General features: G+C 41.9%; 1 protein-coding gene and 2 long non-coding RNA genes across 17 annotated transcripts in view; 1 reads left to right on the forward strand and 2 right to left on the reverse strand.

Moving 5' to 3' along the window:
* Window positions 1-18,686: 18,686 nt before the first annotated feature.
* On the reverse strand, window positions 18,687-32,164 carry LOC125111794 (uncharacterized). Its single transcript, XR_007130940.1, has 4 exons — window positions 31,647-32,164; window positions 28,274-28,332; window positions 20,662-20,858; window positions 18,687-19,086 (listed from the first exon to the last, which is right to left on the reverse strand). It is a non-coding gene; the product is annotated as an uncharacterized LOC125111794 (long non-coding RNA).
* A 196-nt stretch (window positions 32,165-32,360) lies between these two features.
* On the forward strand, window positions 32,361-120,559 carry EMSY (EMSY transcriptional repressor, BRCA2 interacting). 15 transcript variants are annotated; one of them, XM_047753867.1, is made up of 22 exons: window positions 32,362-32,488; window positions 34,194-34,302; window positions 40,670-40,769; window positions 42,500-42,574; window positions 44,067-44,108; window positions 47,808-47,983; window positions 49,863-50,015; window positions 51,915-52,174; window positions 61,770-62,046; window positions 72,529-72,783; window positions 79,946-80,095; window positions 82,874-83,044; window positions 89,656-89,792; window positions 92,723-92,896; window positions 95,146-95,344; window positions 103,768-103,932; window positions 105,680-105,835; window positions 107,091-107,132; window positions 110,152-110,303; window positions 112,455-113,018; window positions 113,985-114,485; window positions 118,537-120,559. In XM_047753867.1, the coding sequence occupies exons 2-22, from the start codon at window positions 34,233-34,235 to the stop codon at window positions 118,729-118,731; spliced, it is 4,014 nt and encodes a 1,337-aa protein (XP_047609823.1). In that variant the 5' UTR covers window positions 32,362-32,488; window positions 34,194-34,232; the 3' UTR covers window positions 118,732-120,559. The 15 variants fall into 15 exon arrangements, with proteins under 15 accessions (XP_047609835.1, XP_047609831.1, XP_047609823.1 ...); XM_047753868.1 differs by having other exon boundaries at window positions 49,866-50,015; XM_047753879.1 differs by lacking the exon at window positions 113,985-114,485 and having other exon boundaries at window positions 32,361-32,488.
* A 20,867-nt stretch (window positions 120,560-141,426) lies between these two features.
* Window positions 141,427-144,179, reverse strand: part of LOC125111113 (uncharacterized) — an 8,861-nt gene continuing 6,108 nt past the window's right edge. Inside the window, exon 3 of the long non-coding RNA XR_007130834.1 lies at window positions 141,427-142,294. This is a non-coding gene — a long non-coding RNA (uncharacterized LOC125111113). The remainder of the gene's footprint in view (window positions 142,295-144,179) is intronic.

The raw sequence follows: 144,179 nt of genomic DNA on the forward strand, positions 1-144,179 counted from the left end.
CACGACTGCCACGTGCAATGTTACCCTCCCGTCCTGCAGTTAAAATGCAGAGAATCAGAGTGACTTCTGTAGTGGCTGAGAAATAAGAATCAGGGCTGAGATTTGAAACGAAGTCCTCTCAATGCCAAATTCCAGTGCTTCATTTTCTATGCGATGCACCCATCCTTGTGTTAGTCTATCTGCGGACCCGTCCTCTCTTTTCTCCTAAATAACGATTTTTCTGGAAGGGAGGGAGCATCTGTCCTTGACACCATTCTGTATTCCCCGTGACACCAGAGCAGTGCTGTATATTCAGGACACACTCCATGTGAATCCCCAAGGGCGGAGAAGAAAGAATGAATGTATGAATGGACACGTTGCCCAAAGTGGCTCAGCCTCTGATATCAGTTCACAGGATGGGGACGGGCTGGAGGGAGAGATGTTGTGGGGCGAGGGGGGGCCCCCGCCTCCCAGATACCTCCCCGCCCACCTGGGAAAGCCGAGTGTGCCGTCTCCACACTAAAGCCCTCATTTCTTAGAAATCACACCTTTCACTCAGTTGTACCTCTCAGCAGGCAGGCGGGGGCACAGAGGGGAACACGCTTGGCTTCCAACGAGTTGGGAAAAAGAGGTCAGATTTCGATTCAGATAGTTATTTGTGTTTTCTGGGTCTGCACGGTCGATAAATTTTCAACGAGCAGTGATTCTGTCCCTCATCTTTCACGGCTTTATGGGCCTTCAGGGAACGGAATCATAACATCCTGGTTTCCCATAAGTTCTCTGGCCGCTGCCCTGGCACCAATTAAAGACACGTCCATGCCATTCATCAAAACCACTTGGGAAGCGCTCGGGCGCTGCTCCTCTGATGTGCCGCCTGCCCCACCTACAGTAGTTCCTCGGCTGCCGCGATGGAGCCAGGCACACAGGCGCTTTTGATGAACTGGTTGTGCCGGCCACACGTGTTAACTATGTCATCTGCCATGACGAATGAGGCTCCCAGGTTGATCCGTGTGAGCCGAGCAGCCCTGCTGGCTGGAGGTGGCTCCATTTCCACGGCCAGCCTGGGACGCGGCGGCAGCATGCAGGGTACACACTCCATCGTGTCCGCTGGAGTCCTGGAGGCCTCTAGTGTTGGAGCTGAGAGTCGTGACAGAAACTGGGGGCCAGGCTCTGTGCTGGGCGCTGCTGGGAATGGGACCCTATTTCAACGTCTGCACACATGAGAATCAAGACCCAGCAAAGTGAAGGGCCTGCCAAAGCCTTGCCTTGCGGGGAGAAAAATCGCCGAGGAGGCATCATTCCTACCTTTGAGGAACGAAAGCCCTTGATGAGCAAGTAAACTTGCAAGAGGGTAAAAATGGGAGCCTGGTGCCAGGACAGCTTCTCAAGGGTTAAACGGGGCTTTCCTTCCTTCCTTCTGCAGACATTTATCAAGAGGAAGAGGGTCTGGGTTTTAGTCACCCCTGCAATCCCAAGAGCATGTGATTTGAAGTTGACAGGTGTGTGTCCTGGCTCTCCTTTGAGTTGATGTAATCCTGAGCAAATCTCTTTTCTGAACCTTGGGTTCCGCGGCTGTCACACCGGGACAAGCCACGTATTGCCTACCCAGCTTACACCCTAGAGACCTTGCGAAGCCCGACCGAGGTAATGGGTGTGAAAGCGTCAGAGTCCTGCACATGTTAGTTATTATTCCCATCATCACCGTCTCTAAGGCCCCCTGGCTGAAATCGCTGCAATACGGATCCACAGATAGCTTCAACTCTCTTCCTCTTCCTGCCCCTTTCCAAATGCACAGGAAAGAAAAGGATCTAAAACCAACTGGTCCTCTGCCTACAATCTCAACAGCTTTCCCAGAGAGTCGGTGACACAGAACGAGGAAGACCTTGGCCGTGGTAAGTCAATGTCATTCCACGTGTTGATCGAGCACCTGCCACATGCCAAATGTTGGCCCCGCTGTCTGGGGAATCAGACTTGGACAAGACCTGTTCCTTGGCCACCTTGAGAAGCTCCCCATTTAGTGGGAGAAAGAGACATGGACGTAAATAACTCTCATATACTGCAGAGAAATACCACTGCCGTAGGAAGATACACATCAAGCACCGTGGGAGTCAGAGGAGGTAATGATTCATTCCCTAGAAGGAGAGCGGGACAAGTTTCACCGAGGCAGTGACGTTAAGGCCTGGGCAGGGTTAGTGCTGTCAGGAAGCGGGAGCACCAGGGCACATGCATAGAACACCACGGGCAAATGCATGGAGTCCTGAAAGGAACGGTGATCTAGAGGAAAGAATAAAATCGAGTAAGGCAGGGAGCATGAGGATGAGCAAAAGAAGACTCGCTGGGCCCCAGGTCTGAAACCCAGGCATGGCTGCTGCTGTTTCACTGTTCTCTTGGCCAGCTGAGGTCACCTCGGCCTGAGTCCCTCATGGCGGAGAATCCTGCACCAGCCCTTCCTCCAGCCAGGCCCATCCCGAGCCCCAGGCGGGACAGCCAACGCTACAAAAGAACAGGAACTAGCAACAACTAGATCCAAAGCGGTCTGGACTGGGAAGCCCTGGTCACAGCCATTCTGCCCAGGTGAGAGCATCACGCAGAGGCAGCAGTGACACCAACATCTGAAGCAGGACGGCAAGGACCGGAGGCCTCTCGGCGTGCATCGCGTACAGCGTCTCTTTCCTTCCCTCCTTTGTCTGACTTCTGCTTTACGAAGGCTGCTGTCAGAAAGGCTTTGGAAAGCCAGGAGCTGCAGCTGGGCTCAAAGCATGGCCATGGGTCACCCAAGGGGCTCATATCGTCTCTGTCTTTCCATTTTTCATTGTAACAGGGTTTTTTATTGTGCCAATAATAGTGATAAGACCGAAAACCTCAAAAAGGGGAGAAAGAAGAAAAACCACTCACTCACATGTTAGTTTCCATCTCTTCTTGCCCCTGCCCGCCAGCGACTGTGGGCACAATTTTAGGGGGCAGCTTTGATCGCTGACACGATGACGTATTCTTACAACTCAGCCTTGTATCAGAAAGCTTTTTCCATTTTGCCACGTTACTGTCAATCTCTGGTGTCCACAGAGGCCTGACCCTGTTTTCCCCAAGACTGAAGAAAGATGCCCAGGCCATGTAAAAGGGTGCCCCATGGCGGGCCTGGGGGGTCGTTGTCACTTGGCGTCATGGTGCAGAAGAAAAACATGGCTCTGCCATCACACAGACTTGGGCTGGCATCTCAGCTCCTCGACTTTGAAGCTGGGTGGACCTGAGTAGATCCCTCCATCCCTTTGAGCCTCAGGTCCTTGTCTGTGAAATGGGGATGCCATCCGTCCCACCCTCATAGGATCGTTGCTGTGAGAAATAAATGAGAGACCACAGGGAAATGCCCCTAAATGGTGGCTCTCCTTCCCACGCCCCCGCGGGGGCTGACCTTGCGTGCACTGGGCTTCCACCCTTCTCCTCCCGCCCACATTGGACCTTCTCCCCGCCCCCCGGCCTGGCAGGTGTCTTGGGTAAGTCCACTTAAATCCTGACAAGTAACTCTGGTCTGTGTATTTATTATTCATTGGATGAATGCACATCTTATACAGAGGTGTTCTCCTCTGATGGAAAAGTTGGTGGTTTTCCAGTTTTTCATGGTTTCCAATATGATGCAATACATATCTTAATGTATATTGCTCACTTCATCCTTTTAAAAAAAAGTATTCCTGGAGTTCCCATCGTGGCGCAGGGGAAACGAATCCGACTAGGAACCATGAGGTTTCGGCTTCGATCCCTGGCCCTGCTCAGTGGGTTAAGGATCTGGTGTTGTCGTGAGCTGTGGTGTAGGTGACAGACGTGGCTTGGATCCTGCGTTGCTATGGCTGTGGTGTAGGCCGGCAACTGTGGCTCCGATTCAGTCCCTAGCCTGGGAACCTCCATGTGCTGCAGGTGCAGTCCTAAAAAGCAAAAAAAAAAAAAAAAAGTATTCCTTAAGAAAAATCCCCAAGAATATGATCACTAGGACAAAGATTAGAAACATTTTAACAGCTTCTGATGTATATTTCCAAATTGTTCTTCCAAAAGTTTGTACCTGCTATTCTGTCGCCAGCTCAAGAGAAAGGACCACTTGGACTCTATTACAGGCTCTTGGATTCTGGCCACAAACTCTAGTTCCTGCTTTATTTTTCAACGTCTTCTCCCCCAACATGCCTCTCACCCTGCAACCGCGCAGGACAACTAAGCTCCCTCCAGAATGATGCTCCCATGCTTTTGTGCCTCTGTACTTCCCGTTATCCTCCATCACCCATGCCAGAGAATATCCTTTCCTTAACATACCCTCTCACCACAGAGCTCATCGCACCTGCAGCACATGGAGGTTCCCAGGCTAGGGGTCGGATGAGAGCTGCAGCTGCTGGCCAACGCCAGAGCCACAGCCGTGCCAGATTTGAGTTGCATCTGTGATCCACGCCACAGCTCACAGCAACGCTGGATCCTTCACCCACTGAGCGAGATCAGGAATCCAATCCGCATCCTCGTGGATGCTAGTCGGGTTCTTAATCTGCTGAGCCATGACGGGAACTCAGAACTGAGAACTCCTATACTATCTTCAAGACCCAGCTCAAATACCCCTTCTCTGTGGACTAGTTCCAATTCTCCATAGCAGAGTTAGTCACTCTTGCTCTATGTAGTGACCAGAGGGACCCTCAGAATCCAAGTGTTCACTAAAAAACAGTCATCCTCTGACCCCAGCTGCGCGCCCCAATTCTCCTCCCTCTCCCTCACTCTCTGTACCAGGCAATTACTAAGCTAGGCTCATTCATACCCTAATTATAATCCGGATCCATTGAACGCTCTCATTGCCATCACTTCTCATCAGGATCCCTGGAACAGTCTCCTGAGAGAAAAAAAGTAACATTCCTCTAAAGTCAAAAAGTCAAATTTCCTCTAAAGCTTATGATTAAAAAAAAAAAAAAACCGAAAAACAATAGATTCCTCTTCTATCTCTCCCCACACCAAGCCCTGCCTCTCAGCTCTGCCAGCTGTTTCTTTCGGCATTTACTTCCATCTTCCAAATCATAGAGCTATACTGTTGTTTCCTGATTTTTTAAGTTCAGACATTATCTATTGACTTTGAACAATAGAAGATTTCTCTAATACCACTTCCCTGCCCCATCTTCCAATATAATTATATCACAACTTATGCTTAAATCATTATGTGGTATTTATATTATGGCCGGGAGTATCACTCACTACAAAATTTACCCTCTCAGGAGTTCCCGTCGTGGCTCAGCAGAAACGAATCTGACTAGCATCCATGGGGCCGAAAGTTCGATCCCTGGCCTCACTCAGTGGGTTAAGGATCGAGCGTTGCCGGGAGCTGTGGTGTAGGTCACAGACAGGGCTCAGATCTGGTGTTGCTATGCTTGTGGTGCAGGCCAACAGCTACAGCTCTGATTTGACCCCTAGCCTGGGAACCTCCACGTGCCGCAGGTGCATCCCTAAAAAGCAAAAACAAAAACAAAAGCAATTTACCCTCTCAGATGCCAGCATTCTCTCCAGGACTGCCATCTCTGCCATCTCTCAGGGGTAAATCCAGAGCCTGCTGGGGGGAGGTGGAACATTCAGGGGTGGGGTTTGATGTGTCGGAGGTGAGGCAGGCCAGCCATTGGCTGGCAGTCTGTTGTGTCTGGTTGGTCCCTATGCAGGGCTCCCTGGGTCCAGGCAGGTGTAGTAGTAGCAAGCAGGGGTGAATTTAGCCTTCCAGGGAAACAAGCGTGAACAAAAAAGACAAAGTCCCTGCTATGCCAGGGAGGGGCTGGAGGCTGCTGACTGGCACAGGCATGCACTGATCCAAGGAGATGTTAGCCTGGGAGTGCCTTGGCAGCCTAGTGGTTAAGGATCTGGCATTGTCACTGCTGTGGCTCTATGGACGTCACTGCTATGGAGCAGGTTAGATCCCTGGCCTGGGAAAACTTCCACATGCTGCAAGCTCAGCCAGAAAAAAAGGAAAAGAAAAGAGGCTGACCTTGCCAGCAGGGTCTGGAGCCCCTGGCTGGGCCAGGTGTTTTCTCTGTAGTTGCTGGATCCTAGGAAAGTTCAGGGAGCCCTAAGATGGGGGGCGGGGGGTGGTGTGGGCAGCTGGAGCAGTGGTAGCGGGGAACTCAGGGAGCTCGGGGTAGCTACTCTTTACTAACCAGTAGAGAAAAATATCATAACATTAACAACTTGTAAAGTCTAATGTAACTAATACAGTCTTGTGGACCCTGATTATGACTCTGTAAATATTATTTTTTATTTATTTATTTATTTATTTTTGCTATTTCTTTGGGCCGCTTCTGCGGCATATGGAGGCTCCCAGGCTAGGGGTCGAATCGGAGCTGTAGCCGCCGGCCTACGCCAGAGCCACAGCAACGCGGGATCTGAGCCGCGTCTGCAACCTACACCACAGCTCACGGCAACGCCGGATCTTTAACCCACTGAGCAAGGGCAGGGACCGAACCCGCAACCTCATGGTTCCTAGTCGGATTCGTTAACCACTGCGCCACGATGGGAACTCCTGTAAATATTATTTATAGTCAAGCCGTATAGGGCTTTGTGATGGCATTTCCATTTTTGTCAAGATTTTTCCTGGAGTTTTTCCAGGGTTAATAATTGCTTGTTGGCTTTTTTTTTTTTTTTTTTTGCTTCGTTTCAATATACCCATCCCTAAATCTTCTCCCAGGCCCAAATCCATCAAGTAATTTCTCACTTCAGCTATGTCCCGGGCACCGTGCTAGAAACTGGAAACTCAAGCGTGAACCAGAAAAACATCGTCCCTGCTTTCACCGAGTTGAAGTCCAGCAAGTGATTAGATGTAAGTAATTACAGTAGTTTTAAGTGTCGCAATGGGAGATTTATGGGTTCTTTTTAGAACACAAAGCAAAAATACCTTAGCCAGCTAGAGAGACAGAAAAAATTTCAGACCTGAAGAATGGATGGAAACTATTCATTCTTACATATATTTTGGGTTTTTTAGGGCCGCACCCACAGCATATGGAGGTTCCCAGGCTAGGGGTCGAATCGGAGCTACAGCTGCTGGCCTACCCCACAACCACAGCAACGAAGGATCCGAGCCACATCTGCGACCTACACCACAGCTCACAGAAACGCTGGATCCTTACCCACTGAGCGAGGCCAGGGATCAAACCCGCAACCTCAGGGTTCCTAACTGGATTCGTTTCTGCTGCACCACGACGGGAACTCCCAGACAATGTGTATTTACTGAGGGCCTCTTACATGCCAGCCACTGTTCTAAACGCCAGCATACAGTACCAAGCAAGAACACAAGCCCTCTGTTTTCCTGAAGGGAAAACATTCTAGTGAAGGGAGACAGATAATAAACACAGATGATAATTTTCCACTAAAACAAGGACTATAGAGTAAACAGGATGGTGGAGTTTCCTGGTGACCTAGCGGGTTAAGAACCTGGTGTTGTCTCTGCTGTGGCTCCGCTCACTGCTGTGGTGTGGGTTCAATCCCTGGCCCGGAACTTCTGCATGCTGCGGGCATGCTCCCCGCCCCTCCAAACAGGATGACTTGATGGCTGGGGTAGGAGGTGGGGGAGATGAGGCTAGTTTAGACACGTTGGAAAGGTTGTGGGAAGTCTCTCAGAGGAAGTGACATCTGACCTGACATCTAAAGGATGAGAATAGCCAGCTAGGCGATGAGCAAGGGAAAGTGTGTTCCAGGCAGAAGGAACAGTATTTGTAAGACCTGAGGAGGCGCAAGGTCATCAGAGGTCAGAGCAGAACTGGAAGCAATTCTGTGTAGCTGGAACATAAAGGGCAGGGAGGCAGGTGCTGGAGATCAGAGAATGGATGTGAGCTACAGGGTGGAAGTCCTGGCATCTCCTAATAGTGTTATCATCAATAAAACGCTGACTCTGCGGTTGTTTGTTTGCTTGAAGATACATATCCCTCCTTCGTCGCTCTCTTTAGTATTACAAGAAGTGTAGAAACTTGCAAGTTGCATTTTTTCCCCCATCTTTTTTGTGATTTCTTAGGCCACTCCCTCGGCATATGGAGGTTCCCAGGCTGGGGGTCGCATTGGAGCTGTAGCCTCCGGCCTACACCACAGCCACAGCAATGTGGGACCCGAGCCACACCTGCAACCTACACCACAGCTCACAGTAACGCTGGATCCTTAACCCACTGAGCAAGGCCAGGGATCGAACCGGCCACCTCGTGGTTCCTAGTTGGATTCGTTGACCACTGAGCCAGGACGGGAACTCCGTAAGTTGCATTTTTTTAAGCCTCCCTTGCCAGATGGAAGGTGTTGGCAGGAGACTGAAAGGCATGTGGAAGGAAGAAGCCATCATCTTGTTGCCCTTTTTGGTGACACTTCCAGTGGCAGCACCCTTAGGAGATCAGTAGGTACTGTGGGCCAGTTTTTCCCAGGGTGACAGCAGGGTTCTGGTCTCCCTTTCTCTCTCTCTTTTTTTTTTTTTTGTCTTTTTGCCATTTCTTGGGCCGCTCCCATGGCAAATGGAGGTTCCCAGGCTAGGGGTCTAATTGGAGCTTTAGCCACCTGCCTACGCCAGAGCCACAGCAATGCAGGATCCGAGTTGTGCCTGCGACCTACACCACAGCTCCCGGCAACACTGGATGCTTAACCCACTGAGCAAGGCCAGGGATCAAACCCGCAACCTCATGGTTCCTAGTCGGATTCGTTAACCACTGCGCCACGATGGGAACTCCTCCCTTTTTCTCTTCTAACCCTCCTGAGCCCTCTCCTCCTTGGGTTACTCCCATACGCCCACCAATTTGCTGCTTTAAATTCCCTTATGCTTGAAATGATCCAGAGCAGTGCTGTCCCATAGAATGTTCTGTGATGACAGAAGTGTCCTAGCTGCACTGACCAATGTGGTATCTGCCAGGCGTAGGTAGCAACTGAGCTCTTGAAAGGTGGCCCGCGTGACTGAGGAACTGCCTCTTTAATTACATTTAATTGTAATAATTTAAATGTAAATAGGCACGTGTGGTTAATGGCTCCTGTACTGGACACCCCAGACCTAGAATGATTCGTGTCTCTGAGTGGCCACTGGCTGGAACAGTAATTGATGTGGAAAGTGGCTCTGAGAGACGGAGCCTCGAAGGTGGGGCTCTGGGATTGCTATATAAACCGGATTCGGCTTGACCTCAGCAATGACCTCGTTGTCAGTGGAAAATGGGATACGGTAGCAGGGAAGAGCCCCAACCTCATGGAAGAGGGCGAGGAGCAATGGGACTCCACGCTGCCTCGCCCCACTCCGTACGTAGACCCCGAAAGCAGACACGTGCAGCAGATCGGAGAAAGACGGTGTGTTTCACAGCATCTCAAACAGCAGCAACAACAACATGTGTGTAGCTGATTTCCTCACCCTCGAGTCCCATTCAGTAACGCAATGGGGCCAGATGGCAGCTACCCAGTGGCGGGGTCACTGAGGATCCCTGGGCAAGGGCTAAGAACCTTGTGGAGCCAAGAGCTGTACAACGGTCTTGCGGTGACCTTGATCTACGTAACTGACTTTGAGCCTAGTTATAGAAATGACCCAGTGTCCCAGCAGGGCGAGGCCTGGCAGTTGGGCACATTCAACAAGGAGGCACAGGGACCCTTGGGGCCCCTGGTGGACCGTTTCTCCCAGGATCTAGAAATCCATGACACGCAACAGCAAAGGAATTACTTAAATTATCACTTGTGAATACTTGGGATGAAATGCTCAGCGCCTACTGAAGACTGGTCTTTGGGAAACCAACTTGCTGCTGAAATGACTGTTATGGTGACAATTAGGACAAGGATTTTGAGATGGGTTGGCTGCTTCTGACTGCTCTGGGAGGCTTATGGAAAGAAAATCGCAAGCTCAGAGTTTCCAACTCTCAGTTCTGGGCACATTCAGAGAAACTGAGCACTTCTACTCTGGCTCTAAAATAACTTTTGACCTATTATGGCTTCAGGACTAATATGATTGAAAATCAGATTCAAACTTTGATACCGTATCTGCCCAATTATAATGTTACTGGAATCCATAGGTTCCTCAGGCTTTTTATTTTTCAATTTTTAAAATTTATTTATTTGTCTTTTTAGGGCCACACCCACGGCATCTGGAAGTTCCCAGGTTAAATCAGAGCTGTAGCTGCCAGCCTAAGCCACAGCCACAGCCATGCGGAATCTGAGCTGCATCTGCAACCTACAACACAGCTCACAGCAATGCCAGATCCTTGACCCACTGAGAGAGGCCAGAGACTGAACCCGCATCCTCATGGATACTAGTTGGGTTCTTAACCCACTGAGCCACGATGGGAACTCCCTCTCAGGTTTTTTTTAGATGAAAGTCAAGGCATGAATGGGAAAGAATGGAATCCTGAGACTTGGAATGGAGATGGCTGGTTTGACTTAGACAAATAGGAAAATCTGAAATGCTTAAATCCTCCTGAGCGCCCCTGCAAATGAAAATGCTTACAAGTCTCTATTGTTGTTGCTTTGTTTTGTTTTGTTTTGTTTTATCAGCCACTCCCGTGTCATATGGACTTTCTTGGGCCAGGGATTGAATCTGAGCCCCAGCTGCAGCAAGCTGGATCCTTAATCTGTGATCGGGCCAAGGATCACGCAGGTGCCTCTAGCGAGACAAGCTGGACCATTAAGCCACTGCGTCACAGTGGGAACTCCCTTGCTTTTCTTTTTTTTTTTCTTTTTAATTTTTAGGGCCACACCCAAGGCATATGGAAGTTTCCAGGCTAGGGGTTGAATCAGAGCTGCAGGCGCCAGCCTACACCACAGCCACAGCAATGCCAGATCTGAGCAGAATCCATGACCCACGCCCCAGCTTAAGGCAATGCCAGATCCTTAACCCACTGAGTGAATCTATCTGATTTCTTGGGGAAGCATGAGAATGTGACCAAGTTTTTTTTTTTTTTTTTTTAATTATTCCTTATATATAGGTGTGTGTGGGTGGGGGTGTGTGTGTGTGTTGTGTAAGAGAGAGGGAGAGCAGAGAAAGAGCACATGCGTGCACAAAGCATCTGTACCCCCCTAAGACCATTTAGAACCCCTGTGTTTGAAGATGGAATGTACAAACTCAAAGCTCTTTCCAAGTCAAAAGAATCTAGGTCTCCTATCGCCCCCAAATCACTTTCACTCTCCATCCGGCCCTGCCTGTTAGCATAATAGAGTCAGGCAAGGTCCATGTGGAAACACAAAATTCCCAATCATAAATCTATCAGCCTTAGAAGCATTCACAGCCCCTTGCCAAGTCGGATTTCCATCCTCCTCTTGAGGGCCTGCATTTCCCTCCCTCATTTGTTCCACGCTTTTATTGTTTGTTTATTGAAATGCTCCACTGGCTGGAAGTCCCCCAAGGAAGCAAGTCATCATGCTATTCTGTCGTGGTTGGGATTCTGGGGGTGCAGAGGGAGGGGAGGCGAATGTGGGCTATTTGGGGCTCCTTCCAACACCCGTAGCAACTTCATTGGAAACTGCGGAGCCTGCTTCCACTGAGAAGACTCCAGCGCAGCGGTAACACTTGAGCACATGACTTATCCGAGGGTAGAGCAATGAATAGGTTGGGGACCCTGCCCTCAACTCATGACCTTACAATCTAGTGGTAAAGATGGACAAGAGAAAGGCAGTTACAATCCGGGGAGGTCAGTGCCATGAGAGAAGGAAGAGCAAGTTGCTTCGAGATCGCTTGAGCTGTGGGTTGGAGGCGGAGAAAGAGGGGGTGCTTTCCTGAAGGATGAGGAGGGGTTTTCCGGGCAAGCCTGGGAGGAGGGCTGGCATTGATCCTGGCAGAGGAAGCAGCACATGCAAAGGCTTGGAGGGGAGAGGCAGGGTGTCTCTTCAGGGATGGCAGCTCATTCCAAGAGACCAGCATCCAGAATGTGAAGGGAAAGTGACAGAAGATGAGGCGTCCACGTGCTCTGAAGGAGTTTTAGGTGTAGGACTCACATGGTCGGCTTCCCCTGTTGGAAATATCACTCTGGAGAATGCATGGGGGCAGGGAGACCAGAGGGCTGCTGCAGTACCAGGCTGCAACACGGACGGACGGTTGTTGGAGGCTTGAAACATGGTGGTGGTAGTGGGGAGAGAGACGCATGTAACAACTTCAGGGTTATTTAAAAGGCAGAAATGGAGTTCCCGTTGTGGGTCAGCAGTAATGAACCTGACTAGTATCCACGAGGATGCAGGTTCGATCCCTGGCCTCGCTCAGTGGGTTAGGGACCCAGGGTTGTCATGAGCTGTGGTGTAGCTTGCAGATGTGGCTCGGATCCTGCATTGCTGTGGCTATGGTGTAGGCTGGAAGCTACAGTTCTCATTCAACCCATAGCCTGAGAACTTCCATATGCCGAGAGTATGGCCCTAAAAAGCAAAAATAAAAAGGCAGAAATGACAGATCTTAGTAACCTATTAGAAGTGAGGAGTGGAGGGAGAGAGAAGGGTCAAGGGTGAGCCCAACTTTAAGGCCTGGCTCATTGGATGTGCTCGTAAGTGTGAACTGATGAAAGGTTCGAGCAAGGGCTCTAGGAACTCAGGGGCTCGAGAGACTTCTGTGAGGAGGGACGTGGGAGGTGTGGCCACTGAGGAGGTTAAATGGGCAGATTAAATGACCAGGTTAAGAGGGCAAGATAGGTCAGGGGAAGGGTATGGTGTTTTGGCATCAGCGTTACATGGGTCCAAATCCCTGCTCTGCCATTAACTTGCTGAGTGAACCAGACTTTCTTATTCTCTGAGCCTCAGCATTATCATGTGTAAAAATAAGGCTAAGGTTCATGTCTACCTCTACTAGGAAAATTTAGTTTTCATAAAAATATAAGCATTAGGGGAGTTCCCATCATGGCGCAGGGGAAACGAATCCGACTAGGAACCATGAGGTTGTGGGTTTGATCCCTGGCCTCGCTCAGTGGGTTAAGGATCTGGCATTGCCGTGAGCTGTAGTGTAGGTTGAAGATGCAGCTCAGATCTGGCCTTGCTATGGCTGTGGTGTAGGCCAGCAGCTGTGGCTCCGATTCGACCCCTAGCCTGGGAACCTCCATATGCTAAAAAAGAAAAAAGTGTAAGTATTAGACTTAGGTTAATTATCCCTGTCTTCAAGAGCCTATGTGCACAAATTCACCTTCTATAATCAATCAGCAAATGGTTATTGAGTTCTTATAAGAACATGGGCACCGTGTATTAAGCCTCCCTCAAGTTGAAAAGCTTTATGTATCACCACCATCTAATATAATCTTTACCATAATGCTATGAATGGGCACTATATTCTATAACGCTATAGGCCAGGAAAATGACACTTAGAGAGAAATAAAGAGCTTTGCCCGAGGTCACATTGCTGTTAAGTGGTCAAGCTAGGATGGGAAACTGGATCTGACAAAGCTTTAGTCCTAGGTGCTGTGACAAAGCTGGTTCCTGCCCATCAAGCTCCCCTCCTCAGTTGAGGACTCAAAGGCCAAGAAGTGAGAGCTCTTGGTGGTGGCTGGGTTTTTGGTCTTAGGCCCTCAAACTCTTGAGTCGGGGAAGCCTCCAGCGCCCTCTAGAGGCAAGAGCACCAGGGCAGTGGGCTCAATGTCTTAACAGGGTCTCCTGACACAGAGGAAGGACAACTGGGCACAGGTAAATGCTCCCGGAGGATTAGGTTTGGCAAAACCAATACGCACAATCACAGCTATAGAACATTAGACAGGAACTGTTTCTCATGCTGAAGCTTTTGACTTTTTCAGGCTGAGGTCAATCCCAGGAACCTTTGCTGGAGCCCTCAGCCTGCTGCCCAAGTCTTCCAGCAATAATTATGAACAACTCTAATAACGAGCCACATTTACTAATCACTAAAGACTTTGCCTGTGTCACCTCATTGAAGTTAATGCCATCTAACAAATTAGATAATTCTATTCCCACTTTACAGGTTGAGCGAATTGGCCCTCTGGGGGATATCTAACCTGAGTAAGTTCACGCAGCTAATAGGAGTTAATAACAACAACAGCTAACATACATTTAATGCTTACTCTGTGCCAGATTCCAGGCTGTAACAGACATTGTTGGCTGCCCTCATAACAACCATCCCATCCGTCTTCTCTGCTCACAGAATCCTAGTTTTGTTCAGATATCCAACCCCAAGGAAAGGAGATGACTGGTCAAGCATGGTGATCCTATTGTGTCAGTAATTGGACTAAAGGCAGGCTTTCAACCCAGCTCGAACCAAAGATGTGAGAGGGAGCTTCGATGAGGAAGTCGTATCTATAAAGACTTTGAGGGGAGAGAGATGGGTTCTGTGCTAATACCAGGGAGAGGTTTCCTTACTCTTAAAGAAACACAAAAGTGATAACCCTCTTCTGCTTTTGTAGCATCAGGACGTGATGGTCGGACTGTGGCAGTCATCTTATCATCATGAGGACAGCCAACCTAGGAAAGCCTAGAAGCTGAGGTGGGAAGAGCATAAAGATGGAACAAATCTGAGTCCTGGGTGAATTAACCAATCCTGTAACTTGCCTACTTCTAGACGGCTTGTTCTGTGAGATACATTTTCCTACTTGCTTCAGCCATTTTGAGTTTTTATTTGCTACTTGCAGCCAAAGCCATTCTAGCTGATACCCATGTATTTTATCATTGGTCACCAACAAGCAATGAGGGTGGTGTTATTGTCCCTATTTTACATATTAGAAAATGAAGGCTCAGAGTAATTTGTCCTTAGTCACACAGATAGAGCAGTATTGGAACCTAGCTCTGCCCAGCTCCAGAGCCAGAATTCTTTTTTTTTTTTTTTTTTGTCTTTTTTGCTATTTCTTGGGCCGCTCTGGCGGCATATGGAGGTTCCCAGGCTAGGGGTCCAATCGGAGCTGTAGCCACCGGCCTACGCCAGAGCCACAGCAACGCGGGATCCGAGCCGCGCCTGCGACCTACACCACAGCTCACGGCAACGCTGAGTAAGGGCAGGAACCGAACCCACAACCTCATGATTCCTAGTCGGATTCGTTAACCACTGCGCCACGACGGGAACTCCCAGAGCCAGAGTTCTTAACACATCACACTAAGCAAGAAAATGAAAACCGAACCCAGTTTAACTGCCTTCAAAGACCGTGACCTGCTCTTCCACATTCCGTTGCCTCCAATTTCTGGGGTGAAATATTCAGAAACTTGATAAGTGGGAGCTGAGATATGATGGCCCCCAGGAGGAGGAGGAGGAGGAGGGGCAGCCACGGGGGTGCAAGGTGGGATAGTTGCAACTGAAAGGGACCCAGACACCTGAGTCGGCTTGCTCTGAGTCCTGTTACCAGCAGACTGGGCCCTTCCTGCCACTGCAGCCGGAGAACACCTGCTTGAAGAGACAGCCTGGCTTCCAAGGAGGCACAACTGGACGAACTCTAAAGCTTTTGTATATAAAATTGCTCTCTTGCCCCAGGTATTTGGTTTTACTTGGATGGACCTAATTACTTTCCAAAGGCCCCAGGAGGAAATTATGTTGCATTATCCCCTAACAGAGAAGCAGGGGTGTCAGGAAGAGGTTCCTTTTATCAAACGCGGGATTAGACAAACTAACAGCTAAGATCCATTTCTTTGCTGAAGAATCTAGGATTATCTGAGAGGTACCAACAAGGCTCTTTTTAAAATCTACCCAAATAATATGATGGGAAGGAGGAAAACAATCAAGTGATATAAGTATTTCTTTGTCTTTTTTTTTTGTCTTTTGTTTTTTTAGGGCCACACCCACGGCATATGGAGGTTCCCAGGCTAGGGGTCGAATCTGAGCTGCAGCTGCCGGCAACCCTGGATCCTGGCTGTGGCATAGTGACACAGGATATACATGGCCCCTATTGTCTAAGCTCAGTCTACCAAGAAGGTTGGGGCAAAGGGTCATGTAATTAAAATAAGGAGACTATGCCCACGGTTTAACAGGACAGGCACCTCAAGCAAGAAGGGGTGACATGTGACTGGAGCCATCAAGAACACTGAAGGTGGCTTCGAGGTTAGGTTTGCAGAATGAGGGGGCTTTAGACAGGTAGAAATGGGCAGGAAGAAAGCAGGAGGAGAACTGAGGCAAGACAGCGCCATGTCTGCAGAGACTGGGAAGCGTCATTCCGGCTGAAGTGCTTGGTGTTTACAGCAGGAGAGAAGCCTAGAAAAGCATGTGGGATCATCCTGAGAAAGTTCCAGCATGCCAGGGCAGCTGACTTGGCTTGCATTTGGTAGGAAATGAGGACAGTGAAGGCTTTTGATCAGAAACAGAACCTGCTTAGCATTGTGCTTTAGAGTATGTTAATTCAGCCGGTACAAGCAGGGTTAATGTGGGGAAAGATGGGGCCTGGGAAGATCAGTCTGAAGATTGAAGGATCCCTTCTCCCCTTCCCTAGTGAAGGCTCGGCTTTCTGGCCAGCAGAGCCCAAAGTGTCTCGCATGCTGCAGAAAGGCGGCTTTGATGGCCTCGGAAGAAACTCACACCTCACTCCGAGGGTTCCTGCCCGGCTCAAGGCTCACACATGTCATGGTGCACGCAGCAGAGGTGTTGACAGAGCCAGAGGCTCAGTTACACAGGGGGAGGAGGTAAGACAGCCAGAGCCAAGCTGCGGAGAATTATCACTGAAGACAAGGGGCCCTAAGGAGCTCGCGGCAGCCCCTCCGCCAGCTGCGAGGAGCTCCGAGCAGGAGAGCAGGAGTCCCCGGCGCTGGGAAGCCTGGAGGCCTTCGATAGTGCTTGGAAGGTGCAGTGCAGTCAGTCCCAGGATGTGAGGACCACAAGGGGTTTCTGAAGGATCCAGTAACCCTCTTAGCGAGAAGCTGGGCCAGTGCTGCATGATTCCTGGGAACAGCTTGTCTTCTGGCTCTGAATCTGGAAGCGGGGGCGGGGGGGGGGGGGTCACGCTGCATTTCCTCCACGCTGTCGCCGGCTGCAGAGAACTGCCATGAGCTGCCTTCGGGCCATGGACGAGCTCTTTTCTGAGCCCTCTCGATTTCTCCCTACTTGATTCATCACCTATTTGAGGCTCTGAGAGGCCGTGCTGGCTTCTCTTCGACAAGCCCTGGCCAGACATGCACATGTCTCCCACACCTTTTTAAGACCAGCACGCCTGTCGCATTCCTTCTTGATGGCCTGTGAACATTGCAGGGTTTCATGAACCGTCGGGCGGCCCCATGAAGTCATCACTCTTAATAGAGCAAAGGGGCCTGGGTTTAAGAGACAGTTCTCCAAGACATCGTCTCTTCACTTCCACAGACATGTGAGCCCCCATTTTTTTGGAATGCCTGGTCTAACTCCCCACTTCCCCATTTGCACAGAGACAGGACTGCTCAGGACTGTTTCTTTCCTTAACGAAAACCAAGAGTGCCAGAGGGATGACAAAGGGTGAGGTGGACACGAGCAAGTTCTAGGACACCTCTGGCATCTAAGAAGGACACACAACACCGGGCTCGTGTGCAAATGACAGCCTGGTGTGGCCAGGTGTTCTGATAGTTCAACAGAAGCTGGGGATCCAGAATTTTATGGGATGTTGCCCAATTTTATTTTATTTCATCTTATTTTTATTTTTTATGTTTTTGTCTGTAGTGTTTTGGGGGCTGCACCCGAGGCATATGGAGGTTCCCAGGCTAGGGGTCTGATTGGAGCTGCAGCTGCCGGCCTACACCACAGCCATAGCAATGCCAGATCCGAGCCGCATCTGTGACCCACACCACAGCTCACGGCAACACCAGATCCTTAACCCACTGAGCGAGGCCAGGGGTCAAACCCGCAACCTTGTGGTTCCTAGTTGGATTTGTTTCTTCTGTGCCATGGTGGGAACTCCGCCCAATTTTTAAATGTTGGCTCATTTCTCTCCACTTCCCAACCGTGCTTCCAAGCTCTTCTCACTACACCAGCCCACCTGCAGCCCCCAGACCTTGCTCCCTCCCTTTTTGCACCTCTGCAAAGCTGGTTTCAGTCGAAAGCCCTCCCTTTCTCTGCCTGGGAATCTCTTAAGCCATTTCTCAAGACCTAGATCAAACTATAGTTCCCTCTGACAGCTACCTTTCTCTTTGCAAGATTCATTTTTCCCCTCCCCCAGTCACCTGCTCCCACAGTACCCTGTGCATACTTCAAGCAGACCTTTGACCACCAATTTCTGTCCTGGAATTGCTGGTTTCCTTAAATGTGCTGCTGGCCAGCCTGAGAACTCCCTGAGGGCAAGAATTTTCCATCTCTGACCTGAGAAACTAGGTATACAAGTGAGAAATACGCCAAGAAAGTAGAAATAGCTTAAGCAGTTCCCCCTGTGGTACAGTGGGTTAAGAAGACTGCAGCAGCTGGGGGAGCTGCAGAGCTATGGGCTTGACCCCCAGCCTGGCACAGTGGGTAAAGGATCCAGTCTTGCTGCAGCTGAGATGTGGGGCGCAGCTGTGGCTTAGGTTCAATCCCTGGCCCAGGAACTTACCTATGCCATAGGTACAGTCATTTAAAAAAAAAAAAAAAATTTGGAGTTCCTGTCATGGTGCAGCAGAAACGAATCCAACTAGGAACCATGAGGTTGCAGGTTCGATTGCTGGCCTCACTCAGTGGGTTAAGGATCTGGTGTTGCCATGAGCTGTGGCATAGGTCGAAGACATGGCTTGGATCCCGCATTGCTGTGGCTGGGGCCTAGGCCGGCAGCTGAAGCTTTAATTCGACTCCTAGCCTGGGACGCTCCATGTGCCATGGGTGTGGCCCTAAAAAGCAAAAATAAAATAAAATAAAATAAAAATAAAAAAAATTTCAAGCAAGAGAGAGAGCCACAGGCTTGACCACTTCAAGTAATATATCATCAAGAGGTGATGGTAGGTGATAAAGAGAAGGCAAGCCCCGGAGCCAGGAATCAGGATGATTAAAACAGGCTGGGAAGTGGACTCATTTAAGACAGAAGCTGTGAAATAAGGGTGTCTGGAGCCTGTTTGGACAGAGTGCTGAGAGTGTGACAGGGACAGCAAAGGGCCTCGCTGCCTTGACATCTTTGTGCTGGGCTCTGCCATTAGCCTGAGATAGTCTGATGAGTTTCTCTTCTCTGTTTCAAGGCTTCATTCTCGACAAGCATCTGTTGACCCTCTATGCTGTGCCAGGCCCCATCGGTACCATAACTGTAGAGCAGAATCAGATATGATCCCTGTGCTTGAGCCTGTGGTCTGGAGGGAGGAAATGGATGCCTAAATAGACAGCGACAGAAAATGAAGTAAATGCTACTACAGAGAGAAGCGCAGGGGGCTATGGGAGCACAGAGCAGGGACTCCTGATGCACTAAGGTCCCGAAATGAAATGTACCTGTGGTCACACAGCTAGGGAGGACTAGAATCCAGGCCTGTGATACTTAAAAGCCTACCTCTTGGCCATCGTAGGAAACTGGCAGAAGACAGAAATGACTCTGGGGTGATGGAGGAAATTTATGTGTCAGCTTGGTTAAGCTGCAACAGCATGGTTCCAGGTTAAATTCAATTTAAAAAGGAGAGTTGCTTGAGCTTCGGGAAGCAGAAGTGAATCAGTGGCCACTGCTCTCTGGAGTCACGGGGGTCAGTTATAGCCACAGCAGATGTGGAAGGGCCAGCAGCTTCCAGCTCGTCGTCACTCTCCTCCACCCCACATCCTGCTCTCGTGACAGCTGACCCTGCTGGCCAGTGGTAGCTCCGAGCCCGCTCCAGACCGTGGCTGTGCACCCACAGAGCTCCCCCTTAGCCCTCTCGATCAGCTCCCCCATCACAGCCCCACTGGGCATCGGGGTGTGGTTGGCTTCTTCTGGGAGGGACTGGTTTGGGACTTCACGGATCCCCGCCCCCTCCGCTTTCAGAGCTGCCCTGCCCCAGCTCCTCCCTCGACTGCGTAAGTTCCAATTTCTAAAACACATCCCTTATCCTGTCATTCTCAGTAGTTCTGCTTCCTTAGTTGAATGATGGAAATACTGAGTTTTTCCCAAGGATGAAGATAATTGAGTGGAGAGAAGAACAGACTAAGGTTAAAAGTCTGTCTTTATCAATATCTCCATAACTCCAATACCCCTGCACTTAGTAATTCAGTAAATGTGCATTGAATTGGATTGAATTTTTAGGTTGCTTCCAGTTCGTTGGTATAGCTCTCATTGCAAAGAATAGCATCTGGGGAAGAGGTTTTTAGCTTTTTGTTTGTTTTGGGATTTTTGTTTTTTGGTTTTTTTTTTTTTTTTTTTTTTTTTGCTTTTTAGGGCTGCACTCATCGTATATGGAAGTTCCCAGGCTAGGGGTCGAATTGGAGCTGCAGCTGCCGGCCTACACCACAGCCACAGCAACACAGGATCCGAGCTGAGTCTGCAGCCTACACCACAGCTCACGACAATGCCAGATCCTTAACCCACTGAGCAAGGTCAGGGATTGAACCTGAAACCTCATGGTTCCTAGTCGGATTTGTTTGTACTGCGCCACAACAGGAACTCTGGGGGAAGAGATTTTGCTTGTTGTTTGCTTTTGCTTCTGTTTCATTCCTTTCCTAAGATCAATGCAAAATGTACGGAGTCCTTTATGGGTCAGGCTCTGCAGTTTTGACCCAGGACAGTATTTGTTGTGTTGGCCACACGTGTTCTTCTCCTGGCTAGGACAGATTTTCCTCTGGCTTCAATGTTCCTCTTTCTCTCTCACTTTCTCCCCTTTCCAAAATACAGAGAAAAACCTCATTCTTGTGCGTGTTCTCCAAAGAAAGTATTTCACACTCTAATCAGATCGGCAAAAAAAAAAAAAATTATATATATATTGAGTTACCTTTATGGGATGCTCCTCTGGCTGGGCTGAGTTGGGAAGGAGAGAAACAAAGACATCTGGAAGAGGAAGCTTTGTTCACTTGGGCTGGACGGACAGCAATCAACGCTGAACCTGCTTCATTGCAGGGGAATTTCCTCGCTACTTAGACTGTTCAGCACGGGTCGGGAGAAGACGTGCGGGCATGCTCACTTTGCCTCCTGGAAAGCAAGGTTAAATGTTGTTTCAATTAGACAACCATTTATGGAATGTCTGTCGTAAGCGAGTCCCCCAGGTAGTTGCTGATGCTGCTCTTGAGGCGTTTTCGGCCAAAGGGGGAGGGAAATACAATGAGTTACAGCCCAAGTCCGCTGGTTCTGAGTGCTAGAAAACAGGCATAAACAAAGCACCATGGAACAGAGGAGGGAGCAATTATACTTGATGAGGGAGCCAGGGGTTGGGGGGGGGAGCGGGGAAGAAGTCTGGTGGGAACGTTAAAGCACACAGAGGCAGAGGGACCTAACACTTTGAAAGCACTGAGCTGCGTACAGGGAGGAGGGCAATGAGGGCTCAGTTACTGATAATGTCTCCTGTGCTGGTCACTGAGCCAGGCGCCGGACAAATGCGATCGCTGTAAATCTTCCCCCAAACCCATCCGGAGGAAACAGAGGCACCAAAAAGCGAGGGAACTTGTTTAAGAACTTGAAAGAGGTAGAGCTGGATTCAAACCCAATTTTTCCTGACTTCCAAAGACATGCTCTGCTCCTATCTGTGCCTGGAGAATTATGTTCAAGAGACATTTGAGATGGACTATAAAGATTAAGGAGGATTTCAGAGTTCCTGCGGTGGCTCAGCGGTTAGCGAACCCGACTAGCATCCATGAGGACGTGGGTTGGATCCCTGGCCTCGCTCAGTGGGGTAAGGACCCTCTGTCTCTGTGGCTGTGGTGTAGGCCAGCGGCTACAGCTCTGATTAGACCCCTGGCCTGGGAACCTCCATAGGCTGTGGGTGCAGCCCTAAAAAGACAAAAAAAAAAAAAAGTGAAGAAGAATGTTGATAGGCTTCCAAAGGCCACAGAGTGGAAAGCAGAGGAAGAATGGAAGGAGAACAGCCCCAGGGCAGAGCATGCAGGTGTAAGGCCTGCCTGGGGGACCTCAGGCAGTCCGGGGTGACTGCGGGAAGACTCGGCCACATGTCCACACCCCTGTTTTCTCACCTTCAACACACCCTTCAGTAATTCACTCAACAGTGCTGGGGATTCAGAACTCAAACACCTGCGAAGCTGGTGAGATAACTGCTACCACCCCTGACTGCCTTGTACACTTCAGCTCAGAGTGTGTGTGTGTGTGTGTGTGTGGGGTGTGGGTGTGTACATGAGAATGCCCACTCATACAAGCATTATTTGCACCATTTCCTTTCCACAATGATTTCTCAACACATTTATTCCCAGGCTCTCTAAAAGCGTGCGTTCCTTTATTACCTCTGCCTCGAGCAAGGCTTGGATTTGAACTGCTGGCCTCGACGTGACAGGTTTAAAGCCCTCAGCATCTCAACAAGTGCCCTTTCAACCCATGAGAGACCTGACCTGGTCTTCCACTGGCTCCCTTCGAAAAGAGTGATCCATCCCAGGTTTACGAGGGGAAAAACCTTCACTGGAACCGACGAGAAAGCAGACACCTTCTACCATTTCTCTGCAGACTTCGCAAGGGCTCAACACCTTTTGAAAGAGAATACGGCTCCAAGCCCTTCACTCCGCTGGCTGGAGCAGCGTTTAAAAACAAAAGGCGTTTCATCTCTGGCAAATCGTAGCAGGACGTCATAAACAGCTGGAAACTCTCTGAGGTGAAGACAAGTTGGATGTGATGTTTGGATTCATCTCCCCTCCCCCACGACCACGGCGCTCCATTTCCGACGGGGTTATTACTTCCAGCTTTATGAAATATCTTGGATCTCACCTCGGATAATTACTGATCACCATCAGCGCCTCACCTGAGGCACCTCAGCCCTCGGGTGAACCTAACCTTCTTTTTTCTTTTTCAAGAATGAACTAGGGAAAACGGAATGGGTGAGAGTATGTCTTTATTTCGATTTTCATTTGTAATTCCCTGTGGCTTCCTAACGCTCAGGTCATTAATCAGTGTCAAATCACCATCCAGAGCGCAGACAATATTTTTGCCACATGGGTTCCAGCGCGGATTAAATGGCAGTAATTGTGTTACTAGGTATGGAGCTCTCTCGTGGGTACTGTGGTAATTATTAAGGGGGTAGATGAGATCTCAGAGGCCACCCAAGGTTTTGAGCTAAGGGTGTACCTCACGATCTTCTGAAATTTGATAGAACTCCCCCAGCTGCTCTGACAAGTACTCCTGGGGGAGGACCACCAAGAGCCCGGTGTCTCTCATTTCGCTTCTATGTGTCCTTTTTTTTTTGTCTTTTTGCCATTTCTAGGGCCACTCCCGGGACATATGGAAGTTCCCAGGCTAGGGGTTTAATCAGAGCTGCAGCCACCGGCCTACACCACAGCCACAGCAACGCGGGATCCGAGCTCCATCTGTGACCTACACCACAGCTCACAGCAACACCAAATCCTTAACCCACTGAGCAAGGCCAGGAGTCGAACCCAAAACCTCATGGTTCCTAGTCGGATTCGTTAACCACTGCGCCACAACGGGAACTCTGGCTTCTACGTGTCCTTTTATGCTTCCATGCCTTCTTTCCTATTTCCTCTGCCGAGACATCCTTATTATCCTCTCCTTACTTCTCTGCCTGGTAAAACCCTGTTAACCTGAGGCCCGGTCCAAATGCTGCCTCTGTTAAGAAGCTTTCTGTGACGGAAATAATCCTTTTATCCTTGATCCCATATCACTTCTTAAACACCTTTGTGAACTTTCTGTCTTCTTGCTCCCCTACGGTATATGGAGCCACCTACAGGTGTCTACCTTCCCCACTCAACCAAGAGCTCCAGGAGGATGATGGTTGTACCTCATTCATTTTCATATATTCGGGGCCGCCATTCATTGAACGGATAAGCTGATACCCAAAAGAAATAAACGCTGGCCCATTTCATTTAGTCCTTTGCATTTATTCACTAAGTTGCTTACCAGGATGGGAAAGGGGAGGATTTAAAGGGCTATGATGTTAGTTTTTAATATTCATTGTTCTGCCACAGCTGCAGCAATGCTGGATCCTTGACCCACTGCGCCACGGGAACCCCTTAGCATTTTTTTTTTAAAGAACATCACTTTCCCAACAGACAAGATAACTGCTTTAATCTGAATTAGCAGTGGGAGGCTGGATATCACCTTGAACTTGAGGCTGGGTTTTTAGGAAAGCAGACACTCTCACCAAAATCCAGATCTTAAATGATTGGTTCAATCGGTACAGGAAACGTTAGCCTGAAAATCAAGAGACCTGCTCCCTGGTTCCTGTACGATTTTGTACGGGTTATTTCACTGGCCTGGGTCTCAGGCGCCTTTTCTGTAAAACAGGGGATTCAAGTGAGTATCTCTGAGGTTTCTTCTAACTCTAAGGATCTATGACCTTAACCAGAATCACTGGGCAACTGATGGCAGCGGTTTCTTTATTGTAGCTTCTCTCTATACTTCAGAGAACGACATAGTCTCAGTAAGATGTGAAGGAGTTTTACTAAATACATTAAATCATAACAATAATGTAAACACTGAAAGGAAAACACGGGAAGTATAGTAAAGGAAAAAGAATCACTTAGGGTGCTACCACTCTAATATGTTATTGTTTTGGCATGTTTTCTTTCATTACTACTATTATTTAAAAACCACTTTGCACGTACATGCTTCTTCCACTTATCAAAAGCATATTCCTGGAGGTTAAAGGACACAGTCGTACTTGTACAGCTTGGTAAACTTTAATGTGTGTAGAGACTCATATACTCCCTACCCAGACCAAGCTATAGAACAGTTATAGCTTCCTACATGTTCCATTCAAGCAGCTGCTCCCCTAGAGGTATTTACTTTTCAGACTTCTATAACTAATAGATAATATTTGGTGGCTTCTGAACTCTACATACGTGGAACTTCACAGTATGACGGCAACCTCCTAGCCTCTGAGCAGCCAGGCCTGCTGTCGTAATGAGAAGAGACTCTGGGTTCTGGGGGGAAGGGATGAGTGTGTTTGGCACGTGAGAGGCATACAATTTGTTGTAGAGAGAGCACATTTCCTGAAAATGGCCGTAGCAATATTGCTGCTCCCACACGTTCTTTCAGAACCCTACTCTTCCCTAAAGAAAGGAATCTATGGGAGTTCCCGTCATGGCGCAGTGGTTAACGAATCCGACTCCGAACCATGAGGTTGTGGGTTCGGTCCCTGACCTTGCTTAGTGGGTTGACGATCCGGCGTTGCCGTGAGTTGTGGTGTGGGTTGCAGATGCGGCTCGGATCCTGCATTGTTGTCGCTCTGGCGTAGGCTGGCAGCTACAGTTCTGATTGGACCCCTAACCTGGGAACCTCCATATGCCGAGGGAGCGGCCCAAGAAATGGCAAAAAGACAAAAAAAAAAAAAAAAAAGAAAGGAATCTATGTCCCTTCCCCTTAAACCTGGGTGGGCTTGACTGTTCCAATAGAGTATGGCAGAAATAATGCTGACTTCCATAGCTTCATCGTTAAAATGATATAGTTTCAAGAGTTCCCACTGCAGGGAGTTCCCACCATGGCTCAGCAGAAACGAATCTGACTAGCATCCATGAGGACACAGATTCAATTCCTGGACTCGCTCAGTGGGTTAGGGATCTGGCGTTGCTGTGAGCTGTGGTGGTCACAGATGTAGCTCGGATCCCGCTTTGCTGTGTCTGTGGTGTAGGCCAGTGGCTATAGCTCCGATTGGACCTCTAGCCTGGGAACTTCCATATGCCGCAGGTGTGGCCCTAAAAAGCCAAAAAAAAAAAAAAAAAGAGTTCCAACTGTAGCAAAGTAGGTTAAGGATCCAGCGTTGTCACTGCAGTGTCTGGGGTCACTGCTTTGGCAGGGTTTCTGTCTCTGGCCTGGAAACTTCCACATGCTGTGGGCGTGGCCACCCCCCCCCCAAGACCCCCAAACAAAAACTTCTTAGGCATTCCCAATGCGACACAGCAGGTTAATGATTTGGCATTTGTTTGTGGTGGCACAGGTTCAACCCCCGTGGGTTCAATCCTTTACCCACTGGTGCAGCAGGTAAAGGATCCAGCACTGCCCACGGCTGTGGCGTAGGTCACAGATACTATGGCTCAGATTCGACTCCTGGCCCAGGAACCTGCATGCTGCAGGTACAGCCAAAAAATAAAAGAAAGAAAGAAAGAAAAGGAAGAACTTTAAAAATGATAGTTTCCTCTTGTTTCTTTCTCTCCAGTCCCTCCCCCGAGGAATCTGGCCACATGGAGATGCCACATGAGGACGTTCTCACTGATAATCCCAGCAGATTCCAGGCAACAACCAACACCCATTGCTAATCATCGGAATGAATGAGCCCTCAGATGATTGCAGGTCCTAGACTTCAAGTTGCTCCAAGTCATGTCCCGAGGAGTAGAGATGAGCTGTGCCCACTAAACCCTCCCCAAACTGGAGATTTGTGAGCAAAATAAATTGTTTGAGCCAGCTACCATGTCACAAGGATGCTCCCATAGCCTTACAAGAAAGTCCATATGTGACCTCCTGCCTCACTAACTTGCCAGTGTGAGCGACCCACCTACCTTGGAAGCTGATCCTCCAGCCCCAGTCAGCCTTCAGATGACTGCAGCCGCTTAGAGCCCAAGCCAACCACCTAAGCCACTCCTGATTCCCATAGAAACTGCAAAAACGGTGAAATTAAAATATGTAGTTGTTTTAAGTCATGAAGGTTGGGGATAATGTATTATGCACTAATAGTTAAAGGACGTATCAACATGGGGAGGAATATAAGGAAGAGACTGATCTACGGTTGGGGGCTGTTTTAGGGTTTGTGTGGAAGGACAGAGACGGCTGAATGGACCTGAAGGTGCTGATGAGAATGAGTTTGCAAGAAATCATCCTGGAAGAGTTCCCATCGTGGCTCAGTGGTTAACGAACCCAGCTGGGATCCATGAGGATGTGGGTTCGATCCCTGGCCTCGCTCAGTGCGTTAAGGATCCGGTGTTGTTGGGAGCTGGGGTGTAGGCTGGCAGCTGTAGCTCAGATTTGACCCCTGGCCTGGGAGCCTCCAAATGCCTCGGGTGCGGCCCTAAGATGCAAACAAAATAAAATAAACTTAAAAAAGAATAAATCACCACGGAGTCCAGGGTAGAAAGGGGGGGAAGCAAAACCGGAGGGCACTGATGTAGAACCGGGAGACTGTTAACTGCGGATTTCACGGAGGTTGAAGAGCAGGTCTGGTGAGGATAAAGCAGTTCTGCAGGAAAAGAAAATTTTTTTCGCATGTGAAATCCCTTGGCTACTGATCTCAGAGGTGGAACAGTTCTGGGAAACAAAGGACAGGATGTGGTCACAGACATGTGTGGATGAAGGGCAATTCTGGAGAAAGGTTTTGATAGCTTTCCGAGGGGTACACAGGCCAAGAAAACAATGGGGCAACCTAAGCTGATGACAGCAGACTATTAAAAATCTTCTTCTTGGGACAGAGCATGATGGAAGATGACACAAGGAAAGGAATGTACATACATATATATATATGTGACTGGGTCCCTTTGCTGTACAGAAATTGGAACAATATCGTGAATCAACTATACTGTGTTTTTTTTTTTTTTGTCTTTTTAGGGCCACACCTGCAGCATGTGGAGGTTCCCAGGCCAGGGGTCGAATTGGAGCTACAGCTGCTGGCCTACACCACAGCCACAGCAACGCGGGATCCTTAACCCATTGATCCAGGCCAGGGATCGGACCCGAAACCTCATGGTTCTCAGTCTGACTCATCATCCACTGAACCACAACGGGAACTCCCTCAACTATACTTTAATAAAAAAAATTCAAAAAGTCTTCTCCTTAAGATCCTTTCCTCCCTGGAGTGATGGAATGAGGGTGGAATGGAGTCTACATGGCTTGACGGTGAAAGCTTTAATACAGATAGTAGTGACAAGTCAGAAGAGTGCCAGCCTCTACTTCTGGTTCAGAATATTGAAGATGGGGGGGAGAAGAAAGAACTCCATTTGAAAGAACTTCAAGGGAAGCCATGAATTTAAGGAAAACCCTGGATTTTACATAAGATTAAGAGGTGACAGCAGTGCTCCAGGAGCAGGTTAGATGTGGAAGGACATTTCTTTGAATTAACATGGGTTTGCTTATTAAAAAGCTGGAATTTTATTCTGTTAGTATCTGGGAGCCTCCCAAGTTTTAGGCAGGGGGCAGATGCTTTTTTTTCTTTTTTCTTTTTAGGGTCTCACCTGCGGCAATATGGAAGTTCCCAGGCTAGGGGTTGAATTGGAGCTGCAGCTGCCAGCCTACACCATAGCTGCAGCAACATGGGATCCAAGCCAAATCTGCGACCTACACCACAGCTTGCAGCAAAGATGGATCCTTACCCCAACAGCATCCATGAGGATTGAATCTGTGTCCTCATGGATACTAGTCTGTTGGTTTCTGCTGAGCCACAATGCAAACTGTCCCAGCCCCCCCCCCCCCCTTTTTTTGACATAGACTTTGAAATTTAGAAAACTCACCCTGACAGCAGTGACAGTATGGTAGATGTACCGGCAAGGCAAGGAGTACAGAGAGGTCCCTTTAGAGAAAGAGGGTTGGTAAGAAGGTCAGTTACACACAGGTGATGAGGCCTCATCAGCAGCCTATGAAGATAAGCGGTCAGCCCCTTAGTAAGTAGGGACTACAGAACTGAATGGACAGTAGGAGAGAGGAACGGAGGCACTCAAAAGGCAGTGGCCAGATCTTCTACCTTTTTAACCTGTTCTATATTGTTCAATGCACTTCTGATCCTCCAATGAGCCTGGATATGTAATTGCCAGTTATCTCCAGTTCACTTTCCTTCTTTCATTTCTCTCCCCCAAATCCACTTATTTTGATCTACTATTTGAAGTTCTACTTGTTTTTTTTTTTTTTTAGTTTGGTCTTGCTATTCCCCTTTTTAGCATACATCTTGGCTATTACTAGTTTGATAACAAAACTTTCTGAGAGCAAGAATCTAAGCGTGGTGTAGTGGAAAGAGCAGCATGCTGTAAGTCAAAAGGGCTGGTTTCTGGTCCCAGTCCTGCCATGAAATTCCTGTACGGGGAGTTCCCGTCGTGGCGCAGTGGTTAACGAATCCGACTAGGAACCAGGAGGTTTCGGGTTCGGTCCCTGCCCTTGCTCAGTGGGTTAACGATCCGGCGTTGCCGTGAGCTGTGGTGTAGGTTGCAGACGCGGCTCGGATCCTGCGTTGCTGTGGCTCTGGCATAGGCCGGTGGCTACAGCTCCGATTCGACCCCTAGCCTGGGAACCTCCATATGCCGCGGGAGTGGCCCAAGAAATAGCAAAAAGACAAAAAAAAAAAAAGAAATTCCTGTATGATTTTGGTTACCTCATTTGGCTTCTCTGGACCTCAGTTTTGTTTTTGTGTTTTTGTTTTTTAAGCAAATGAATCTCTTAAGGTCTTATCCATTTCGATTTGCTACCATAGAAGCTTAAGAGGTCTTTTTCACAAATGGTGAAATCCACCTTCTCCAATATAGTTCTTCAAGATAAGAATGATGGATGGCAGGAATCTTGAAGAGGTTTGTTCCAAGAGAGTGAATAAAAGAATAAAGTCTGAGGTGGGTATTATACTCTAATACATTTTCCCAGACCACAGGTAGTTACACTCTTGCTGAGCAAAATACTATGTCTTAGTTTTTCCTCTTTGGAAGTACATGGAAGGTGGATCTCATTTTTTTTTTCTTTTCTTTTTTTTTAACTATACATTTCCTGGAGTCAAAGTACCTTCGCTTGAAATCGTGGTCCTGCTAGACTTACAAGCTTGTCACTTTGGGCAAACTACTTTGACATCTCTATGCCTTAGTTTCTTCATTTATAAAATAGAGGTAACGATGTGCCTCATCAAGCTATTGTGGAGATTAAATAAGTTTATGTAATAGCATCTGGAACAGAGAAAGCCCTAGGTAAGTATTAGCTATTATTCTTAAGTGCTAGCCACAAGAGTACGCAGACCTGGCTTCTCTCCTTACGGAGCTCACTTTCCGGTCAGAAAGATTTGCAGGGAGTTCCTGTCGTGGCTCAGCAGAAACAAATATGACCAGTATCCATGAGGACACAGGTTTGATCCCTCGCCTTGCTCAGTGGGTTAAGGATTCAGCATTGCCGTGAGCCGTGGTGTAGGTTGCAGACGGGGCTCGGGCCTGGCATTGCTGTGGCTGTGGTGTAGGCCGGCAGCTACAGCTCTGATTTGACCCCTAGCCTGGGAACCTCCATATGCTTCAGGTGCAGGCCTAAATAGACAAAAAAGAAAAAAAAAAAAAAGAAAGAAAGAAAGATTTTCAAACAAATGACCATAACGCAAATGTTCTCAGTTCTGTAATAAGATGTACAGTAAGTGGTATAGGAGCAGTGGCAAGAATGCTTGTCTCATCCTAGAAGGAAAGGTGGGGCAGGATAATATGCTTGAGGGTAAGGTTTGAGTCTGATCCTTAAATAAGAAAATTTAATGGTGGAAACGTTTGGGAATATGGAAAGTCAGAGGCAGCCTGGGAAAGACAGTTTCTGGCTGCAAAAGACAAATATGGTTACAAGGAAAGGGAGGCTGTGTGGTAGATTAGAGGCAGCAGTTGATGCCAGAGCATGTTCACTTGAGGGTCTGTTAGAAATACAGGACCTTAGGCCCTACTCAGACCTACTCAATCAAAAGGTGTCCCTTGTTTTATTTTTTTTGGCCACACTCGTGGTCCGCAGAACTTCCTGGATCGAATCTGTGCCACAGCAGTGACAATGCCAGATCCTCAACCCACTGAACTCCCCGAGATGTGTACTTTCACAAAATACACAGCTGGTTCTTTGAACTTCGAAGTTTTGAGAACCACAAATCTAGAGCAGACTCTAGAGCCAAACTGCTTTGGTTTAAATCCCAGGTTTACAACTTACTTATAATGGGTAGCTTCGGGCAAGCTTTTTAACCTCCTTTCTATACCTCAGTTTCCTCATTTGTAATTAGAGAACCTAGTTTCTCCCTCATAAAGTTGTTTTAAGGATGGAATGAATTAATACTTGAAATGCTTAAAAGAGTACTTGGCACTTAGCAAGCCCAAGAATAAACTATAATATTTCTTGGCTCACACACTACTTATTATGGTCAGGGTCAGTTTTATCTTTGGAAAGCAGCCTGTCTTTCCATTTCTACTCCACTACCTGTCACCCTGACATTCGTCATAGAGAAAGACACTTGAAGTCAGAAGACCGGGGATTATAAAGCCCAATTCTCTTCAATTCCCAGCTTTGTGAAATTTGGTGAATTCTTGACTGTGTTTTTCGCATTCATAGTAGGGGGTACTCTGAATTATACCTGCCTCACTAAGATACTATGAGCCTCACCTCAAACAACGTATGTTAAACTATATTAAAGTTTCATTCACCATCTTTCCAAAAGTTCTTAACAATAACCACTTTCCTGGGCCTCAGAAAAGATTTTTAGCTAATGAGCAAATAGCACACAAATGCTGTTATTTATTTTCTCTTCGTAATTTACATCTCCGTTCAAGTACAGTCTCACGTTTGTACAGTGGTCCAAAATTGACAGACAATCTTCTCCTACGCTGTACATCACAACATCCCCATAGGATAATATTAACCCAATATTTTACAAGAAAACACTCCTTCCCACTTGAACATTTTTTTAGAAAAATCAGATTCGATGTTATGTACAAAATTACAAGGGCGGGCAGTCACAACACTCGAATGGACCTTCAACAATAGCAGACACTGGCTTCGATCTTTGGCAGCCATTAACTATATACTGGACCCTTTTTTTTTCATCTGTAAAATAGGAGCGACAATACCCTCTTCACACACTTGTTCTGTAGTTAAATACGAACAAAGGCTGAAGAGTGAACCTACCACGCCGCAGAGCCTCAAACAAATGCCTTTGCCTTCTTGCCTCTGACAGATAGAGCACTAGCATTCCCACTGGACACGGGTTGAAACCCGAAGTCGAGAACGCTCGAATTGTCCTTCTTCACTTGCAATTCCGCGCCTCCTCCAGATCGGGTCCGCGCCACTGCGTTGTCCACGGTGACACGTCTCGTAGCGTGGATTCTCTCTCCTCCAGCTGCGGCTGGCGGGCCTGGAAGCCGCTTAGAATTGCTCCCAAGCCGCTGAGGAATCCGATCCTAACCCTATACGGCCATACCGGCACGAAGCTGCTTTCCCACTGCCCGTAACACCCCCCCACCAGGGTAAAGGTCGCGGGAAAACCTCAGCTCCATCCGCCGACGCCATCTTGACCTGTACGTGTGACGCCACACATAGCGGAGAGCGCAGCCCATTGGCTCAGCGATCGCAGCGGAGGAGAGGCGCGAGAAGCGGCGAGGAGGGGTTGGAGAAGACGCCAGGGAAACTACAATCCCAGCCTTCCTTGCGCGTGCGACTGCACTCTGAGAGCGAAAGAGGAGGGCGTTTGGCCTCGGACCACAACTCCCAGCACTCCCTGCGAGGTCTCTCCTTTCCTTTCAAAACCTGGAGGAAAAGAGGGACGGGGAGAATGGAGGCCTTCTGGTGTCCGTTCTCCGAAAGGCGGGAAAGGCAAACTACACCTCCCGACTGGCAGCGCGCCGCTGCGCCTGCGCCCTGATACCTGTCGCCATCTTGCCCCTTCTGAGGCACCGCAAACAAACCCAATTCCTGGTGTCCCCTAGTTTTGGCGGAGGAGCCTTTTAGATGAGCCCAGAAAGGCCGGGCAGGTGAGTGACTCTCAGACAGGGCGCTGGGAAGAGCTGGCAGGGTAGCCAGTCTGGAGGAGCGCCAGACCAAGCAGTCGGAGCCCGGCTTGGGGTGGCCAGTCCCATCCTCCGTTGTCTCCTAACGGGATCGTGGGGCTCCCCGAGGTGGGCTGAGGGGGGCTCTGGCACGCCTGGTGCTGGGATTGCGGGGGTCCAGCTCTGGGAGCCTCCTGGTAAGTCTCGGTCGTCTGCCTGGCTGTCCGAGCGTCCACTGTTTCTTTCCGTTGTCCTCTGTGCTGAGGAGGGAGCGAGGCGCTGATGCCTCCCGGGGCCCCTGCCTCCGGCTACTGGTCCTGCGAGGGCTTGGGTCGCAAGCTTGACATTGAAGTGGGTACTGAGCGGCATCGGTGAGGAGGGTGGGCGGGCTGCTCTTGTTGTGGTGCTGCGGGAGTGAGTGCGTGTTTGGGGAGGGGGCGGGGCGGGCTTGCCTCCTTGACACTTGAGTAAGGGGAAGGATTAGATAGGATTCGGGTTCCCGGAGCCCGCTCCGGGAACCTCTGCCCAGGTCTCCAGTGCGGTCCGGCCCCCGCGGTGGGGTCCGCCGGCGGGGACGCGTCGGGATGCCGTGACGTGGTGCTTGATTCCGGCGGTCGCCGGCCGCCTCCTAGATCCTGTCGGGAGGCGGGGACTGGCTTGTGGAGGGAGCGGATTCCTTTGGCTCTGCCCCTTCTTCCTCCTCCCCACCCCTTTTCTTTATGTCATTCTGCCGACTGGGGCGCGCAGTCCTGTTCTCCTTGCCCTGGGTTGGTTCTCAGCTCAGAGGACTATGGGAAGTAGGGGGAGGGGGTTCAACTCCAGGCATGGAGTTGGAGTTGCAGCCCCAGCGCCAGGAACGGGATGTAGCAGTTATTTCGGGTCGGTGCTTGACTCCTAGAATAGGTAGTGAGCTCGCTCAGGCATGCATGCATGCATGCATTCATTCATTCAGGTTACTCGCTGTTCTCAATCATTCATTTATTTGTTTAACAAATATTTATCGCGGATCTACCGTATGCTAAGCAGGTATTATGCAAGCGCCCAGCGCTGTTGTCTTTTTCTCTAGACTGAGAAATTCCCAGTGCCAAGTTCCTGACATCTAAATGTTTGGTAAATGGTTTTTTTTCTTTTTCTTTTTCTTTTTTTTTTTTTAAGCTTGCGGGGTGTAAATTCATCTTTCATTGTTAGGATTTGAGAAAATACTTTATTAAGTTCCAATAACCCGCTTAACATCCTAGGAACTTGACATATTTTTCTATCATGTAATTCAGTGAGAATGCCTGCAGAAGTGACTTGCCCAAGATTACAAAAGTAGTGGCACCTATTTATTAAATAATGAGCTAGACACTAGGATAAGACCTTCACATACACTGGTCTTTAATATTCATAATAAACTAAGTGGTAAAACCTCAGTTTTGCAGATGTGAAAACTTAATCATCAGATAGGCCAATTTACCCAGGACCACACAGCCGGTAAACTGAAAACTTGAACTAGAACCTAGAGTGATAGGCTGGAATAGTGAGCTCCCAGATGGTTAAATTCTTCATTTCTCAGAAGTTGGAAAGGGCGGTGGTGAAATAGGATTGTGAGCTATTCTTACTGGTTTTACTTCTTAGTGTGTAGATCTCCAGGTTGAGTGGCCTTTTGCATATACTTTCATAATTTGAATTTTTGGTTTTGTTTTGCTAGGGAAGACAAGCTCTTTGGGGCTACCAAAAAGAAGCAACAATGCCTGTTGTGTGGCCAACACTTTTGGATCTCAGCAGGGATGAATGCAAAAGGATTCTTCGAAAATTGGGTATGATTTTCATTTTCGCTGTTTTATGCCATCCTGTGGTCCTTTTCCCCATCAGTCTGGGTCATGGCTGCCCGTGTGGATGTCATGTTTCATGCTGTGTTAGAAATGCTTTGGAGGTATAGTTCTTGTCTTACTTCATTGTTATTTCCCCATTGCCCAGCATAGTGCCTTGTATACAGTAGATGCATGAATCCTCATCATCATCGTAATAGCAGCTGAGTGTCCTTGAGGCTGCTGGGCTGTCCTGAGTCCTTTGCCTTCAGCATCTCATTTAATCCTCACTCAAACCAAAAAGATAGGATTTTTTCTTTTTTTGTCCCCATTTTACAGTTTTGAGTCCAAAGAAATCCTGAGAGTAAGCCATAACATCAGGCTTTCAACTCAGGGAATAGGATTCCAGTCTCACTTTGACATACTTTTAACCTTCATGAATGTATGTGTGCGTTACATACATCCTGTTTCTAAATTTTAAATTAACAAGCTATTCTGACTTTCCCAAATTATATTTTACTGTCAGTAATAAAACACCTTTTATGCTTGTAATGAATTATTTAGTACTTCTTTTCCTTTAAAGCAGCCTTACTTAACTAGCGTTTAGGGAGAGAATTAAGCCTTAATGCTAAAGCATCCATTGTATTAACTTTTCTTCATGCATCTAGAATGATAATGTATTTTCCTGGAGAAAATTGAGGAAAAAAAGTTACATCGTTTCGGTATTCTGTGGTTCAAATGAGAGTTCTTTGTTAAGAAACGCAGACTTACTAGTGATGTAGGCAGGTGGCTACAACTCTGACTTGACCCCTAGCCTGGGAACTTCCACATGTTGCAAGTGAGGCCCTAAAAACACACACGCAGAGTTCCCGTTGTGGCTCAGTGGTTAACGAATCCCGACTAGGAACCATGAGGTTGCTGGTTTGATCCCTGGCCTCAATCAATGGGTTAAGGATCTGGCATTGCTGTGAGCTGCGGTGTAGGTCGCAGATGCGGCTTGGATCTGGCGTTGCTGTGGCTGTGGTGTAGGCCGGCGGCTGCAGCTCCAATCAGACCTCTAGCCTGGGAACCTCCATATGCTTCGGGTTCTGCCCTGGAAAAGACAAAAAAAAAAGAAAACACACACACACACATACACACACGAAAAGAAATAAAAACAATGCAGCCTTAGACTATAAGGTCCAAGAAGGACCTTTTGTCTTATTTTCCACTGTAATTTCAGGCCAGCACATGTTAGGGGCTCAGTAAGTGAAAAAGTAATTTGGAAAAGAACATTAAATGTTTTGGCAGTGGATATGAATTATTTAGATAACTATGATTTTGAAGGGGCAAATGTGGACCTTTAATTCAGACAGACGTGGGGTCTTGGTCCTGTTACTAATGACCCACATGATCCAAGGGCAAGTTGTTTAATTCCCTTTAATCTGTTGACACTTTCGTCAATGAAGGATAGTAATATCTGCCTCGAAAGTTTGTTATGTGCATTAAGTGTATATAAAAAGGGCCTATCACCGTGCCTGATATGAGTATATGTAGCTTTTTAAAGCAGTTGCATTCAGACATTTATTTGTAGGTGAATCTTCACAGAAAGTCTTTGTTGGGAATTTCTATGAATAAATCTGAATCATAGCTACTCTGGCCCTGCTTGCCGGTAACTTTTGCCCTTTTTATTTCTCCTTAGGCTGCTATGAGGATATCTATACTTTAAACTGCTTTTTAGCTTTATATTTTAGCATGTCTAGAGAGGGTTTTTTTTTTGGGGGGGGTAGTCGGTCAATTATTCCTTTATTATGCATTTTTTCTTTAACCTTATATCCAAACTTTTAGTGCTATTCAAGGATTTTTTAAAATGCGCTTATATGTAGTTGTTGTAACTTGCTAGCTACCAGTTATAAAGTTGGTCTTATATTTATTTCATAGCTGAAATGATTAGAGGAACAGATCACAACTGCAGCTGATTACTTTAGAGTTTCTGGGCTCTGGGGGCCTTGAATCAAGAGATATGTTTAAATATAAAATTGTAACCTTTAAGTTTAAATCTATCCTTAATTTTAGTCAGAGTTGCGTGAGTAATGTTCCTGGAGAGCTGCTTATGTACAAAAGAAAACGGCCTTCCTACAGGGTAATGTCATCTTTAATGACCCTTCTTTTGGGAGGTGAGCCTTGATAGTGATTTGCAGAAAGACTTCCTCCCCACCCGTTGGCTCATTATCATAACAGTGAAACCTTTGAATTGCTTTCAAACACTAGCTCTAGGTCCAAAATTTAGAGAAGGTACTATATTTAAGAATTGGCTTAAGAGATTTTAAGAATTAGCTTTAAAAATTTTTTTTAAATGTTTATAAATAATTTGCCATGTAAGAGGCTAAACATTTAGATTTTACTTAAATATAAAGAAATTGGAATGGAGATTTTCTTTATGACACTCCGAACATACCAGTAATAGCTAAATGCTTCTTTCCTTCTAGCCTGCCTTTCCCCTGCCCTATTTTTTTTTTTTTTTATTACCATTCCTGAGCTATAACTCTGACATGGAGCTTTATGAGCTGTAGTATAATTGAATGGCTGGTTTGTTTAAATGGGATGGGTTTAGGGCTTTATAAAAGAGTTTGGCAAATCTTTTGTTTTCTGTGGTATTTGCATGTGTTAATTGTTATACTTCTGTGTATAAGTATGGAGTTATAGAATAGAATAGAATATGTAAAAGAGTGCTACCAAAAATAGTACCAGAAATTCAACTAAGTTTGATGTCCGAATTTTAGGATACTCATCAAAATGGAAATCTGCAAATGTGAATGAGATTGGGAAGGTAGTAAAAGTTCTTTTACAATGAGTGAATTTCTCGTTGAGTGAAGGGGAGGAAATAAATGCCTTGGATTGTATAGCTATCCATGATAACTGTGTTCTGAGTTCCAGTTTTGTGGGAGGTTGCTACCTCTTACTTTTTGTGCGTGACTTTTTAGTTAGACTTGGAACAAAACTTGAGATGTCAAAAATCTTTGTCATATTTCTTTAATGTCATTTTGTTTGTTTGTTTCGTTTTGCTTTTTAGGGCCACATCTTTGGCATCTGGCAGTTCCTAGGCTAGGGGTTGAATCAGAGCCGCTGCTGCTGGCCTACACCACAGCTCAAGGCAATGCCAGATCCTTAACCCGCTGAGTGAGGACAGGGATCAAACCCGCATCCTCATGGGTACTAGTTGGATTTGTTACCACTGAGCCACGAGGGGAACGCCCTAATTTCTTGAAATAGTGTCTTGGTCACCATAAATTCCACAGGCCAAAAGTGAACTTTTTCCTTAAACTTTCTCTCTCTGACCTCTCCATTTCTTTTTATGGTATTGACATTCTCCTAAATATCTTGGAAACTGAAAAACCTGATTCCTTTCCTTCTGCCGTTCCCTCCATGTTTCATCAGTCACTGAGTCCTATCAAAACATTCGTCAACTGGAAATGGCTTCTCTTAGTCTGACCCCCAAACTGCTTTTCCATTTTTATCCTCGTTGGCTGTTAGTCACCTTGAAGATAGGCACTTTGTTTTGTTCGTATAAAGATACCTCCCGGTTCCTTATAGTAGTGGTGTTCACTTAGAAGTTTGGTTTGAGGAGTTCCCGTCGTGGCGCAGTGGTTAACGAATCCGACTAGGAACCAGGAGGTTGCGGGTTCGGTCCCCGCCCTTGCTCAGTGGGTTAACGTTCCGGCGTTGCCGTGAGCTGTGGTGTAGGTTGCAGACGCTGCTCGGATCCCGCGTTGCTGTGGCTCTGGCGTAGGCTGGTGGCTACAGCTCCGATTCAACCCCTAGCCTGGGAACCTCCATATGCCGCGGGAGTGGCCCAAGAAATAGCAACAACAACAACAACAACAAAAGACCAAAAAAAAAAAAAAGTTTGGTTTGACTTAGGGACTCACCAAGTTTAGACGGTATTTTACTTTCTCTAGTGTAAAATTCTCAAAATAGTCACTCTTACTGGAAGTTTAAGGTCTCTATGAAACATTATCTGCTCTTGTACGCTCTTTGTTCCTTTTGCACATTCGCTTCCCCCACCCCAGCCCCCACCCCGCCTGCCTAGAGCTCAGTTCTCTTCCTCAAGAAAGGTTATGCTTCTAGACTAGATGATGCGTTTTTCCTCTCTGCCTTTACTACTGTATTGTACACTGTATCCGAATTGTCTGATAACTTGTTTTACTGTAGCTTTTTTCTAGAGTTAACTTCTTAAGGCTGGGATTTAGCATACTGTCTGATATACATAATAGGACTCAATACTGATTTGTTGAATAAAATATACCATAAATGGGGGATAAACATTTACAGTATAGTGATTTTTTAGTTATCCCCAGTGCCTTTCTGAACTCAACTTTGCATCCTGATAAAGGCTGAAATATATATTTCTTGGAAGAAAGTATTTCCTTCACTACTCCAGAGAAGCAGGGCTTTGTCCTTCCAGAGAGACCAGAAGAGACATGTACATAGTATCCAGCACAGTTTACACATGGGATCATTCATTTGGACCAGACATTTCTGTTGTTTTTGACAGAACTGTGAATAACACAAACTGAATGAGACTGCTATTTTGTTGTTAATGTAGTACCTGGGTTGCAGGTATGCATGCCTTAATTATTCGGCTAACATTCAGTATCCCTTGTGTGTCAGGCATTGGCAAATATTGGTAGCAACTTGAATTCAGTAGAAGATAACTAGTCTGGACACTTATTTCCCATCATTTTGTTTTGCTCGGATATACCTGTTTCATAGTGTTAATGGTTTGAAACAATCTTTTTATCTTTTCTCATGATTCTCTGGGTTGCTGGTCTTGCCTGAGCTCTTTATGTGGCTCTATTCAGCTGGTAGCTTAGTTGACTAACTGGGCTCAGCTGGGATGGCTGAGCCTCTCTCTCTATGTGGCCTTTCATCCTGGGCTTCTTCACAACTTGGTGATCTCAGGGTTCCGAGAGAGCGAGGCCCTGTGTGTAAAGCTTCTGTTTGCATCACGTATGCTGATGTTCTTTTGGCCAAAGGAAGTCATATCCCAAGCCCAGAATCATTGTGGGAAGGACTATAGCAAGGTAGTAACAAGAAGGTACTCTGAGAGGCAGGCATGGTTCATTGGGAGCCATTGAGAGCTTTTTGGTTTTTATATTTTATCCACTAGTAGGGACTGACAGTTTCATTCAATAATGGTTGTTGCTGTGGAAAGATAGTGAAATGAAACTGTCTTGCATTAGGGTTCAGTGTATTATGTCCTGATTGCCGGAAGAGTAGTTCATGTTTGCTAATTTGCCTTAGTCATTTTGATGGTGTTTTTTGTTTGTTTGTTTGTTTTGTCTTTTTAGGGTCGCACCTATGGCATATGGAAGTTCCCAGGCTAGGGGTCTAATCAGAGCTGTAGCAGCCAGCCCACACCACAGCCACAGCAAAGCCAGATCCAAGCAGCGTCTGACCTACACTACAGCTCATAGCAATGCTGGATCCTCAACCCACTGAGCAAGGCCAGGGATCAAACCCGAAACCTCATGGTCCCGGATTAGTTTCCGCTGCGCCACGGTGGGAACTCCCTGATGGTCGTTTTTATACTTGCAGAGGATCTTAGAAATGGAAGGCACCTTCAAGGTGTCTTCTAATCAGAGATGAGAAAAGACTTGCTCAGGGTTATACAGCTACTAAGTGTCAATGCTGGGGCCAGAATTTGGTCATTTGACTTTTTTTTTTTTTTTTAATGGCCACATGTGTGGCATAAGGAAGTTACTGGGCCAGAGATTGAATCCAATCTGCAGCTGCAGCCTATGCTGCCGTAACTGTGGCAATGCTGGTTCCTTAACCCACTGCCCTAGGTGGGGGATTGAACCCATGCCTCCACAGTGACCTGAGCCACTGCAGGCGGATTCTTAATCTGTTGCCCCACAGTGGGAACTCCCCTGGTTATTTGACTTTTGATCCACTAGTTTTTCAGTTGCACAGTATTCATAAATGGAGTATAGTTTGAATTCATGGGCAAGCCTGAGAAATTATTTCAGACTTTGGTCAGTAAACGTACTTATCAATAATGCTAGAAATTTGTCAGCTTTATTATATCACTTGGAACCTGTTCCCAGTTTTTGGTAGCATCTGAGTTGAATGTTCTTCAGTGGTGTGAAATATTTACCATTAGACTTTTCTACCTAAACCCTTTACACACATGACTTCTGTGAGGCAGTAAAAAAGAAAACAAGATTATAAAAGCCACATTTTAATCTCTGTTATTAGATAAAAATTTTGAGAGGACACTAACAAAATATTTGCATATTGATTTTTAGGTTTCCAGCCCTGAAGTTTCACTGTATGTAGCTGTAGTATTAAAATATTAATGGCCTATCTTGATAAAATAATTTTCTTCTTCTAGAATTGGAGGCATATGCTGGAGTTATCAGTGCACTTCGGGCACAGGGAGATCTCACCAAGGAAAAGAAAGATCTTCTTGGAGAACTCTCAAAAGTTCTTAGGTAAATTATCATAAAAGTTTGTGAGACATGACTCTAGAAATTTCATTTTGAGGGATTTCAACAATTTTTCACTCTTAAATTGAAGACAGAGGTGTTCAAGTTGTGGATACTTAGAGATCCCTTCCTGGATGTGTGCTTTGTTACAGAAAATTATGTAATTTTCCACTTATTCTGCAATCTAGTCAGAAAAGGTTTAAGGCAGATTATTTTAGGTTTGGGCCTCCTGAGAAAGGGAGAGATTTTTGACATGGGTAAAAGAAAGACGAGCTGGCAGCAACTGGATAGGAAGGTTTAGAGTGGCCCAGTGGCATTCGTTAGGGGGGAGGGGGTCCTAGAAAGCTGTCTCCATTTATAGCAATGGGTGGTAATTACATAGTCATAGCTTTTGGGATAGTTTATTCCTTCAGCTTCCCACTAGAGCAGGACTTGAATTCATTAAAAAGTTTTGGCGAAAGGGGTTGTTTAATACTTTGCCTTGATCTATTGTTAACATCTTGAGCTTTCTCAGAAAATTCAGTCCTAGCTGAAGTTTCCCTTCTATATTTAAGACCATTTTGTCCTATTTTTTTTTTTTTCTTTTTGGGGCCGCACCTGCGGCATATGGAAGTTCCCAGGCTAGGGGTCGAATTGGAGCTGTAGCTGCTGGCCTACACCACAGACATGGCAACTCGGGATCCAAGCCGGGTCTGCGACCTACACCACAGCTCATGGCAACACCAGATCCTTAACCCACTGAGTGAGGCCAGGGATCGAAACCTGTATCCTCATGGATACTAGTTGGGTTCGTTACTGCTGAGCCACAATGGGAACTCCTGTCCTGTTTTTTAAAGGGAAAATAGGGAAGGGTTTTTTTTCCCCTGTATTTAATTAACATTAAAATAGGGATGTTATTACTCCAAATCTTCAGTCTTATTGTCTTCATGCTTCACAGTTTATATTTTTTGTTTGTTGTTTATATTTCCTCATAAATTCCAGCCCTTAAGTATTTTAGTCTGTGGTACAGATATAGCTTAGTAATAAAGATTATAATTTGAAGAGTGGTATTCATTTTATTGAGTATTTATGAATGGAATGGGTCTAGCCTTTCTTCCACTTGTTTAGTATTAACTTACTAAACATAATCGGGATCAACATAAGCACATTTTTGCCATAGTGCCAACAGGATATAAGGTAGAAGACACACAGCTGAAATGTTGAGTAACAAAGGGGTAACATCCTGGTGTCAAGTTTCATAGCATGTAGCCATAGGCAACAGATTATCTTGCCACTTTCATTTCTTTATTGTGTTTACTGAACATAAAATTATAGACTCTTAAACTTTAGAAGACTTTCTTCTGAGTGCCAAGATCCTCTTCTCAGTAACCGTGATTGGGGTCATTCTGTGGCTGTTTGCATATTTAGATAACAGGAACCTCTGCTAATCTTAAACATGGTCTGGCATTTCTGAGTTTTGGACGTAACTACTTGATAGCGAGCTAAATTTGTCTTCCTGTGATTTCTGATTTGTCAGTCTCTAATTCTCTCTGCAGTAACACAGAATCAGTATGAATCCTTTTTCTGACTTTAATTAAAACATTAGAAGATATATATTAGGCCCCTGTCTATATCTTTTTACAAATCAGTTTTGTCCCCTGTCCCCAAGCAGAATGTTGACTTAAATAACATTAATAAAAGTATAGAAAAGAGCTGCCTGCTTGGCAGAGTTCTATAATGGCTATTTTTTTTCATAGCATCTCAACAGAACGCCACCGTGCTGAAGTTCGGAGAGCAGTAAACGATGAACGGTTAACAACAATTGCACATAAGTAAGCCATTAGTCGTACCACCCCTGATTTTTTATGACATAGTGTACCATAGTTTTGAAACAGTCTTCCTGTTGTGTAGCAGATTCCTGAGTCTTTTATCTCCATAGTAATATCTCTGTACTCAGGGATCCTGACCATAACTGTGTTAACTGTTTTTCAATTGGTTATGTTTTTGCATTTGGTTAGGCAAGCTTTCAGTCGGCCGGGCAAATCCCGTTACAATGTAATCTCTGTATAACTAAAGGCCTCCATAGTTTAGCAGATGATTCCTTTACTTGAAGCAAAGTTCAGTAACAAAGTAGTGTGCTCCCCAAATTTGACAGTTCCTTAGCGGTTCTTTGTATGGTATTTGATATGTATATTGCTTTATAAATAGGAATTATAATTTTTTTGATAACCAACTCTAATAGTTCATGTATTTTGAGATTCAGAAAAAAGATTGTAAAATATGTTTTGTTTTTAAGAAATATGACTACATTATATCTTACTTTGGAAAGCCAACAAAATAAAATTATGAAAGATTCTTATCAGATTGGTTTTAGATCATTATACCTGTTTCACAGACAGGGTGGAGGGTGGTAGGAGACAGGGATCGAGCATTACCACACTTGTGTGTGGAGACGGTGCCTTCTGAAGAATAGAGAGGAGCAGAAATTATCTTTCAACTGATAGTGTAAGATGTTAGGAACATTTTATAAAATATGTTACAGAATAATTCATTTTTAAAACTTTTTATGTTTTAATGTGAAATTAAAGGGAAGTTCCCTGGTGGCTCAGCGGGTTAAGGATCTGGTGTTGTCACTGCTGTGGCGCTGGTTACTGCTGTGGCATGGGTTTGATCCCTGGTGTGGGAGCTTCCACATGCTATGGGTGTGGCCGAAAAGAAAAAAGAAAAAGAAAAAACAACAACAACAAAACTAAAGGAACAGATTCAGTGCATTTCCATAAAGTGATAAGTAGTGTCTTTAAAGCAATTGGCAGTATTTGTATTGACCCTGAAGATCCACTGGCTTTATGCTGTGCTTCACTGTTCCTCATTTCACTTAACTGATAAAATGGGGTAGCACCCCAGTGTAAAAGTTAAGCTGTTTGAGTTCGGAGATTTTTTTAGTGCTAGGTTTGTGTGCACTGTGGAAATTTGGAAATTTTCCTCTAACGATATTAAATATTTAGTTGTTAGGCCAGCACGGCTGAAACATTCAAATATTAATATGTTCCTTCTTTAAATTGCTCTAAACTTTTAAATTGGGATACTTTTAACAATAATAACTGAGCCTAGATTCTAATTTGAGAACTGGTAATAGGAAAATTATGTGCTAGATAATAAAGTAGTAAATAATAGTTTGCATTCAGAGGCACTTAGAGACAAAATTAGTATCTTACAAGCGTTGGAACAATATTGTGGGGGCAAAGAGTTTTAAGTTGATGCATCAGTTTCATACTTAAAGGATAACATTTATTTAGTCTCCTTTTCCTTTTTTCCCCTTTAAAGAATGAATTTATCCTTATATTTGGGTGAAAGACCAAGTTACAGGTATGCAAATAGGTTATTATTATTTCAGGCTTTTTCTTGTGTTTATTTCAAAATTGAAGCTCTCAATTATTCAGGGGCACATGTTCCATTTCTGAATTAACCGTGCCCCTTGCTTTTCCTTCTCTTCCCCTCCTCCCCCTCCTAATACTGCCCACCCTTTAGCTATTTTGCTGCTTGGAAGTACCTCTAGTCAGAGGGTGGGAAGGGAGAGGAGGTGAAAATTTTAATAAGTGATTTTACTACTTTTTAGCTGTCCTGGAAAAGGTTTGGTGGAAGAATTTATAATTATTTGCCAAAGTATTTTTGGATAATATGTGGATTTCATTAATCTGTTTGACCTCTCCCTTTCCCTCCTCTCTTTTAGCACGGATAATTGAGAGTTGGCTTTTATTTACCTATTTCCTCTTTTTTTTCCCCCTCTCCTTTCTGATTTCTTTCATACATGAATTCAAATTTTTGAAAAGTGTTTACTTCAGTGTATAATTTTAAGCTGCTTAGGTCTTTCCATACTCCTGTTCTAATATTTTATATTGTGGTTTTAGTTTGACCAGATTTTGGATTTACTTGTTGAGCCCAAGGGTCAGTGAATGGGGAATGATGAGGAGGACATAGATCCCTCATTCTGTCCATCTCCTCTGCTCTCTTTCCCTCAGAAGTAGCAGCAGAACCTAGTGCCAAAGATTATCTATAGGAGGGCTTCGTACTCTGAGCCTGACAAAAGTAACTGGAGCTGAAGAGGAATGCGTCTGAGCCAACTGCATGCCTTTCTCCTCTCCCTTCCCTCCCCCACTCCAAAGGACAGCTTAGGCCAGAAGGAATGTGGTTGAAAGGTGAAGAGAAAGCAGAGAAGGTTGAGCACAAAGGCGGTGGAAACAAAAGGAGTGGAGTGTCTGGGATCAAAGAAAAGCCTTGCTTGAACCTTATCATGAGTTTATTTTTTGGCACAGGACCGTTTATTAAGTTTGATACTCTAACTCAGTTTTGAAACATGTCAGGGTATTAGAGTATTAAAGCCTGGAGTGTCAAGGGCCTTCTCAGTTTTTAGCTGGACCGCTCTTGCCAGGATTGCACCTAAAGTTTGAAGAAAGTGACGCTATCTAGAATTACTATTAACGTAACCCCTTCCCCATCAGCCACACATTCGTGGGATACTGTGTGAGTTTCTACGTGAGGATAAGGATTTCATGCTGGTGCCCTGCACACTGAAGAATGTGAAGGCCAAGGTAGTTCCATTAGTATCATGTTAGATTTCTCAGAAAAGGGGCTGGAGCCAGGTTTCCATCTCCCTTGCTACATTCAGTGTAAATAGAAATGTGTTCTTTGAAACATCAGTATCCCAGGGAAACCCTGGAGTAAGATGGTTACAGAAACCTTTAAAATTTTATTTAGGGGAGTTCCCATCATGGCTCAGCAGAAACGAATCTCACTAGCACCCATGAGGACGCAGGTTTGATCCCTGGCCTCGCTCAGTGGGTTAAGGATCTGGTGTTGCCTTGAGCTGTGGTGTAGGTTGCAGACGCAGCTCGGATCTGGCATTACTGTGGCTGTGGCGCAGGCCAGCAGCTACAGCTCCGATTCAACCCCTAGCCTGGGAACCTCCATATGCCACAGGTGCAGCCCTAAAATGGGTGTGGCCCTAAAATTTAAAAAAAAATTAAAATTCTGTTTAGGCGATTTGTGAAACTAATGTGTATTTATACCCTCTTTACTAAGCAAATAAGAAGTTTTGATCTAATTCTAACATGATATTTAATTCTTCACTCAAAGTTTTTGAGCATGTTTGCATGAGTAGAAATTTGGAAGATTTATAGATCCTTATAAATGTTGAAGTTGTGTCTTTTGCACTGCAGATTCTTCTTCAATAGCATATAGTCATGTATTTTAAATTATTAATCTTCCATAATTTCTACCACTGTTTAAACAATGCACCAGGTAAGTGTAGACATCACTTTATTTGTGTGCTAAACTCTCACCAAATTTATTAGGTAGTCTAATAAAGTGATAGTAAAATAAGAGTAAGCCAAGAAAATGCCAAATAGCTTTTAGAATTTTTTCCCGTGACAATTCACGCAGTAGCCTTTTTCTGTCTCTCTTTCTTGTTTGTATCACTTTCTGTTTCAGAACTAGCATCAACTTGGAGGTGCCGTGATAATAAATCTGTGAGGGTTATTGGGGTCTTAGGAATTCTTCTTGCCTATGTGTTATGTAGGTAGGCCTGTGCTAAACCACGAAGGAATTTTTCAGATTTTCCGCTGTAATCCAATTGGATTCATCAACTTCTAGAGATTGCTTTCTGAACTGAATGTAAATTCTTCTCGAGTCATAATTTATTGTTCCATTCAGTGAAAGTTGGTAGTGATTGGACAGCATTGCTGTTAGTATAAATCAAAGGCAAAAGTTAGACATAAAACATATTTGAAGATTTTTATACCTTCCACTTGTGATGTGACAGTTAATTTCAGTAGCCTGATATATGCTTGTGAAAGAGACATTGAGTGGGTGTGTGACCTTAGGCAAGTTATTTAGCCTCTTGGTGCCTCAGTTTTCCCATCTATAAAGTGGGAATTTCATAGGATTGTTAAGCGAGTTGTACGCTTAATACCTGGAAAATGTTGAGAACAGCGCCTCACAGGTAGTAAGTGCTAACTGAGGATAACTATCATCACCACCATTGTTCCACTCGCCACTCACAAGGGCTGCTGTGTATTCTGTCTAAATCTGAAGCATCAGTGAACATACAAAATCTTAAACTCCAGGTTAGGTTGTAGAATCTTTTGTTTTGAAAAAGGTGCGGAAATATTTCCAACTTAGTGAAGCAGTTGATTCTCGATGAATTTTAAACCACAGCACTCATCACTAGTCAGGAAAAGTGACACAGCTACCTTTTGTGGAGCCAAGCAAAGAGAAGTGAACAGCTGTCTTTTCAGATTTCAACCTCTGTTTGGATTCCTAGGATAAAATTTGCTCAAGAAGTTTAGCGTGAAATTGAGAATAGTAGCGTTCAGTTGCTTCAAATACTTACAGGCAAGATTGGTATAAATAAGTGAAGTGAAGGTAGGGGCAGGTTTCTTTCAGTGTCCTCAGGTCTAGTCTGTTTTGTAACAGGAAGGATAACAGTATCACACATTGTCAGTGACACATGCGGTGATATATACAGGCCTCTTCTGTCCCTCATTACCTGGTCTCCCATGTTTACTGCCTCAGTTTCCCTTGTTTGAAAGCCTTAGAACCTCTGGCCATGCAGGCAGTTAGGATACTTTTGCAAAAGTTCAGTGAATTTCCGTAATAAATACGGAACATCTGAGTTTTGAAATTATGAGCACTTTTTACCTTTTTAGCTTAATTTACGACAGTAAATTCTAAAAGTTCGTGGAGATACTAGTTTTCGTTAGCAATACCAGATTTAAGCTAATGAAAATAATGTCAATGTTTATTTAGAAGGCATGGGAAGTTTTTCCATAATTTCAATTATGCTCATTATAAGCGTCAGATTATGAAATAAAATGTGTAAAAATCTTAAGTGTGAAATTCCTCAAATTCTGGTTATTCATAATTTTGATCTTGCTTGCTTAAAACAAAGCATCTCCTGTTTACTCAGGGCACTTTTTATAGTTAAAAAGCTATGATATTTGAATATGTATATGTAATTCATTTTTAGCGATTGAGAACTCTTGCAGCAGCATTTTCTTTTTTGTTTAGTATGTCTGGACCTAATAGCTCTTCAGAGTGGTCCATTGAAGGTCGTCGATTGGTACCCCTGATGCCTCGGCTGGTTCCCCAAACCGCCTTCACGGTAACAGCTAATGCTGTTGCCAATGCAGCTATCCAGCACAATGCATCTCTTCCAGTGCCTGCAGAAACAGGAAGCAAGGAAGGTGAGTAGAGAAATATTTTTGTATGTAGAGATGACTTTTCTCAGATTCTTCATGAAAGTTTTCTTATTTTTCATGTGTTTTTGTCCTAATGTTTAAAGGTTATAAAATATAATAAGCAACTCTTGTTCTGAAAGTAGAAATTGCTAAGTTTTAGTCTCAGCCAAAATTGAACATCCCCTTTGTTCAAAGTGTAAATTATATTAATCACAAAATTACAAAAACCCTTCGTGGAATTTCTTTCTCTCTCTCTCTCTCTCTTTTTTTTTTTTTTTTTTGATTTTTAGGGCCGCTCTGGTGGCATATGGAGGTTCCTAGGTTAGGGGTCGAATTGGAGCTACAGCTGCTGGCCTACACCACAGCCACAGCAATGCTGGATCCAAGCTGCATCTTGACCTCCACCACAGCTCACGGCAACACCGGATCCTTAACCCACTGAGCAAGGCCAGGGATCAAACCTGCAACCTCATGGTTCCTAGTTGGATTGTTTCTGCTGAGCCACACGGGAACTCCTTGGAATGAATTTTTGATATCAGTGTATATTGTTAGAAGCGGATAAAAGGTCTTAACAGGTGATGTGGAAAATTAATAAGATGTTAGAGGTCATTTAGCTGCTGGACAAGGATGCTGAGCTGATACTTTAGAAAGACTGTTTTTGTCTTTTGGAATCAATGGTATAGGCTGCTTCTCTCTTCCAGTCAGTGTGCTGAATCTATTAGGGGTTATGTGGCCAATGAGAAAGCTTTCTTTTTATTATTTAATCTGGTAATTGATACATGCTTTAAAAATCCTTGGTTCTCCTGAGGTCACCAAGAGTAATACTAAATTTGAGAGCATATGTTTGAGTTGACTTTAGTAACTTTGGTGTCATGTGAAAATGATCCTGAAAATAATGCAGTTGTCAGGTTACTTTGAAGAATTGTCTTTTCTTGGCTAGCAGTGGGTTGTGGAGCAGAATGAGCCATTCCTTTCATACACGCCAGACTTTGTTTTATGCTGAAGGAAGCTATATTTAGGGAGAGACAGTTATCAGTGTGTAAGCCTGGCCTCTATTGAGTTCCTGTTTTTTGTTGTTGTAGCAGAGGTGTTTTCTTCTCTTCTCACTTTTTATCTTTTCTGTTCACCAACTCTGGTTGAGTGGAAAGAAGATAGAATTTTCAATAGTCAAATCTTCCAATCCTAGTTTGCGATTTCCTTGCTTTGCGATCTGCAGCAAGTCTTTTAGCTTCTGTGAGCCTTGGGTTCCTCATCTTTAAAGTAAGGATGTGGTATTGTGAGAATTAGTGGTAATAAATGGAAAGGACTGAGCATAATGCATGGAACTCAGTAAATAGGACCTATGAGCTGATTCTGCTTGTTGTTATTCAAGAAATTGAAATATGGTGTCATTACCTTAGTTATCATGCTCTGCTTAGATGGCAGGTGACCAGTGAATTGGTTTATAATAAAAGAACCTTACATTAGTTCCCTCCAGGTCCCAAGCTGGAAATTGCTATGGTTAGGGAAAAATTATCATCACTCCCTATAGATACTGTTATTAGTATTAAAAAGGAATACAGGTTCATGCCTTTTGTCCAACTGCCATGATGAAAAGTGATCTTCATTTTTCTCAGTTTCAAACTTGGCTTCTTTGTAACTGTGCTCCATTGTCATTGTCACCTGTTGACAGCTGCTAAATACTTGGGGAAAACTCAGTTAAGTGATGATTTTCAGGAAAGGTTATTAATACCTTTTAACCTGTGGACCTCATACCTAGTATTGGCCTCTAGCTTTTGATTTTATGAAAATGTTAAAATTGGCCTGCAGTAAAAAAAATAATTTTTCTGTATTCGTGGACAGTTTTGGTGAAAGTTAACAGCAAACTTTTTTATCGTTCCTTCAGTAGTGGTTTGCTATTCCTACACAAGTACCACGTCAACCCCAACCTCTACCCCTGTTCCAAGTGGCAGCATAGCAACGGTTAAGTCTCCAAGACCTGCCAGCCCTGCCTCCAATGTAGTTGTCTTGCCAAGTGGAAGTACTGTTTATGTCAAAAGTAAGTGATATTCTCAGTGTTATGAGGGCCATCTTGGCTAAAAGCTGCAGCATAGGCTCTGATTAGATCTGCCTTCCTGGATTAATTCATTGGTCCACTGGCTATTAGCAGTGGTTAGTTCTTGAAGGATGTAAAGAATTCCTTTTTTGCACATAATTTAGGTTTATATTGCTTTTTATCAGTTGTGGGGGTTGAGAAATTACTTCTTTTTTTTTGTTTTCTCTGGGGAATCTGCCTTGAAGAGTGCTATCCTCCACGTTTTGTTTTTCATGAAATAAAAATGTGAATACAAACTAAAGGAATATGTTTATGTTATTTTTTTAGTGTTTACTCCTATACTTGTAATCTTGGTAGTGTTTTTAAAAAACTGTTTGTATAACTTCCAACTATTAAATTCAGTGAAGCATTCTAGAGAGTCTGTCTTTCATATTTCTAGTTGACTGTAATTTTTTGAAGTTTATTTGCAGTTTTTAACCCTTTGATTCTACCCTATGAAGCAGTTTGATGTCATTTTTTGTTTTTAATGTGTTATGCCAGTGTTGTTTTGCTTTTGATATCAGCTGGAGATCATTAATATTTGACTTTCATTTTTCTCAGTATAGTTATTAACTTGATTTCTTTGTAACTTATAGAGGTGGACTTTGCTGTTTTAGACAGAAATGATTTTAGGTCATTGTCAGCCTTGTTTAAATTAGAGTCTAGAAATTGAAGGTATAAGGGGTTATGTTTTATTACTGTTTCCATGAGTCATGCTGTATGCTGTTATAAATGTCAGGTCTATAGAGATTTTCTATATATATTGCAAGGTTTTGTGTTTCTCAAAAACAATTGGGGCTTTAGTGCATGAAGAATAAACTAAGAATCTTGTAAGTTTATATCCGATTTCTGTGGGTTTAGCCACGGTGGTCTTTAAAAATAACTGTGAAGATCTATTTTTTAATTTTTTTTTTAAACATTGAAAGTGAACCCCAAACATGAAGAAACCATTTCACATAATTTGTAGTTGGAAGTAATAGAAAGTTTATTGCTTTATTCTCAGAACTCATACAGACAACATTAGTTTGAGATACAATTGTTCATCCAACTTCATATGTCAAGGCACTATACTAGGGAGACAAACCAGTAAGACTTAGTCATTGTCTTTTGGGAGCCCCTTAATAATAGGAGATGTGCAGGCTGACAGCCACGTTGCCATGGGATAAGTGATCTAGAAGAGAGTGTGCAAAGTGCTCTCTAGGCTCAGAGGAGAGGTGGATTAGCTTTGCTTAAAGAGCTAGGGAAAGCTTCGCTGAGGAGATGGCTTGCAGGATGATGCTTGCTGGAAGATGCAGAGGTCCTTGATGCTATGTGGTATTCTCCAAAGAATAACAGGATATAGAGACTCCACGTGGGATAGAAGATGTGATAAGGTGGTTTTGGGGAATGGTGAGCAGTTCAGTGTGCCAGGATTATAAGAAGGGTGTGCAAAGTTGAGTGGAATACTGTGTTGTGCTCTTACAAAGATAAGGAAGCTTTAATGATGTGGCAGTGATTTTTGTGCCTCATCTTGTAGGGAGATAAAGACCACTGAAGGATTCGAGGCAGGGCATTGGCATGACTGGATGTGAGGTTTTGTAACTGGTAGTAGGAAGAAGGGTAGAATGAAAGTGGAGCGACCAATAGTGTGAACACATTTTAGGAGGTTGTTGCTAAAATACAAGCCGGAGATAAGAAGGGCTGACATAGCCATAGGGTTAAAGAAAGAAGGGAAGGCATTCAGAGACAGCTTCTCTGAGGAAAGATTGGTAGGACTTACTGTCTGATGGGGCATGAAGCAAAGACGACTAATGACACAATGATTTTAAAGTATAAAATACAAGGTTAGATTGCTATAAAGGCAATGCTGTCACTGCCTTTCAGGTGTTAGCTGTTCAGATGAAGATGAAAAACCTAGAAAACGAAGGCGAACAAACTCTTCCAGCTCCTCCCCCGTTGTCCTAAAGGAAGTTCCAAAGGCTGTCGTTCCCGTCTCAAAGACAATCACTGTGCCTGTGAGTGGCAGTCCCAAGATGAGCAACATCATGCAGAGCATTGCCAACTCCTTACCACCCCACATGTCTCCTGTGAAAATAACCTTCACCAAACCATCAACACAGACGACAAACACAACAACCCAGAAGGTATGTGGTAGAGGGAGTCTCTTCTGCCAATTGTTGCTTTTATCTCTCAGTCAGTGCGATTCAGATTTAACAAACATACACTGAGTGCTTACTATGTGCTTGGCATTGTGCTGAGAATGTTCACATCTCTTTCTTTAATTTGGCACATAAAGCTTTGGGATAGACAGTAGTATTTCACGTTTTGTATGTATATTTGTAGATTGGGCTCAGAGATGCCAAACAACTTGATAGAGCTAGCAGACCTTCTAAGACTTCTGTTTATATTTCATTGTTGTAATTCCAGTAGGAAAAAAATTAAAATACAAAGGATTATAAAGGTTTTTTTAGCCTGTGTTTAGGTAACTTTGCTTTCAGGAACTCAGTTTTTATAATGCCAGAGTAATGAAGTTGCCAGAGTTAGATGTTTCATAGAAGAGAGGAAGAATGTGATGAAGTGAATACTTTGTGGTCTTCTTTCTTCTTTATATGCTGTCATTAATGCATTTCTAAACGCTTCTCTCAGTATGTTCAAATCGTCAGTATTCTGTCAGTTTTGTTACTAGAACCCTGTAACTTCCCACACTAATCTGGGTGCTTGTTAAACACCTTTATATCTGAGATCTCACTTCACCGTCATTCTGACCTTCCTCTTTCTTGGTTTATTTACTAATTTTCTGGAGCATATCCTCCAGTAGCTTCTTGGTATATAGGGGGAATGGAAAGTAAAGTTTTTGAGATCTTGCATGGTGGCCTGAAAATTTCTTTATTTTGCCCTTCTACTGTCTTGCTGTAAGTTTAGCTAGGTAAATACTCTGGGTGGGAGGTCATTTTCCTTGAGAATTTTGAATGTATTGCTCCATTGGCTCGGCTTCCAGCATTGCTTTTGAGAAGCCTAGTAATGCCATTCTAATTCCAGATTCTCTTTTTCTCTTAGAAAACTCTTAGTAATTATCAGAGTTCTGAAATTTCAAGGTGATTTTCCTTGGTGTGGGTCTTTACTTTATCCATTGGGTTGCACACTCAGTGGCCCCGGTCATTCTAGATACTCATATCCTTCAATTCTGGGAAATTTCTTGAATTATTTCTTTAATTTTTCTCTGTTTTCTCTTTTTGGATCACCTATATTCTGATCTTGAATGCCTAGATTGAGCCTTTCATTTTTTAAATCTTTCTCATTTCTCTTTTTCCGTTTGTTTTCTTTTTCTTTCTACTATAGTATGATGTCTAAAAGCCTGGATTTTGGAACTAGACTTCTTGAGTTTGAATCCCATTTTTTTGCCATTTACTAATTACATGACTTTGGGAAAACTAAACTCTAGACCTAAGCTTTTTTCTTGTAAAATAGGAAAAATAATATATTTATTTTGTAGTGTTTGGGGGTATAAATAAATGAAATAATACCAAACTGTTAGAATAGAGCTTAGCACATAGTAAATGCTCTATAAGTATTTTTTTTTTTTTTACTTTCTAACTTTATCCTTTATTATGTTACTTCTCTGGAGCTTTTCTTTTTTTTCTTTTTGGTTGCACTCGAAGCATATGGAAGTACCCGGGCCAGGGATTGAATCCAAACCACAGCTGTGATCGGTCCTACTGCTGCAGATGCTGTATCCTTAACCCACTGTGCCAGGCCAGGGATCAAACACACTCCACCTCAGAGGCAGTATCAGATCCTTAACCTGCTGTACTACAGCAGGAACTCCTTTGGGATTTTTCATTTTTGCTTTTTTTTTTTTTTAAATGGCTGTGAGGCATATGGAAGTCCCTGGGCCAGGGATTGAATCTGAACTGCAGCTGTGACCTACATCACAGCTGTAGCAATGCCAGATCTTTAACCCATTGTTCTGGGCTAGGGATTAAACCCACCTCTCAGTAGTGACCTGAGCTGCTTCAGTCAGATTCCTAACCCACTGTGCCACAGCAGAAACTCCCTTTCTATCTTATTTTTAATTTCTAGTAACCTTTTCTTGTTCTCTGAAAGTTCCTTTTTTTGTTTTTTTAAATAGCATCCTGCTCTTTCATAGACTATATATTGTCTTTTCTTGTGGTATTCATGGTAATTTTTTTGATGTTTTCTTCTTTCATGTTTTCTGTCTTACCTATAAATTTCTATTATCTATTAATTTTGATCTCTTTCTTTCTCTTCACTTTCCTTAAATGCTGGTTATCTGCTTATGAATGGAATTGGGCACTAAAAAGCTGGCAGAAATCTGTGTGTAGGATGGGACATGTCGGCTGGTAACCTTCATGTAGGTTGACCTAGATGTTCTGTTTTGTTGATAAACATCTGCTACCCCTTTACCTCTACCAATTTTCATTCTTATTAGGGCTTTTTCATGGAGTGACCAGGTTCCTCAAAGAATCTTCCAGTCATTTGCCTCCAGTAGCCAGCTTGTTTGCTAGTCTTTTGAGAGCGATGGGAGGGAGAAGGCTGGATAGTTTCATTCTTCAGTATATAGACTTTACTTAACCCCTCTCTTTGCAGTATTGCATCCACCCCCATTAGCCTTGTGTTGTCGAATTCCCTTGGATTCAGTCTTTCCCTCAAGAGTCTTCCTTTAGGAAAGACTAAAGACCAGTAGTTTTCCTTTAGGATGGAGGAAGATGGCTGGGGATCTTAATGCTGTTTAAACAGATTTTCAACTAATTTTCCTCTTTCTAGTCCCACTTTTTTTTTCTTCTTAGGTCCTTACATGCAGCGTATGAAAGTTCCCAGGCTAGGGGTCAAAGTGGAGCTGCACCTACTGACCTGTGCCACAGCCACAGCAACTGGGCATCTGAGCTGTGTCTGCAGTGCCATATTCTTAACCCACTCAGTGAGGCTAGGGATCGAACCTGCATTCTCATGGATACTAGTCAGGTTCGTATCCTGACTGAGCCACCACAGGAACTCCCTCTAGTCCCACGTTTACCCCTACTTCAGAAGTATCTGGTTCTTGAATTTCTGAGTTTTTCTGGGGTTCTCTGGAAGTTGTCTTGTTTTTTGTTCTGTTTGGTGTCTTAGGTTTCCACTCTCTTGGGTATGCATCATTGGTTACTACTTGTCTATTTTCCACTTTCCAAAACTTGATAGCTATTGTCTCCTTTCCATTTTGACCTTATGGGTTCATGCATCTCTTCCCCTTTTAAAAAAATCACTTCATATACTTTTAGAGGGATTTGGGGGAAGGAATAGAGGTAAATTCTTATTTTCAATAGATGGTCTTTTCTAGTTTTGAATCTTCAGATCTGTGATAATTTCATTTAAAAAACCTCCTTGAGTGTCCTGGGAAGATGTCATTATATAATTTATAAAAGATTAATTTTCTTAAAAACTAGAAATGATAATGAGTTAATTTGTGGACTATAATTCTAGCTTCAGTCCTAGGATGAGGCATTATAGTTTATATTAAAAATCAACTAAGGGAGTTACCTAGTGGCCTAGCAGATTAAGGATCTGGTGTTGTCATGCTGTGTCTTGGGTCATTGCTGTGGTGTGGGTTTGATCCTTGGCTTGGGAACTTCCACATACCATGGGCATTCCCAGCCCCCCCCCCCCCAAATAAATCAACCAAGAATTTTTGTAGCCAAAGAGACTGGGTTGGAATCATAGCTCTCTACTATGACCTGAGATACATTAGTCTTTCTAAATCTGTTTGCCCATCTGTGAGATGAAAATAATGCCAATTTTATAAGGTTATTGTAAGGATTAAATGGGATTGGATATTTTAAAGTACAGCATAATGTGTATACTCCAAAAATGTTAGGTCCCTTCCTTTACGGGTATTTTATGGAAAACAGACCTAATATTATTAAGTTTCCAGTCTTCTTTGGTAGACCTATATAAAAAATGTTTAATAGAAGGGAGTTCACCTATAAGTGAAGTCAGTGAACTTTAAAAAAAAATTTATTTGCACTATTGAGAATGAACTGTTCCAAATAATGAATTTATCAGTTAACTGAAGCTTACCCCTTAGTATATAGAAATTGACTATTTTTGGTTACTTCTTAAGTGTTACACTTAACATATTTTTTGCATTTGTATTTGATGACTCCAAGGTAATCTTCCTGAATATCATTTTTCTTGTATTATACTTACTGCTTTCTGGGCTAGCCCTGTAATATGTCATCAGCCTGCTATAATCTTGAGAGTTTTTAAAGCTGCTTTTGTAATTTTTTTACTGCCTTCTTTGCTGGATGGGTTTTATCAGTAATTCTCTCTCCCTCCTCTTCTCCTGGGCTCTATTTGGCATTTGAGATATAATGTAGCAAAGTTGTAGCTAAAAGAGCACCCACTTCCAATCCCTGTCCTTTTTTCCTTTACTTGGTTTTATTTTTATTCATTATATTTAATAACTAGTTAGCATTATATTATGAATTTATTTCCTGTTTTTCCCATAGAGCCTACCTTACTGAGGGTAGAGACTTTGTCTTAATTCATCACTATTCCCTAGTGTTTAGAATAGTGTCGGACACGCAGTGGGTGCTAACTAATATTTGTTGAATGAACGAATGAATGAATATATTTGGTTCCAGTACTGCCTTTGCCACCTCTCTTGAGCCTCAGTTACCTTATAAAGCAAAGACAGTGCCAGTGCTGTCTAGATAGTTAAATGAGATGATCCATGGACGGGGCTTTCACATTGCACATATGAGAAGTATTCAGTAGACGTCCCCTAACATTATTAACTGTCCAGTCTCCTTAGCAGACCTATATACAGATACTTACGGGGGCTCACCTCTAAGTGAAATGGTGAACTTTTTTTTTGATTCACTACCTTTACCATATTTAAATTTTTTTTCTTCTGAATTGTCAGTGGAGAATGGATAATTGAGATTGTCAGACTTATGATGCTCATAAGAGGGCTTATTTATCTCCAAAGTCATACATGAGTCATAACATGAGATTCCAGGCTCAGAACCTTAGATTTGTCCAATTGTGTTTTAAAAAAAATTATAACAAATCAAATGAAAAATAAGACATTCAGGATCTCCTGTCATGGAGAAATGAATCTGACTAGCATCCATGAGGACGCAGGTTCGATCCCTGGCCTCACTCGGTGGGTTAAGGATCCGGTGTTGCCGTGAGCTGTGGTGTAGGTTGCACATGTAGCTTGAATCTGGCATTGCTATGGCTGTGGTGTAGGCTGGTAGCTTACACCTCCAATTCAACCCCAGCCTGGGAACCTCCATATGCTGTGAGTGCAGCCCTAAAAAAAAAAAAAAAAAAAAAAATGACATACATTCCACAAATACTTACTGAGTATCTGTTAGGTTCCAGATGCAAAACTTTACTCTTTTACTTCATGTGTACTTAGTGCCATTGATTTTATTTCTGGACAAGCTGAGAACTAATAGATATTCTTTGGGATATTTTGTGTGTTTTTTATTTTCCTTTTGCTGGGTAATTGGATTTTTTTTTTTTAACTCTCTTTAAGGCCGTTGCCATTATTGCATTCACCTTGGATTTCTCACAAATCCTATGTAAGACAACTTAGGGTACTTTAGTTAAGTTGACTTTTACATTAAGTATAATTATTTATGAATTTGTGGACTTGATTCAAATTCAAATAAGTCATAGATTTTCAAGTAGACAAATTTCCACCTGTGTTAATGTGGTGCCTTCACTTTAAGTATAACATTGGTACAGCACTTATATAAACAAAGCAACAGAATGCAGCTTTATGCTTTCACATGCTTGATTGATATTTTTCATTTTATCCTTAGGGTGCAAGTCCCAGCACTCTTAAGGAGTTTTTGTGAATGCTAGAAGGTCAGTAATTTGAATTATGGCCTGAATAAACACTGTTTGGTTCACTCGGTTTCGAAATCCCTTTATTTCCCTTGTTGTAACAAGTAACTAAAGTGCAAGTAAATTTTCTTCAAGGTGAATTTCTAATTTTGGAAAACCCCTTTTCAGATCAGAAATTAATTTGCAGACCAAAATCTCAAAATATGTTTTATCATTTGTATCTCTAATCTAAAACATGCTCTTAAAGACTCAGATTGATTTTGCCGAAGTGTTGTCATCTTACTGTTAAAAGTCTACATGCGTACTCCACTTCTGAAATTGCAAATATTTGACCCAAGTGGGAATGCCTCCCCTTCCCTTACCCATGACAGACCTTGCTAATTACCTGTGGCATACCTTTCTGCCAAACCTTCGCGAATCCTCACCTGTGCTGCAGTCCTTATAAAAACTGCTCCAGGAAGCTATGACTGTTAGTTCAGAATTGGCAAATACGAAACCTAATTGCTATTACCACTCTTAATTGGTTTGACTGTGGTAGTAACTGAGTTCTTTGGATTCTCAGGGGTATCAGGATTTGAGAAAAAGATACATAAAATTTTTTAATGAAACAAAAATAGGGAACATTAAAATAAATTTCCATATTGATTTGATCTATAACAGCTTTACTGATATCCTTCTAACATTTATTAAGTAGTAATAATAGGCTACTAATAAGTACCATTTGTGAACTGCCAAATATTGACCACCTGCTATGTGCCTAGCACTGTGTTAGATGCTTCACTTCATGATCTCATTGAATCCCTGTAAAGATTTGCAAGGTAGGTATTATTATCCCTATTTTATAGATGAAAATTGGAACCTAGGTATTTTAACATGTCCAGGGGCCTACCATTTGTCAGTGGTAGAGGCAGGATTGAGCTCATGTTCATTTGACTTTTAACATCTGGTCTTATTACCGTGTTGGTCTACTTCTCAGTTTATATGGTGGCTGATGGTTGTGTTTGTAATAGTGCAATGCAGGTGTTTGCTGATTGAGTCTACATAGAAATATGCTGCTCAACTCCATAGAGGTGTTTGCTGGTCAAGACTTTTATGTCTTTCTTGACTTCTCAGATAATCAACAAACTCTTTAAAATAATGGACATGTACTTAAAATTCTCGTAGCACTGAAATATATAGCAGTGATATATATGGTCAAAGCGTCTTTGAGATGTAGATACTGAGTACAGACATACTCAATAAGTTTTGACTGACTGATTTAATTTTAGACTTTCTTTAGAACTGGTAGAAGAATGGGAAGTAATTTCTCTTTAAAGCCTTTGAATTTTTCAAACAATTTTCTATCCTAGCTAGATAGGGAAAAGTAATTATGGTCAAAGAGGAAAAGGACACTCTGCTTTGTCTTGGGTATCACTAAACTACCGTTATACTTGCCCATAATAAAACCGATATTACAGACTTGTAAATGCTTTTTTGTGTTCTCAGCTGTAAAATGGGGATAATAATAGTGTCTGTGTTGTAGGATAGATGGGAGATTTAAATAAGCCAATGCATTGTAACTCTAGGAGCTAATCTTGATTCCCTTATTTTCTTAAACCCTAAGGTTTCTGTATATCAAGTCCTGTTGACTCTACCTCTTAAAATAATCAGAATCCGATCACTTCTCTTTATTTTGAATACTAACACCTCAGTCCAAGCAGCCTATTATCATTTCTTGCCTAGTCCATTGCAGTAGCTTCTTTTACTAGTCCCACTGCTTCCATTCTTACCTCTCACCACATAGCAGCTAGATTGATCTTTTAAAATATAAGTCAATGTTTGCTGTTTCCTTACTTAAAATCCTTCCAGGCTTCCCATTATACTTACTATACATTTTAGATTCTTTATTCTGGTTTACAGATTTGATCTGGACTCTGCTTAGTTTTGCATCCCCTCCTTGCCCTATATGCTTTTGCTACACCGGCTCTCTTTCCTGTTTTTAAATACATCAGGCTAAGTCCTACCTAGGTCCTTGGCTCCATCTTTTTCTCTTGGTCTGAAATGCTTTGTCCCTGTATCAGGTACATTTTTCTAAGCATACTGGCTAACCTTGAAGTCTCTTTCCTGCCTCTTTTTCCCTCTATTCTCTATGTCAAGCTATGAGCAAATCCTGTTGATTTCACCTTTAAATATATTCAGAATCTGTTCACTTTTCACCAACTCTACCACAAACACTTTTGTCACCATCCTCTCTGTTTGATTTATTGCAGGAGCCTCCTAATTTGTCTCCCTATTTCCACCCTCTCTGCTCTGCTGTACTTTTCACCAAGCAGATAGACGGATGCTTTATTTTTTAGAAGACTTTTGGATTTGTAGAAAAGTTGGAAAGGTAGTACAGGGAGTTCCCATATACCCTGCATTCAGTTTCCCCTGTTCTTAACTTTGTATTAGTATGGTATAGTTGTTACAGTTAATAAACCAGTGTTGATGCATAATATTAACTAAGGTCCATTAAGTAGTTTTTTCAGGCTTCTTTAGTTTTGCTTATTGTCTTTTTCTATTCCCGGATACCACATTGCATTTTCTTGTCATGTCTCCTTAGTTTCCTCTTGGCTATGGAAGTTTCCCAAACTTTGTGTTTGATAACCTTGGCAGTCTTGAGGACTACTAGTCAAGTATTTTGTAGAATGCCCCAGCACTGCAATTTATCTAATGTTTTTCTCATGATTAGACTAGCATTATGAGGAGTTCCCATTGTGCTTCAGTGGTAAAGAACCCAACTTGTATCCTCGGGGATGTGGGTTTGATCCCTGGCCTGGCTCAGTGGGTTGAGGCTCCGGCGCTGCCGTGAGCTGTGGTGTAGATCACAGACGCCGTTCGGATTCCATGTGGCTGTGGCTGTGGCGTAGGCCGGCAGCTGCAGCTCCGATTCTTCCCCAGCCTGGGAACTTCCATGTCCCGTGGGTGTGGCCCTAAAAAGACCAAAAAATAAAAATGAAAAATATACCAGTATTATGAGTTTTGGAAGGAAGACCACAAAAATAAAGTGCTATTTTCGTCAAGTCATATCAAGGGTATATACAGTCAACGTGTCCTTATGTCATTTAGTTCCCCCATTGCTTGTCTGAGTCTGTCTCCTGTTATTCTCTACCTTCTCAACCTTATAAATTCCAATTCCATCATTAGGTCCTGAGGTTTCTTGAACATACCAAAGCTTGCTTCTGCCTCAGGGCCTTTGTATCTGTTACTCCCTCTGCCACTGGATGGTCTTCCTCTAGGTAGCGGCATGGTTGACACCCCTTATTCTAGTTTCTGCTCAGATGTCTCCTTATCAGAGAGATCTTCATCGAACACTATGTAAAAAAATTACACATTATTCCCGTTTTCTTTTATTTCCTACCTTGCTTTGTCTATTCCATTTTATCTCTACATAACATATATTTACTTTTTATTTGCTTATTGTTTTTCTCTCCTTACTGGAATGTAGCTCTATGAAAACAAGAACTTCGTTTGTTCATTCCATTATCCTCAGCATCTAGAATGATGCCTGGCACATAGTAGATGCTCAACAAATATTTATCAATGAATGGCTATCCAAATTATTTTCTAGAAAAATTGTGCTAATTTATACTCCCTAAGCAGTATGCCGAAATGCTTACTTTGCAGTATCTTGTACAACATTGAATGTGTCTTTTAAAATGTTTGGTTGGTAAAAATTACTTCTTTTAAGTACATTTGATAATTACTGGTAAAGGAAAGCTTTCATATATTTTTGGTTTTAGATTTCTTTTTCTTGAATTGCTTCATTATGTTTTATAAGCTGTTTTTGAATTGTATGTAACTATGAGTCTAGATACATTAGTAGTATAGTAGGTACATGAAAATAACTTACTTTACCTTCCTTAGGTTATCATAGTGACCACATCACCAAGTTCAACCTTCGTGCCCAACATTCTCTCCAAATCCCATAACTATGCAGCAGTCACTAAGCTTGTACCAACATCAGTCATTGCTTCCACAACCCAGAAGCCACCAGTGGTTATAACTGCTTCACAGTCCTCTCTGGTCAGTAGTAGCAGCAGTGGCAGCAGCAGTTCTACGCCGTCACCTATTCCTAATACAGTTGCAGTAACAGCTGTGGTTTCTTCCACACCGTCTGTGGTCATGTCAACAGTAGCACAAGGTAAGTGGTGATTTACCACGTAATTCTAGCCCTTTGGGGTATGGGAATTTTGAAGAAAAATTCGTGAGTGTATTTTACTGCTTTGGGTGTAAAGTTCCCATCTGTTTCATCAGAGATCGACCACTTCCCGTCTCCTAGTTTGCCAAACTAGTGGGTTAATCAGTTTTCTTATATTAATATGTTTACTCTAAGATTTTTTTCAAATGCACAACACCTAGTCACCTAGGCAATTATGTAGGTTAAATCTTGTCAGAACAAATTTCAAAGCATATACAAATATCTATAATGTAGTGAAAATTTTAAGCGAGGAACTTGAAATTGTTTTACACTAGGTTCTTCAGAAGAAATAGTAAGTATATAACCTCTTTAAAGTAAGTTACCCAGTAAGTAGGATGATTTCAAGGACATGGCATTCGCCTTTTCTTCAGTTTCCTGAATTTTTCTGGATGGGTGGGTGATAGGAAGTATTGAAAGGCACTGAGGCTAAAGTGAAGGAAAGTTGCTGCTTAATAGCAAGGAAAGGAAATGTGGAAACCTCAGTTCCATGCCAGCTTAACTCGCTTGAGCTCTCTTCCATATCTTTGTGTTCCTCCTATGTAAAGGGCAGAGGGCACACTGAAGGAATTTTCTTTTTACAGGGCTGGTCAGTCTTAAGATGGGAATCAGGAGTTCCTGTCATGACTCAGTGGAAACGAATCCGACTAGTATCCACGAGGATGCGGGCTCGATCCCTGGCCTCGCTCAGTGGGTTAAGGATCCGCTATTGCCAAGAGTTGTGGTGTAGGTCACAGATGTGGCTCAGATCCTGCATTGCTGTGACTGTGGTGTAGGCCAGCAGCTACAGCTGCAGATCTGATTCTGCCCCTAGCCTGGGAACTTCCACATGCCCTGGGTGTGGCCCTAAAAAGAAAAAAAGAAAAAAAAATGGGAATCACAGGGAGCCATTTAATTATACAGATTTCATACCCATGACTGCAGTCTATCAAAGGGAGCAGAGAAACATTATAGTACAGTATTTAGTATTTAGTTTTCATTGAATTTTACTTGCACAATAGATAGCTTAAAGTAGACTGAGACTTGGAAATACCCTGATTTTTTGGGGTGGCGAGGACTTCCCCACTTTTGGCGCCCCATGGCATATGGAGTTCCAGGCCAGGGATCAGATCCAAGATGCAGTCATGACCTAAGCAGTGCCAGATTCTTTTTTTTTTTTTTTGTCTTTTTGCCATTTCTTTGGGCCGCTCCTGCGGCATATGGAGGTTCCCAGGCTAGGGGTCGAATCGGAGCTGTAGCCACCGGCCTACGTCAGAGCCACAGCAACGTGGGATCCGAGCCGCGTCTGGAACCTACACCACAGCTCACAGCAACGCCGGATCGTTAACCCACTGAGCAAGGGCTGGGACCGAACCCGCAACCTCATGGTTCCTAGTCGGATTCGTTAACCACTGCGCCACAATGGGAACTCCTAAGCAGTGCCAGGTTCTTAACTGGCTGTGCTAGGCCAGGGATAAAATCTGTATCCCAGTGCTTCCAAGATGCTGCCAGTCCCACTGTGCCACAGTGGGAACTCCTAGAAAGACACCCAGGAAAACTATATGATTATTTAAAAAAATTTTTAGTGAGTTTTTCTTGTGGCTCAGTGGGTTGCAAACCTGGCTAGTATCCATGAGGATACAGGTTCAGTCCCTGGCCTCACTCAGGTTAAGGATCTGTCGTTGCCGTGAACTGTGGCATAGGTTGCAGATGGGGCTTGAATCCTGCGTTGCTGTGGCTGTAGTGTAGGCTGGAAGCTGTAGCTCCAATTTGAACTTCCATGTGCTGCAGGTGCAGCCCTAAAAAGAAAAGAAAAAAAATTGGAATAGAGATAATTTACAATGTTGTGTTAGTTTCAGGTGTACAACAAAGTGATTAAGTTATATGTATACATATATCCACTCTTTAATTTTAGAGTCCCTTCCCATATAGGTTATTACAGAATATTGAATTGAGTTCCCTGTGCTATACATTAGGTCCTTGTTGGAGATTATTTTAGTTTTTGTTTGAGATATCTAATTTAGATACAAGTGCTAAGAAATTAAGGCATTTTCTTTTTAAAAAGGTACATATTTGTGTGAGCGGTAATATACAAACAAACTGCAAGTGTGATTCTGACTGCAGGGCCTCTTTTGCGGCTCCACCGTGGGTACCTAGGGGACAGGGCATTCGTTGTTTGTGTCTCTTGGGGCCTAGAGACATAAACCGTTTTAAAGCTGATATAGCTGTCTCTGGCTCTTCTTGTAGGGGCAGCTGGTGGTAGAGGGGAAGAACCTTAGTAGCAATAACTTGGTGGATGACTCCATGTTTATAAGTGTAGAGATGGCTTCAAAGGTAGGGCGTGTAGGGGATTGTGTACAGTTGGTTCATTTGGTAGGAAGGAAAAGGAACTCTTTAATATTTGGAATATGGGGAGTCTTAAATTCTATAAGTGAGAATGCTTATTCTGAATTGGTTACCTGCAAAACAGGATAATTGGAAAAATTTTTTATTATGAAAAATTCTAGATGTACGTAAGTAGAGAGAACAGTGAAATGAACCCAATAATATGTGGCCATTACCTAGCATCAGGAATGAGCAACACATGGTCAGTCTTGTTTCATCTGTATCTGCTCTTTCCTTCTACATACCCCTGGCCTGGAATAATTTAAAGCAAATCCCAAATACCGTATAATTTTACCTATAAATACTTCAGTATGTACCACAAGGCACAATACCATTATCACACCTAGAATTTTTAGCAATAATTCCTTCATATAATAAAATTAGTTAGCATCGAGTTTCCTTGATCATGTCATAAATTTCTTAAAAAATTAAATCTAAAGAAGGTGTACGCATTTATCGATATGGTTAAATCTTTTTAAACTTATAGGTCTTTCTTTTTTTTCTTTTTATTTGTTGAAGATTAGTCATTTTTCTTGAGTTTCTCTTAGTCTGAATTTTGCTGATTTTAATTTCATAGTGTGGTTTAACAAGTTCTCCTGTTCCATTTCAAGAAACCTGATCGGATTCAAGTCCTATTGTTTTTGGGGACATGACAACTAACAATGTAATTATTGAACAGAATTTAAGATTCTTTTATGGTCTTTTGATTCTTAAGGTCTTCTCAATAAGGCTATACAGTCAAATTACTGTATTTTAAAGTCACTTGAAATAACTTTTCTCTGGTTAAACTCTAATTTGGTGTACAGTTAGGCTAATAATATGTTTCATTTTGTTTTTGTGCATTACAGTGAAAAAATTTTTGACCTAATGTTAATCATAATTACATAAAATATTTATATAGTTCCAAAGTCAGACCCACAAAATAAGATGTTCTGAGAAGTCAGCCCTTTCATCTGTAGTTCTTATACCCTGTTTTGTCTTTCCCTGATAGGAAATCTTTTTTCCCTTTGATTAGTTTTTAATTTATCCTTTCATTTCTTTAATATATAAACCAATATGCATATATTTTGTCATCTTAGGTAAAAGGTAACATTTTATGCACACTGTCTGCACTGTAATGTTTGGAAAGAATAATTTTAAATTTGTGGTTATAAGTCTGGTGCTGGTATTATGGAAAAAAGGTGAGGGGCGTCCCCTTGTGGCTCAGCAGTACAAATCCAGCTAGTATCCATGAGGATGCAGATTTGAACCCTGGCTCTGCTCAGATGGTTAAGGATCTGGTTTTACCGTGAGCTGTGGTGTAGGTCACAGATGCAGGTCAGATCTGGTGTTGCTGTGGTTGTGGTGTAGGTTGGCGACTGCAGCTCTGATTCAACCCTAAGCCTGGAAACTTCCATATGGCATGGGTACAGGCCTAAAAAGCAAAGAAAAAAGAAAGAAAGAAAGGAACAAAAGAAAAAAGGTGTTAGTTAAAATGTGTCTTATGTATATAGAAAGAAGTTATTTATTTATTTATTTACTTATTTAGTCTTTTAGCCAGATCCTTCACAGGCTAGGGATCAAAACCTGCATCCTCATGGACACTAGTTTGTTTCTTTAAAGCTGAGCCGGGGCAGGAACTATTCAAGTTTTTTAAACCTAGAAGTATTAGTGGATTAAATAATCAGTAATCACTCTATCACAACAGCCCTTCCCATTTTATGTATTGCTGCCTTTTTACCTGTATGAATATGTTTCGTTCAGTTGGAGTAAAAAATCTTTATTCCATTTGCTATCATGCTTTTTTCATGTACTATTGCTTCATTAACATTCTGCTATTTTTCTGTAATTAATCTAATTGTTTTTAGTTCTATTTAATGTTTTTGTTATTATTGCATGATTTATTAACTTGTTCCCTTAATTTTAGATAGAGTATTTCCAGGTTTTGATATTATAGATTTAACTGTGGTGAACATCTTTGTGAATTGAATTGAGCCCTTTTTTCCTTTAGAACCAGCTCTGTAGCAGGATTACCAAGATAGAGGCTGGGATTTTTTTTGTAGAGTTTGCTAAATGCCACATTTTAGCTCCTTGAACTATTATCGTCTTAGAATTTTTCAATAGTGTATGTCTACTAATAGTGGTCCTTTTTCCTCCTATTTACAGCAAGGCAGGTAATACAGTTTCTAGGATTGAAAAAATTTTTTAATGCCATACTATTTAAGCAGTCAGTTTAATACTTGATTTTTTTTCCCTTTAATCTCTGAATATAAGGTAAACCACAGGTAATATTCTTACAGTTTTAGATCTTCTTTCCCAATCATTTACATGACTTTGTTTTTTGATGTCTTTTGGGCTTCATTCTTTCTCCAGGGCTCTTGTTAAAATTCTAAACTAAGTTGTTCATATTTATTCAAAATTACCAGTGTGGCTTAAACCATATGTAATTTCTCCAAATACAGACAATCACATTTGCTTCAATGATTTTCGCAGCAGCCTATACACTATTTGGCATTCAGGTATTTGATAAATTGTTACAGAGCCCCTGGATTGTTAATATCTAAATTGAGTTGCAAAATGTGATGAGTAATTGAATGATTACATAAATTTGCATTGACTGAGTGGTTTTTAGCAATAAGAAAATTTATCCCATAAAACGAAAAGTCTGGAAGCAGGGAAGTTCCACTTAAATTATATAGTAGCTCACTGGAGCCATCAGGGAGTTTATTTTCACCTTTTTTTCTGTTTTCCTTGGTGTGTCAGCTTTTTTCCCAGGTAGATCCCATCATGGTTATGAGTCCAGCATTTCCATGTATCACATCCAGTTATAACAGTGGGCACAGAAAGAAGAGAAGAGACCATTCCTTCTGTGAGCCTCTCTTAGAAAAGAGAAAACCTTTCCCAGAAGCGCCCAGAAGAAGATTCCCTTCATGTTGTTTTTTGGCCACACCTGTGTCATATACTCTAGCCTAAACTAGTCCCTGGGGAAAGGGGAGGGGCCACCATGACTAGCTTGGGTCAATTAGAAGTGGCCCGCTAGAGCTGGCTTGGTGCCTGCTCTCCCCGAAAGTATATGCCAGTGACCAGGATCTTTTGGGGGTGAAAATGGGGCTCTGTTAGGAAGAAGGGCAGAGGAGAAGGGAAATTAGCCAAACAACCAAGAGTGTATGTGGCATTAGCTCATTTTAATAAAATGGTTTTAGAACAATTGACTTTTAATTTGTTCGTATGCATGTTAGTGAGATTAAATTGGTTGATAAAACTGATCAGGTTATCCTTTTGCCAGGGGATGTCTATTTGTTGTATCAAATACTGTGAGGAGTGTAAGAATCTCAAGCTATAGTTGTGGCTTTATACATTTCTCCCTTTGTCAGATTTGTCTCATATATTTTAAGCTCTGTTACTAGGTGCAAGCACATTTTAGTATTGTATCTTCCTGATGAATTCAGTTCCTTTTCACTATTAAACATTGTTCTTTTTCTCTAGTAACACACCTTATTTTGATATTTATCCTGATATTAATGTAGCTACTACAACTGTCCTATAATTAGGGTTTACATTATATTTTTCAATTGTTTACTTTTAACCCATCTGTTCCTTTGTATTTAAAAAACATCTCTTATGAACATCGTATAGTTAGGGCTTAATTTCTTATTCAATCTGACCATCTTTACCTTTTATTGTTTTTGCTTTGTTTTGGCTTGTTTTTTTTTGTTTTTTGTTTTTTTGTCTTTTTAGGGCCGCACCCGCAGCACATGGAGGTTCCCAGGCTAGGAGTCTAATCGGAGCTGGAGCTGCCAGCCTACGCCACAGCCAGAGCAATGCCAGATCTGAGCCTTGTTGTGACCTATACCACAGCTCACGGCAACGCCAGATCCTTAACCCACTGAACAAGGCCAGGGATCGAACCTGAAACCTCATGGTTCCTAGTCAGATTCGTTTCCACTGTGCCACAACGGGAACTCCCATCTTTACCTTTTAAATAAAGTGGGAAGTTCCCATTGTGGCTCAGCAGTAATGAACCTGACAAGGATCCATGAGGATGCGGGTTTGATCCCTGGCCTCACTCAATGGGTTAAGGATCTGGTGTTGCCGTGAGCTGTGGTGTACGTCACAAATGCAAATCTGATCCGGCATTTCTGTGGCTGTGGTGTAGGCTGGCAGCTGTAGCTCTGATTCAGCCCCTAGCCTGGGAACCTCCATGTGCCACAGGTGCAGCCCTAAAAAAGCAAAAAATAAAATAAAAAATAAATGAAGTGTTTGGTTCATTTATATTTAACATAATTATGAATATGATCAAGTTTGTCTACCATCTTTTTATTTCTTGTCTTCTGTATTCTTTGTTTTCTTTATCCTCCTTCCTTGCCTTCTTTTGGATTTAGGTTTTTTTTTTTTTTAATAAAAAGGGTTCCATTTTATCTCTTTCTTTGGCTTATTAGTGCTTTTTTTTTTTTTTTTTTTTTTTTAATGTTGCTCTAGGGTAGGGTTCTCAACCTCCATATATGGATATTTTGGACCAGATAATTGTTTATTATGGGAGGCTGACTTGTGCATTATAGGAAATTCTGCAGCATTCCTGTTTTTTACCTACTAGATATGAGTAGCATACCCTCCTGTCATGACAGAAGAAAATATTTGTAGTGATTGCCAAGTATCCCAGGGCAAAAGGGAGAGCAGAATTGCCTTTGGTCAAGAGCTCAGCTTTAGAGTTTACATTATACATTTAAAAATTTTTTTTTTTTTGCCTTTTCTAGGGCTGCTTCCATGGCATATGGAGGTTCCCAGGCTAGGCGTCTAATCAGAGCTGCAGCTGCCAGCCTACACCAGAGCCACAGCAATGCTGGATCCAAGCCACATCTGCAACCTACACCACAGTTCATGGCAATGCCGGATCCTTAACCCACCGAGCAAGGCCAGGGACTGAACCCGCAACCTCATGGTTCCTAGTCAGATTCATTAACCACTGAGCCACGATGGGAGCTCTACATTTTTAATTTTAATAGTCTGTCTCCAATTCCAACTTCCTATTTTGTGTTAGAATTTTAGACTAGTATACTTCTATTTGTTCTCTCTTATCGTTGTACTATGGTTGTCATACATTTAAATTTTCTCTCTCATAAGCCCTACATTGCATTGCTATTAGTTTTACTTTAAATAGTCAATATTCTTTTAAAGAAGTTACAAGAAGAGAGGGGAGAAGTCTTTTATATTTATCAACTTCATCTTGTACTTCTCCTACTCTAGTCCTTGGTTCAGCCATTTCTCCAAAGAGCTCCAGTTCCTTTTGGTGGAAACTGATCATTAGAATCTGGGTACTAGATCTATGCTCATTGCTAGCGTGCATGTGTGTGTCTGTGTATACATATATACACAGTCACATATGAGCGTCTGTATTCCTCCATGTTGAAAACTATGGGTCCATACGGATATGTCTGATTTCAAACACTGATTGTTAATTCTAGTTTTCTCCCTTTCCATTCCAATAGTGAGAAGCCTGGCTTCCATTATCTTCCATTTACTTGTTTTCTCAGTTCCTCACTCTGTACCCATCTGTCACTGTTGCTGCTGTTGCCTGCACCTCCATGCGGATACTTTCCTCACTCCTTCAGGTTCTGACAGGCTGCAGACTTCTTCCCCCCACCTGAGTGCTCGTGCATCGCCCATGTCACGCTTTTGTATGGATGTCTGTTTCACCCTGTTCAGCTCTGGCAGTGCCAGGCCACCTTCCACCCAGAGGTCTTCTTCACCTAGTTTGAACTCTGATCCCAGCCCTTTTCCATGGACACCATCCTCAAGCTTTGGGACCCTGTGCTTGGTACCTCACATTCATGGAACCCCTCTTTATCTTACTTGGGTTCTGGCTGTGCATGTGGTGCTGTACCCTGAGCTCCCCTACCATGTGCACCCTCCTCGTCCTCCTCGGACTCTGATTCCCATGCGAGGCCAGTCTCTGCACTAGTTTCTAACACCCCGTGCTTAGCCATTCTTCTGCTTAGCCATCTCGTTGTCCATCATGCTTTGCACCATCTGATGGTGTTCATGCTAAATTGTTTGGGAATTGAAGAGCAGAAGGAAGAGGACCTTTTCGTTGTAAAACAAAGATAGCATTTATTATAATTTGTAGTGATAGATTCATGTGATCATTTGATTGTCTTCTCTTGAGGTAGGGACTGTTTCATGGATACAAAAGAGTGTCCCCAGGATGCTGGCATAAAGTACGTGCTTAGTAAATTTTTATTGAATGAATAAACATCCAAAGAAATTAAGTACTTTAACAAGATCATATATAGCTATTACGAGTTTATGTGTTGAAGACATAATTTGAACACAATTCTTTGATTGTGAAGTCACGCTGACAACATTTACATCAAATCCGCTTCCTGTGGAAGAGGATATAGAAAACATAGATTAGTTAGGGAGTTACTCATGTGCACAGTTTACCTCAGTTGATATGAGAGTTCATTGTGAATGCAGTATAAATGTCAGAGTTGCCCGAAAAACACACCAAAGTTAAAGTCTCCCAATAGTTGAAAAGTAATGTCTTGCAGTTGTATAACACTACCTTTGTATTCAGTAAGTCATAAAATATTGGTGCTGAAAGGGGCTCCAGAGATAATCTAGTTCAGTACAGCAAAGCGGTATAGCGTACATGTCACTGAATTCCAGCATTTCAGGGAGGGAAGGGTGAGCCATGTGGGAGAACGAGTAAGTGATGTGAGCCTGCTGGGTGGTTCCGGCTGCTCCTTTCTTTTCCCTTCCCTCAAAGTATTCCTCAGTCTGTGATTTTACCTGGTCCACACAGCAACACTCAGAGACTTAATAGGTCCAGGAAAATTCAACATGTGCGAAGGCCGAGAGAGTCAGACTGACTTCTCAGGGTGTCTTCCTTATTTTTATTATTCCCCAGACACATTTTATATGACAATGTGATATTTAAAAATTTTTGTAATGCAATAGAATTGTCATAGTGAGGCTGTGGTAGAGGAAAGTGTGAAATAGCTTATTTGATAATTGGAACTAGATCATTAGGTTATTGACCAGTTTCTTTTCATTGTTTCAGCAGCGCTCAGAAAGTTGATAGGGTGAATTGTAGTCCAGGTTCTTTCTGGTAGGAGTATTAATTCACTTACAGATAATAGTCCTATTGTGTTGTTGATGAGAAGAATACTGCTGAAATATCTGGGAGAAGGAAGAATTTCAAACTCTGTCATCTTTAGTGAAAATTATTGGTACTCGGTGCTTATGCATGCTTGCTAAATTAGTACTGCACTGAAAAGAAGCGTATTAAGGAGTTTCCTTGTGATGCAGTGGGTTAAGGATCTAGTGTTGTCACTGCAGTGGTTCGACTCGCTGTCATGACGTGGGTTTGATCCCTGGCCTGGGAACTTCCACATGTTGCAGGTATGGCCAAAAAAAGAGAAGTGTCTTAAAACCTTCTATCGTGAGGCTTTTTTTGCTGTGGATATACTGAGTATGCCTACTTTTCACATGATTATTTAATGACCCAATTCTCAAGAAACGATTATAGATTATTAGATATGAGATATAGAAAAGCTACTTTGCAATGCTAAATAATTCAAAAGGTGAATGTTTCACTGTGAGTTATTTAATCTAATGCCGTATTTAAATTGACTCCTTAGAACCTGAAAAGTACTATCTGAAAAACTGGATTATAAATAAGATTCAAAACTTAATTTGCTTTGTTCTTTTATTTACAACGAGAACATATATTTTCTAAGAGAAAAACCTATTGAGCAACAGGTGTGAGAACATTCTGCCTGGTACTTGTTTCTTTTGTTGTAACTTTTCACCAAGGGAAAATCAGCTTTTTTTAGTGATGCGATGACTCCTCCCTTGCACAGTTTGAGGACTAGATATCAGATATGTAAAATACTGTAACATACTGACACTATGTTATAATTATTAGTGTGAATTATTACTCATGTTATAAGTATTCATGTGAATAATAATAGTCATTGTTTTATTGATTTATCTAGTTTTCAGCTATTACCTAGTATATAATAACCAGAAGTAACTTTAATTATGCTTTCCAATTAAATTTTCTTTTCTCTTACTTTTCTATAGGTGTATCTACATCAGCAATCAAAATGGCATCAACCAGACTTCCTTCTCCCAAAAGCTTAGTGGGTGCCCCAACTCAAATTCTTGCACAGTTTCCTAAACAGCATCAGCAGTCTCCTAAGCAGCAGTTACACCAAGTGCAGCAACAGACACAGCAACAGGTGGCCCAGCCTTCTCCAGTATCTCATCAGCAACAGCCTCAGCAGTCCCCTTTGCCACCTGGTATCAAGCCTACCATTCAAATCAAACAGGAGTCAGGTAAATGGAAAATATTTACAGGAGAGAATAATTCTTCCCCAATCACTTAGTTCTCTGAAGATTACAATATGTATAGATTTACTTCTACATATGATTTCCTTAAGCACTAGAGGTTTTTTTGTGTGTTTTTGTTTTGTTTTGTTTTGTTTTGGTCCTTTGTCTTTTTAGGGCTGCACCCATGGCACATGGAGGTTCCCAGGCTAGGGGTCAAATTGGAGCTGTTGCTCCCGGCCTACTCCAGAGCCACAGCAACACCAGATCTGAGCAGTGTCTGCAACCTATACTACAGCTCACAGCAACGCCGGATCCTTAACCCACTGAGTGAGGCCAGGGATCAAACCCTCAACCTCATGGTTCCTAGTCGGATTCATTTCCACTGCACCACGGCAGGAACTCCTGCGGTAGAGTTTTAATTCAAAAATATATTTTGAGACCCTCCTGTTGGGAATGCTTATATATAGAGAACTGGTGCTTGGGAATAGAGAGGGAGAAAAATCAGTTTGCACAGCAGAAAGAGGGTTTTTTTCAATGAATTCTCAGGAGAGATAAAGGAAGCTGAGGAAACAAACCCAGATTTTTAGAACTATACCCTGGAGCTCAGTAGGGTTTATGGGAAGTGGGCAGTGGAAAAATTAGTATTGGGAGTCTTGTTTTAGAAGCCATATTGTTATTTTGACATAAATTCGTCATGGGCAGAGGTGCTAAGATTAACAGACATATTAAATAACTGTGTGCAGTAAAGAATTTTGTGGTTTAACAGTTTAGCAGTTAATTGAAAGCATCTCTAGCACAGTGGAAACTCAGAGGTAGGAGTCAATTATTGTAAGTTATTGAATCATAAAAAGTATCGAGTAGAAAGGCAGGTAGGATGGGGTTAGGTACGAGAAGATTAAAAAGCCTCTTAACCTATTAATATCTTTAAGAAAACAAAATGGATTTTTTTTCCTCCATTGAATCTGATTTTACTTGGTGGTAGACTTTGGGAGATACTGACATTTTCAGTTTTGTTTTTTTGATAGGAACATTTTATTATTTTTTTGGGAAATACGATTGACATTAACTTTAGGTATGGCATAGTAAGTAGATATATGTATATATTCCAGGGTGATTACCACAAAAAGTTGACACCATCACCACACAGTTACAATTTTTTTGTGTATGATGAGAACTTGTAAGATTTACTCCGTTAGGAACTTTGAAATCTACAGTGCAGTGTTGTTCACTGCAGTCACCACGCCGCACCTTTCGTCCCCAGCTCTTGTTTTATAACTGGAAGTTAGCACTTCTTGACCACCTTCCTCCATTTCACCACTCCCCACCTCCCGTGCCTCTGGAAACCCCAGTGTGTTCTCTGTAGTGTTTTGTTTTTAAGATTCTACGTATGAGTTTATACAGTATTTCTAGAATTTTTTTTCAAGTATTTTTGACCTGCAGTTTCTTTTGATTAGTGTTTGCACAGGTACAGCTTTTGTTATCCTTTTACTTTCAACCTACCTATGCTTTTGTATTTGAAGTTAGTTTCTCGTAGACAGCATATAGTATGGTTGTGTTATTTTAATCTGCTCTGCCAGTCTTAAGTGTAAATAGTCTAGCATATAATTTAAAATACAGAAACTAATTATTGTTGATATCGTAGGGCTTATATGCCATTTTATTATTGGTTTGTTTTTTCCGTTTCTCTTTTCTTGCCTAACTGGTTTTACTGGAAAAGTTTGAGTATATTATTTTGTCTGTTTTTCAGTGTTTGCTGATGGCATTATAATATACATGTGTAATTTATTACATTGACTTTTTACTCTATATTTGAAATAATTTTATCTTTCTAATAAAGAAGGGAGATTTCAACATCTCTAATGTTTGTTAACATATAATACTTCCAATTTCTGCAATGTTCTAGTTTCTAAGGTCTGTTTTGCTGTCATTTTTATTTTTGTGAATCAATTATTTTGCTTTATTTTATTTTTTGAATAGAGAATACATTCATCAAAAAATGAAAAGTGTAAAAAAGTGATACAGTAAATACCTTGTACTCTATCTGTCCAGTTTTCCCTAACCATTAAAAAAAAAAGTCTTAATTTCTTGGGTATTTTCAGGGTCTCTGCATATACAAACAAATTTAAATTTGAATTGTACCCCTTCTCTGTGTTTGCACAGATGAAGAATATAACGCCCGCAGCTTGCTTTTTTTCCCCTCCCTTTTTGGAGATCTTTTCTTGGGGGGGTGGGGGTTGAGGGGAGGGCGCCTGTGGCATACAGAAGTTCCTGGGCCAGGGATCGAACCCATGCTGTAGCTGTAACCAGAGCCATAGCAGTGACAACATCAGATCCCTAATCCACTCAGCCACGAGGGAACTCTTCTTGGAGATCTTTATAATGCAGTCAGTACATAAAATTAAATTGCTTTTTCATTCTATAGTAGATGTACCATAATTTGTATAACTAATCAAGGTTCTTTCCAACCTTTTGGGTTTTTTTCCAAACAAAACTGCAATAAACAAGACTATATAGTCACTTGGGATTTCTCTTAAGTATATCTGTAGGATACATTCCCAGGAGGTTGATTCCCAGGAGTATGTCAAAAGATAAAAGAATTAGAAGTTTTTGATACATATTAACCAGATTTTCTTCTGTAGAGATTTTCAGTTTATAGTCCAACCACTAAATACATTAATCCCTGTTTCCTCACAGTGCCCTGTTCCTGCCAGTATATCATCAAACAATTAGATTTTTGCCAATTTGATTAGGGTTGGCATGGTGGTGGGTTGAAGGGAGAGCATAGTTTTATTTTCATTTTTCTTACTTAAAATTGAGCAACTATTTTTATGCTTCAGAGCTTTTTGAATTTCATTTGTTGCATACCATCTGTATTCACTGTTCCTTCTTCTACTGTGATCTTTTTCTGATTAATTGCTAAGAATTCTTTCTTTTTTTAATTTTATGGCTGTACTTGCAGCATATGGAAGTTCCTGGGCCAGTCTGACCAAAGCTGTGACCTGTGCTGGCAACACCAAATCCTTTAACCCACTGTGCCAGGCAGGGGATTGAACCTGCACCTCTGCAGTGACCTGAGCTGCTATGGTTAGATTCTCAACCCAGTGCACCACAGTGGGAACACCACATTTCTAGGAATTCTTTTTTTTTTTTTAATGGCCAAGGGTTCAGCATATGTAGGTTCTCAGGCCAGGGACTGAATCCAAGCCACAGTTGCAGCAGTTCTGGGTCCTTTAACCCACTGGGCCTGGCTAGGATCGAACCCACACCTCTGTAGCAGCCTGAGCTGCTGCAGTCAGATTCTTATTTAATACCGTGGCAGGAACTCCCAAGAATTCTTTATGTATCAGGGTAATTCGTACTATATGTGTTTCATAGTTTGAAAAGATTTTCCTCTCAGTTTATTGTTAGTTGACTCTCTTTCCTGGAACTTTTCCTATGCAGATAGATCTCTTTTGTTTTTATATAGTTAAATTTATCAGTGTGGTCTTTAATGCTTCTAGCTATTTAGTCACAGTTCGCATTTTTCACATATAAGTGTTAGAATTTATCCTAGTTTGAGATGTGGATAATATTGTGTATCGAAGTTTTGGAAAAATTGATCTGTACTTTTCTTCTTTGTGTGCATTCTTTGTCAGGCTTTAGTTTCAATGGTATGTGTGCTTCCCAGAAAGAATTGTAAAGTTGTTTTTTGTTTCTTTGGCCTAGCCTGTGACATACAGAAGTTTCTGAGCTGCTGGAGTGACAATCCCGAGTCCTTAACTGCTAGGCCAGGGAACTCCAAGTTTTCCTTTTTTAAAATGCTCTGGAATTTAGTTTAGAAGACAGCTTTATTGAGATAGAATCCACATACCATTCGATTAACCCACAAAAAAAGGTAGTTAGTTACATCTCAGTGGTAATTAGTATATTCTGAAATATGTGCAGCCATCGCCACAGGTAATTTTTAGAACATTTTCATCACTTTTAAAAGAAGCCCTGTAGCATTTGGCTATCACTCCTTAATCGCTATGACAGCCTCTCCAGCCCTAAATAACTACTAACGTACTTTCTATCTCTAGGTTTCTATATTCTGGATTTTTATGAGTGGAATCATATATGTGATCGTCTGTGACTGACTTCTTTTACTTAACAGTGTTTTCAAGGTTCATCTATGATGTAGCGTGTATTCGTACTTCATTCCTCTTTATAGACAAATAATATTACACATTGTTTATCTACTCGTCTGTTGATAACACTTGTTAGTCTTTGACTTTTTGATTCTAGCCACCCTAGTTGGTGTGAAGTGTTATTTCATTGTGGTTTTGACATGCACTTCTCTGATGACTAATGATGTTGAGCATCTCTTCATGTACTTCTTGACCCTTTATGTATCTTCTTTGAAGAAATGTCCATTTATATCCTTTGCCACTTTTAATTTTTTACTTTTTTATTTTTATGGCTACACTTGTGGCATATGCAAATTCCAGGGCCAGGGGTCAAATCAGAGCTGCAGCTGGGTCCTATGCCACAGCCATAGCAACACCTGATCCAGGCTGTATCTGTGACCTATGCTGCAGCTTGTGGCAATGCAAGATCTTTAACCCGCTGAGTGAGGCCATAGATTGAACTTGCATCCTCACAAAGTCAGATCCTTAACCTGCTGAGCCACAACGGGAACTCCTCCTTTGCCGCTTTTTAATTGAGTTGTTTTTTTTTTTACCATTGACTTGTAAGAGTCTTTTTTTAAATACATACATATTTTGGGTATTAAACTTTTATCAGATACATGAATTGCAAATATCCCGCCTTTTCTGTAGGTTGTCTTTTTACTTTCTTTTTTGGCCACAGCTGCGGCATGTGGAAGTTCCTGGGCCAGGGATCTAATCTGAGCTGCAGCTGTGATCTATGCCACGGCTGCGGCATTGCTGGATCATTAACCCACTGTGCCATAGTGGGAGCTCCTTTCTTGATGATGTCCTTTGAAATACAAAAGTTTTTAATTTTAATAATATACAATTTTTCTTTTGTTGCCTCTGCTTTTGGTGTCTTTTTATTTTTTTATTTTTTGTCTTTTTAGGGGTGCACCCACAGCATATGGAGGTTCCCAGGCTAGGCGTCTAACCGGAGCTATAGCTGCCAGCCTACGCCACAGCCACAGCAACGCCAGATCCAAGCCATGTCTGCAACCTACACCACAGCTCACGGCAACACTGGATCCTCAACCCACTGAGCGAGTCCAGGGATCGAACCCACAACCTCATGGTTCCTAGTCAAATTCGTTTCCCCTGTGCCACGATGGGAACTCCTGCCTTTGGTGTCTTATGTAAGTATCTTCATCCAGATCCCAGGTCATAAAGATTCTTCCCTATTTTTTCTTTTTTTTCTAGGAGATTGATAGTTTTACATCTTCATTGTAGGTCTTTAATCTATTTTGATTAATTTTGTTATGGTGTGAAATAATGATCCCACTTCATTCTTTAGCATATTGCTCTTCAGTTGTTCCAGTACCATTTGTTGAAAAGATGATCTTCCCCCTGTCGAATGGTCTTGGCACCCTGTTGAAAGTCCACTGACCATATGTATGACTTTATTTCTGGATTCTCAGTGCTATTCCATTAGAAGTCCATTTCTATGCCAGTTTGATTACCATTGATTTATATTAAGTTTTGAAATCGGGAAGTGTGATTATTCCTATTTTGTTCTTTTTTAAAAGATTGTTTTGGCTATTCTGGGTCCCTTGCAATGCCTTATGAATGTTGGAATCAGCTTGTCAGTTTCTACAGAGAAATCAGCTGAGAATCTCAGAGATTGCATTGAATCTGTGGGTCATTTGAGGAGTATTAGCATCCTAACAATGTTAAATCTTCTGATCCAACACCATGGGATATTTTTCTGTTTGTTTAGGTCTTTAATTTCTTTAAACAATGTTGAAATATATAGTTCAATAAAGAGTGTAAGTTTTGCACTTCTTTAGAGTTTATTTTTTTCTAAGTATTTTTATTTTTGAAGCTATTGTAAGTGGAACTGTTACTTTCATTTTTTGGATTGCTCATTGCTAATGTATAGAGATGCAACTGAATTTTGTGTTGATTTTGTACCTGCAGCTTTACTGAACTCACTTTTAGTTCTAATAGTTTTCAGTGAATTCCTTAGGATTTTCTATATAAAAGATTGCATCATCTGTAAATAGAGATAATTCCTTTTATTACAATCTGGATGCCTTGTATTTCTTTTTCTTGCTTAATTTCCCTGACTAGAGCCTCTAGTAAAATCTTGAGTATAACTGGCAAGAGTGGATATCATTGTCTTGTTTCTTGTTCCTTCTATTTCTAGAAATTCCTTTAGTGTCTGTTTTGTATGGTTGTCTGGTAGCAACAAATTCTCTCCATTTTCGTTTATCTGGTAGAGGCTATTTCACCTGAGTGTTTTGAAAGCTAGCTTTGCTGGATATTGTATTCTTGGTTGACAGAGTTTCATAGTTGATAGATTTTCTTTAAGCACTTTGAGTTCATATTCTCCTGCTTACTGGCCTACATTGTTTCCACTGAAGTCAGTTGCTAACCTTAATGCAGTTCCCTTGTAAATGGAAAGTTGTTTTTCCTGTTGACACTTTTGGGATTTTCTCCTTGGCTTTGACTTGCAGTGTTTTTAGTATGATGTGCCTGGTTTGCACTTGTTAATAGCGTCTGTGGTGTTTTAATTATATTCCTGAATGAGAGAAATAGGAATGAGAGAAAGAAGAATTTGAGGAATAAAAATTTAGAGTATTGGGAGTTCCCATTGTGGCTTGGTGGTAATGAACCTGACTAGTATTCGTGAGGATATGGGTTTGATCCCTGGCCTTGCTCAGTGGCTTAAGGATTCCACATTGCTGTGAGCTGTGGTGTAAGTTGCAGACACGGCTCGGATCCCGTGTTGCTGTAGCTGTGGTATAGACTGGCAGCTGCAGCTCTGATTTGACCACTAGCCTGGGAACCTCCATATGCTGCAGGTGTGGCCCTAAAAAGCAAAAAATAAAATGAATTTAGTTTAATTTAATTTAAAAATTTAGAATATTATTCATCAGTATGAAAAAAAGCTCTTTTGGCAAGACTCAGTAAATGTGTATAACTGCTGCCCTCTTGGGTTGATATAAGGCACATGTTATTAAAAATAATTTGTACTGAGATTTATCTTTCTTCTTTCAAAGGTGTTAAAATCATCACACAACAAGTTCAACCAAGTAAAATCTTACCCAAACCAGTGACAGCAACTCTGCCCACCAGTAGCAATTCCCCTATCATGGTGGTTAGCAGTAATGGTGCAATTATGACAACTAAATTGGTAACCACTCCTACTGGTAAGTTTTCTTGAGCATCAGTCCATTCATTCATCATTTACTCATTGAGTAATTTCTCTGTAATTTCAGTAATTGCGGTGTGCTTGACACTGGGGATATAGGAATTAATGAGGCAGTTCTTCCAAGAGGCATTTCTTGACTCTTCCCTTCCTCCCAACTGAAATCAGCTCTATGCTGCTGTCATGTTCCTCCTCTTTCCTACTGTAAAGTGTACTACACTTTCTAAGTATTTAGCTACTTGTTTGCTAATTTCTTTAATGTTACTCACTTTATCATACCATGGTCTCCATGAGGATAAAGGACCATGTCTCTTCTATTCACTATATATATGTAGAGCTGATCTGTAAGGAGCTATTTAGTTGGGATTTGCTGCGTGAATGAAGACATAGCCCCAGCCCACAAAGATCTCAGTCTGAGGTTGAGAGACTATAATACAGTATCGTGTAGTAAGTGTTGCTCAGACTGAGAGAAGCCTGGGATGCCATTTTACCCAGAGATAGGAGAGCGTCTAGTCTATGTCCAAGAAGGTGACAACCGAGAAAATTTAAATTAATATCACCCTTTGTGACCTTGAGCAATTTACTTGAATTCCTCTCAGCCTTTCCCCTTGTCTATTTCAATGTGATAATAATACCTACACCATAAAGTTATTGGAAGTATTAAATGAAAGCAGCTATGTCAGGTCCCCAGCAGAATGCTCAATAGCCATAATTATTAATTAATATTAGAAATAGCCATTACTATTATTCTAAATTTTAAAGTTGTCTTACCAAACTTTGAAGAGGTCCAGATTTAGATGATAGAATCTGAAGAGTATAAAATGATTCCTGTTTTAAGTTTATAAGCTGTCATCTATTGGTTAGTAAAGGTAGGTATAAATATTGCCCTTTATCTGCCTTAGGCTTTAATATCTCTATTTTCAGCAACAGAACAGAGATATACCTGAAGCAACATGCCCAAGGTCATAGCCAGTAAAAGGCAGGACCAGGATTTGAATCCAGATCTCTTTGACTCCAAAAAAATCGTAAAATATAGATAACATAGAATTTACCATTTTCACCATTTTTAAAGGTACAGTTCATTGGCATTGAATGCATTCACATTGTCTCACACTGTGTAGCTCCAGCACCTTTTTCATCTTCCCGAACTGAAATGTTGTGCCCATTAAACAACAACTCTCCGTTTCCACCTTCCCTTAGTCCCTGGCAACCGCTGTTCTATTTTCTGGCTCTTTGCAAAGCCTATGCTTTAGAAACACTGTTATTCTTACATTAAATCTATCCTACTTCACCCAAAACTCTCTTCCATTTGGTACGAAGATAGTAGTGTGATGTAGATAGGACTCCTCATGTTAGGGAAAGGTAGGAAAAAATAATGTGTCTCTGCTTATGTATCTATATTAGAATAAGGGTGTCTCATTTAAAATAAAAGCTTAAATTGAAATACTTTCCAATTATAATTAATTCAAACTTTGTATCTTTATAGCACATTTATTTTGCACTAGATTATTTTTTTCTGATTCAATGTATAGTTATAATCAATTTAAACTAATTCTACTTTAACCTTCTTCCCTTTCTCCCTTTTCTGGGTAGTAATTGTATTTTAAAATAGTGAATACTGACTTTCTAAAACCATTTTTGTGAGGGGGTGGTGTGAAAATGATTATCACAGTGACCTCTAAATCTAATAATCCTAAAAAAAATTCTTTTCAGTTGAAGAAGGTACTATCTATCTTCATTCTCCCTAGAATGAAGTACTTAGGAAAGTACTTCTGAGTTAACAGATTTGTAAGAAACAGCAGTCTTATCTGATTATTATTATTATTATTATTTCTTAATGGCCCCATCTCTGGCATGTGGCAGATTCCAGACCAGGGACTGAATCTGAGCTGTAGCTGTGACCTATGCTGCAGCTGTGGCAATGCCAGCTCCTTTAACCCACTGTGCTGGGCCAGGGATCGAACCTGTGCCTCTGTAGCAACCTGAGCTGCTATAGTCAGATTCTTAACCTACTGTGCCACAGCAGGAACTTCTTATCTGGTTAATTTTTAATTCCCATTTGGGCAAAGAAAAAAGTCCTTGAAATAGTGAGGAACAGTTTAAATTCCTTTGAGAGATATGAAGAAAAATATTCTAGCAGCTCAGTTAAAGCTGAGAAATATGTAAAAAGTGACCTTTTTAGCCTAAAAAGAAATATTCCCGGCAACTCTTGGCAACTTCAACTTTAGTCTCTAGTAAAGTGATGGAATAACTCTTTAAAAGATGGAAATATATTTGGAGGAGAATGGAGTACAAAACAGTAAAAGTTTATAAAATTTTAAGCAAACAAAATACTGCCTTATTTGCTGAGTGCTGACATTGGGTTTGGCAGTGAGACAGCCTGAAACAGATGTAGAGACCTTGAAATGTATAACAGAAATATCTAAATTACTCTGGCAGGAAAGATGATTAAATTTAAGTTTCTTTTGGCATAAAACTAGTGGAAGAAGGGTAGTGGAAGAAGGGAACAGAGTTGGGTATACTTTTTCTTGGGGTTAGTAATTTGATGCAACACATCACAAAATTTTATGTGTAAAATTAATTCAAATTGAATTGGCTGTAGTTCTTGCTGTGTGCATTGAAAACTGGCTGTAAATTGTTATTTAATGTCTTGACACCTTGAAATTCCATTTTCAAGTTAAAGCAATGTGGATTACATTGAATTATAGTTAAACTGTATACATTGTCATTCTCCTGTAAGTAATGACAGGCTTTTCTCTTGGCATTTCCCTTGTTATAGGCACACAGGCAACCTATACCCGGCCAACTGTGAGCCCATCTCTAGGTCGGATGGCTGCAACCCCTGGAGCTGCAACCTACGTGAAAACCACCAGTGGTAGCATCATTACAGTAGTACCCAAATCATTAGCTACCTTGGGGGGCAAGATAATTAGCAGTAACATAGTTTCTGGTAGGTATACCTGAAATATGTTAAAGGTGTAGGTGACCAGTAAGATGAAAAAACGTTTCACTCTCGAAGAATTCTGTTTGATCTCAGTTTTCTGCTTAGAAAGTTTAGAGTTTTGTTTTTAGTCCTGATGTTTAATGATTAAGTATAGCTTTTTAGTTTGAGGGTTAAATCTCCAGATGTTAAGTTTTTGAGAGTTTTAAAATAAAAAGAACATTTAGTTACTTTTAATTACAATGGAAAAATTATAGTTTATATTTGCATAGAGATTTTTTTTCCGTTTACAAAGTATTCTCCCATTTATCGATTCGTTCATACCCCATAACTGTGAAATAGTTGGTATCATTCCCAGTTTATAGGTATAGACATATTTAAGTTTAGAGAGACGAACTTGACTTTTCCAAAACCATGCAAGCTAGATAGTGGGAGAACTGGTGTTTATTTGTCTGAATGTGTTTTAGGGACCATATCATAATTTCAATTACTAATGTCACTTTAGCGTATTAAAAATAAAATACTTGAATATTTTTATTTTCTTTTCACCATTTATATTGTCTATTTACTTTTTAAAAATATTTTACTAAGATAATGAAGGCTAATATTTATTGGTATTTTGGAACCTTGCCTGGTTTTTATTAGTTCATCAATTCCTCAAGTATTTGGGTTGTGTGCCCTGAAGTGGAATAACGTGGCATCCATTTTCACTGATTATTATTTTTTAATTAAAGTGATGTAAATAACCTCTGACCAAGCAAGCCATGTGGACTTTAACCGTCTACCGCTTTCGTAGACTACCCATATTTTGTATGCCCCAGGTGAGTTCTAACATTTTTTAAATGAAGGGATTGAGGTTCCTGGCAGCAATATGATGTTGCTGATAACTCAATGATTGGAAAAAAAACAAAGCAGGGCATGGTACTGGCATAAAACACTATATTTAAAGCTGCTAATTTTGGCTCTGCTCTTTAAGTGTAAGTGAGAAACTTCAGTGTTTGCCAAACCGAGAAGGGTGAAGCTAGTAGGGAAAGAATCATCATACTCCAGCTTTTAAAAGGATATTTTAAATAACACAGTTAAAGCTCAAATTATAATTTATTACCTGACAGTATCTTTAAATAGTATAGAGCATATACTTAAACACTTTGCAAAAAGTTATCATATTTTTTATTAATGTGTAGCTTTTTATGACCATAAGGATTTTTTCTTTACTTAGTATGAGTTCATAATACTGTCTAGCTTGAAGGAATGTCTGCATGTCATGACCCTCTGTTTTCAAAGCTTATTAATGAATTAGCTGCTTTGTAGGGGATTAGAGCAATACAAGCAAGCACATTTTCTTAGAAGCAAAAAGGTAGTGAGATATATACCCTATATAGATATACATTTTATCCACTTTTGTTTTTATTTCTTATTTTTTTCTCTTTTTTAGGGCCACACCCACAGCATAGGGAGGTTCCAGGCTAGGGGTCAAATTGGAGCTGCAGCCCGCTGCCTATGCCACAGCCACCGCGGCCCAGGAGCTGAGCCGTGTCTGTGACCTACACCACAGCTCATGGAAATGCAGTTCCGTAACCCACTGAGTGAGGCCGGGGATCGAAAGGGCAACCCCCTGGTTACTAGTTGGATTTGTTTCCCCTTCGCCACAACGGGAACTCCCACCTTTGTTTTAAAATAAAAGGTAACTCACAGTTGCTATTTCAAGTGTATGAGTATACAGGGGAGGAGTTCTTAAACTTCTTCAGTACTGTAATATATGTTGGACTCACATATGAAACAGCTTTATTCATTGCATGGGTCTCATTTTGCCTCTACCTCTGTTGCACTACTTGATGCTTTTATTCTAATTTAGACATTTTTCTGCCTTCATCCATGATCAGATGCTGGATGCTGGAGTGCATGCTCCCACCAGCCCCTCAACAACAAAAATATACTTTTCATAAAATACACTCAAACACATAGCTTTAAGAATAGAAGACTTTAGGAATTCCCCTCGTGGCGCACTGGAAACGAATCCGACTAGGAACCATGAGGTTGTGGATTCAATCCCTGGCCTCGCTCAGTGGGTTAAGGATCCGGCGTTGCCGTGAGCTGTGGTGTAGGTCGCAGACGTGGCTCAGATCTGGTGTTCCTGTGGCTCTGGCATAGGCCAGCAGCAACAGCTCTGATTGACCCCTAGCCTGGGAACTGCCATATGCCATGGGTGTGGCCCCAAAAAGACAAAAGACTAAAAAAAAAAAAAAGAAAAAAAAAGGGAATAGAAGACTTTAAAAAAAATGATACCTTTCCTTTTATTATGGGGAATCTGATTTGGAAAGTATAGGAAGTATACATAGAAAATTAAAAACCTATAATTTTCACCATCCAGAGAAATTTGTTAAAATTTAAGTGTTTATATATATATATATATATATATACACATACACATATATTATATACATATAATTCTTTTTTTTTTTTTTTTTGGTCTTTTTAGGGCCGCAGCCACAGTCCATGGAAGTTCCCAGGCTAGGGGTCGAATTCAAGCTGCAATTGCTGGCCTTTGCCACAGCCACAGCAACGCCAGATGCAAGCCTCGTCTGCGACCTGTACCACAGCTCACGGCAACGCCAGATCCTTAACCCACTGACAGAGGCCAGGGATTGAATCTGCAACCTCCTGGATACTAGTTGGGCCACAACTGAGCCACAGCGGGAACTCCCCATTGTACATAAATTATTATGTGAAGTTCTTATTTCTTTTGTATAATATCCTAGAAGGCAAGTTTATGCTTCCAAAGTGCTTTCTAGAAAGATCAAGCTTTTTTTTTTTTCCATTGGAATAAGCAATTAAATGGAAGGCATTGACTGTTTTGGGGGTTACTTAACTCATGAAGTTATTTAGCTTATGGAGTCAAATATTAACTTATATGCGTATATATAGAGAGAACTAACAGATATGTAAGTCTTTCATTAGCTTTGTCGAAGGTTGTTGAAACATCCTGCCTATTTTATGCAGAAAATTGGATCCTTCAGAAAAGATATGTCTTCAGAAAAGTCATTATCTTGAGTCTAAGGACTGTGTAAGAAAGTGAGGCAGTGGCAGGACTTTGATTCCCTTCATCTTTAGGACAATGTCCAGGCAAGGAGCTAGCGTTTGTATACGTTTTCATTCACTCATTTGCTCATTCTTTGAACAAAGTAACATATAAAACATTACCCAAGAGACCAAGATTGTCAGAGTGATTTAAGAATATGTGAATAGTAAAATCTAGGCCAATAAGTGTGTGTTGTTTAAGCCTACCTGCCATAATGCTCAAACATTTACAGACATCTTATTTTTTAATAGAAGTCCCTGCAGTGTGTCAGTATTATAGCCCATGATCCCAATGTGATTCACAGCTACTAGCACCCATTGCATCTTGACTCTTTATAAGTAAAGACTGTATGTATAGATGAGTTCTCTGATGGCTAGAAGCCAGCTTCTGGGTTGGGTGCTGAGATACACGGTGGTGTGCATGCGGTGCCTTCTGTGCCCTAAGGAATGCTAAGCAAATGAACTTGTGTACATTCTCTTGTAATATGAGAACTACAGACTGAACACTGTGGAAGCATAGAGGGAGACACTTTTTAATGAGTAGTAGATGTCACCTGAGATGTGGGAACATGCTGTTGCAATTTTAAACTTTTGTAAGTTGATAATTCTTGTCATAAATTGTATTCTATCTTAATGTGATGCTGTACTTGCTTTTCCTTATGCTATGGCTTTTCCTTCTGTTTTCTAACACTGCCCCCCCCATTTTGTTAAGCAGGTGAACTTAGTTTGCATCTGTCTCATAAATTGACTCATTTGTGATGGAAAGGATTTGACATTTTTGTAGTTTAAATATAATTCATTTGTTAAGCAAGTTTTGTCAAAAAAGTGGTCCTTGTACTTTAGTGTAGAGTTAAACCTAGGTTTACATTTCCTTGAGCTAGTTTTTAATGCATACTTTCTAAAAAGACTTTTTTAAAATTTATTATTATTATTATTATTATTATTATTATTATTTTTGTCTTTTTGCTATTTCTTGGGCCGCTCTGGCGGCATATGGAGATTCCCAGGCTAGGGGTCCAATCGGAGCCATAGCCACCGGCCTACGCCAGAGCCACAGCAACACGGGATCTGAGCCATGTCTGCGACCTACACCACAGCTCACGGCAACGCCGGATCGTTAACCCACTGAGCAAGGGCAGGGACCGAACCCGCAACCTCATGGTTCCTAGTCGGATTCGTTAACCACTGCGCCACGACGGGAACTCCAAAAGACTTTTTTTTTAAATGGCCACACCCACAGCTTATGGAAGTTCCCAGGCCAAGATTGAATCTGAGCCACAAGCTGTGACTGGCACCCCAGCTGCAGCACCGCCAGATCCTTTAACCCTCTTCCCTGGGCCAGGGGTCAAAGCTGCACCTCCTCAGAAACCTGAGTCACTGCAGTCAGATTCTTAACCCACTGTGCCACAGTGGGAACTCCTAAAAACACTTTTTAAAATTAAATAATTTGGTGAGACAGCATTATCAATGGAGCCATCATAATCACATATGAGGGGTTGGAGTTAATTAAGAGTTAAAGTTGATATAAGTGAATCATGAGCAGCTTGGTTTTCGTGGAAGTTCCCAGGCCAGGGATCCAACCTGAGCCCCAGCAGCAACCCAAGCTGCTGTAGTAACAACGCTGGATCCTTAACCCGCTATGCTACAAGAAAAATCCTAATCAGTCGTGTTTTTAATGTGTACCCTCTGTGCTTAGTCATTTGATAAATGATATGCAAACCTATAGAAGAAAAATATGACCTGCCTGTTTCCACAGGCAAAGGAAATTACAGGCACAGAAGTAGCATTGGGACTGGTGTGTTCAGAGACCAGTGTGGAGACTGTCACACTGAAAGGGAAGTGTGTAGCGGATAATTCTGAAAACTGAAGTCTGATGGAACCTGGTGGGCTAAGCAGAGGAGTTTGATCTTTGTGTGATAGGTAATGGGAAGCCCTAGTGAAGAAGTTCCTTGTTAGACTAGAGTTTATGATGTATATTGTGGAGTAGGAACAAATAAGACCAAACTGTTAGATTTAAGGCAAGATTATAAAGGATTTTGAAAGCCAGTAGGGAAAGTTAGAACTAAATACACTGGCCATTTGGAAGGTTTTCGACCAGTTTCACATGTTGTTGGTTCTTGACTTGATGAAATGAGTTTGGTTTTGTTTGTTTGTTTGTTTGTTTGTTTTTGTTGTTGTTGTTTGATGTGACAGGGCACTTCAGAATGATTTGCATGATAGAGGAACTTGAAATAGGGAGGAAAATACGGAAAGCCAAAAGAGATGTGGGCCTGTCTATGGAGCTGGCATTAGTAACATTTTGAAAGAAGACATGCTGGTGTCAAATTGAGTTTATTCACATACTCATTATACAATAATTACTTGAGTAGTTGCCATACAGTGTGGGCTAAGCACTGAGGAGTCAGTGACATAAAAAGATAGTGTGGAGCTAAGGGGCTTTCATTTTTGGGGGACTACAGGGAGTGAAGACAAGACAAGACTCAAAGATTTGCATCAGGATTTCCAACTTGGACAATTAGAAGAATATAGGGTACAAATTTATTTATTTATTTATTTATTTATGTCTTTTTTGGGCCGTACCCGCAGCATATGGAGGTTCCCAGGCTACGGGTCTAGTTGGAGCTGTAGCCGCTGGCCTACGCCAGAGCCACAGCAACACAGAATCCAAGCCGCGTCTGTGACCTACACCACAGCTCGTGGCAATGCCGGATCCTTAACCCACTGAGCAAGGCCAGGGATCGAACCGACAACCTCATGGTTCCTAGTCGGATTCATTAACCACTGAGCCACAATGGGAACTCCTAGGGTATAAATTTAATAGGTAAATTTGATAGGTGGAAGAGAAGCAGGTTGTGGAAGGATGTGAGAGAGAGAATAAGATAATATTATGTTGGGTCATTAGATATAGATCTACTAAATAGGTCTTAATGGTGGAAAATATGAATTATATATATGTATATAAATTAGAGTGTCATCCTCAGAGTCTTCAGAGTGCTGCAGGTTGTAAGAGTACACATTTCATCTGACTTGATCTGTGAGTGTTCATTTTGTCTTTTTTGGTCAAATAAAAATAGATGACATTTCTTTTCATAGGTTTTCTGTACATTTTAGTATTATATGAGGATTTTGATAAGTATTTACCTCTTTTTTATCTTTTTTGAAGAGTTTTTCTATCATGCTCGTCATATATATAGGTAATGTTCTTGGGCTTGGGAGGAATTTTTGTCATGAAATAGAGATCCTAGTTTGTTTCACTTAGCTAGTCAGGAGAGGATTATTTGAGAAACAGTGATAATTTTAGATTCTGATTTTGGTGTGTAGGTCCTCAGCTTCCAAAAAGGTGAATGGGCAATGCTTACCCTTCTCTCACTCTAGGACAACTTGTAGTTTTATTCCAGGCCTTCACGTTCATCCTCATGGCGGTCTGCACGTCATCTAGGAATGACAGTGACCACATGTATTGATTGTGTACAACATAACAAGAAGTAACCAAATATCTCTAGTCCTTAACTGAGGCCTCCTTTTCTCCCCCCTTCTCTAAGGAACGACCACCAAAATCACTACAATCCCCATGACTTCCAAGCCCAATGTGATTGTTGTGCAAAAGACTACAGGAAAAGGAACGACCATTCAAGGCCTCCCGGGCAAAAACGTTGTCACAACGTTGCTAAATGCTGGAGTAAGTAAGAGCTGGAACTGCAGACTCAGCAATCTACACAGATTTTACACAGATTTTAGAGACCAGCTATACAAACATTTGTCTAAGGATTTCAGAGCTCACAATGGGCAGAATGGCTTGATTTACCACTGCTGTGATGGAACGACTCTTAAAACATCACCTACCGATGCCATTTTTTACAGTAATTTCTAAAACATGTTGCTCGTAGGTCGGTTTCTTAGATGCTTAGCTTGGTCTAGATGGAAGATTTCACTGGCTTAACTGTCAGGGGACACTTTTATTCCTGCTTATGCCCAATAGATAATAGTCTAGTATTTTACCTGGGCTGGGCAAAGAGAAATATTTGGGGCTAAAATTAAATTTTTGACAGGAATTCGTTGCTTTCATTTTTAGTTTTTGAACTAGCGGGGGAAAAAAAAAATCAAATAACAGATGTATTTATAGTTCCGAAGGCAAGCTGTTAGGAGGTTTGGAGTTAGCCAAACCTGGCCTTTGTTTCTATCATAGTTGTTTTTACTTTGACTGACTTAATTCAACTTCTCTCATCCTTAATTTCCTCATTTGTACGTTAAGGATGATCTCTACCAGTGAGTTTGTTGAGTAACTGGTAGATCTTTTCAAAGTGCTTAGAACAGTATATGGCACATAGGAAGTCCTTGAAGTGTTTTTTCTTACTGTTATTACTCTTGGTTCCTAGCTGTCCGGTCTTGGTAATGTCCCTACTTTGCTGGAGAAAAGAATGCTATACTTCATTGTAGTTGACCTCTAGTAGCTCTCTAGGCATTGCAGCCTTTATAGTGTTAGTAAGGGTAGGATTTTTTTCATCATCATGTGGGAAAACATAGATTGTTGAGAAACAATTTATGTTTAGCCTGAGTTTACATAATAAGCCAAAAGTAAAACCAGGATTAGAATTCAGATTTTCAGGACCCTTTATTTTCTGATTTGTAATTTAATAGAACTTGGTGTTAAAGGGGATGCCATGTACTCTAGGTCCTGTGGTCACATAGATCTAAGAATACTAGCTGTTAGATCTGATAGCAACAGTTTAACACAGGAAATGGTAGTAAAACAAGCAGCTCAGAGTATAAGACCACCCTCTTCACTACATGTGCACATGCACTGACACTCAAAACTTGTTCACCTGTGCGTGCATACACACCCACACACACCAGAAGAGCTTTTTCAAAAAATAACCTGCAAGTTTTGATTGGCTTTTGAGTCATTGTAATTACACCTGGACAGGGCCCATTGAATGACTTTATAGTCAGACATGCCCACTCGCAAACTAGTAATTCTTGGCAAGTGAACTACCACTCATTCCAGAGATGCTGTGAACGGGTGTGTGTGTGTGTGTGTTAAAATAAGTAATCGCATGATTGGCAGACACTTCATGTTTCCCTTTAAATAACTGCAGCAGGTAGTTAAACTTGTGAGTTTTGTAATCATTTAGCTCTAAATTCACAGAGTGATTACCTTTTTGCCAACTCCCTGGTTGCTTTGTTTTTACTGGCTGCTGAGTTTAGAGGGCCACACATTTAGGTGATGATGACTAAAAATTAAGGAAAACTGGAGTTCCCGCTATGGCACAGTGGGTTAAGAATCTGACTGCAGCAGTTTGGGTCGCTGTGGAGGTGTGGGTTCGATCCCCAGCACAGTGCAGTGGGCTAAAGGATCCAGCAATGCCGCAGTGTGGCGTAGGTCACAGCTGTGGCTTGGATTCAGTCCCAGGCCTGGGAACTTCCATGTGCTGTGCATATGGCAATAAAATTGAAAGAAAAGAAAAAACTGATTAGGTGAAAAAATTTCAGATCCTTTCCTTTTAAATTTTTTGGATTTTAATTTTTAAAATTTTAATAATTTAATAAAATAACTGTATTTGAATTTAATTTAGTTAAGCTCAAATATTGACTCCATAAATGACCAGAAATTGGTACTTAAGAATTAAAGCAGATGAAAATGCAGAAAATGGTGAAAAGTTAATGGGCTTAAACTATCTAATTAATAGACTAAAGTGATATTAGTAACATACTAATGTGGGAAATGTCTTAAGTTTTTTCTTAGTATTTTCCCATGTAACCTCAAAAAGAATGTTAGTATTTCTGCTGATTTTATCTCTTGCCCATACTTTTTTCCACATAGACATTCTGCTATTTATCCTTATAATTTCATATTTAAGGAACTTCAATTTATTTTTTATGTGTACTTTTAGCTATTGGTATAATGCACAGTCTTTTTTTGGTATTTCACGTATATATGTTCATTTTAGAGGAACTAGGAAATGAAGATGAATGTTAGGGGGCAAGACCTATACTCCCAACTCTTAGAGATAATCATTGTTAACATTTTAGTATGTAATCATGTATAATTTTTTTTTTCTTTTTAGTGTCACACCTGCGGCATGTGGAAGTTCTCAGGTTAGGGATCAAATTGGAGTTTCAGCTGCCATCCTACGCCACAGCAATGCCAGATTTGAGCTGTGTCTGTGACCAACACCACAGCTCGTGGCAACGCCAGATCCATAACCCACTGAGCGAGGCCAGGGATCGTACCCACATCCTCATGGATACTAGTTGGGTTCATTACCATTGAGCCACAACCGGAGCTCCTATAATTTTTGACTCTTATAATATATGTGTTCTATGAATGAGAGTATAATTAAAGTATTCTTATATGAAATAATTTTTTAAATACTCATCAAGAAATATTTAATGTTTTCTTTGGACAGAAGGTTGGTCAGATGACTTCTAAGATCTTTTCAAATAGGTCTAAGATTTTTTTTGATCACCTGGAAACATGTTACTTTGTGGCAGAATTTACACCCATTTCCCTGACATCCTGGTAAAACCTTTCTGTGATTTTTCAGTAAAAGGACAGTTTTTATCTTTTAAATGCATACAAATTTCATATATTTACTGACTTCAATTTAGGGGGAAAAGACTATTCAGACGGTGCCAACAGGAGCAAAGCCAGCTATTATCACTGCTACAAGACCCATCACCAAAATGATTGTAACTCAGCCAAAAGGAATAGGTTCCACAGTTCAACCAGCAGCTAAAATCATCCCAACAAAAATTGTTTATGGGCAGCAAGGGAAAACACAGGTATGCCAAGATACGATCTTTCTTGACTCTGGTGTATTTCAAATTCCTAAAATTCCAAGGTAGAAATTTAAAAAAAAAATTTTTTTATTATAGTTGATTTAAAGTGTTCGGTCAATTTCTGCCATACAGCAAAGTGACCCAGTTATGCATTTATATACATTCTTTTTTTTCACATTATCCTCCATCATATTCCATCATAAGTGAGTAGATATATTTGAATGAAAAGATGAGTAATATTTAAAGAATCAGATTGTTGAAAGTTATGACAATGTGTATAATCGTCTATTTTCAAAACCTGTGTTTCTCTTTTCATTACTTTTTAAAAATATCTAAATATTTGTGTCTTATGAGCAAAGATTAGAGAAAAGAATTCCCTTGGAATAAAATTTGCAAGTTTGCTGAAGGTATATAATATGAGAAGTAGATGGTTGAGGGTGGGTGGTAATTATTCATAAATTCCTTAAGAGAAGTATTTATTTTTTATTTTTTTTATTTTTTAGGACCACACCTGTGCCACATGGAAGTTCCTGGGCTAGGAGTCGAATCGGAACTGCAGCTGCCAGCCACAGCCATGGACAGCCACAGCACGTGGAATCTGAGCCACATCTGTAGCCCTGCACCACAGCTCATGGCACTGCTAGATCCTTAACCCACCGAGTGAGGCCAGGAATTGAACCCGCTGCCTCATGGACACTGTTGGGTTCATTACTGTCACGCCACAGTGGGGACTCACAAAAAGTATTTATTTTTTATAAGCTTATGTGGCCTTTGAAAACATTTTGCATATTTACTTATATATATATATATATATATATTTTTTTTTTTAGGGCTGCACTTGCAGCATATGGAAGTTCTCAGGCTAGGGGTCGAATCAGAGCTACAGCTGGCAGCCTACTCCACAGCCACAGCAATGCCAGATCCGAGCCACATCTGCGACCTACACCACAGCTCATGGCAATACCGGATCCTTAACCCACTGAGCAAGGCTAGGGATTGAACCTGCAACTCCATGGTTCCTAGTCGGATTGGTTTCCACTGAGCCATGACAGGAGCTCCTACTAATAAAATTTAATTTATTTGAAACCTAAATAATGGTGAAGCTAGAGATCTGTTCATTTTTCAACCAGTAGACAATAAGGGAGCTTTTTTGGAAATTTGCCAGGGAAACTGAGGCTCAGGATTTAATCCGTGTTGTTAGGCTACTGTGTATCTTGCAGGTACTTTACTTTTCCAGGAATATCAAAGGAAACAGTGTCAGCTTTGGTGGAGAAATTCTATCCAAGAGTTTTTGTAAAACATACTAATTTACCTATAAACTAATAATTTGCCTTTAGATTCAGTTCCTTCAATATTATAGCCAAATAGTCTACATATTAAAACAATAAGCTTTGGGTTTATAAATAAATTCAAATTGCTTTTAAATTACAAGTGTAACATTTCATTTGCTTCATCATCCATGTCATAGTATAACCCATGTTTTCATTCTTGAATTTTTGGAAATGGGTTATTTAGTAGAGTCTGTAAAGGTTTGGAATCTTATATATGGGAGAAATAAAAATTAATTGTGGTGAGGTAACATTTTTATTCTATGTTGCTAATTGAAGTTAACTCTAGAGTCCAGGTTTTAAAGTGGAATGGTTCAGTCTGAAACTTTTCTCCCATTTCACTTATTTTAGTGTCTGTGGTTTTGACCTTTGCCAGGAGTTGATCTGTCATTTGTTCCATATTTTCTCCTAACGGTTATCTAAATCACTGCTACTCTGGGGTTTTCATCAACGATGACTTACATCCTAAGCAAATTTACTTTGTGCAGATGTGTCAATTAGTAATATCATTTGGTTGCTAAAGAAAAGAAACCTGAAGAACAGTGGCTTAAACAAATTAGAGTTTTATCTTTATATGTCTTTCTGTTCTGCCCTCCTTAGCTTGTGGCTGTCATTCTGCTGTATAGCCTACAGATTAAAAAATGACTCCCGAAGTCATTATAGGCAAGAAAAAACAGGGGCAAAGGCTCTCGTCAGGCTCATAGCTGTTGCAATCTAGCATGCACCATTTAAAATGTTGAATGTGGCCACTATAATTTGTTCATAGATTGAATAGCCTTTGATGAACATTGCTGTGCCCAAAGCATAATAAATGTACAGAATACTGTTTTCCATATCAGGAAGATATTTGTTTATGATCTAGAAGTTAGGCATTTTTTTAATGTTCTCAAGTTTATACTGAGTGTATTTCTGCTTGTCTTCTAGGTTCTTATTAAACCCAAACCTGTGACGTTTCAAGCCACAGTTGTTAGTGAACAAACACGGCAGTTGGTCACAGAAACATTACAGCAAGCATCCAGGGTGGCAGAAGCTGGTAATTCATCTATTCAGGAGGGAAAAGAAGAACCGCAGACTTTTACAGATAGTAGTTCCTCTTCTACGGAGTCCTCCCACAGTTCCCAAGGTAAGAGCCACTGTACTTCTGACTTGTGTAATTACTGCTGACCCAGCACCCTAGTTCCAAAATAGCTGCGTCTAAGGATCTCAAACAAACGTGTATGCTCTTTTAATATTATTAAAATGATTTGTCAGTTCTTTAAACTTTGTCTTATATTATTCATATGTAATCAGAGCCAAAGTTTTGTTTTTGATAAGGCTTACCATTCCTTCCTGCCTGGCATATGTTCGTCAAATAATTGGTAAACTTTAGATGATTGTTTTGGCAGGTAGGTATTATCAAACTGGATAGAGCTGTGATTCCTTCTGTTTGTGTTGAGTAAATAGGAGAAATATGCCAGAAAGTGTCTATACCTTTTAAATTGTTGGTTGCTGAACCTTTCTGAGAAAGGATAAAGGTGGCCAGAGGTGGGGGTTATAAGTGGGCTTTAAGTAGATTGACCATACATTACACTTTGCATGGGACAAGTCCTAGTTTATTTCTGTTCTAGAATTATTATTAATAACATTCTCTTTCATTCTCAAAGATGATAATTGTATGGTTGTCCTAATTATAAGGAAGGCCCTATGAAGCCAGACTCCATAGTTGGGAAACTCTTATCCGCAGCGCTGTTTTAATTATGTTGTTCTTCTAGGAAATTGCTTGACATAAACTCATGATCATAAGCTTTGAGAGCTTCCACAAATCTAGTACACATATCTATCTGTTACCTTAACCACCCATATTGGCAGGTGGTACATTTATGCCTGAGCTGATAGGCTCTGATACATTCAAGCAAAGCTGTGTCTCTTCTCTTGATCATTCCACACTCACTCCATTTCCTCTCCTCTCATCTTCGCATTAATCTTTTTGGAATGCTTTCTTAATACTTTCACTTTTCTAATATAGATTCTTCATGCTGTGTCGGCATTTTTATTATTTTTACTTTCCAGTGGAATCTTCCTGGATTAGTCTTACTAATGTTTCAAATTGCTGATTATTCCATTAATTCAATTTGACAATTATTTATTAGTTTATATTATGTGCTAAGCATTGTGCTAAACCCTACAAAGGTTAAATAAAATATAGTTCTTGCCCTCGAGGAGCTTAAAATCTGGGATAGGAGATTTAAAAAGAGTACAGGAGTTCTCTTGTGGCACAGAGGTTAAGGGCTTGGCATTACCAGTGCAGTGGCACAAGTTTCTGCTCTGGTGCAGGTTTGCTTCCTGGCCTGGGAACTTCCACATGCCACAGGTATGGCCAAAAAAAAAGAAAATACACCTACAATTCCAGTATAAGAATTTGTCAGAACATATTTTTGACAGACAAAAAAAAAAAAAAAAACCACCAAAAGCTGAATGAAGAGAGGACGAGAAAGCTTCATGAAGGAGGTAGCATTTGAAATGGTCTTTGAAAACTGATCAATTAAAAATAAAATATCAGAGTTCCCACTGTGGATCAGTGGGTTAAGAACCCAACTAGTTTCCATGAGGATGTGTAAAATGTCACAGTTCCCACTGGCCTTGCTCAGTGGGTTAAGGATGTGGCATTGCTGCAAGATGCGGCCTAGCTCATAGATTTGACTCAGATCTAGTGTTGCTGTGGCTGTGGCATAGGCCGGCAACTACAGCTCCAAATTGACCTCTTGCCTGGGAACTTCCATATGCTGCAGGTGCAGCCCTAAAAATAAATAAATAAATAAATAAAGTTGATTTTAACAATATGGTACTCATTTTAGAAAATGGAGTTTTCTTCAGCATATTATCAATAATAGTAATATTTTCTGAATCAGTTTGCTAAGATTTAATTTATTCTATACTGGCTTTGAGTTAGTTTATATCTAATTACAGTGGAGTGATGCTTATTCTCTTAATTATTCCTTTTAGACTTGCTGATTTGATCTGTATAGATTCCATTATTAGTTTAGCACATCAGATGCTTTTTTTCATCTTTTAAGTCTGCAGTTATTTGAATAATACCAGCCTTTTTACCCCTTGAGAAATATTTTTGTAGAGGGTAGGTAAAGTGTTCATTAGTTTATGAATTGGTGCTAAAACGGGGACCTGAACTAGATGTCTATATATACATCATCTCAGGTTATTTTTTTCAAATTGCTAATCTCTTCTTAAGGGAGCTATGAGCCAGTCATTTCTTCCCTAATGTGCCATTTCATGAGTGAGCCTTCAGTTTTCATTTCAAGAATGGGACAAGTTTGTCTGTTTTTGGAAGTGATTGAGTATAAGGTTTTGTGCTCTTTGATCTGTTAACTCTATATGGCATCATTTATTTTTATTTTTGTTATTTATGTTTCATTGTATATTACTTCTTTTTAAAATATTCTGTAATACAGAAATTCAAAGTAGGTGTATCTGATATAGTTGACTATAAAGCCAGTTTTTTATAATCTGCATTTGCTCCTCACCCCATATCCTTATATAGCTCCTTAGTACATTCTCACAAAGACGAGGGACTGGGACTATATATGCTATGATTTAAGAGAAAAGGATAAAGGTTTTGATCAGCCTAAGACTCATTCTTGGTTTTCAAAGTATATGGGGGTCATACTCACTGGGAATATAAGCACTATATGGCTGCCCATTTTTCTTTGTATTGCTTTTGTAGTTTTTGGCCTTCCTCTTTTTAGTAATTTTTATTTTAGTGTCATTTCAAACTTACAAAGATATTTCAGGAAGAATAAAAAGAACTTCTGTGTATATTTTTTTACCTAGATTCATCAGTTGTTTATATTTTGCCCTATTTATGTTGTTTTGATTCTTCTGCCCTCCCTTCCTCTGTGTTTATAATTTTTAAATTTCTTAACCATTTGAGAGCAAGTTGTAGATATCTTGTCCGTATCTCTGAATACTTATATTTATAGGTTTATGTTTCTTAAAGGTTAGTCTCTTCATAACTAAAATACGATTATCAAAATCAAGACGTATGAGGTTATAGAATTATAACTTCTATAATCTACAGTTTATTCACATGCCATCAACTGTCCAATCATGTACTTTGTAGTTTTACCAGCCCCCCAGTCCACAATCCAAATCAGGATCCTGCATTGTATTTAGTTATATTTCATTGTCATGGCTGTTAATTTTCTTTAAATATGGATAATCCTTCAGCCTTTCTTAGTGTTTCTTGACCTTGACATTTTTGAAGGAAATCTGTCAGTTACTTTGTAGAATAGTCTTCAATTTGGTATCATCTGATATTTCTTTGTCATTGGATTCAGCAAAAATTCCATAGATGTGATGTGTCTATCCTTAGCTTTATCTTTTCAAGAGACAGTTGATGTCAGTTTGTCCCAATATTGATGATGTTAATGTGGTTTTGGGGTTTTTTTTTTGTTTGTTCGTTTGGTCTTTTTGTCCTTTTAGGGCCACACCTGCGGCATATGGAGGTTCCCAGGCTAGGGGTCTAATCAGAGCTGTAGCTACTGGCCTATGCCAGAGCCACAGCCATTCAGGACCTGAGCCGTTTCTGCAACCTGTACAACAGCTCACAGCAGCACCGGATCCTGAACCCACTTAAGCGAGGCCAGGGATCGAACCCGCAACCTCATGGTTCCTAGTTGGATTCATTTCTGCTGCGCCACAACAGGAACGCCCTATTGTTTTTTGGATTTTGGTTTTTTGGGGGTTTTTGTCTTTTTGTCCTTTCAGGGGGGTGATGTTAATGTTGCTCTCTTGGTTAATTAAGGTGATGCCTTCCTAGTTTTTTGCATTATGAAGTCACCATATTTCCCTTTGAGATTAATAGTAATTTGTGGGGAAATACTTTGAGATCATATAAATATCATGTTCATCATCAAACGTTTATCTACTAATGTTATCATCCGTTGATGATTTTCTGAAGTCCATTATTCGTTATATAGTTGATAGTTAGCGTTCTGCTGTAAAAATGAATCAGCTTTTCCTGACTTTACATCCTTTTTCTGTTGACTTCTTTATACAAGTCTTAGAATAAAGACGTCTTTTATGCCAGTGGATTTCTCGATTCTACTTGTGGTTTCTAAACTTTCCCCACCATTCCCCACCTGCAAGGAGGAGCAGTTTAGGCGTTGAATCTTATTTCTGAACTCTGTTCTTATAGGCTAGAATAGAGACTGTCATTTTCACCTTAGTGGGGCTTTTTCCTTGATCACCCTTGGAGGGTTCATCACTCTTGCCATACTATGCTTCCAAAATTGCTTTGTTCTACCAGCTATTTTACCATTGATCATTTTATTTTGTACTTTTTTTGTTTAATATAATTATTTTCTTTTCTACTAGGCTACTAACTAATCAAAGGCAAGGATCATATTCATCTCTGTATATTCAATATTTAGCAGAGGGGTTTGCTGGCTCTAAATAGGCACCCGTAAAAGTTTCACTGAATAAAAAAACCAGCAGAACAGCAGTCCTACAAACTGTGGCACAGGATTAAGCTTCAGCCTTATGAACTCATTTTTGTTGCCTGAGTCCAAAACATTTTTTCCCTTCTGGGGTTTCTCCTAACCCTGTGGGTGGGCCTTTTGAGTGGTATACACCTGAAGTACTTTTATGTGTTGATAGATAGCTAGATGACCAACCCTAATGCATCAAGGCCATACTTGCCCAGGTCACTTACTGAGATTGAGCCGTATGCCTTCCACCGTTCCTGAGCTTTCCTTCCTAATTGGATCTTCTTTTTTCCCTTTCTCTTTAAAGAAAGAAAAATATTAAAGGTTTCTTTATTTATATTCTCTTTATTTCCAGAAGGTTTTAAGGTAGATTAGCTAGAATATAAGATTTATGTGAAGTAGGAGTTCCTGTTGTGGTGCAGTGGTTAACGAATCTGACTGGGAACCATGAGGTTGCAGGTTTGATCCCTGGCCTTGCTCAGTGGGTTAAGGATCCGGTGTTGCCATGAGCTGTGGTGTGGGTTGCAGATGCGGCTCGGATCCCGCGTTGCTGTGGCTCTGGCATGGGCCAGCAGCTACATCTCCGATTCGACCCCTGGCCTGGGAACTTCCATGTGCTGCGGGAGCAGCCCTAGAAAAGGCAAAAAGACACACACACACACACACACACACACACACACAAAGGTTATGTGAAGTAAAATGGAAGAGAAAAAGGAGACAAAACCAAGGGTAGAGATTTAAGGTGGAACAAGGCAAGAGGCAAATACAGAAATGCGTCCTGTAAACACATTGCTTTAAGTAGGCCACAACTTGGTTTCTGGGCTGATTTTTCCAGAAGCTTCGCGATCTTGGTAGGTCATGGTGAGGGTGAGGAATAAATCCAGGTTAAGCAAAACATAACTTATTGCAGAACTTTCCAGAGCCGTAATATGCTAATATATAAACTATAAAAGATGAAAGGGGGACTATATAATGTCAAATGTCCCCAACTCTTTTGATGATGGAGCCTTTCTTTTGCAGAGCATCTTGAAGAACTCATGTTCTCTGGAACATTTGGGCAAAGCTGTAGAAACAATTAAATACTGTGAAGGCCTCGGGCTTTATGGCAATACTTGAGAAGGAAAGTACATATTTCATAGAATGAATGTTTATATCCCTTCTTGGGTTTAGTTTAGAAGAGATGGTTTAGATGCATAAGGCATCTGGGGATCATTTTATATGAAGAATGGTAGGTGGAGACAGGGCAGTTATCATGGAGAAGAGAAGATGAAGATTGGGTTGGGTTGTGGGGACCCAGGAACTGGTATTATCTTGAGGACGATGAGGTGGAAGAGGGAAGTTTGAAGATTTTAGCATAGGATTGATAACAGTATTAAACATACTTTTAGATTTTTTTCTAGCTGAGCGGTCTTAGGATTCTGTGAAAGTGTGATAGGGACTTTTTATAGTGAAGCCATGGGAGACATTCTTCCCTAGAGATGCCTTGCATCTGTCTTTTGATGCAGTAGCACAGTATGTATCTCTCTTACCTAACCTGTAATACTTATTAGATGCCCAGTAAATATTTGTTAAATGACCTGTGGGGAAAGATATCCAAGGATCAGAAGGCCACTGTCCTCAAGAGAGAGGGAAGTCTAAAAGGATGCACCCTGTGTCATCAAATGAAACTGTGAGATCAGGTCTCAGTTATTGCACTCTGACCCCAGTTTCAGACTTGGTAAGCGGTAGATTTATCTAGTCTAAGCCTGAGCCAAAAGTAGAGGGGAAAATTGCTCAAGGAATGTTTTTTCACACTTAAGTTCACACTCTCATTCTGTGTCGCAGCTGTTAGGGTTGGTGCATTGATGCTCAGTAATGGTCAGCTGCGCTTTCTGAATCTAGGCAGAAGGAAGAGAGCCCCCTCCCAGTCCCTGTGGGAAGGTGCTGTTTGGCATGATGTCTCTGACAGATGCTTCCTTGTGGAAATTTGTTGTCCATTTCCAGTGTCATTCTACCTTACCTCTCTACCATGCAGTTTTTGCTTTCTTCTGGATATTCAGAGTATGTATTTTACAGAGTTCGGTTGCACAGTCATTCTTTGCCTCCAGGTCCTCTCACCTAATTAAGGGATACTAGTGGCATCATGAGAGAGTCTTAAAATTGAGAACTTAGTTTATGTAAAAACAATGATTTCCTAATATAGTCAATTATCTTAAGTTTAAAGTCTGTTGTCTACTTAGAATGAGCAAAGAAAAATCGTCATATGCCTCATGTGGCATTCGATGTTGCAGGATAGTGTCCTTCAATTATCTAGATTTTTTTGGAAGTTTAATGGAAATTATACTTTCCTGGTGTGGCGTATATTCTACTTAGTGTTTGGAGGGTGGGATGGGAAGCAGAAATATAATTTTTTAATGGTAAATAAAACTCCAGGTGTTTTGTACAGTGATTTTGTTTTCTTTGGGAAGACAGTTTTTGTTGTTTGTTTCTTTGAAGAGTCATTCTCCCTTGCTTCAACATTTTGGACAACTTTGTAATTTTCAAAAATATAAAAGTTCATAGAAGGTTGAACTTAAGTTGTATTTAATCTTGGTTTGTAGACTCCGTGAATTCTTTTCTGTGTGATGCTTTCACTGACCATTCCAATTTAAAGCAGTGTTTTTTTGGTGTGGGCTTTTTTTTTTTTTTTTTTTTTAGGGCCACACCCGTGGCATATATGGAGGTTCCAAGGTAGGGATTGAATCAGAGCTGCAGCTGCCGCCCCACACCACAGCAATGCCAGATCCAAGCCGCGTCTGTAACCTACCCCACGGCTCATGGCAACGCCAGATCCTTAACCCACTGAGCAAGGCCAGGGATTGAAACTGAGTATTCATGGATGCTAGTCAGAATCGTTTTGGCAGAGCCATGACGGGAACTCTTTCAAAGCAGTCATTCTCTTTCTGTATAGTTTTCCTCTTTGCCCTAATCATTTGATTTTATCCCCAAATATAAAGCTGTATGTATATCTTTATTTTATGTCTCCTCCATTATACCCTAAACTTGGGAGTAGGAAGCATGCTTTTATATCCTGCATAATTTCCTGTGTGGTATCTTGGACCAAGGAGTTTAGGAACTTAACAGTAGTTGGTACAACCTACTTATTGTGTAGATGGAAAACTCAGTAAAGAATTTGTTGATTGATTTGATATGTATTAGGTATTTATATGCATGTTTGTATAACGTAAATATAATAAGCCTTGAGTTAGAGCTGTAATTTATTTTGAAACTAACAAAAAGTCTTTAATTGAGAACTTTCAGGTCACAGACAGAACAGGAACAACAAAAATGATTACATTTCTATTGTCCTTCGTAGTCTATAAAGCTCTCTTATATATATCATTTCATTATTATAATCTTTAGAAATCCTGTGAGATAGAGCAGTAATTTTGTTGTTGCCGTCTTAGAAATCGTGGTACTAAGACCTAAAGAATCACCTTGCTGGGACGGCAACCTAAGACTTTGAATTCCAAATGTTACACATGTCCTGTTACATCATGCTTCGTCTACTTAATTTATCTATTCTTGGTGTCAGCAAACAGGATTTCCTTTCAGTAATCCATTCATCCAATAAGTGTTGACTGAATGCGAAGGTTGTGATACGGAACACATTTTCAGGTGCACTGGGGAAAATAAGACTCCCACAACATTATGTTCTAACTAGACACAGACATCACCCACCTATGCACGTGCACACCTATTTATTATGGCAGTTATACCATTGCATTGTAATTTGTTTCTTTCCCATGTCTGTCTCCCCAACTAGATTGTGTGCTTCTGAGCATCCTCTGATTATTCTGTGAGCTCCTTTATGTCCTCGGTGCCAAACGTAGATTCTAGCACAGAGGTGCTCTGTCTGTTGAATCAGTGAATGAGTGGCTACATCCATACGGACATGAAAGACATTACACCCTCTGGGGGCTTACAGTCTTCTTGGGGAGATAAAGCATGAAGTTTATAGTAAAACAAAGATTTTTTAAAAAAAATTGCTTTTTTTTAAGAGAAACTTTGTTTATAGGGTTTTTTTTTTTTAACTAATATAAAACAGATTCCCAGCCTGTAGTTCATGTAATTGCTTCCCGGCGTCAGGATTGGTCAGAACATGAGATTGCAATGGAGACTAGCCCCACCATAATTTATCAGGATGTATCCAGTGAATCACAATCAGCTACTTCAACAATCAAAGCTCTGTTAGAACTCCAACAGACAACAGGTATGAATTCACATGCTCAACTGAATGAAGCATGTTTTCTCTAGAGATGGGTTGTGCTAAAATACCACTACTGTTCTATTTTCTTTGTTATTATTTGAGCACATTTCCCCCCTCTGGACTTGTCTATAATCGTTGGTGCAGTCTGTTTACTTATCAGTCCGCTGAGATGTTCACAGGAGTACTAAAGAAGAGATAGACCATAATGAAAAAGCAGGAAAAAATGGCAGAGCTCTTTCTTCTCTGTCTCCTGCTTAAAATGGAAATCCTTTTGCCTCTTGTCACCAGAAAGGAGTAGGTCTGTCTATCCTGAACACAGGGATAGATGCAGTACAGTTGCTGGTTCTATTCGAGACTAGGAGATGGAGATGGCCGATTGAAGTGTCCCTACCATCTTCCTTGGTATTTGTTTTGTGGTTATAAAACACCATTAATGACCTTGCTGGCATTCTGATTTGTTTTGCGGTTATAAAACACCATTAATGACCTTGCTGGCATTCTAATTTGTTGGTTTTTTTTTTTAATCATCATACTTCTTTGTATAGTTTAACAACTTGAGCTTCCTTGTAAAGCTATCCTCATTTAACAAGATCCAATCATAACAAGATACTGAGTTACTAAATATCTTTGATAAACTCTAGGCAAAACTGTGTTGGTTGTACTGACTTTTCTATTGTAATAGGTCAAATATTGTCGGAGTATTTGAGGGCCCTTAGTGATGATATCACCCAGCCCTTTCATTTTTATGGATAAACCAAGATCTAGAGGTTACCCAGTTGATTAGTGGCAAAGTGAAATTTCAAGTGTTTTAATTCTTAATTCAGTGTCCTCTCTACTTGTGGGATGACTTTTGTATTCCTTTGGTTTTGTTTTGCTTTCTTTGTTTAAATGATTATCTTGATTTTGTCACATCATATGCTTGATGAGAATAACCTGAGTGATCATTCAGTGGACTTTATTACTGGTTACCATTTGTTGTAACATCCACTCTGCACGACCCAAAGAATACTAGCATTTGGTTAATCTTTCTATTGGTATTATTTTTGGCCTTAGGCATTTCCTTAGGCTCCTTGTCTTTACATACTCAGCTATTTCCATTAATGCCTTATAGAAGGTGGAAACCCAATGATTTTGTAGAAAAAGTGCTAAGATAGAAAATAGTTCTGTCCGTGGAAACCATTCTTGATTCCAGACCATTCCATAGACATTTTTGCAGTAAAACAGAGGCCCTATTTCCCTAGCACTGAAAATTTTTATTCTTTAGGAGTCATTGAAAATATCATAACATTTCTTTGGAGATTTTCTTGAATTTTTAGTAGATCAAATTAAACTGGTCACTATCCTGGGTAAGTGTGCCCTGGAGCAAATCATGCTGTGTACTGCTTACTTACCCTTTGTTTTCAGGTTGGTGAACTCAAGAATACCAGGGACTACCTTGAAGAAGGGTGAAGGAAATGTTCTAAGGGGAGTATGTACAAGGAATCCTACCCAGTTGTTTAGCCTAGTGATTATAGGGGGAGGATTTTAGTCTGATTGCATGTGAGTGTTTGGTAGGCTGCTGGGTATGGTTGCACAGGTTGTGCACTCCACAGCCATACATAGCAGTCTGCCCTTTTCTTTTTAACTCACTGACTCCTTAGTCACTGCCCATGTGGCACCCCAGAGGTTTGTTCATTATTCCCATGGACAACTCTGGTTTTAGTACTCGTTTGTAATAAAAGTTCATTTTTCCCCTGACTTTTTTATGCAGTAAAGGAAAAATTGGAATCTAAACCAAGACAACCCACTATTGACTTGAGTCAAATGGCAGTGCCTATTCAGATGACCCAGGAAAAGAGACATTCTCCTGAGAGTCCTTCAATTGCTGTGGTAGAGTCAGAACTAGTTGCTGAATACATCACTACTGGTAGGTGTTCTCTTAAAAAGTAGTAAATGGTAGGAGAGCTGCCTTTCTGAATTTCATGGGATGGTTGTTTGGGGAGAATATATTTTTTAAATTTCTAGATCTCTTCCAATTTGCTCTGAGAGCAAATTCACATTGTCCTTGGGATTTACGCTGTCCTTAATGACTAGGGGGAAAAATGATTAGGTTGTTACAAAGTTTGGAGTTCCCTTCATGGCTCAGCGGTTAACGAACCCGACTAGGATCCATGAGGATGCGAGTTTAATCCCTGGCCTTTCTCAGTGGGTTAAGGATCCGGTGTTGCCGTGAGCTGTGGTATAGGTCACAGATATGGCTTGGATCCTGTGTTGCTGCGGCTCTGGCGTAGGCCAGCAGCTGTAGCTCCGATTGGACCCCTAGCCTGGGAACTTCCATGTGCCGCAGGTGCGGCCCTAAAAAGCAGGAAAAAAAAAAAAAAGTTTGCAGGTAATGTAAAATCTCAAATTGGCCGTAAATAATGTCTGTGAACATAGGGCAATAGTTGTAGTGAGAGGATAGAATATCTTTTAAATAAGAATAAATATTTATATGCATTTGGATTTTTTAGCTTTGGGAGGTGGGTCAAGGGAGAAAGGAGGTATAAAATCCAACCCTTTTTTATTTAAAGAGAAAAAATGTGGAAAACTTGAAATCCTTGTAAATACTTAGGAGTTCTCTTGGAAAGCACATTAGGTGTTTGTTTAAAATGTGGTCTAGCAGCAAAACTACTGAGATTTTTGGGTGGCATATATAGAGAACTGGAGCAGGAAGGATAATAGATTCTTTCTCTCATACGATGGTGAGACCACACCTGGAACACTGCTTTCTGTTTTGGACACTTCATTACCTTGAGATTTGAAATAGTTCAGAGAGAAGTAATGTGAGTAATTAGGAGAGATGACTTACGAGGCAATATGCAAAGAACACCTGTCTTAAATTTTCTTAGCAGTGATTAAAACAGAACATAAAGTTACCGATATTTGAAGGATGTAAATACCAACGTGGAACGGAATTCTTTGGCATCATTTTAGGAGATATTAAGACCAATGGGTTAAAATTGCTGAAAGGGAAAATCTAATTAAAGATTATGGAAAGCCATCTAGTGTCTTTCTTTAGAAATATTAACAAAAAGGAGAGGGCAGCATGTTGGGGAAATTAATAATAACCTCTGGGGATTAGGTTATCAAACAGTAACTAGATGAAAAGACCTGTGATTTCTTCCCTTACTTATCCTTTTCAGAACGCACTGATGAGGGAACAGAGGTTGCTTTTCCCCTTCTAGGTAAGTGGCGTGCATCCATTTGTAGTATAACTGAAGGTAAAAGATGATCGTTTGGGGGGGGACCACTTAAATGGATGCGCTCTACTCTGATCTGGTAGAGGAAAGGTAAGCTCTACTCAGTGAAAGGGAGAGAGACTTTCTTTTGCAGAATAGTAGGATTCTTTCTCATAAGTGAGCACTTTGACATTGGAAAAATAAAAGTTGTTTAAAGAAGTAAGTGACTGTTTTATGGTGTTTATATGGCCCAGTTAAGGTCTTAAGGTCACTTCAACTGTTTTCCAAATGTTGACTCTGTGACCTCTTTCATTAATATCTTCCCATCGTATCCTCAGCCACACTGAGTGTTTTCTTTGACTTCAAAGCCAGGTTCCTGGCCCTGGCCTCTCGTATTATCCTGCAGTGGATATTATTTTTGTCTAACTTTCCTGCACTCTGGGGAATTACTATTAAGAGATTTATAGTATCTTGGAGTTCCCGTCGTGGTGCAACAGAAACAAATCTGACCAGGAACTATGAGGTTGTGGGTTCCATCCCTGGCCTCGCTCAGTGGGTTAAGGGTCCAGTGTTGCCGTGAGCTGTGGTGTAGGTCGCAGACTCAGCTTGGACCTGGCGTTGCTGTGGCTGTGGTGTAGCTCTCAGTCGACCATTAGCCTGGGAAGCTCCATGTGCCACGGGTGCAGCCCTAAAAAGCAAAAAAAAAAAAAAAGATTTATAGTATCTTAAATGAAGATTATTTTTAAATGATTTTATTTGATCATCTATTAGATCCATTTCATTTCTTAATAAATTTAATGTAATAATTATGAAGATTAGTGTAGGTAGCAGAAATGCTCCATATAATCGGATAATGTCATCAGAAATTATGTTTATTATTTATTTTTCAAGTGTCATTCATTTCTGATGATGCCTTCATCAATAAAAAGCTTCATGGAGTTCCCACTGTGGTGCAGTGGGTTAAGAATCTGGCTCAGGTCACTGCTGGTGCATGGGTTCAGTCCTCAGCCTGGTGCCATGGATTAAGGATCTGACATTGCTTCAGCTGTGGCTTGGGTCACAGCTATGGCTCGGACTTGATCCCTGGCCCAGGAACTTCCATTTGTTGCATGTGTGGCCAAAAAAGAAAAAGAAAAAAAAAAAAAAACTTCATGAGTTTACTTGCTTAATTTTAATAGTAGTATAATTTTTTTTCTCTTATTTAGTCACACTGTAAATGATTTCAATACTCGTTTTAATATAAACCTTGACTCCCTTTTCGTCAGTTTGAGCACATATGGAAGGTTTTATTAACTCATAATTTTTGCATATAAAGCATACTATGAAATAGAGTAAGATGCTGTAATACATTTATAAAAGATATCTCATATAATGTGTAAGCATATGTATAGCAATGATAGAAAAACTACTTATTGTGAATATAGGTAGAATACGTTGTAAAAGAAAACTTGTTTATGTTTCACTGGATAGTTTTAAAGTTCTATACTTAGAATACATAAGTGGCGCTTTTACATTGATTTTGGTGGTGATCATCTTTGAGTTTTCTAAGTATGGGAACCACTACTACTTGAAATTGTAGATCAAGATAATATGAGAATTAGGAGTTCCTGTTGTGGCCCAGCAGGTTAAGGACCCAACCAGTATCCATGAGGATGTGGGTTCGACCCCTGGCTTTGCTCATGGGCTAAGGATGCGGCATCGCCACAAGCTGCAGCTTAGGTCACAGGTATGGCTCAGATCTAGCGTTGCTGTGGCTGTGGCGTAGGCTGGCAGCTGCAGCTCCAGTTAGACCCCTCGCCTGGAAATTTCCATATGCCACAGGTGAGGCAAAAAAAAAAAAAGAGGAAGAGAGAATTAAAACCATGGATTATTGAGAGAGTGTTAATAGTCTCAAAATCCTTAACTAACTTTACAGATTTGTTTTACTCTGTTCTGATTCAGAAAGTTGGTTTCCCAGTAACCATGAACATGTTTAAAGCTCTGTAGGATAAGAAGTGGTGAGTGTTTCTAGTTTCAGAAGTTGAAATTGAGGCTGATTAAAAGTGATAGGTTGGTATCAACATAGATGTATAGTTTTACTTCTACATGTAAATGTAAATACAAATTATAGTGACTCCATGGGACCCTGAAGCAGGAGACTAGGAGGTGGAGTTGTTGGCTAAAGCATACTGATTCATTTGTGTCAGATGAGCTAAATTTGAGAAGATGAAAGAACACTGACTTTTCTGTTATTTTGTTAACTTTATATTTTAGTACTTAATAATTGAAGGACCATTTTCAATCCATTACTTCATTTGGTCTTCTAAGAAATAAATTTGTATCTCAATAAAAAACCAAAAATAAAACAAGCAAAATAAAACCTCTAAATTTTAGAGGTTAGCGACAGAGTTTAAGTAACCTCTTCAAATTCACATAGCTGGTTGGTGGCAGAGTGGGACAGAATCCAGTTGTGATTGTTGGTGAAGTGTTCTTTTTGCACCATCATCTTGAACTCTTGTATCTTTAGGAACTGTGAGCCAGTGCCACTTTATATGAAGGAGCGAATGCTTCTGGGTTTTGTATTGCATTTGGAACCGAGACCAAGACTTTATAAAGAATGTGTATTGTCCCACTTCCCTGCAAGCTATTAGTCTGGCATTTGATTGCAGAAACGGATTGTTGTTTTGTTACTTTAAACGGGGTGAAGGTCATTGGAGAAAGAGTACAACTCACAGGAGGGATATAACTTTAAAGGGTTTGTTCCTCCTTAGTGATAATATTTCACAGTGCTTCCAGTTACATTTCTCATCTCATCCTTATAATAGCTCTGTTATTCCCATTTTACAGATGAGGACACAGAGTCTCAGAGAAGATAAGTGACTTTCTCAGAGTCACACAGCTCATAAATGGGCAGACTCTGGTCTTCTGCCTCCTAGTACCACACTTTCTCTGTGACGCAATCTCACAGACATTTGTTTAAAATGACTACTGGTTACAGATGCTGTGGTGATTTCTGGAGAAATATCATCACCTCCTCTATTTTCAGTCAGCCATCGCTCCCAGCCCCAACAGCCCTCCCAGCCCCAGCGAACCCTGCTCCAGCATGTGGCTCAGTCACAGACCGCAACACAGACGTCCGTGGTGGTGAAGTCCATCCCAGCGTCTTCCCCCGGAGCAATCACCCACATTATGCAGCAGGTTGTATCTCTTCTCTTTCTTTCTGTCAATGCCTCCTTCCTGAAATAAGGTTCAGTTTACAGAGGGGAAACCACTGAGTCGAAGGGTGTTTGTGTAGTTCCTTCATCTGTGAAGAATGCAAGAAATGAACTGAGAGTCTTAACACGAGAAAGTAATTAAGAATTAGTGTTCTGGAGTTCCCGTCGTGGTGCAGTGGCTAACGAATCCGACTAGGAACCGTGAGGTTGCGGGTTCGGTCCCTGCCCTTGCTCAGTGGGATCCGGCGTTGCCGTGAGCTGTGGTGTAGGTTGCAGACGCGGCTCGGATCCCATGTTGCTGTGGCTCTGGGGTAGGCCAGTGGCTACAGCTCCGATTCGACCCCGAGCCTGGGAACCTCCATATGCTGCGGGAGCGGCCCAAAGAAATAGCAAAAAAAAAAAAAGAATTAGTGTTCTTGGGTCTTCTGTGAACTCTTAACATTTCAAAAGGGTGAGGCTGTCTAGATGAATCTATGGCATCGGAATTGGTCACTGTTTTTGTATGTTTTATTGTTAGGGAAGATTTATCACCAAGGTAAGATTTTCAAATGAAATAGAAGTTGGCTTGTTTAGCTGTTTGTTGCTGGGCTTTTCATTAGTTTTTATATTCTGCTGTTATAATGACTCCTCATGGGAACATTATGAATAAGGAGGTAAATAGATATTTGACTTCTTTTACTGAATGTGACCAGTTGAGAAAGAGACTCAATAGGAAGGATAGTGAGTTAATATAAAAACAGAAAATGTCCTACCAAGTGTAATGGAGAAAAGAAAAAAAAATATCGATAAGTTGATTTTGCGTCAAAAACTGTACTTTGAGCTTTAAATACTTTAACGTGTTCAATTCTTGCTATGATCCTGCAAAGTGGGTATATCCCTCTTACAGATGAGGAAACCGATGCACATAAAAGTTGAGTACTTATTCTAGGTAGCAGACCAAGGTTTAAATCCAAGGTATCCTGCCTCTATTATAAAGTAATGTCGTAAATATCAGATTTAAGTATGACTGATCATTAGTAGCCATATAAATCATCATCATTCAACTGGCAGCAGTCGGCCCTAGTTGTAGACAAACTACCGGAAAGACAATGAAGAAATTGTTGAATTAAAAACTTGTATGTGTAAGGTCATTATGAAATAGGGGAGGATTTCAGTTGAATCTCAAAGTTTTAAAGTTTCGAGTAGACGTGTGGCATTTGACAAGGCAGTGGGAAGAATGGGGTTGGGGGGGATCTTGCGTCACTAAGGAAAGCCACATGGCCAGAGGTTTCGCTGGGTGTCAGAACTCAGCCTGGAGTCTGGCTCTCGTCTGACCATCCTGACCTTGACCTTTTTGAAAGACACCCAGAGAGGTCAGACTCCTGGCCCTGACCACATCACTCAAGATCGCTGCCTCCTCCCAAGATGGTTATAACGGACACCAGGCCATCTCCCAGTCTAGTGACAGGAGCACCTTGGTCCCCTCCCAGTCTCCTTCCCTCCTGGGAGTCAGGTTTTGGGGGAGGCCTTGCCTGGTGGCCTGGAACCCGAGCAAAGGGCGAGGAGGGCTGGTGCAGAGAACTATTACACCGACCTCGGCGAAGCCGAACCGTGTGCCCCTCAAGCAGAGTGGCCCCTGCGGGGCTGGGATGGGCACGGCCCCCAGACAGCTCCTACCTGCTGGGCTATGCTAGGCGGGCACTCAGCCAAAGTGGGCTTCGCTGCACCTCGGCTTTTCTCTGGACGCCTGCTCCTAGGTTGCTGCATCCTTCCTTTGGCGGGTGAACACCTCTGATGACCAGGCCCGAGAGCTGAGTCCTGAACCAGGGAGCCGTTTCTTTTTCTGGGTTGTGCTAGGCATGCCGGGCATGCTTATTCCTCTTGGCTCTAAGTTCTGGGCCCTCTAGGACTTTTCTTATTGAAGTAACTTGGCCAGTTTTTGCAGTACTTAATGTCTAAGAGTTGAAATTAAAAGAGTCCCAATCTGAAGTTCCTTTTATATTTAGAAACCTTGAAGTTTTTTGGTGTTTTTAGGTTCTCCCTTCTGAAAATTTTTGAATGCTTTCCCATTTTCAAGTTTTTTCGAGTTTGAGGGAAATGTAGCAGTGCAGGTGTTTTTTGTATTTCATTCTTACTTTGTGCCTTTTTCACTTAGGCATTAAGCAGTCACACTGCTTTTACCAAACACAGCGAGGAACTTGGAACTGAGGAGGGCGAGGTTGAAGAGATGGACACTTTAGACCCTCAGACAGGTCTGTTTTATCGATCTGCCCTGACTCAGTCACAGTCAGCTAAACAGCAGAAGCTTAGCCAGCCACAGCTGGAACAGACTCAGCTACAAGTGAAAACTCTGCAGTGCTTCCAGACTAAACAGAAGCAGACCATCCACCTGCAGGCAGACCAGCTCCAGCACAAACTCCCGCAAATGCCCCAACTTTCCATCAGGCATCAAAAACTCACCCCTCTCCAGCAAGAACAAGCACAGCCCAAGCCAGATGTACAGCACACACAGCATCCCGTGGTGGCCAAAGACAGGCAGCTTCCTACCTTAATGGCACAGCCCCCACAAACTGTAGTACAGGTGCTTGCAGTGAAAACCACGCAGCAGCTCCCCAAACTGCAGCAGGCTCCGAACCAACCAAAAATCTACGTGCAACCCCAAACCCCCCAGAGCCAAATGCCGCTCCCAGCCTCGTCAGAGAAACAGCCGGCAAGCCAGGTAACGGAATATTGATAGCATGCAAAGTTAAACTTCTCTGTTCACGGAAAAAAATGAGAACGTCATGACCCTATGGTGATTAGCAGTGCACTCTCCCCGGAAGAGGAGACTCAAAAGCCTCATTACGCTGGTATTGCTTTACCCTTCAGAAGGTTGGCAGTAGGGAAGAAATGCATGTATGAATATAGGAAGCAAAAAAGCATAGCACGCAGAACTTGATTTTCCAGGCGGTTTTTAATGAAGTCACTTCAGCATTGATCAACAGTGCATAGAAGCAATATCCCTAAATTATTTTTAAGTATAAAATATTTATTTCCATGCCTGTAAAACTCTTATTTCTGTGGCAATAATGCTAAGTAAAGTACAGTCTTTCAAGGAGCTTCATTGACCCCCTTCCTTTGTAGTTTATATGATCATTATTTGGTTAATAAATTTATCTGTTAGATTTCAGAGGAATTATCTGTGGATGTTGAAAAGAAAAATCATATGAGGGAAAATCAGTGGCTTTGGAGTGATAAGTGTGTTACATGTGTACTATAAATACATATATATGTATACACACACACAGAGTGTGTGTGTATAAATGCATTTTGAAGCAAAAGAGTGAAAAAAAGACCCTACTTCTTATTTTAAAAAGCTGAAGATGATCTGAAATAATTTGAGATGAGTTGAGGTGTGCGGTTTGGGAATGTAAATCCCAAAGGAAAACAAGGCTGCTGTGACTTCTCCTGTACTGCTCTCAACCTTGGCTGGCTGAACAAAGGTCCTCTAACCCCTCCTCTTTCGCTAGGTTTCTTAAAAGGAACCAGATACTTTCCCATCCAGCCCTCTCGTTAAAACACCGAGCTTCAAAATATCTTCCTAGTGTACCACACAAATGTTTCTTTTGCCATATTGTCTGGGGTGTTTGATAGGTTTTCTCAAAGAGATGTAGCTGTAACACACACAACCCCAATTTGTTTTCAGGTGGAGCAGCCAATTATAACCCAAGGATCCTCTGTTACAAAGATAACTTTTGAGGGGCGCCAGCCTCCCACAGTTACAAAGATAACTGGTGGCAGTTCTGTGCCTAAGTTGACATCACCAGTTACAAGCATATCTCCCATTCAGGCCTCTGAGAAGACAGCAGTGTCAGACATTTTGAAAATGTCTTTGATGGAAGCTCAGATTGATACAAATGTAGAGCATATGGTAGTGGACCCCCCAAAGAAGGCTCTGGCCACTAGTATGCTCACTGCTGAAGCAGGATCTTTACCCACCACCCACGTGGTGGTGGCAGGGATGGCGAATTCCACTCCCCAGCAGCAGAAATGTAGAGAGTCCTGTTCAAGTCCATCTGCCGTTGGCCCTCCCCTAACGACAAGAAAAATCGATGCACCAGGAGTGCCTACGACAGGCCAGTTCATGCGTATTCAGAATGTAGGCCAAAAGAAAGCTGAAGAGAGCCCAGCAGAAATTATCATCCAGGTAAGAATTAGAAGGAACACAAGAAATGTTGGGCATCTCGGGGGTTTGGGGTTTGGTGTGTTTGGGGATGTCCCAGGAAGAGGGAAGCCAAAATGGCAAGGAGATTATCTTTGAGATGGCATATGACAAATTTGGTGTACTACCTGCTGCAAAGATACAGATTTATAGTTTTTCTAAAAGGAAGTCCTAGAAAATTGAGCGCGATTGTCACACAGCACACCTTAGAGGCAATCAAGGGCCCTTGAGCCCAAGTGTCCAGGGATGCAAGTCACACTTCCGGTGTTGACTCAGGAAGTCCACCAAGAAGGTCAGCGGCTTCCCAAGTCCAACTTTGGGCTCGCCAGTCTTTGCCCAAAGGGTATAATTAGTTTGTACTCCTGGGATATAACTGGCTTGCACTCCTATTTCTAGTTAATTTCAGGGACCCTTTCCTTGCAAAAACACAGTTCTTGATCTTGATCCAAATTTATGGTTTTCAGGACAGTAAGACCTTAATGCACTTAAAGTATCTGGAGAAACATGTAAGAGAATGTTTCTTAGTAATTTAATTTTATATCTAACTTGGGATTAACTCTAAAGCTTTGCTTTTTATTTCAATCATTGTTGTTATTGAAAACTCTTGTAGTTACTGTCCTGCCTTGGTAAGTACAGGCTTGGGAATATAATGGATTATTCATTGACAGTAGGTCTTCCTGCGCCTCACAGTCCCTTCATTTTAAAACTCATCTGTCATCACATGTAACAGACCCAGACTGAAGTCCAGGCTAGCTTTGACGAGTTGTGTTTTATTTCCCTCTCTCCTTCCAAGGTATCAGGCTGTTTTCTTGACATTTGTCATTTTTTGCTTGAAAGGTATCAGAGCAGCACATTTTAGTTAATTGAGAATTTGAATTCACTGAAACATAGTCTAGTATTTACTGTAGATTCACCTAGTGATGAGCTAAGTGGAACTTAGAAGTTCCTCTAGTAAATTTTGCCTTTCCTATGATGCCAAGCCATGAGAGAATGTCAGCTGGCCGATGGTAATCCACATATGACATAAGCAAGAATAGGGGAAGTGCTTCGACGCAAATAGATCTGACTATTGAATTATTCAAATAATTTGTTCCTTCCTGTAAAAACAAATGTTCGTGAACTAAATAATCCTTGACCAGAGGGGTTTGTTACATGTTTTTTCCCCTGAAGCAGTAGGGTTTGGTGGGAGAGGAGTACTTTCCTGGCTTTGCCATTCACTGTGTGACTTTGGCAAGACTACTTACTTAACCTTCCTGTGCCTTGGTTTTCTTGTCAGTAAGATGGAAATAAGGAAACCTACTTTACATGTACACAAAATTGAGATGAAGTACCTGGCACAGTAGCTGGCTTATAGTGACTGCCAATAAATGATAGCTATAAAACTGTTTTTACTAAAATTTACTGTGGCTTCTGGGGATTTAAATTGGTATACTCACTAAATTGAAAATAATTTTAAATAATTAGTTTATTTGGAAATTATTTTCTGTATTTTATGAGCAGGAGTGAAAATGTAATTCGTTTCATGTATCAAGGATGTTAGCTAATGAGTAGGTTCTTTACAGAATACGCAGCTAACTTCTAGCATGTGCCACATGCCGGGTTGCTATGTCAGAGGGAAAAGGAGCCTAATGATCAAGAACTGAGCTTCTGGAGTCAGAAATACCTAGATTTGAATTTCAGCTGTACTCCTTAGCGGCATCGTGGCTTTGAGCAACAGAGTTAACCTCTGCCCTCAGTTTCAAGACCTATGATGAAATGGAAACAGTAACACTTACCTCCCCGGGTTGTCTGAGCATTGAGAAAATGTTTATGAAGCAGCTAGTTAGGTGTCTGTTATAGAGTAATACTCAATAAGATTAGCTCCTGTTATTAGACTCATCATTAATATATTTTTAGAAAATGTTCAGGTCCCATTAGTTATGCTTAGCTTTGACCCAAAGTATTGATTTTTACAGATTAAATAACCTGTTGGCATGGGTGAAGGAAGACTGCAGAAGTTTTTTGATTCCTTGAAAACTGTTCTGTAAAAATTCAGCATGTTTTTGGTATTAAATGCTTCGAGTGAAAAGCACTGTGCTTTGTAGATGGCTAATCTGTATTTCTTTCATTCATTCATTCATTCATTCATTCTATATGTATTATTGAACCTCTATGTTCCAGGCACTGTACTAGGTGTGAGCACAGAGGAGTAAATGTATCTTCTATTCTGAAGGAGTTTATATATGTGGAATTCATAGAATTATAGAACTGCAAGGATCTTTAGAGTATATCTTCTCTAATTATCTTATTTTACACAAGGTTAAAGTAAAATTCAAGGAAGTAAAATGACTTATTCAGAAGTCCACAGCAAGTCAGAGCCAGAGCTGAACGGAAATCCTGACCCTGACTGAGACTTTTGCCCAGTGAAAAAGTCCACCTAGTGATGAGCTAAGTGGAACAGGAAAGGGACGAGGGTGAGGGAGGATGGACAAACAAACCACCCTGGAATCAATGCCGAAACGTCTTGCACCATTTTCTTTTCTTTTCTTTTCTTTTTTTCTTTTTGTCTTTTTAGGGCCACACCTGTGGCACATGGAGGTTCTCAGGCTAGGGGTTGAATCAGAGCCACCGCTGCCAGCCGATACCACAGCCATAGCAATGCCAGACCCGAGCCGCCTCCACAATGCTATGTCCTTAACCCACTGAGCAAGGCCAGGTATTGAACCCACATCTTCATGAATACTAGTCAGGTTCTCAACCTGCTGAGCCACAATGGGAACTCCTTGCACTATTTTCTCAATAGTATTTAAATTTGCCTCTCCCCCCAGTAGAAGGTTGTTTTGGTCAGGTATATTTTCAAAGTGCTGATACCCAGCTTTGCTCTGGGTTTTTTTTTTTATGTTAAAGGTGCATTATTCATTTTCTGAGCATCTAAAGTGTGCCAACCCCTGTTCAAAGCTCTGGGCATTTAGCAGTGAAAAAGATAGTCAAGATCTGTGCTCAGATCCATATTCTGTTGGAGCTTGCGTTCTAAGGGAAATAAGAAGAGATGATGAATGCAATGAAGAAATTCTAACAGGATATCATGGGCTGGGGAGACCGACCCAATACTGTGGTTTCAAGGACGTTGAAGGAAGGTTTCTCAAAGCCTTTTACTCTAAGCATTTGAGATAAGATGCAGATTACAAGGTGAAACTAACCATGTAAAGATTTGGAGGAAAAGTATTCCAGGAAGAGGGGAAGAGCTAGTGCAAAGACCCTGTGGTACACGTAAGTTTGGTATCAGGCTGGAGCCATGGTAAAGAGTTCAGTTTTTATAACAAATATAGCAGGAAACAATTATAGAGTTTTAAGCAGGAGTGTGATATGAACTGATACACCTTTTAAGAAGGCATATAATGAGAAAGAAGAATCTGTCTGATAAGGCAATGTGAGCATAGTATGTGTTTATCTATTGGTAATTTTATTGTTTAAAAGACAGCTTTGTCCTCTCCTATTTTCAATAAAGATTGTTATGTGAACCAAACAAATAATTTCCCCTTTGAACTACCAAAGGGCTGAAAATATATTGTGGTATCAGCAGATACCGCAGATAATAATAAGCAACATCCAATTATATTTACATTTACTTTTAAAATTTGCCTAATGACCAAATAAAATTGTCCTTCGAAGTCTTTCTCTTGAATTAGGCACAGACTTCAGCCTCCTTTGTTACAAGAGGCACCATCAAGAAGTGGAAAGATCACTTTGAATCGTAAAAGACTTGGATTTGAATCTTGCCTTTAACCCTGACCAACTGTGTGACCTTGATTAAGTCATTTACCATCTTAGTTTCCTCGTTTGTAAAATGGGAATAATATTTTCCTTATAGTGTTATTAGGAAAATGTAGTAGAATATCATATGCGAAAGTATCTAGCACAGTGCCTGGCATTTAGTAGTTGTCCAATAAATGTCGGTTTCCTTTTTGTCCTTCCTTATTGCTGTTGGGGAAACTCTTTCTGTTCCTTTTTTTTTTTTTTTTAATCATAAGCTTCTCTCCTGTGTCTTCTCTTTCAGGCCATTCCCCAGTATGCTATTCCTTGCCACTCGAGCTCTAATGTGGTCGTAGAGCCCAGCGGGCTCCTTGAGCTGAACAATTTCACCAGTCAACAACTGGATGATGATGAGACGGCAATGGAGCAGGACATAGACAGTAGCACAGAAGATGGAACTGAACCCAGCCCCTCTCAGAGTTCTGCTGATCGGTCCTAGTGTTTTGGACACAGGAATGCACTTTAAAACCTACTTGGTTACCAAGTGTCCAGGGAAACCCTTATATTTTGATGTCTAAAGAGAGCACTTTGCCCATGCTTAGGCTGTGGACCCTGAAACAGCAGTGTTTCAACAAGAATTGCTGCAGGAGTAGCATTTTAAAACAAGATAAACTCACAGGGGAATGTACTTTTTTAAAAAAAGAAAAAAAAAATGCACCTCTACAGTGACATAAGACCTGATATTCTTTCTCTGTTGGACCTTGGTGGATGGAAAAGTGTGTCTTGCAGTGGGAAGAGACTTTTCCTGTGAATGTTTCTAAACTGGTTTCTACTGAGCAAACCACCATCAAAAAAAGGAGTGTGAATAGTTTGTATTTTGAAACAGTGCCCAGAACAGTTTTTTTGTTTTGTTTTGTTTTGATCTTATGTGTTTTTGCAAATCCCTGGAAGTACTGAATTGGTTAACATTTTACACCTGCTCCATTCATATTTTATAAAATATCTAGAGAAATACTGGCATTAAAGGATCCTTGTTGAATGGTGGAAATCAGATCCCTAACCAGTAGGAAGGGCTTTTTGGGTGGCTTGTACATTCTCACCAATTGTATGGTAATTTATTATGTTCCTCTGTGCTCTAGGCAGCACACTTGCCTTCTATTTATTTAAATGTAAACATTTCAAAGCAGACCATATTCCTTCTGACAAATTTCCTGTAAACCAGGATTGCCTACCCTTTCCACCTCCCACCTTCCCCCTTCTTTTAAGGAAACTTATGAGAAAATGTTTCGTTGTGAAACAGAGGAAAAGAAACATTTTCTGGCCCAAAGGAAATGTTCAGTTATGTTCAGGAAAACAAATTATTCATATGATGCTATCGTAACATTGAAATTGCACATTCGTGTTGGACTGAGACTTTGAAAATAGCCTTTACATGCTTTTGTTTAACCTCCCTTTGAAATGTATAAAAAGTTCATTTAAGCTCTAAATGTAACGTTTTTAAGCATTCTACCTTTTTAGGACATGATTTGTTTAAGCAATATGTTTGGGTCTTGTTGATCCTGTCTGTCACAAGTAGAGTGAGGGGTACGAGGGTGGGAGGGTAGGAGTCAGTTTTGACAAGTTGTGGCAAAGGAAACTGTCCTTTTCATTTTTTTTTTTAAAGAATGTAAATAGAAAAGTTTTTAACGGTTTTATATAGATTTCACTATAAATAAGCATTTTAAGTGACAAATGTTGAACTGTACATACATATATCAGCATAACTGCCCAGTTTTTTGGTGCTGAAGTACTGTAAGTAGAATTCATCAACGGTCTCCTAATTTTTGCATCTATACCTGGAAAGAAAAAGCTGTGATCCAGTAGTTAATAAACTCCCACCGGAGTGACGCTGAAGATGTAAACACAAGCATTCACAAGATGTACTGATCTCTGGTAGTTGTCATTATTTCTCCTAGGTGATAATGACTTGTACCCATAGATGGAGCTGTTGGTTGTTATTTTATTGTACAAATTCATGTTTAAAAGACTTTGCGACTGTTTCCAGTTAAGTAATTTTTTTAACCTCTTGGGTCATAGACTTCTTTGAAAATCTGATTACACTATGAACTCTCTCACCAAAAAGTTACACATACCAATATCCATGTTAGGTTTTGCATATATTTTGAGGGGTTTGTAGGCCCCTAAGTCTATCCATGTATTCCAGGTTAAGCCCTCTGTTATGGTCAATTCCTTCCAGGTGTAAGTTTTTATAAAATAAAATATCTTTTAAATATTCATGGATCAGGTAACAAGAGCAAACTTGAATAAAGTTATGTTCTACTTCTGCATATTCTGGTACCATAGCTTAACCTTTCTCCCTTTGAGAATTTAGCCTTAATAAGTTTCAGCAACTGAAATGGCAAATGAAATTTCCATAGAATTTTAAAAAATGAGTATGTATTTATCAAGTGAGGGATTTGAATTTTTTAAGGTGTTAATTTCAAGGAGAGCGTGAATTTCTTTTTTTTTTTTTTTTGACGAATATTAATTGAGCATCTTTTCTGTGTCCGGTGCTGTTCTAAGCACCAAGTGTACCATAGTGAATACACAGAAAACCCTGCCCTTATGGGGCTGACAGACAGGGTTGCCTGCTGATGAAATGGAGATGAGGGAGGGCTAAAGGAAAGAGGAAGCAGGAGTGGCTCTTAGGCTTCTTGCCTGAGTGGATGGCTGGAGATGCCATACATGGGTCTCAAGGCATCCTTTTACTGAAAGTTGTCGCATTAGCTCTATTAGTATTTCATGTTTTAAGTCCATAAATTAAATGTAACTTTGTCATCCCTGTGAAAGGTATTCAGAGATTTTGATGCTAATCCTACAAAATTGATAAAATCCTCACAACTGTTACAGACAGTGATAAGATTAAAAACATTTGGTTTAAAGTAAACTTTGATAAATTCTTCGTACTGCAGATGCAATTTGAGGTGAATTTAGAGAACTTAAAAAAACTGCTTCACCGAGATTAAATCACATGCCATGCAATTCACCCATTTAAAGTATAAAGTTCAGAGTTGGGCAGCCATCACTACAGTCAATTTTAAAGCATATGTGTAACCCCCAAAGAAACTGTGTACCCCTTAGCTGTCACCCCCGAAACCACCACCACCCTAGTCCTAGGCATCCGCTAAACTAATTTGTCTCTGTGGATTTGCCTATTCTGGACATTTTGTATAAGTGAAATCATACAATATGTGGTCTTTGGTGACTGACTGCTTTCACATAGTATAGTGTTTCCTTTCTTTCTTTCTTTCTTTTTTTTTTTTAAGGGCTGCTCCCTCGGCATATGGAGGTTCCCAGGCTAGGGGTCTAATCAGAGCTGTACCTGCTGGCCTATGCCACAGCCTCAGCAATGCCGGGTCCAAGCCACATCTGCGACCTACACCACAGCTCACATGAATGCCGGATCCTTAACCCACCGAGCAAGGTGAGGGATCAAACCTGCGCCCTCATGGATGCTCATCAGATTCGTTAACCGCTGAGTGGGACCTCCTCACTTAGTATAGTATTTTAAGGTTCATTCATGTTGCAGCATGTATCAGTGCTCCACTCCTTTTTATGGCTCAGTCCACTGTGTGGATATACCACGTTCTCTCCATTTGGTGGTGGGCATTTGGGTTGTTTCTGCTTTGGGGTTCTTAGGAATAATGCTTGCTGTGAACATTTGTGTACAAGTTTTACATGTGTTTTCAATTCCCTCGGGTAAATATGTAGGAGTGCAATTGCTGGGTCACATGGCAATTATATTTAACAATTCGAGGAACTGCCAAACTTCCACAGTCACTGCACATTTCACATTCTCACCAGCAGTGTAGGAGAGTCCAGTTTCTCTCCATCTTCACCAACACTTGCTATAATTTGTCTTTTTTTTTTTTTGTCTTTTTGCCTTTTTCTAGGGCAGCTCCTGTGGCATATTCAGGTTCCCAGGCTAGGGGTCGAATCGGAGCTGTAGCCACCGGCCTACACCAGAGCCACAGCAATGTGGGATCCGAGCCGCGTCTGCAACCTACACCACAGCTCACGGCAATGCCGGATCCCTAACCCACTCAGCAAGGCCAGGGATCGAACCTGCATCCTCATGGTTTCTAGTCGGATTTGCTAACCACTGAGCCACGACGGGAACTCCCTATAATTTGTCTTTTTAATTATAGCCGTACCTAGTATGTGAAGTAGTAGCTCATTGTGGTTCTGATTTACATCTTGATGGCTAATGATGAGCTCTTTTTCATATGCTTACTGGCCATTCGGGTATCTATGGGAAGATATCCTTTGCCTAGTTCTCAATTGAATTATTTTCTATTTTATTATTAAATTGAGGACTTTTAAAATAAACTGTTCTCCGGAAATTAATACATCACCCTTAAAATCCTAATCGGGTTCTTAATTCTCCCTCTCTAGTGTAACATTGCTTAACGTCCTTAAAATTGTATAGCGCTTGTAGTTAAAAATGCTTTAAAGTTCATTTCTTTGTGAGGTTCTGTCAAGAGCTTTCTGGGGTAGGAGACCTCAGTAGCACCTGGGATGGTGCAAAGGAAATAGTGGTCAAGTGGTCCGGATTTGAGTCCCAGATTCCTCTGTTGATCATAAAATCTTGAGGAAATCACATTCTGCATAATATAAGGTGAGATTTCTGACCTTATGGGATTATTGTGAAGACTGGATGAAATAGTGGTTGTAAAACTGCCAGGCAGAGTTAGGTACTCTCTTTTTAAAGTCTAGTATTTATACCTATACCTCCCACTTTGTCAAACTGAAGGCTCAGAGATAAGTCATGTGCCCAAACTCATACATTCAGTGCTAGTAGGCACCTCGCTGAGGCGCGAGTTCCTCCTTGCACTAGGGGAATGTGTTTGTGCCACCAGGCACAGGACTGACCTTTAGAAGGACAGAGGATCTTGGCATTGGTCTGTAATACGAACTTTTCACCAGCCTTACATGCCTTCATACAGAAATGCTCAATTCAGTCTGAGTTTAATTATGTGTCACAAACTCCAGACAAGAGGAAGTGGAGTGTAAAAGCACCATATAAGCAAGGCCTTTCCAAGAACAGGCAGTGAAAGAACCCGTCTGCCGCCTCTCCTTGCAGATTTATAAGCCTTTTTACGCAGGTGAGGCTTGGTGACCTATATATTGAAAAAAGAATTGAAACACAATAGATTTGTACTTGTGAGAAGGCTCACTCTGTCTTTTTCTCTTTTCCAGTGCTCACATACACACTGACGGAAAACATACTTGCTTTAAAAAAAAAAAAAAAAAAAGGCCCAACAAGCCCAGGTTTGAATCCTAACAAGCCATGTGAATTTGGACAAGCTCTCAAAGGCTCAAAGCAGAAGATGGACTGAATTGGAACGCTGCTTTATTTAATTCCTACTTAAAAAAACCCAAACTGATAGCTGAGCAGTACTCCTCCCAAATGTTTCTTTCTGACTTTTCTTTCTCTTCCTTCCAACAAATAGCTACTGCATACTTTCTATGTGGAGACATCTGGGATACAGCTGTCAGGGGGAAAAGCCCCTGTCCTCATGGAGCCTCAGCCTAGCGAGGGAGCTAAGTTCAAAGATCACACCTAAATGTATTCAGTGCTGTGTGCTGTGACAGCGTAGTGCCTTGATGGCATGTAAATGGGGAGGTTGGGGAGTGTCCCTCAAGAAGGAGGGTTTAAACTGTAATCTGAAGAAAGAGGATTGAACTAAGCAAAGAGAAGGGGGTCAGTGGGTGGACGGCAGATACAGAAGCCTTGTGGCCGGAGGGGATCTCAGGCCAGTGTGGCAGCAGCATGGAGGCAGCAGGCATGGTGGGAGCAGAAAGTAGAAACCATACTATAAGCATCTTGCAGTTTATGACAAAGGTTTGGGTCTTTTTCCCTAAGAAATATGAGACGTCCTTAAACATTTTAACTCATTGGAACTGATAAATAATACTCTTATAAAATATTTGGAGTTAGGTCTTGGTCCACTGGGACAGAAAAATGCATCTCACATTTCTTTTGGATGCCAGTCTCATCTCTGTATGTCCTTTTCTCTAACACCTTCATACTACAGGTTCCCCATCCTGTAGTATGAACCTGGCATTCAAGGGTCTTAGCCAAAGCTTCAACCTGTGTTTCTCCTTTCATAAGTCATTCCACTACCCTGGCCTACTGCCTGTCTTCCCCACCTCACACACAATTTATGCTCTGCATTTGAAAGTCTCAGTCACTTCTCAAAGCCCAGCTCGAATTTCACCCCCTTTGCTTAAGACTGCGTAGATCTCTTCAAGGAGGATTCCTCCCACCCCACTGTTGGTTCCTCTGGCATTTTGGGAGAAACACGTGTTTACTGGGCGCTCATCATTAGTTACCTTCTGTGACCTATTTGCATCGCATGTGGATCTTTATAAGTATCTTCTTTTTGCATTACTTAAAGGATGATCAGTTTTGTTGATCTCTTCCAATAACTGACTTTTGGCTTCATTGAGTCTCTTTATTGTTTTTCTACTGTTTAATTAATCTCCATTGTATTCGCTATTATTTCTTTCTTTTTTTTTTGTCTGTTTGTTTTGTTTTTTGCCTTTTTGCCTTTTTGCCTTTTCTGGGGCCGCTCCCTTGGCACATGGAGGTTCCCAGGCTAGGGGTCTAATCAGAGCTGTAGCCACCGGCCTATGCCAGAGCCACAGCAACGTGGGATCCAAGCCACATCTTTGACCTACACCACAGCTCACAGCAACGCCAGATCCTTAACCCACTGAGCGAGGCTGGGGATCTAACTGCAACCTCATGGTTACTCGTTGGGTTCATTTTCTCTATGCCACAATGGGTACTCCTCTTACAGCTTTTTAATCCCCCATTTCTTCCATTACAGCCTTCTTTGGTGTTTGTTTACCTGATTGTTTGTAGTGAATGTTTTTATTCTCTTCTAAATTCCTTTGTGTACATTTTAAAAATATTTAGACATTTAAATATATTTAAAATATTTTAATAATATTTGGATACTGACTTAACTTTGCATACGAAACTCTGCCATTATAAATATCCCTTCTTTGTGTTTCCGTAATCACAAAATCACATCTTTATACATTGTGTGCTCAATAACGGATTTATAATTGTAAGTACATTTCTCTTTTAAATTATGTAGAAAGTAAAAAGTAGAGTTGAAAACTGAAAATATAATAACGATGATGGATTTTGTATTTGCCTATGTAGTCACCTTCACTGGAGAGCTTTATTTCTTCACATGGCTTCAAGTTACTGTTCAGTGGCCTTTTGTTTCAATCTGAAGGACTCCCTTTAGCATTTCTTTTAGGAAGGTCTAGTGATAATTAACTCCTTCCCCTTTTGTTTACCTGGAAATGTCTTAATTTATCCCTCATTTTTAAAAATTACTCAATTTTATAACATTTATAGTTGTGCAACAATCATCACAATCAAATTTAAAGCATTTCCATCCTAAACCTTCAGTGCATTCCCCCCACCTCCCAACCTGTGGGTTGTCTTTTCATTTTGTTTAGGGTTTCCTTTGCTGTGCAGAAATTTTAAGTTTGATTAAGTTCCATTTGTTTATTTTTGTTTTTATTGTCATCATTCTAGGAGGTGGATCTGAGATGTTGCTGTCTTTTATGTTGGAGAGTGTTTGGCCTGTGTTTTCCTATAGAGTTTTATAGTATCTGGTCTTATATCGGGGTCTTTAATCCATTTTGAGTTTATTTTCATGTATGGTGTTAGTGAGTGTTCTAATTTCGTTCTTTTACATGTGGCTGTCCTGTTTTCTCAGCACCACTTATTGAACAGGCTGTCTTTTCTGCATTGTATATTCTTGCCTCCTTTGTCATATATGAGTTGACTGTAGGTGTGTGGGTTTAATTCTGGGCTTTCTATCCTGTTCCACTGATCTATATTTCTATCTTTGTGCCAGAACCATATGGTTGTGATGACTATAGCTTTGTAGTGTAGTCTGAAGTCAGGGAGCCTGATTCCTCCAGCTCCATTTTTCTTTTTCAGGATGTCTTTGGCTATTCTGGGTCTTTTGTGCTTCCAAACAAACTTTAAAATATTTTGTTTGAGTTCTGTGAAAAATGTCCTTGGTAATTTGATAGGGACTGCATTGAGTCTGTAGATTGCCTTGGGTAGTATAATCATTTTGATAATATTGACTCTTCCAATCCAAGATCATGGTATGTCTTTCTGTTTGTGTCATCTTTGATTTCTTTTTTTTTTTTTTTTCATCTTTGATTTCTTTCATCAGCATCTTAAGTTTTCAGAGTACAGGTCTGTCTCTTTAGGTAGGTTTACTCCTAGGTATTTTATTCTTTTGGATACAATGATGAACGGGATTGCTTCCCTAATTTCTCTTCCTGATCTTTCATTGTTAGTCTGTAGAAATGCAGCCGATTTCTGTGTATTAATTTTGTATCCTGCAACTTTGCCAAATTCATGGATGAGCTCTAACAGTTTTCTGGCAGAGTCTTTAGGATTCTCTAGGTATAGTATCATGTCATCTGCAAATAGTGGTAGTTTTACTTCTTCCTTTCCAATTTGGATTCCTTTTATTCCAATTTGGATTCTGATTGCTGTGGCTAGGACTTCCAAAACTATGTTGACTACTAGTGGCAAGAGTAGACTTCCTTGTCTTGTTCCTGATCTCAGCAGGAATTCTTTCAGCTTTTCACCATTGAGAATGATGTTAGCTGTGGGTTTGTCATATATGGCCTTTATTATGTTGAAGTAGATTCCCTCCATGCCCACTTTCTGAAGGTTTGTGTTTTTTGTTTTGTTTTGTTGTATCAGAAATGAGTGTTGGGTTTTCTCAAAGACTTTTTCTGCATATCCCTCATTTTTGATAGTTTTGCCACATACTGGATTCTTGATTGACAGGGTTTTTTTCTTTCAGCACTTTAAATATGTCACCCCAGTGACTTCTGGGCTCCATGACTTCTGGCAAGAAATTGGCTAAGTTAATCTTACTGAAGAGACCTTGTTCATGACAAGTTGCTGCCCTCTTGCTTCTTTAAAGATTGTCTCTTTGTCTTTTGACAGTTTGATTATAATGAGTCTTAGTGTGGGTCTGTAAATTTATTCTGCTTGGGTTTCACTGAATTTCTTGAATGTGTATATTTATGTCTTTCATCATACCTGGTAAGTTTCCAGTTATTATTTCTTCAAATATTTTTTTCTGTTCTTTTTTCTCTCTCTCTTCTTCCAGGACTCCCATGATGCATATATTGATCCATTTGATAGTGTCTCACAGGTCTCAGGCTCTGTTCATTTTCTCCATTCTTTCTCTTTCTGCTCCTCAGACTGGGTCATTTTAGTTGTCTTATCTTCAAATTCACTGATTTCATCTTCTGCCTTCTCAGATTTGCTGATGAGTCCCTCTAGTGAAGTTTTTAAAAAGCTTATTTACCACCATCTCCCCATTTCCCTGACCCCTGGCAACCACCATTCTACTCTGCTTTCAAGAGTTCTACTTTTTTAGATGCTGCATATAAGTGAGATATATGCAATATTTGTCTTTCTGTGTCTGGCTTATTTCACTTAGCATAATATCCTCCAGATCAATTTTTGCTGTGGCAAATGACAGGCTTTTCTTCTGTTTAAAGCCTGAAGAATAGTCCATTGTGTGTGTTTCACATTTTCTTTATCCATTATTTTGATGGACAGTTTTAGCTACTGAGAATAATGCTGCAATGAACATGGAGTGCAAATATCCCTTAGAGGTACTGATTTTATTTCTTTTGGATGTATACTCAGAAATGGGATTGCTGAACCATATGGTAGTTTTATTTTTAGTTTTTTAGTAAACTTTATACTTTTTCCATGAAGTTTTCATTTTAATAATTGTATATTTTATCCCCAGAATTTCTGTTTGTTTCCTTTTTTTTTAATTTGTTGATATTCTCATTTTCTTTAGATACCACTTCCCTTATTTCCTTTAGTTCTTTGTCCATGTTATCCTTTAGCTCTTTGAGCATGTTTAAGACAACTATTTTTAAAGTTTTATTAGTAAGTTCAGTGTCTGGATTTTCTTGGTGACTGTTGCAGTTAATTAATTTTGTTCCTCTGAATGGGCCATACTTTTTATTTGTATATTTTGTGATTTTGTTGTTATTGCTATTGAAAAGTGAACATCTGATTATTATAATGTGGTATCTCTGAACATTAGATTTTCCCTTTCCCCCTGGGATTTGTAGGAGGGTTTTGTTTGTTTTTATTTTTTGATCATTAAATGATATAGTGGTTCACTTGTCTAGTGACTTCTCATAACTATTTTTTTTTTCAGAGATTGTTTTCCTTTTTATGTATGGTCACTGAAGATTCTCTATTCCTCAGCTAGTATTCAGCTAGTGTTTTGACAGAGATTTCCTTGAACACCAGGAGCTAAGCAAACACATACACTCACCTCCTGGTATTTGCAGATTGGCTTTGTGCTGTGGCCCTTTTTCAACACTTACCCAGCCTTCCACTGAGCTTACAGATCATTTGAGGTGAAAGCTTGAGGTCTTCTCAGTTTTTGGCTAAGCACGTGCATGGCTTTTGAATTTCTCCTTTATATATATAGGTGCTTTGAATGCCCTAGTTTCCCAAAGAAACTCTCTCCCCAGCTCTTCTTCCTAGTTGTTAGGTGGTTTATTGGTGTCTCAACCATAATATTGTGCTTCAGGTGTCAGCAGGTTATTTGTCATCCTTACAGCCTGAGTTGCTTCTTTTTTAGCCTGAGTGAGTTCTGACTTAAGTGAAACAGCAATGAGTACCTTGCACCTGTCCTTTACATAGCCCTGAGGCATGTTAGAACAGAAGTTATTTGTAATAATTTGCGAATAAGATACACTGTGCTCCTTTCAGAACCAGAAACCAGGGCCCTACACTGGAAGCATGGACATCTTTAAGACCACTGCCAAGCCAGAGAGGGGGTAGAGTGAAGGCTAGTAAAATGCCACAAAGCCCTCCTATGGTTTATTTTTTCAGTCTCACTTCTTCATTGTGATAAAATATACATAACATAAAATTTTACCATTTTAACCGTTTTAAGTGCACAGTTCATTGGCTCTATGTACATTCACGTTGTTGTGCAACCATTACCACTGTCCGTCTCCAGAATGTTCTCCTCATCTCCAGCTGAGACTTGGCACCCATTATGCAATAACTCCTACTCCAGCCGCCCCCAGCCCCTACTAACAACCATACACTTTTCAAGTTGTCTTTGTTTCAGCATTTGGTTTTTGCTGTAGACCTTCTACTGTATTTCAGAGTCTGACAAAGTTGGTTCTGACAGTTTCTGCCTGGTTTTAATGTTTCTGTGGGAGGATGGGAGCTTGGAGCTGACACCTCTGCCATTTTGCTGCATCGCAGTCAACACAATATTTTGTCCTGAGTGACCTGGAAGAGTAGAGTAGCCATTAACTGAAGTAGGAAAACTGTGGGAAGATCTAATTTGGAAGGAGGATATCAAGGACTCATTTTAGGATAAATTAAATTCAAGATACCTGTTAGACCGCAAGTGGAGAAGTCAAGGGGGAAGAAAAAGAAGAAAGATCCAACAGTGGATCCTTGTGCGGTCCAGCACATAGGGGTCAGGAAGATGCAGCAGCGCCGGAAAAGAGATTGAGGAGCAGCCAGAGGATGGGAGGGAAAACTGGAGATTGCGGTTATAGTGTCTTGGAAAGAGATAAAGCTGCTAAGTCAAATGAAATGAGAACTCCCAGAGTTAGCCATGGGAAGTCATTGGTGACTTCGAGAAGAGCACTTGTGGAGGAGTTAGGAACAAAAGCTAGAGGAGAATGTGAGGAGGAAATTGGAGACTGAAAATACAAATAATGAGCTGCTCTAAAGAGGAGCAGTTGCTGAAAAAGCAAGTCAGGTCAAGAGGGTTGTTTATTTGTTTTTGTTTTGTGATTTAAGAAGATGCTATTCCTGATGGGATTTGCCCAATGGAGAGGAGAAGGTTTACAATGCAGGAGAGAGGGAATTGTTCTTGAACAGTGGGAGGGGATAAGATTCATGGAGGGGCTGGGTTCATCCATTCCAACAGAAGAGGAAGGAGCTATTCCGGAACAGAAGCACATAGGTGGGGAGTTAACATTTGCTTCAAATTTCTGATGAATCTCAAATCCATATCTATATTATTATCTCTTCCCTGAGCCAAAACCTACCGCCTTTGTGACACCACCAGCTGGATTTCCTTTAAGTACTTCAGCCTCAAGTTCCAAACCTAGAAAGATCAACTCCTTTCCTTCTAACTCGGTTTCATTAGCAACCTCAGAACTGACCCTGGAAGAAGTGTAGACATTTTCCATGGGAGAATGAAATAGGCAGATCACCCAAGCAGGGGGTGGGGAAATTGGGCTTGGGTGTGCGGTAACCATGGAGCAGTGAGCTCAGAGCAGACCCATGGAGGCAGTTATATACCCAGAGGCCATCAGAGTGTTCTGTCGGGGTCCCATGGAATCATCCATGGTTTGTGACATGATCTAAAGGGCTGCGTATCTTGTGTTTTTCTCCATAGCATCAAATCGTTGTCCAGCAGGGAAAGGAACCCCGACAAGCCCTTTCACCTCGAGGCCCGTGTTCCTTCCTACTGCACTGCACTCACCCCTGTTTATTGACCAAACCCCTTCTCACAAGGCATGTCTAGGAGCGTTTTCCCAGACTCTTTCCCCCCAGCCTCCTCGCTGATAACACCTTTATAACTCTTCTAGATTTTCATTAGAACTCCCAATATTTGCTTCATGGAAGTTTTGCTCAGAGCGTTAGATTCCTCTCCATGTCCCTAGAGCAGGACCTGGTGTGGACAGGGCATCCACAAAATTGTTGACCGACCTTATAAAAAAAGCCCAGACCATTCTGGTCCTGGGGCTCGGCCCACAGGTGCACAAATGCTTCTGAACATGAAAATGCACAAGAAATCCCAGAAATAACATCCTTAGGGAGGCTGTTTTTGGATGAGGATGTTATTGTTGCGAGATATTTGTGTATCAGCCACTCTGGACTCAAGAGGCGAGTACCCATCTCTGCTGTCATTTGTTCTGTCACTTCAAAGTGCAGGAAAACCATGGGTGGTGATTTTAGAATCTTATTCAGAACCCTCAGGGAATGAGTCACTTCATACTGACGACTTTTCCGGGTTGTCACAGTTCAAATAAATGAAGCAACAGGACACTGTTGTTATTGTTGTTGTTGTTAATTTAAACCTCTTTAGAAGGTGAATTTTAGAAATGCATCATCATCCTATCCCGAACGTGATTCCACCATCTCTTGTTTCTTCGGAATCATTATTGTGAACAGGATGGTAATAATTTTCCAGCTCAGCAATAAGACAGTCTTGCTCAAGGAAGAAAAGGAGGCATAATTCAGGCTCAGTCTCTTCCTGGAGCAGATCCAGACTCGAGCTCAAAATCTAAGCGGAGCTGCCCCAGAAGTCAGAGGGTGAGTGAGGGCACCGATGCAGGAGCTGACCAGAGCACAGGACCAGGGAGTCTGCTGCCTCTCTGTGCATTTGAACGGCTCGGGCCGTTGTTCAAATGCAGATCCTGAGTCAGTAGATTCGGATTCCCTTCTGGGCTGGGATCTGAGTTCTGTTTTTAACAGGCTCCCAGGTAATGCTCACGCTGCTGGACCACAAACCACACTTTCAGTATCATGTCTCAAGTTGACCTCCCAGAGGTTTGCTTGTGCTCTTGTGTGGGTTTTACTGGGAAGCTTATCTTTAGCACGTCTTTCTCTGGGGTGTCTCACAGGTACCAGGTGGCTTCTGGCAGTAAGGTACCAGGTGGCTTCTCCGTGCCCACAGTGCTCTTATTTACAGACAGCTCTCATTTGCCCTGTGTCTCTTCCTTCTCACGACTCCTGGGAGGAAAGTCAGCACCATTTTACTGACTGGGAAACCAGTTCTGACATCTCCCATCTCACTAAAGGGGGAACCAGGGCTCGGTGTGGTTCCACGCTCAGGGTTCTTTCCACTGCTTCTTGCTGCCTGCACCATATTTGCGCTGTGTGCCTTAAGCAGCCCTGTGGACTCAGAGCAGTGGGGATGCTGTGGGCAAGGTGGTTGCCTGTGCAAGACACACGTGTGCCGGTGTTGAAATCAAAGCCGGATCACTAGCTTTAGCACGCGGGCCCATGCAGCCTCACGTAGGACACCCCAACTAAAGGACATTTCTTCTCCCCTCAGATCTCTCCCTCAGACAATGACCTTGCCTCACACTGTGGGGTTAAGGAACCCGACTAGGAACCATGAGATGGCGGGTTTGATCCCTGGCCTCGCTCCGTGGGTTAAGGATCCAGCGTTGCCGTGAGCTGTGGTGTAGGTTGCAGACGCAGCTCAGATCCTGTGTTGCTGTGGCTGTGGTGTAGGCTGGCAGCTGTAGCTCCGATTCGACCCCTAGCCTGGGAATCTCCATATGCTGAGGATGTGGCCCTAAAAAGACAACGGACAAAAAAAAAAAAAAAAAAGAAAGAAAGAAAGAAAGAAAGAAAGAAAGAAAGAGAAATACCTCAAACTATTTATAACTAATTTCAGTGCATCCCAGGACAAAGTTCAAGACTATTTATAGAAATACAGAAATATGTACACAACACTCAACAAGGTAATAGTCACAATTACTTGGATTGGATAAAAATGATCAAAACTGCAAATAAGCAGAAAAATGCAACCGACAATGAGAAAAATCAAATAATCAAAACAGACCCAGGATGGCAAATCTAATGGAGAACACTTTGAAGCGTTCTTATAACCGCGTATGTGTATTAAAATGTTGAATGGAAACAGAGAAGGTATAACACAAAGACCCAAAGGAAGCGTCTAGAGATGAAAACTAAGAGCTGAGACAGAGGCTGAATGGGATTAACAGCAGATTTGTCATCTCAGGAGAAAGATTAGGTTGCTTCATGGTAATAACAGGACTTATCCAAAATGAAACACAGAGAAGAAGAAGAAAACTTTAAAAAATGCCAAAGAGCATCCCTTAACTGTGAGACAACCTCGGGCCATCTGATACCAGTGTAATTTGGTGCCCTGGAGAAACAAAAGGAGAGGGGAGACAAAAAACACCCGAAAAATAATGGCCAACATGTCCCCAAATGTGATGAAAAACATCAACCCACATAGCCAAGGCGCTCCGTGAACTCCAAGTTCAAGACACATGAAAGAGTCCATCTAGACACTTCATAGCCACCTGCTCACAACCAATGATAAAGGAAAATCTTAAAAGTACGGAGCAAGGAAAAAGACACATTACTATACGAAGAAACAGAAATAACGATAGTAACGGGCTTCTCTTCTGAAATAATTCAGGCAAGAAGAGAGTGGAACAACAAACCCTTTGAAGTACTGAAGGAATTCCCTGGTGGCACAGTGGGTTAAGGATCTGGTGTTGTCCCTGCTATGGCTAGAGTTCGAGACCTGGCCCAGGAACTTCTGCAAACTGTGGGTGTGGCCCCCCAAAAATGAAATAAAATACAAAAGGAAAATAACTATCAACCTAAAATTCCGTGCCCACTGAAAATGCTTCAGAAATGAAAGTGATGGAGTTCCTATTGTGATGCAGAGGAAATGAATCCCACAGGAACCGTGAGGTTGCAGGTTCAATCCCTGGCCTTGCTCAGTGGGTTAAGGATCTGGCGTTGCCGTGAGCTGTGGTGTAGGTCACAGATGAAGCTCGGATCTGGCGTTGCTGTGGCTGTGGCTGTGGTGTAGGCCGGTGGCTGTAGCTCCGATTAGACCCCTAGCCTGGGAACCTCCATATGCCGTGGGTGCAGCCCTAAAAAAAAAAAAAGAAAAAAAAAGTGATGATTTTGACAACACTGGTTATGTGGGATATTGTCCTTAAGGGAAGCTGCGTGAGCATAAGTAGGAAGAAAGAAGAGACACATCAAAGAGCAAGATGATAGATTTAACCCTAACCATACATTACACGTATATTATGTACCCTCAACAAAAAGGTATAAAACGTTAGATGAAATATAAAAACAAGCATCAACTACATGCTGCCTCTGAGAAACAGACTTGAAAACTTAAGTCATAAACAGGGTAAAAGCAAATGGATTGTGGTACAAACCACTGTGTATAAAATAATACAAGTTCATAGGAGCTATTGTACAGCATAAGGAATACAGCCAATATTTTATAATAACTGAATTACTGGAGTATAATCTGCAAACATATTGAATCACTATGTTGCACACCTGAAACTCATATAATATTAGAAATTAACTGTACCTCAATTTTAAAAAGTAACTGGAGGAGTTCCCATCGTGGCTCAGTGGTTAACGAATCCAACTAGGAACCATGAGGACAAGGGTTCGATCCCTGGCCTCCCAAAGGGGGTTAAGGATCCGGCGTTGCCATGAGCTGTGGTGTAGGTCGCAGACGTGGCTTGGATCCCGAGCTACTGTGGCTGTGGTGTAGCTCTGATTCGACCCCTAGCCTGGGAACCTCCATATACCACGGGCGTGGCCTTAAAAAGCAATAAATAAATTAATTAATTAAATTAAATAATTTTTTTTAATTTTAAAAAAATAAAAAGAAAGATGAAGTATTCTACTGGCTTCATCTGTTTGGGTGTACTTGTTCAAAGCAATGTCCTGAGCCAGGGAGACTCTAGCTTCAGAAAGACTCCACAGTGGGCTTGCTACTGATGATTCGGGCTGCGTTAAGGACTTTAAGAAGGAAGATACTGAGGGGTCAGGGTGGTGGGGGCCTCACCCCTCGTTGCACAGCTAAGAAACATCAGAGCTTTGGATGAAAATCTAGGCAGATCTGGCTTTCTAGCCTGAGGTCTTTCAGTCTTGCTGCTTCGCTGGTTCCCCCCGGATCAGGCGCTGACCCCCCAGCTCATTCCTGCCCCCCCCCCTCCCCCAGGGCCAGGCCTTGCCTCGGGCTGGACCGGGTCTGTACCCTCTCCAGCTTCTGCCATTGCAGCGTCTAGAGACATCTCCCCTGCCCCCATCAGTGAGAAGGAAAGTCCTTTGCTGCCTGCAGCTCCCCAGACGGCCAGGCCCCAGGGCTTGCAGCCAAGTGGAACCCCTTTGGGTGCCCCCAGCCTGGGCTCCGGGGGCGCTCCCTGTCACAGCCCAGGAATGTGGGCATCTGAGCATCAGCAGCAGACACGCTGGCTGTCGGCTGAGCCAGGGCCCCCGAGCGCTGACAGGAGCTGAAAGAACCATTAGTGAGGAAGGCTGGGCTGAGGGGGCCCATGTCAGGGTCACGAGGCTGGCAGAATGGGCTGCCTGGCAGCCTTGGAGAAGCCAGTGCCTGGCGGGCCTCAGTTTCCCCATCTGTAGAACAGGAACAGTGTTTTCGGCCTGCTGCAAATACCCCAGGCAGCTGTGAGAAAATGCACGTGGGTGTAGACAAACAGCAGGATTGCCGCACAGAGTCCCAGAGGTGGAAGGGACTTCACTGGAGGTTCCTTGGCCCTCTGCCAGGCTCCACACCTCCCACCTGGGGTCCCTCTCCACTCGGTGGCTACCGTGTGCTTCCGGAAAGCCAGTCCGATTTGGCCCCAGAGTTTCCCAATCCTTACCAGCCTCCCGGCTCCTAGAGAGAAGTCAGCTTCCAGCTGAGGGATGCGCGCCCCCTGCCCCACCCACGCCAGCCTCCTCTTGCTTTGTGCCGTGAAGCCAGGCTGGGCTCTGTCCTCTCCTCAAACTGCGGACGAGCCACCCAGGCTTCATCTCATTTCATCCTCCCTGTGACCTTCAGGCAAGGGGGCCTCCTGGGGCCAAGGGTTGGGAGGAAGGGTTGTTTGCGAATATGTCGGCCACACAATAGGACCTTAATAAATGTTGGGTTTCTTCCTTCCTTCTGAACACACGCCCTCTCTTTTCTTTCCAAACCTCCAGTGGTATCACATAAATCTCACTCCAGCAGCTGCTGCTGCGGGGTGGCGTCGGCAGCAGGAAAGTCCAGGCGGCCCCATGGCAGCGGCGTGAACCAGGCCTGGGGATGCGAGCCTCCTAGGAACCCAGGGCTGCCCTGCCTTTACCCTGGAGCTGGGAAGCTGGGAGCCCCTCACATCCTCGGCAGAGATGGGGCTCTTCCTGGGGCAAGTCTCAGCAGGAAGAAGGAGCACCTGAGGCTTCTGGTTCCTGAAGGGGAAGCAGGCACAGATGGAGGGGACAGTCCCAGAGCAGGGACAAAGGAGGCTCCGGGAGCAGGTCCAGGAAGCTCTGGAGAGCCGGGTGCTGCGGTGAAGGGAAGGCCCCATCTCCAAGCCCCAGCGGCTCCCTGAAGGCCCAACCTGGAAGCCCTCAGGGCTCCTCCAGGCCCCTGCTCTTACCAGGTGGTCCAGCAGCATCAGCAGAATCTCAAAGCCTGTTAGAAGCACAGACGCTCAGGCCCTGCCCCAGACTGGCTGAATCAGAACCCGTGAACCAGGCCCCAGTGATTCACGAGCACGTGCAAGTCCGAGGCTCAGTCTGAGTCCCTGGGTCAAAATCCCCAGGAGGGGGCAGCACAGGCCTCAGTCTCCCCTGCAGGAGACAAGATCCAAGGAGCCCTCCAGGCTCCCCCAAGACTCCGCTGGAATGCTTCCCTGGGCAGGACTGGGCACCCAGGCTCCCATAGGCTGTGTGGCTGCCAGGACCCGGGGGCCTGGGACAGAGAGAGGCCGGAAGGCCGGGGCCCAGCCCGGGTCAGCCAGCGTCCGCCGCCAGGAGCATCACCAGGCTGGCCCAGCTCAAAATAGCTCTCCAGACGCAAGGAACTATTTGATCCTACTCTGTTTTCCCACCAAAAAAAATAAACATTCCCAAATCTCAATGGGGCCAGACTCTGAAGCGGGGGAAAGGGAACGAGGACAGGCCCGGCCGCACACTGAGAAGTCGGGCTTCTGTCCTTTTCCATCCTTTCTGAAGGGTCAGACCTTCGCTTCGTGGCTTGAGCGAAGCGACTCCCACGACTTTCCCAGTGGTGCCTGGCTTTGTTTTGGTGTCAGGCTGCCCTTTCCCAGGGGTCACTCATCTCAGACGTGGTGACGCGAGTGGAAGGCTGCAGCGACCATGCCTGGGGGGGCGGGGTTGGTATGCGACCGGCTCTGCCCTTGGGGGGCTTACACACCACCCAGTGGCAGGGCGGGGCTTCCTCTCTCCTGGAGTGACGCTTGGAATCTGAGGGAGAGAGGGCTAATATTTACCAAGAGCCAACCCTGTGCCAACTACCTCCCAGAAACTTCCCCAAACGCCATCCCATCTGACCCTCACAACAAGCCTTCGAGGGACGAATTGTCACTGCCCATTTCATAGATGGAAAAACTGAGGCTCAGGATGGGCATGACCTGTTGGAGGTTTTACCACCAGTGAGGGGTAGACCTAGGACTGGACTGCACGGTACGTGGCTCTAAGACGGCTTTGCTTTGTGCCGGGCCGGGGAGGGCCCACGTGGAGGCTGGTGGGTGGCTTGAATGAACCCCAGATTCACTCAAGCACAGAGCTCCCCTTCTCCCCCAGGCTGTGGGAGCCCCAGGTCTTGGGACAGCAAGACCTGATGGGGAAGGCAGAAACGAGGCTGGTGCTATGGTTCCCGATTGAAGTCCTAACCCCCAGACCTGCCAATGGACCTTACTTGGGAGTAAGGTCTTGGCAGATAAAATCAAGTGAAGATGAGGCCATTAGGGAAGTTCCCGTCATGCTCAGCAGAAACACATCGGAGTAGCATCCATGAGGACACAGGTTCGATCCCTGGCCTCCCTCAGTGGGTCGAGGATCCGATGTTGCTGTGAGCTGTGGTGTAGGTCACAGACGTGGCTCAGAACCCACATTGCTATGGCTGTGGTGTAGACCGGTGGCTACAGCTCCGATGCGACCCCTAGCCTGAGAACCTCCATATGCCTCAGGTGCGGCCCTAAAAAAAGACTAAATAAATAAAAAGATGAGGTTGTTAGGGTGGACCCTGGTCCCATATGACTAATGTCCTCATAAGAAGAGGGAAGCCCGCCACGTGAAGACACAGGCAGAGATTTCCGAGGGACTCCCTGGGCTACCAGAGGCTGTGGCCGTGAGACACAAGGAAGAATCCTGCCTGGGAAGCTTTGGAGGGAGCTGCCAACACCGAGGTTTTCTACTTCTAGCCTCCAGCCCTGAGATAGTGCATTTCCATTGTTTTCAGTCTTCCAGTTTTGTGGTCCTTTGTTCTGGCCACCCTGGCAGACTCCTATAGCAGAGGTCTGCCTGGTGCCCCCTTTGGCCTCCAAGGAAGCAGCCAGACTGGAACCCACGGGAGAGCAGAGCGCAAGTCTCAGCTCCACAAGGGGAAGAACTTCTCCCTGTCAGAGTGAGTCTTCAGGATGGGCTGCTTCCAGGGAGTGAGGGTCACATCATAAGGTGTATATGCGAAGGAGTGGATGGACATTTGATGAAAATTTGTGGTTGCCTCTTTCTTATGGCTTTCTGGTAAGTCAAACATGTATATGTAGATATAAAAATAGATAGGCGGTTGAGTAATAAATTTATGTATTTTGCAAATATGTTTCCATGTCTTTTCATATTCTTTATGGTGTCTTTTAAAGAACAGTTCTTTAAAAGAACTAAACAGTTCTTGGTTTTAATGCTGTCAAGTTTATCCATCTTTTTCTTTCTTCTCGGTCCTTTTTGTTGTCTGCTTTTAAAAAAACCTTTTTTTTTTTTTTCTGTCCCAAGGTCGTAAAAGAGCCTCTTATCTTTTTCTAAAAATTCTAAATTCATCTGGAATTGATTTTTGTGTAAGATGTGAGGTCAGGCACCAGTTTTTTGTTTTCGTTTATTGTCTTGTTAGGGCCGCACCCGAGGCATATGGAAGTTCCCAGGCTAGGGGTCGAATCGGAGCTATAGCTGCCGGTCTGTACCATAGGCACAACAACTCGGGATCCGACCTGCATCTGCAACCTACGCCACAGCTCATGGCAACGCTGGATCCTTAACCCACTGAGCGAGGCCAGGGATTGAACCTGCAACCTCATGGTTCCTAGTCGGATTTGTTAACCACTGAGCCACGACGGGAACTCCCCCTTATAGGCTTAATTGCTGGCCCTTTACAGCATGTCTTAATATCTGGTGGAGCAAAACTCCACCATCTACATCTTCTTCTGGAATGTCTTTGCTCCATTTTTTTGGGGGGGGGGTTAAATGTCATTTAAAAAATTCTTAGCCCTGCCCATTTTTAAAAATTTCTCTTAAAGTAATACTATTAATACTATTGATTTGAATGATTTACTTTAAAATTTGTGTAACAGAGAAATTTGTGTATTTGTATAGTGAGAGTCTGAGATTTGGGCATATAGTTTTTTCGTTTGTTTTTGTTTTTTGTTTTTTTTTTTAAATAGGGTATGGTTCTTGCCTTCAAGGAACATACATCTTTTTATTTTATTATATTTTTTGTCTTTTGTACTTTTAGGGCCGCACCTGTGGCACATAGAGTTTCCCAAGCTAGGTTCCCATGGCGCAGTGGTTAACGAATCCGACTAGGAACCATGAGGTAGCAGGTTCGATCCCTGGCCTTGTTCAGTGGGTTAAGGGTCCAGCGTTGCTCCGAGCTGTAGTGTAGGTTGCAGACGTGGCTCAGATCCCCAGCTGCTGTGGCTCTGGCGTAGGCCGGCGGCTACAGCTCCGATTCGACCCCTAGCCTGGGAACCTCCATATGCCACAGCAAGCAGCCCTAGAAAAGGAAAAAAGACAAAAAAAAAAAAAAAAAGGGACTGACAACCGACTCCAGTAGAGGAAGACCTGGTGGCTGGGGCTGTCGCAGCCCTGATTGCCCGGCTAGGGAACCAAGCCATTGTCAGAATGTAGGGCAAGAAAAAAAAAATAGAACGGCCTAATTTTTAAAAATTGCCCCAGAGTATCCATTTTAGAGAAGTACTCTAATCTAGTCAATCCATTTTTTGAGGTACGTTGATGTTTTCAACAGATCATTACAAAAATTCTGCTTCAATAAGCAAATTACCCTCCAAGAAGCTTGTAACTATTTCTACTCTCACTAGCCCAGGCTCTTGCCACTTATGGGATCACAGTTGCCAACACAGGCTGTTTTGAAGAATAGAATTAAACAGATACAGTAAAAAAAGAGAAAAGGGAGTTCCCGTCATGGCGCAGCAGAAATGATTCCGACTAGTAACCATGAGGTTGCAGGTTCAATCCCTGGCCTCGCTCCCTGCGTTAAGGATCCAGCGCTGCCAAGAGCTATGGTGTAGGTCTCAGATTTGGCTTGGATCTGGCGTTGATGTGGCTGTGGTGCAGGCTGGCAGCTGTAGCTCTAATTTGACCCCTAGCCTGGGAACCTCCCTATGCCGCAAGTGTGGTCCTAAAAAGCAAAATAAATAAATAAATAAATAAATAAATAAATAAAAATAAAAGCATATAACAGACACTGTGTATCCACCACCTATCTTTACCCCATATTAACTGCATGAGTTTTTATTACATTTTCTTTGGCAATTAAAAAGAAATGAAAGGCCGTCACACACACACACAAAAGGAGCGTGCATGGGACAATGAAGGCTGACTGCCTGCAGCGGGTATCAACTCTCGGCCAACTGTGCTCCACCTAGACGCCCAGTTCCAAGTTCACTTGCAGCAGAGAGAATTTCCCCTGTAAATGCTTCAGCGAGTCTTTCGGAAGATAAGCCGTTTCTCATCTTAAAGAGTGAATGACTTTCTAATACAATCAAATATTCAATGCATCAGATTTCCCTGGTTGTCTTTATATATATATATATATATAGTGTACATACATACATAATGTAATATGTATATTCAATATATACATTCATGCATAGATGGGTTCATTCTATCATCTATCTCTCTATCTCTCATCTATCTAGACGTATACATATATATGGATCCGAAATAAGATCCAGACATCGCCTTTAATTGCACTCTTAAATTTTTCTTTTCGATTTTGAAACAATGACAAACACGGAAAAGTGGCCCATATGTTACAAAGAACTTTCCTTGGAGTTCCCGTCGTGGCGCAGTGGTTAACGAATCCGATTAGGAACCATGAGGTTTCGGGTTCTGTCCCTGGCCTCGCTCAGGGGGTTAAGGATCCGGTGTTGCCGTGAGCTGTGGTGTAGGTTGCAGACGCGGCTCAGATCCCGCATTGCTGTGGCTCTGGCGTAGGCCTGTGGCTACAGCTCCGATTCGACCCCTAGCCTGGGAACCTCCATGTGCCACAGGAGCAGCCCAAGAAATGGCAAAAAGACAAAAAAAAAAAAAAGAGAGAGAGAGAGAGAGAACTTTCCTTTCCGCAAAACCTTTTGAGAGTGAATTGTGGACCTAGCTCCCCATCACCCCCCAAGTCTGTAACGTTTCCTACAAACAAGGACTGACTTCTCTGTAATTACGGTACAACCAGCAAAGCCAAGAGGAGGTTAACAGGGTGATCATTGCTCGCCCTCATCCCTCGGACCTCCTGCACGTGGCCAGTTGCCCCAGCAGTGTCTTTTGGAGCCGAAGGACCCCGTTCAGACACACGTGCTGTATTTAGCTGTCGTGTCTCTTCCGTCTCCTTCCGTCTGGAAATTTTCCTCAACTTTTGACTTTTAAGACTTGGATATTTGGGGAGTGATTTTCTGGATCTCCCTCAGTAGGAATTTGTCCGACACTTCCTCGTGATGATGCATCTTTAGCAGGAATAGCGCAGACGAGACCCTGTGGTTTGCTCATTGCGTCTTTGGACGGTGTGTGTTCTGACAGGTCCCCAGACTGAAGAGGATGAAGGCGGGTGATGTCTGCCAGCCTTCTCCACCGCGAAGTTACTCTTTTCTCCTTTGTGATTTTATGGAGGCACTTTGAAACGGTGCAGACGTCTCATTCCTCGTCAAAGTTTCAATGTATTCATTTGCTTATATCCGTATATGCTTCTGGTTTTCTGTTTTATTCAGCGGAATCCAATCTCTATCGTTATTTAGTTTCATGCTCACATTGTCCCTAACTTGGCCAGTGGGAGTGCCTTCAAGCTGGGTCCTGTATCCTTTTGAAAAGTCCCCATCATTCTTTGGCTACTTCCGTACTTTCTGGCACAACAAGATCTTCTAGGCACATCTTGTACTTTTCCTGTCCCTGTGCTGTAATCGGGCATTCTCTAAGGAAAGGCAAAACGGGGATATTTTAATGCTAGCCTTCTTTCTGTGTTTATTAGCGTGAATCCCTTTATACCAAAACAAACCCCCAAACTTCCTTTTCATCAGATACACGAATGAATTTCTTTGAGGTACAGTTTAAACAGCAAGTCAGAGAAAACGAGTTTTTCCCTCTCCTTGTCAGCTTTCACAATGAGTGCGTTTTCTAGCATCTGCCACAGACGAGCAATAAGATTTTTTTCCTTCCCGTTCTATTGAGATACAGGGACGCACCCCTCTTCTAGAGTTTAAGGGGTACAGTCTAATGTTTTGATTTACATACAGCATGAAGGCATTATCACAATATGTTTAGTGAATATCCATCTTCTCATATAGACACATAATTAAAGACATAGGGATCCTGCCTGGCTGTGGCTGTGGTGCAGACCGGCAGCTGTGGCTCCGATTCAACCCCTAATCTAGGAACTCCCCTATGCTGCAGGTGCAGCCCTAAAAAAAAGAAAGCAAAAAAAGAAAGAAATAGAAAAAAAATATTCTATGATAAGAACTCAAGATTTACTATGATAACAACTTTCCTATATAACATGCAGCAGAGTTCCTTGTATTTATCGTGTTGTATATCATATCCCTAGTACTTTCTATCTTGTAATGGGAGGTTCGTACCTTCTGATTATCTTCCTTCGACTCCCCCCCCCCCCGCCCCCATCGCCCCTTCTGGTAGGCACAAATCGGGTCTCTTTTTTCTGAGTCTTTTTCTGAAGTGAAATTGACCTACACCACTGAGTGAGTTCGTGTTACTACCCAACGTAGTGACGGAATATTTCTACGCATTTCAAACTGATTAGCATCCTACGTCTAGTCCCTATATATACAAGTATAATTATGAACTGGTGGATTTTTATGCACTTCAATATATGTATCGTCATTGTTATGAAGTTCAAATGACCCCATCTTTGGCCATTGGGAGTCTGTCTTGGACCTTTGTTTTTTCCCCGTAAGAATCTAGTCTTGAGGAACCAGGAGAAAACACAACCAAAGCGAGTTCTTTCCCGATGAAAAAGGTCATTGAGGCTTTTGTTTGGGATTGCATCCAAGCCACAGGTCGACTTGGAGAGAACTGGCATCTTCAAGATTTACAAGCCTTCTGATTTACACATGTGGTACACTTCTCTATTTATTCGGCCCTCCTCTAATGCCTTCCAAGGAAGTTTTATTAAAAGTCTTGCATGTCTTTTGTTAGATGCATTCAAGACAGTGCATAGTTTTTGTTGTTGTTGTTGTTGGCTTTTTTTGCCTTTTTGCTATTTCTTGGGCCGCTCCGCGGCATATGGAGGTTCCCAGGCTAGGGGTCTTATCAGAGCTGTAGCCGCCAGCCTACGCCAGAGACACAGCAACGCGGGATCCAAGCCGCGTCTGCAACCTACACCACAGCTCACGGCAACGCCGGATCGTTAACCCACTGAGCAAGGGCAGGGACCGAACCCGCAACCTCATGGCTCCCAGTCGGATTCGTTAACCACTGCGCCACGATGGGAACTCCAACAGTGCCTAGTTTTATTGCTACTACAAATGGAATCCTTTTCAAAATATATTTTCTCACTGAAAAATGGATTAAAAGGGCAGCTGACGTTTGTGGATTGATTACATCAGAAACATCACTAAACTCTCCTAGAAAGTCTAATAACTTGACTCTAGATTATTTTGATTTCTAGGTAGAAAATCATATTAAATCTTAACACATATCATAAAACAGTTTTTTGTTTCTCCCTTTTCGATCCTTTTAATTTTATTTCCCTTTCATCTTATTGTGCTTTTCTGGAACTTCTAGTGCAATGATGAATAGAAATGGCACCAAGGACTCTTCTTCCTCTTATTCCTGTTTCTAAA

This window comes from Phacochoerus africanus, chromosome 11 (genome assembly GCF_016906955.1).
Source record: "Phacochoerus africanus isolate WHEZ1 chromosome 11, ROS_Pafr_v1, whole genome shotgun sequence".
NCBI lineage: Eukaryota > Metazoa > Chordata > Mammalia > Artiodactyla > Suidae > Phacochoerus > Phacochoerus africanus.

Coding starts and splice junctions, on each gene's coding strand:
- EMSY (XM_047753867.1), top strand. CDS start 34,233: ATGCCTGTTGTGTGGCCAACACTTTTGGATCTCAGCAGGGATGAATGC. Junction 89,793..92,722: donor CAACGTTGCTAAATGCTGGA/GTAAGTAAGAGC, acceptor ACTTCAATTTAG/GGGGAAAAGACTATTCAGAC. Junction 110,304..112,454: donor TCACCCACATTATGCAGCAG/GTTGTATCTCTT, acceptor TTTTTCACTTAG/GCATTAAGCAGTCACACTGC.